Genomic DNA, 144,179 nt, shown 5'->3' on the forward strand with positions numbered 1-144,179 from the left:
TCTCAGGGCTATGTCAAATCACTCATTTTCTTTCCTGTGATTTTCAACATAACTACATGTGTGTTTTAAAAAGGAGACTATCTCACCACGCTTCCCTTTTTGTCATCCGGTCTCTGTGCTTTTCTTTTACAGCCCTGCCCCATTTTTCTCTCTAGTCCATTTTCTCTTGTATTTTATAGTGTTCATGGTATGGAAACTACTTCTGAAATACTTAAGAGATAGCCTGGCAGCACCTGAACATAGAGTTCCTGGGAAGTGCTATTTTATTTACAACATCCCTGTTTACACAATCCAGTACTGAATGCCAGAGACAGCAGTGCCAGGCCTGGTTAATTCTGAGTAAACATGCCAAACTTCATCTATTTCCTAAGCATTTGTTCTGGTGGGGAGAGAGCATTAACAACAAGGCATTGCAAGCTCACAGGTGTGATTTGCTGCTACTAAGCATGCAAGAGGGATAGCTGATAACAGGGGTACAAATGACTTTCCCAGAAAACCAGACCATTTCTATGGAGTCTGCCACCAGGAGCAGAAGCCTGCTGCTGCAGTGTCTGAGGCTGGGCAGGAGCAGCCCAAGCCTGGAGCTCCCTGCAGAAACAATCACTCCATGAGTGGCTTGGGAACAGTGAGCTGGGGTCCCATCTGAGAAGCACCTGCCCTGGACACCCAGCACCCACAGAGAGCAGAGCAGTGCCAGGGCTGTTCGTGACACAGGGCACACCCTAAAAAACAGGGGTTCAGGGCAGCATCCCACCAGGGCATTTCTTTCCCTTCTCCTGCTCACCTTGTGCTTCTGGTACCCATGCAATTACTTTTGGGGAAATTTCTGATGGGCGTTTTACTCCCAGTGCAATTTAGTAGCAATTGATAAAGGAAAAGCCATTATCAGGAGGCTGCAGGCATGCAGAAGCAGCTCCACGGCCACATATCAATATGATAAAGATTTTTTCCCCCTCAGTCTACATACATTTACAAAGATTACTCTTCATAGTAACTTGTCCAAACCCCCAAAAAATAACAGCTGTTCTTTTATGATAACTAAACATTTTAATGACACCCCCCAGCAAAAGCAACCTAACCCAAGCCTTGCAGACAACTGCTCTCCACCAGAGTATGAAGCCAATAGAAAAAGAAAACCTAACGTGTATGCAGTGAGACAGAAGATTTTTTTCTGTCTTTAGATTTTTTAAAATTTTATTCAGTGACTCAGAGTTACAGATTGTTTAATGGAGGACTGGTCATATTTTTAAAACCTAGAGAAGACTTGGGTTCAACTCTGCTGTCCTGAGATCTCTGAGCTGGTTGTTGAATTCTGTTGAATTGATTTGGACAGGCTGGATTGATGGGCTGACGACAGTTGTATGAGGCTCAATAAGGCCAAGTGCTGGGTCCTGCACTTGGGTCACAACAACCCCTGCAGCGCTACAGGCTGGGGGAAGAGTGGCTGCAAAGTGACCCAGCAGCAAAGGACCTGGGGGTGCTGGTCAACAGCAGCTGAACGTGAGCCAGGGTGTGCCCAGGTGGCCGAGAAGGCCAATGGCATCCTGGCCTGTATCAGCAATAGAGTGGCCAGCAGGAGCAGGGCAGTGATTGTGCCCCTGTACTCAGCACTGGTGAGGCCACACCTCAGATCCTGTGTCCAGTTCTGGGCTACTCACTACAAGAAGGAGATTGAGGTGCTGGAGCGAGTCCAGAGAAGGACAGTGGAGCTGGTGAAGGGTTTGTAGCACAAGCCAGGAGCGGCTGAGGGAGATGGGGGTGTTTAGCCCGTAGAAAAGCAGGCTTAGAGGGCACAGTGTCACTCTCTACAACTGCCTGAAAAGAGAAGGAATTAACAGAAAACCAAGGGCAAGCGTGGACATACCACCCGTGATGCTCCTGTAAGCGTAGTCCCACATCACTGATTTTGGTCAATTTACACCACTAGAGCCAATAAAGTAACAGATGCAATGATCCTCCAGAGAAAATGATGCTGCAGCTTCTTCTAGCTTTTCCTCACAACTAGCCTCCTTCCTAAATTGTACAGTTGAAGTCTGCATTTAAAATCTTTTGGAGTAGAATTAGTGAATTGGTTTTTGACTTGCAGTGCAGCATTATGCAGCATGAAGTCCTGGGCATAGTCCAGCACATTCACTGATGGGTCTTGTTTGTGGCAAGGTGGGTTAACTTGGCGTTTGCACACGCAGTACACAATGTAATGCAGTGGAGACACACCACTACCATTTACCAAACATGGCACATCTATCCCAAAGAAGTGATCGGGGGTATCTGAAGTTTTACAGATACAGAGACTGGTCGCTAACATGTAAATAAGAGACCTTATTTGATCGTGTGGGTCAGGCCAAAAGGGTTAAGCCCAGAGACTACTGCATGCAGCAGATGCTTTCCTAAGAGAAATTAGTGAAACTGTTCAGGAAAGTCCCCTTCATGATTACAAGACCAGGCACTAAAAACAAACACCTCTTTTTCCAAGGCTGTTCAGGTTGGTGGGTGATTTTGTGTCCATCTCCTTGAGAGACTGTGTTTCGTAAAACCTTGTTTAAAAGAAAACTGTTTTAAAATGGCAAAGGCTGTCTGGGAGTTTTACCCATTACTGCACCCAAGAAGTGCTCCTTTGCAGACCTTGGTGTTACGATTTTTAGAAAATACTAGAAATGGCACAGAACACATGCAATGAACAATATGTAATAAAGTAAACCCAGTTTTACTGGCAATTTACTCCAGCTTTTCCTATTGACTTATCATCTTTCACGAGTTGCACATCATTGTCCCTACTTTATGGTGCCTGCTTGCTCTGTTAGCAAAAATACAGGTATCCCAAAATACAGACAGTTATGAAATACCACATGCCCCAACAAGTGTCCATCCTTTTGCAACTCTCCTGTGAAAAGGTAGTTCCCTTCTTTAGGCAAGAATGCCTGAAGAAGTGCAAAGGTGCAGTCTCAGAAGCCGGTGGTGTACTCGTTCCTTGTGCTGGCACTGGTCTCTGTGTAGCCCCCAGCGTCTTTTGTTACCGTGAAAGCCCTTTCTGCAGCTCGGCGTGGCAGCAGCAGCTTGCAGGCTGCTGCCCTGTACTTCTTCGAAACGAGGTTGTAGAGGACAGGGTTGATGGATGCGCTCAGGTAGAAAAGCTGCAGAGCGAATATATTAAAGTACTGGGAGAACAGCATTGTCCCCATGTCCCGGGTGTTTATAAATATGATCCTGCCAATGTGGAAAGGCAACCAGCAAATTACAAAGGCCAGAACCACCACAGCTATAAGACAAAATAACACATGCGGCAGTTAAGGAGTGAGTTAACTCTTCAACCATCCAGTAAACTAAAGTTTATGTGGCTGGTTTTGCAGGTTCTTCTAACTGATACAAATGATATATAGAGATAATAGCATTAAATTGTTGGAAAACCATGAAAATGGGAATAGCATCAAATCTTTGAAGTAAAAGTTAACTGGTAAAATTTTAAGCTAAACTGTGAGGTGAGATTTGCTGAGAAAAATGTTAACAACAGTAGCATAACATCTGTATAATAACATCAGGCACTACAGAAACCCCCCTTGGCAATGTCTGTAATGCCACATAGGAGATAGGGAAACAAAAGTCAGAATAAGGAGTTTTTGTGGAAGCTCCACAGCAGCTCCATTCGCTGCAGAGTTGTTGTTTAACATGTCTACATCACTGAAAAAGACCTGGGCTGCACCTCAGTCACCCAAGCTCCCACAGAATTTGCTCTATTGTGACAGGATGGTAGCTAATGTAAAGACTTTACAGTATAGCTGGGCTATCGACTTTTTCCACTAAAGCTTTTATGTGCATCCCCAGACAATTACTGCTGGAGACAGCTATTTGCCTAGATGGATCTCTAGCCTGAGTCACTTCAGCTGTTCGCCTGGTTCTGTGTCGCATTTTAGCACAATGACAACAAATACAGACCCTCTTGCAATGGCAACACAGCAGGAGCAGATGAGGAATAATTAAATAAGTGTATTACTGTATCCATACTTTTAATTATTTTTGTTTATTAATGCATGTAAGTAAAACAATCATTCGTGGAGCACCCTCTGTGTTTCTCAGAGCTTAAATAAAAGGGATGCAGCCAAAGAAAGTTTACATCCAGCATAGTGCTGCTGGATCTTTGAGATAAGGGGGCACTGGTCTCATTCAATGGGTTCTGAGATCATGGGCATAGGTGTTTCTGTCAGAAAACCTTGTGCCTGCTTCAGTGTAAGTACCTTCCTCAAATAAGTTGGCAAAATTCTCTCAGGCTTATTAGTTTCTTTCCTTTGTGCTATGCTATTTCCATCCAGCTGGTTACACTCTCAGTAAAAGAAGTATCTCATGTGACATGTAAAAACTACACTAAAGGTAGGAAAAAAAATAATTTGGGAATTTTGTTTTATGTTCCTTAATCAATGGTTGTATTTCTTTTTTCTTTCCCTTTAGATTGGTCACTACTTACAAACATTAAAGCCCCAGAGCAGACTAAGATCTCTTAACTTTCCGGAGTCTGATGCTGGGTTAGTGAATGTATGACTAATAAAATGCACTAAAAATGATCAGCATCCTACATCTGTAGGAAGTGCTTTGGTATTACGGGATTTGTCTCCAAACAGCTCGTAGGGGTTAAGTTGCCATTTCTCAGCCTCCTTGGGCAACCAGTGGATTTATTCCTAGGAGAGCTACAAATGACCGCTAAGAGCTTACTTTTCAGAAGCAGAAATTTTCTACGCAGAGGTGTTGCTGCCCACTGGAAGAGACTGCTGATGTTACCACAGTTTTTCTGAAGTTGCAGGCTACCTTGTACTTGGTTCTGCCTGGTAAAATTCAGGAAAAGGGTATTTCTACGGAAGGCAGTCGTGCTGCTGGATGTGCAGTGCCACGCGGGTGAAGCCTCAGCTGTGAGGGAGTAAAATCCCTGCCGTGGCAGTTCCCGGGAGTACTGATGGGTTCGGCAGCGTGGCGGGGATGTCCCCCTGTGCTATTCCCTATCCTGTACGGGAGCTGCGGGTCCCTCAGCCCTGCCATGGCCCCCCAGCCCCGGTCCTTGCCCCAGCCATAGCCCGGGGGGATGGTAGCAGGACTCACCTAAGATCCTGATGGTCTGGCGGTGCCCCTTCTCCCGGAGGAGCGAGCTGGGGCCCCGCAGGCGGGTGTTGCTCCGCCACAACTCGCGGCCAATGAAGCCGTAGAGGACGCTGAGGCAGGTGACGGGCAGGACGAAGTAGCAGGTGGTGACCCAGAACATGGTGGCCAGCAGGCCGGACTGCAGGGCCTGCGGGGTGGGCTTGCACTCGCGGCTGAAGTCAGTGTGGTTGTCGGGCTGCTCCACGCCGACCAGGAAGAAGAAGGGGCTGGCAGAGACGAAAGCAAAGGCCCAGAGGACGCCGATGATGGCTTTCACCCGGCGCTTGGTGACGACCACCTTGGCTTTGAGGGGGAAGCAGATGGCGAGGTAGCGCTCCACGGTGAGGGCGGTGATGTGGAGGATGGTGCAGTAGGTGCAGCCCTCACTGAGGTAGTGCGAGAGGCGGCACAGCAGCTGCCCGAAGATCCAGGGCCGGGAGCGCCAGAGGCGGTAGAGGTCGAAGGGCAGCCCCATGAGGATGAGCAGGTCCGAGACGGCCATGCTGCCCAGGTAGAGGTTGGTGGTGGTCTTCATGTCGCGGTAGCTGCGGATGACCAGCACCGTGAGGACATTGCCCGCCACGCCGACCACGAAGAGCCCCAGGCAGACGGCCGTGATGGGAACGAGCACCCACATGGGCAGCGCCAGGCACAGCCGCTCGTCGCAGGGCGGCCACGGCCACGGCCACTCCGGCTCTCCCTCGCTGCCGTTCCCGCCGCCGCGCCTCATCCCGCCGGGGGACGCGCCGTGCCCGGGGCAGCGCCGCTCCTTCCTCCGGCCGCGGCCCCGCCCCGCCCGCGGCCCCACCGCCCGCGCAGGTACCGCACCCCCGCCCCGCCCCGCGGGCCCGGCCGGCAGAGCGGGAGGCAGGGAAGGAGGGAGGGGAGAGGGGCGGCGGCGGTGCGCACACAGGACTGACCACCAGCAGCGAAAAAGAAGGTACTTTTATTGTCCACAGACTCTTAAAGGTACTTTGCTACATCGTTTTATGTATTTTCTATCAGACTATACAGGTTCGTCTTCATGGAGCCCGACGTTGTACAACCGTAAAGTGATATGTTTGGTAGTGTATCTATAGCGTTTTAAAAACTTTAGAGTTTCTCTTTTTCTTTTATTTATTTATTTTTGGAATGTACAGTATATGAGGTAAAATTAATATTACATTAAAAACTGTCTTCAATGCAGTAATATGCACTGAGGCTCAAATGGCAAATACACTATTAAATGACTATCAAAAATAGGAGCTCATTTGAATTTTACTATGAAAAACGTAAGTCACTGCAGGTTACCTGCAGTAACAAATCTTACCGTTTTAGACATTCAACCGTAAGAAATCTCTGGGCTGTGACACGCAACCTCATTTGCACTGCCAAACATGGCACTTTTAAGAAGGTTCTAGAAAACATCAGTTATCGCGGTATCCTGTGGGAAGGTATCAGCCTATATGTACAAACGACAAATTCGAAATAAAATGTAAACATACAGTACATTTTAAAGACAGATCGTTCTCACCACGTGGAGGCCAAGTTCTTCGCCATTTCTTTTTTTTTCTTTTAAAAAAACGAAACTCAGCAACATTATTCTACAGCACAGATCATTGGACGTATAAACAATTACAATACATGCCCGTTCTAACATAGAGAAATTCTTCAGAGATCTTCAAAGCACAAGACAGAGGTTCCTTTTTTTATTATTATTAAGACTGACAGAAGTGTTTAATACTATTAAAAATGCTAAACTGAACACAACTAGAAGTCATTAATGATCCACTATCTTGTAACTCAAATAAATTAAAAGTAGCTAATTACAAAGTGTATAACAAATAACATAAGTGTGATGAGACAAGGTGGTTTTTTTTTAAAGATAGTTTCACTACAAGCTTTGTGTCACTGGCAATCATTGACATCTAGCAAGATGTTCAATGGGATACTTGTTAAAATTCAGTCTGGTCATTCAAGAACTCACAAATGCAAGCTCACAAAACATTGATGAGTTATGCAATTGCAAAGTGCTCTAATGCAACATTAACTACATGCAATCAACAATTTGGTACAGTATCCAAAGAGACATTACATTAAACATTAGGATCTCAAGAAAAAAGCAGCTTTAAGTTTTCTGGTGCAAATTACTACACTTCGTCTTCTGATTTGGTGCCCCAAAGAAAGAAAGAAGGAAAGAAAGAAAGAAGGAAAAAAAAGGAAAGAAAGATAGAAACAAAACAAACAAACAAAGGCAGTGCTTATTTCTGGTGGATATGGCAAGTGAATGTTGGGGAAACAGCAAAAATTCAATAATGAATTTTATCTCAAAATTCTATTGACTAGCCAAAATCAGAGGGCACAGACATCTGTATAAACTGCATCCAATCAAAGGTCAACTTTGGAAATGTGTTTTTCAATTTAAATAATAAATCTAAGAAGTTCTTTCACACTCTTCCTTCTATATTCAGAAGAAGTAAAAGAGGCATTTTTGTAAGTAAACATCAAATCCTGGGGGTAAGATAAACCACTTGTGCCATCTCCTTGTAGTCTTTCGAAAACATCTACTTGCAGTGAAGAACTCCACATTTATCAGATATTAAGCTTCCTTCATGCATACTCTTCCATCCCGTTTATTATTTGCTGCCTGAGAAAAGCCCCTTCTGTTTTTCAGCATAAATCCTGCTTCCCAAATAATTAAGACAAATGAGGAGGTAGAAATACAGCGCTAAATTGCTTTCACAGCATCAGATTAATATTGTGTACAGCACAAGTTTGTTAGTGTAAGTTTTAAATGCAATCTACACATTCTTCCTTGTTATGTTAGCAACCCTTAAAAGTGTGGGCCAGGAAATCATCTTTACACTTGTGTTTACGGGTCAAACCCTTTTTGTTAAACACTGCGTGCCTGCCCCATATCGAGTTTGTACTGCAAGAAGGCATAGAAAGAAAAGATTATATTTCTGTGGCTTGCATTTTAGTAACATGAATCAGCCTATACCTACGAGTAAGCATTTTAAAGTGGCTGAGAAAGTTTGCATCAGTCCCAATGCCGGTGCTAAATGCCTGGTTTTGTAAAAGCAAGAGAACAGAATTACTTTTAGATTATGAGAAAGTAAAATGTAATGGGCAGCATTATAAAATAGATCTCTTTTCTTCACTTTATGACGAAGTACTGAATGATAACAGCAATCAGAATGGAAAAGATAGCAAAAAGTGCAAGGATGACAGCAGCACACACTTGGTCACTCTGTGACCATTGTGTCCTTGTGGTTTGCACAGTGTCCTTGTTGGTGCTTGCCGGTGGTTCAGTCCTCTGAGAGATGAATAGCACTGGGCTGCTGTAGGGGCCCACCAGGTCCTGGTGACCCGTGGCCTCTTGGCACTGGCGGATGGCACATGCGCGGAATCGGTATTCACAGTTCAGCTGGAGGCCTGTGTATCGGAATGACCAGTCTGGGCCCTTGTAAATCTGGCAATAAGGGGAAAAAAAGAGATACATCAAGTAAAAGAGTCCTATATATACACACATATCTCAGTATGGTTGTGTTTATGGTGAAGGTAACTGTAAAAAGGATGGCAACTCACCAGTGTTCTCACCCATGCATAGAAAAATGGACAAAAAGCTCAAACACGCAATTTAAATACCAGATAAAGTCTCCAGTCCTTTTGGTGAAACACAAAAACTATGCTTGCTTGTGTGGAATGATGAGTACACACCAAATAAACTCTGTCACAAGCCCCAGCGTTCAGGTGTTTTAGTGACCACTTACAACTGGATGCAATATAAAATTTCCTATCGTGGGATTTTAGGCAGTTGACTCTGTATCAAACTAATTCATTAAGTCTAATCCAATCCAATGTATTTTGTTGTAGTTATCTGTATTTAAAATAATATGATTTATCCCAATAAACACTGTATCAGGGAAGCCACAAAAAGTCCTCTTTGTGATTCTTAATTTTATCATATTCCCAAGACAGTGATGACTTATGAGGGTGTTCTCCAAAGGTCTCTCAGTTGGCTGGTTAACATGAGTTCACAACATTTCAGCATGGAGTGCCTAATTCAGTGAACTCTAAATTCTGGTTTCCCAAATTAGTAAAATTTGCAGCTACGTGAAGGTTCTGTGAAAGCCAACAAAACCTCACAAGGGTGCAGTTACAGGTACATCAATAGGTACTGAGGTATTAGGTGGGTAGCACAATGCAATTTGATTTCTCTCTTCAAAACCCTTCACCTTCTCACCTCCAAATATCTGGATTTGCTTTATTTAACTGGTAGCATGATACAGAAATATCACCTCATCAGGAGCTTTCCCTACAGTTACCATATTGCTAGACAGTATTCTGAAAATGCAAAACAGAAATGTAAAGAAACAGGAAATCCCTTCTGATTCTGCTGTTTCAAGACCTCTTGCTGTGCCTGAGGCTAGTCATAGACTCAGAGTTCTCTGACAGACAGCTGAGCTTTACTGGAATCTACAACCTAGAGACTTTTCTTTCTGAGGCAGGGCAGGTCATCAGAAGTGCAGCTTCCTCAAAATTCTGCTAATTTGGATCTTGCATTTGGGAGTGAGCAAAAAGGCCACTGACATACATCCTACTGCAGCTCCAGCTACACTAGCTGGCAGGGGTTACCATCCTCAGCTGCTTGCTCCCAGTGCCTTGCCAGAAGTTGCCTTCGCCTCAAATGTGTTTCCTGGGGTATTTATATGGTTGCTTCCTAACCCCTTTAAGATCTTTGACTGATGTATACAGCTCAAACAACACATTATTAACTTCTTTTGTTTGTAGCATGGAGGGAGCAATGACATGAGCAATTTGGATGATGGATCAGGAAGAAGGAGGAGAGTGAAGTTTTGGCAGTGAAATAGCAGAAACAGCTTAGTGCAGACTTCCAGGCAGTTTATTTTTTGTTCATGTCAAATAAAATTGCCACCATCATGTCTAAGTGTCTTAAAGGCTGTTTTCATAGTGTTTACTTCTTGATTGTTCCAATTTTAATTTTTGCAAATTAGTCTTTTAATTTTATTCTGATTTACTATGCTAGACTGTTCTGCAGAGGCAAAAGCAATTACACACCTCAGTCTACTTTGTTATTGCCGTACTCAAAGAGCAAACTTTATTTTCTCACCCAGCTCATTTGGCAGTACACACTGATCATCAAAGTGTGATTTGACTCCATGTCTAAAAGCAACACAGACCACGCCTTACATACCTAATGTTGCATTTACAATGTTGAAGTTACAAAAAAGAATATTCACATGGCAAGATAACAAACACCTTGGATTATGGTTCATCTTTTACTGAAAAATTTAACACATGGGCATAACAAACACAGTGCTACACTAAAAGTTACAAAACTATGAAGGCCTATAATCTACCAAAGCATAGGAAAAAAAATTAATATTGAACTATAATAAAATTATAATATACTAGAATTAACTGTCTCTGTTCTGGAAGGAAAGTTCATTGGCTTAATAGTATGAAACAGTTTTCAAGTCTAATTTCATGTCAAATATCAGGCAGTTTATAGGGAAGCAAAATTAGCACTAAAGCAGGATAATTTGTACCTTGGCATTTTGAACTGCTTCTTTGCTCTTAGGTTCTCAAAGAGAACCCTTTGCCCCTTTTCTCCCCAGTCTCAATTCTGTACCATAGGCAAAAGGTCTCTTTTGTCAGTTGTTCCATTAGTCGATGATTTCCTCACCACTTGAGGTGTCAAGCTGTATTTAGTGAGTATCAGTGTAACCCAGAGAGGCAGCAAAATTTAGTACAGCATCTCCTTTCTATGTGAGGGTGAGTTTAGGCAACACTACTTTATATTATTTAGTAATAAAAAGTTAACATGGTGACGAAAACATACTGGAACACAATAAGCTTTACTAAATCTAAACTAATCTCAACCAATTTTACTAGCTATCACAAATAATAATTGAAGAAAACTACAATAACTTCAACATATCATACCTGTTTGAATTCTGAGTCTTTTCCAACCATGACCTGAAGACAGTAGATAATGGGATCACCCTTCATGGGCTGCAGAACCTCCCATGTGATTTCACAAGTGTGATCGTTTATTCTCTCTATCCTCGGTGCTGAAGGAAGGAAGCATAAAAGTGACAGCTAGCTCTGCTTTCCCCATCACATACTCTCATATTCTAATGACCTGTAAAATTCTACATTCTACCTCCTCTTTTCTCTCAGAGAAACAAAATACTCAGATTCAATTTTATTCTTCCTGCAGTGTTTTCTGGAGCAACAACTGACAATTCATATAGGCCTCTCTTGCTAGTTTAGGTACCCAAGAGAAAGCAAGTAAAACTTGCAGTAAAACTGTAAGAGAGCATCATATACCAAAAAAAGCCCGAACTGCAATGCTTAAAATTATTCTAAACATCCTAGGAAGCATTTTCACCTTAACTTGCCCCTGTCCTGGCAAGCAGGAATTCTAAGTACAAACTTCTTACGTCAAAGAATGCATAAACCCAAGTCTTTCATTTCTGGAGTGAATATTTTAGGCAATTACATGAAAGGACCATTTTCCCACTATCCCTACCTGCACTTAAAAAGGGCTTAGTATTCTCAATATCCCAAATACAACATAATACCAAACCCAACCTGCTACCCTCCCACCCCCCAAATGAAAAAAGAAGCACCCTTACCTTTCAATGCAGCTGGAACAGATTTGGGAGTAGTGAAAATGTATTCTTGAGAAAGGGGACCTTCACCAGCTTCATTACATGCCTGAATACAAAATTTGTATGATGTTGACTCACTGAGTCTCTGAACTTTGTAGGTATGACACGGTCCTCTGTATAAGGATATGAACCTGAAAATGGAATGAGTAGTTGATTTTGAACACAGAAAAGGACTTCTGAAGCAGCTACACTATAGTCTTGAAATCTGTTCCATAATTTCCCAGAATCTAATGAAAAGCCCAGAAACACTTATTTCAGAGCTAAACAGTGTTCTGGCTACTATAAAACAATAAGCTCATTTTTATTTCTATTCCTATTTTATGCCAAATTTTTATTTCTCATGTCTTTGAACTAAAAATCTCTTGCACAAAGAACACTACAGATTAACTCTTACCAAAAATGGTCCTAAGCATCTTAAGAAACTATTTTGCATTTGTAACAATGGGAAAGGACAGCAGTTGTGTCTCTCAGTGAGCTGCATTTTTTTTCCTTGGCCATGTACTCCTCCCATCATCTTTAGCTTTTCAAAATTAGGTAACTAGATTTTAGCTTTTAAAAAACGTGTCATGGATCCAATTGCTTTTGTACACCATTGTTAGAAATAAGCTTATGCAGGAGGGCAGAGTAACTCTTGTAGTGCACACCGAATCTCTTTCTGAGAGTTTTGTATGCTGGCCACTCTCCTTCATGCTGCAATTCTTGCACAAACTGATCATGGCAGCTCTTGTTTGATTGTCAGTTTTGGTGGCCTCAGGACACAGCACAAATTTCTCTCTTCTGGCAGGGGTTGTCATCTACTTTGGCTTTTTCTTTTCTTTTAAAATTAAAACAGATGGTACCTGCACATGACCTAGTTTTTGGTAATGGCAATGAATTTCTTTCCAGTTAAAGAGTCTAATTTATTTTCCTCCTTACAACACAGCAATTTCACATAATAGATCTCTTATCTTTTTGCCAAGCTAACGCTACTCATCAGACAGAACATTCTGTAGTAGTACGGCTCATTTTAATATTTAGGCAAGGGTTCTTGCTGTACCATCTCAGCTGACATTCTGATTTAACATGAGACAAGGGATCCCTTAAAATAATAATTTGAATTATTTTCCACTAAAATAACTGCATGTAAGGGAACAGTGAGTAAAGCATCCATCCCTTCCAATATTAAGTATAAAAATTCACTACACTGACTGGACTTGTTACTTAGAAAATATTTAATCAAAAGTGAGAGAGAAAAGTGTGCTAGTATGAAACACTGCATTAAATTCTTCATGTTGAACTGTAAGTAAAAAACAATGAAATTTTTAATCTTGTACTTCTCAGCACAGAGCACTAGAGCCCTTCTTGCCTTGCCAGATGAGGCGACCTCCTACATTTGTTGTAAATTCAGCAAAGCGTATGGAATTTTGCCCTTTGCTGCCATCTCCCAAGCATCAGAACTCAGCGACACTAGGCAGATTAAAGTGATGCTAAAACCAACCTTCCATTCTTATCCTCCATTTGAAGGTGGTACTGGATGGAGTCAGTCAATGCTTTTGCAGCTCCCTCTCCCCACTTCAGCTTGAGAGTCTGAGAACTGTATGCAGCACATTCCAGGCGAGGTGGATCCGGGGGGAGAGGCTTTGTTTTCAGTTTTATGGTGTGGCTGAAAGGACCTGCTCCGAGACTGTTTAGGGCTTGAATTCGTACTCTAGCATTTGGAAAATGAGAGAATAAATTAATTTGAAATTAGGTCCTAAAAATAACTGGTCATATTCACTATTCTCATTAAAGAGAGAATAATGGTACTATCTACAATGAAGACTTTTATCAATATTATGCTTTGATAGACTGTCAAGAATATGCAGATGCGTTGCTTTCCTTACCACATTTTAAAGAGCTGGCTTGATTAAAAATAAAAATATTCAAAATAAATTCACATTAGTGAAAAGATGCAAAAGCTTTGTTAGTAACTTCAAGAGTGGTCCATCTTTCTGACTGTGCAGGCCTTGTACCGAAATTTTTGATAGCCACATTTGAGTGATGAGGAAGGTAAAAAAACCCTCCCCAAAGAAGGGAAACCGTATCTGTGACTGTTTTATCAGGTGAATTCAAGGATGACTAACAGACATTTCTACAGACTTTTTTGAACAGATCCTATTCATGTGGAAATAAAGCGATAGTGCCCAGCCACCTCTCTTGCTGTTTCCACCAGTAATGCATCTCTGGGTGCCTGCAAACACAGGCCCTCTTGGGTCTGCCTGCAAAGTGAGAGGGGGAAACCAGAAGCTGCCAAACGACAAAAAGCTGAGGAAGCTGTAGAACTTGATACTCAGGGAGAAGGTAGGGTTTTGTTTTTCTTCTTTGATACGCCAAGGAAGACAATGCTGGCATCAGATTTGTAAGTAAGAATTAAAAGACTTAGCCCAGAAATTATTTCTGAAAAGGAAAAAGCAGAAAACAGAGGCTCTTTACATATCTCACAGGTAGCCACAGGGAGCAAAGTGTGTCTAATTTCATTTTGCAGACTTAACATTTGCTTGTCCAAAATAGTATCTAGGTAACTGGAAAGAAGTAATCACAGTAATCAAATTATGAAACAGTCAACCACACAACTGCAAAGTGTGGAAATGCAAATGTGTATACAGGCTAAAGAATAAATATTTCTCCTTCACTACAGTAATATTTAACATTATGTTAATTTATTACAGCCCAGAACTAAGGCTTATATATGCAATTTTTCATTTGCACAAGGACTTGACAGTGTATTCTATAAAAAAACTTATGTGGGTAGAAGTATAGACCTATCTCTGCAATAGAAGCTTCTCTTTTTTTCAGTCTATTGACACAGAGAGCAACAGATCTTCAGATTGCCAGCATTATTGTTAAATAATTGTAAGTCACACAGAAACACTGTATTCTGACATAAAGCCATAAAACAGTAATTAAGGATTCAGAAAACTGCGTAGCCAGATGATATCCTAATTATACTGAAATCAGAGTGGGCTATAAGTCTGACTTCAGTGGAACTGCCATTCTCCTTTAACACTGAGGACATGTTTTTATAACGGACGTAGAATGCCTTCAGGCAAAAGTACTGATTTTTGTGTTTGTATTTTTCAGTAACCCTTAGACAAAACATAAAGGATGATTTCAGCAACTAAAATTCTTCAAAAGAGATGCATAGTTGGCTGATTTTTTAAATTGATACTCTTTATGCTGACTTCCACTTTTTCTGCAGATAAGGCCTTGCAAGTTGCAATGAGCTGTCATTAGATTGCTGGACATAGTCTTTCCTTGAATGGATTTTACTTTTTCAAACAGTGAAGCAACCAGTCCAAACCCAAGTATGAATCTGAATATGTAATGTGAATTCAGTTAAATTGACACATTAACCAGACAGATACAACAATTCTACAATAAACTAACATAAATTATAATTGAAAGAAAATAAAAATAGCATGGCTCATCTATTTATGATGATCATCATTACAAAGCTTCTTTTTACTCCATGGCTGTGCACTAATGTGTCTCTGAGAATAATAATGCAGACATTAAAAAATACAAGGAAACAAAGCATCTGCTCTTGTGGAGGAAACAGTAGGCTGTCAAGTAGCTGTGCAACACATACCTGTAGGTAGTATCTGGCTGTAAGCCATCTATAAAATAGGTCAGATCCTTCCCAACAGTTATTGGCTGCTTATCTCCAAAGTCTATGCTGTAGCCAAGGATTTCAGATCCATGGTCACAAGGTTCTTCCCAGCTTATAGCAAGGCATGTGGAAGGAGAATAGTGTGGACTTTCAACTTCATCTTCAGTTAGTCCACGAAGACATGTCACAACTGCAGGTACAGAGGCTGGAGTCATACATGCCACTACTTCACTGAAAGGGCCTGCACCTGCAACATTCACTGCCTGCAAATCCAAAGGAGACCATGTTTTTATGGCAGCATCAATTCCTGTTTCCAGATTGCAATAACAATAGTTTTACATCTTTACCTGAACCCTGCAATAGTATATAGTGGCAGGCAAAAGCCCTTTCACTTCACAGCTGAGCCCAGGCCCACAATAGGAGATCTGCATGCATCCTTCCACACCGCCCCACTCCAGTCGATACTCCGTGACATCAGCTCCATTACTTACTGGTACCTTTAAAATGGATATCATAAATTAAAAGTTAAATTCACTGACTTAAGAAAAAAAAAATCAACCACACTCACCACATCTGTATTTTTTTTTTGTTCCAGAGGAGTCTTACCCTCCCATTTCTTTGCTGATTTTTAATTTAGTACAATACAAATAACAAGCAGAATCTGATACAAACTTCAGGAAGTTCAATTAAGACAATGGCAAACACAGAGTCCTGGACTGGGACAAAAAAGTACAGACTGAGGAGCAACCTTACCAAAAAACCCCCTGTGTGTCCTGGTGAGAAAGCTGAATAAGAATCAGGAGTATGTGTCTGATGAAGGTGAACTACATATTGGTTGTATTAGCAAATGAGCAGCAAGAAGGGTAAAAGGAATAATGATTCCCCTCTACTCAGCCCTGGTGAGGCTGCATCTCCAGTACCATGTCCTGTCCTGGGATCCCCAAAAGGAGATGGACATTGACATAATGGAGTAAGTCCAGCGAAGGGTCATGAGGCAGGAGTGCAACGCACAACAAGAAGGTATAGCTTACTTGATAGCAAGGTGATACAGCTAAGGGGAGATCTTACTGCAGCCTTAAATTACATTACTTACTGGCAGGGTACAAAGATTATGACAAAATTCTTCTTGAAGATGGCACAGGCCAAGACAAGAGTCATGACTTGCATTAAAGGGTATTTTGACTAGACATAAACAATAAAAATCCTACAGAATGAGAGTTTACCCAGAGAGTTTTACTAGGCTGCAACATCTTCATTCTTGGAGATAAATAAAATTTCACTGGGAAAGGCCCTGAGAAACCTAACCTATTTGAATAGAAGGCTGAACTAAATGACATCTAGAGGTCTACTTGTGCCTTAATTACTGTGTGACTCTGTAAAACAGACATCTAACATCACCCAAATTAACTCTACCTGAATGTTTTAAGAGATTTTTTTAAAAAGGCTTTGCCTTATAGATATTTAAGAAGTGCTCCTCTGACATTCCTCCAGTAGGAAGTATGAACACTATTTTCCAGGTAAAACAGTTTAACTTTTTTTTCTGTACAGTTCTGTAACTCAGATACTTCACCCCATCTCTAAGCCACTAAAAAGCAGTGTTTAAACAGTATTCCCAGAGAGAATCTTTCTTTATACAAGTTTAATTTTTATCTACTGCACTTTTTTAATCAGATATCTAAATACTATGGGTTTATAGGAAGTCTGTGAGGCTTTTGCTACATTATTACTGATGTAATTATATAAAATTAAATCAGATTATAAAACCAAGAAACACACAATAATCTATTGTATTATGTGGATACATCGTCTCTGAGGAACTATAACTACGTTAAAGAAAAATTTTAAGATGAGACTGCATCACTCAGAAATGCAGAGCAGCAGCTGTGTCAAAACTTTTAAACAAAAGAACACAGTAAGATCCAGTACCTGCAGCCTGCCAACTTACAGCTGCCTTATAATGGCATGATGAACGATTAAGGTTTCACCTATTGGATAATCGGGTAAGTATGCTTACAAATAAAGTGATTAAAATACAGTATTAGGCTTTTCAAGCTGAGCTCAAAAATGCATAAGACCATCATATTAAGACAGGTGTTACCATGGCATTCTTACCTCCCATGACACCTGAGCACACGCAGCAGATCTGCACGCCACTTGAGGGGGCTTGCACTGATCTGGGGGTCCAGGGGCTGTAGTGATTTCACATTTTTCCGAGTAAGGTCCAAACTATTAAAAAGGGAGTTGATACAACTGAATTGTAAAAATAAAATTACTACTTTTTAAGTAACAGTTTACCATAGTAGGGACATGTAACAGCAACCTGAAACTTTGTATTACTTCTTTATAAAATAAATTTCTGTGGACTGTGGATTCAGGATTTATTTCCAGTATCTGACTATTCTCCGGAAGAGCTGTAAATTTTTCTTCACTCCAGCAAATGCAATGTGAATAAATTTGACAGTTCAAACTCTTGGGAAAACCAGGGAAGTACCAGGGAAGTACTACCCAAAGCCTTATTTTGAAGTTACACGATGGCTGCACTGAAACATAAACCAATTTGTACTGCCTATTTATACCTATCTAAAAGAAACAAAGGATTCATAAACTGCTGAGCTATGAACCATTCTTTGCAGGGTGGACAGAAGATAAAATTTAGGATAGTGCTTTAAAGCCTTAAGCTGCAGACCTCTCCACAAACAGTGTCAACTCATCCTGACAGTTTTTTATGAAATGTACGTTATTGAACAAATCAGGAGTTTGGGTACATAACTAAATAAAGGTTGTTATACAGCAACGATTGATTTAAACACATTTAATACTCAGAGGGAAGATAGTCTTGTATCTGATAGAACATGTACTCAGAAGTTAAACTAAATATAAAAATGGAGAGTCAGGAAACATTAATTATTATGTTCTGAACACCGATAGCTGTACAAATAAAGGTCAATCAATTACGAAGCTGTATACAGAAAACAATTTGCTACCTTACTTCACATGAGAATATTGAAGTTGTAACAGTGCTTTAATAAAGTACTTAGCATTTCCTAATGATTTCCTAATCCTACTATTCAGACAAAATACATAATTAGCTATTTTCTCTTCATCTAAAAATCCCTTTCATTATAAACTGATGTTTAACAGTCTGTTCCCACACAATAATAAGCTGTGTGAGTGAAATGACTCTACATTAGGAAATCCTCATTTTAAAATTACCATTAAATGCTTATTTTGAAATAAAAAATCCTTAATAGTGACTGCAGTCTCTGCAATGAATTTCATTTCAGACTTCCTCCTTACCCCAGCCTTGTTAGCTGCTCTCAGTCTGAAGCTGTACATCCTCCCTGGAAGAAGGCTGCCCACTGTGCACTCAACATCAGAACCCTGGTAAACCTCTCTGTGTTCATCAGTTTCTGCCTGAAACATTTCCAGACCGTAACAGGTAATGGGTGAACCACCATCTACCTGAGGTGGTCCTAAAAATAAGAAAGAAAGAAAGAAAAGCTTATTTAATTTAACACATACCACATTTAGATCCCTTACAATCTCTAACACTTGTAATAGAATTACCCCAACGCAGCTGAATTTCTCTTGCTCTTGGTCTACCCTGTAGCCTTGGTGGCTGGCATGGACCAGGAACCACTGCTGGTGTCTGCACCAGTAGGGAATCAGATACCTACAAAAGAAAGAAAGATTAATGAAATTATCCAGGCCAAAACAAGAACTATCAGTTATGCCACAAGTAAAGGCAAATACCTGAGCCAGAAACAACACCTTCCCCTTTTTTAATGACATCTTCAAATATGTGAAGATGCTGAAGTGATCTGGTATGTATTTCTCATAATATAAACCATGCCAAAATAATCATGCAATATGCAAAATTTGCTTTTGTATTTTGGTATATATGCAAGGAGTAGAATTAAAAACAGTGGTTAATTATCAGTACAAACCTAGTACAGATGCTTGAAATATGACTTATTCAACGTAAACTCATTCTCTTTTGCATCAAATTGCAGTTTAATGAGTTCTAAACCCTTACTCTAAGAGTTGTATACTTTCTGTGGAAGAACCTTTCAGAAAGCAAAAGTGGGCAGAAGTGTCAATCAGAAGAGATTAAGAGATTTCAACTTTTTCATTGCTTAGCAATACTTAATGTGCAACAAGTTTCCACCTCAGATTTGAAGTTGGGGCAAAAATAGCCTAAGAACCTAAGAACAAGCAGCAGATGGCATTGACTGTTCAGACAGAAGTGAGCAGAGACAATGAGGGGTTACTAGCTTCAGTGTGATACAGAAACAATAGGAAGTTGGAAAGCCTTTAGGTTTACAGAAGAAATGAATCTCAGAGTCTCATTTCGCAACAGGTTTCTAAGTATGTTCAAGAAAGAGTGGACTGGACAATCTGCTGCTCTTCAGTTTTCCTTTGAATATATTGTTGCACTGATCAAATGCTGCTACTTAAAAAGCAGAAAGTTTCTCAGGACGCAGATGTTCATGAGAAGCTGCAGTAGAGTTAATTACATCTTTCTTTACAGTTCCTCTGTTGATTTCTGACACCTTCAGAAAGTATCAGGACTTTCTAGAAGTTACTTTCTCTTTGGTACTCAATGTTTATTCTAAAATCATGGGGCTGTGGGGAAGTAGGTTGGAAGAGTAAAAGTCTCCAAAGACTTGTGGTTTGGTGACTGGGAAAGCAGTGCAGCTGAGCCAGCATTGACGGAGTCCAGATTTATTCTTAAAACAAGGTGGCTGTAGTCAAGGTTATCTTTGCAGGAGACTTCTATGTGCAGGAAGAGCACAAACATTTAATATTGTAAGGTGGGACTGGGTAGAAATGGCAAACACCAAGAATGCAAGGATTTAAGATTTTTGTGAGAGCAACTTGACAGTGACGCCTTGCTGGAAGTCTGCAGAGAGCCAGGGCTGGCTTTGTTACAGTCGTTGCTGAGAAGCGTGAGGAAATACAGCATGACATTTTGGCACTGGCAGCTGAACTACACCACAGAATTGACAGTGAACGCGTGTGTATGTAATGTGCATGTATAAAGGAGCTTAGTATGGCACAGCAAATTGTTTGGGAATACTGGAAAGTAGGGCAACGTAAACATTTTAATTGTGCTTGAGACAGCATGGGAAGACACTACAGAGCATAACATAACCCTGTAAAGCCTGAGTGAAGACTTTTCCTCCCCTGCTCGCTGAGTTGACTTGGCTACTCAGACAAGGTACTCCATTGACTACAGGAAATACACTAAATTCATAGAATCACAGAATCTTCTGAGTCGGAAAGGATCCACAAGGATCATCAAAGTCCAACTCCTCACTTCAAGACAGCTCCAAGAATCACACTATGTGAGAGACTGTTGTCCAAATGCTTCCTGAACTCTGTGGTGCTTGGTGCTGTGACCACTTCCATGGGGAGCCTGTTCAAGTACCCTGCTTAAACTGCTGCATTGGGTTAGGCCTCAATAAATTACATTGTATCAATGTATCACATAGGAAAAGTATGTTTCTGTAAACAAGACAATCACGTTAAAAAAGATATAATATCAGAAAATAATATTCAGATATATTTCTTTAACAAAGGAACGGAAACTCGATCCACTGTGCATCAATACTGGAACTTCCCTGAGGTTCTATTTATGGCTATTTTGTTAGGCATTTCTGCATAGTATTTGCTTAAATAGCTACGGGACCAGATTTTCTGACATTGTATTTAATAAAAATATTAGCTGATATTACCGTGCTTTGTCCTCCTTCCCCAACGCAATATACACGTAACCGATAGGAAGAGCCCGGATTTAGTCGGTCACACACATGTTCCCTAGTGGCTCCGCTGTATATTGTATCCCACTTGTTTCCTGAAAGGTAAGGAATAAGTGTGCACTGAACCAAAGTGCAAATTTCCACACTTCAGTACCAGCCACAGCAGGTATCCTAACTTCACTAAGTAAGTGTGCCTGATGTTTATTAAAAAAACCAGAAATTGAGACTGCTTTGAATTTCCTGGAAGATCCTATAATTTCATAAAGGTAGTTTCCTAGGTGTAGATCTGCTGAAGTGAAATAGCTTCTTTATTTGGTATTTACCTTAACTAGAAGAGAACTTACTGGGTCAGCAAGCACATTCAACATCATAACCAAATAAACAGGAAAGATACAAAAGTAAAATTTTTCACAGAAACTTCAAATTACACTATCATTTTTCAGGCTGTAACTACACTTTACAATTGATGAAGTTTGTTCCTGCATTCCTGAATAGCTCAGCAGCATCTGAAATACTGATTCCATTATTTGCTACTCTTAAATCAGAAACTCTTTAGCATTCTCTCTCTCTTTTTAAGAGATTAAGCAGGGAACCTGGGGAATTTTAATTAAATCTCCAACAACTCAATACACTACAGAGTTTAGAGGGCTGGGTATGAAATGTAATGCACAGCTCACTTAATTTGCAAGAAAGGCTTGGGTGCCCCATTCCAAAAGTGACTTAATGTGGACACGTGACAGAGAGGGGAAAGCGACAGACTACGTATCTAAAGAACCACAGCTGAGAGCCCTGAGGGGGCTCCCATCATATCTGGGGACAGTGCTCTGTCCTAATCTGACACAGCACTGGAGAAGTTTAAACTTTCATTCTGAATGTGACTGTGTTTCTGAACTCAATAAGGCTACTTAAGAGGTCTAGATTTTTAAATAATTTAGCAAGATAGGTTTATGTACAATTTAGAAATACTGTCAGTTTCCCTTCTGTATGAAAGAACAGAAAAGGAAATAACAGAAAGTTATCCCAGCTGCATCATTGTTCTCTTTTAATAGTGATAAATGGAGTTTTTCTTTCATCTGCCATGCAAACACCAAAGCTACGTCCCTGTCTTCTTGCCCTAAAATGTCTGAAATGTGTCATTTCATTTCCAAACCTGAATACACCTAATTAGTAAGTTAAACAAAAAGCATCTCTTGTGTCACAGAATTTTGTGCCATCTCTCTTTTCTAAATCAGAGAAAAAGAACTTCTTGTATACAAGCATAAATGTGCCTCTATTTTCTTTTTGATGTCAGTCCCTGGCTAACTTTCCCTGTCATAATACACATTTTATTCTTCCCACATGCACACAGAGTCAGGAAAAAAACCCCACACAACTAAATGCCAATGTACGATTCTAATACTTACCACTTAAGCCTTCAGACATTTCCACAACATATGTATTTATTGCTGCTCCCCCATTGTCTTTTGGTGGATCTATAAAAAACAGCAATATTCCAACTAAGCAAGGGAAATTAAATGGCTTTATAGCTTTTGGGGAGGATTTCCCAAAGGCAAAATCAACAGAAAGCTGGAGATGGGCGTTTATTTAGACAAAGAGCATCCTAGTCCAGGGCAGCAGCAAATCACTCCAAGTCCTGCTATGCGAAAGCCAGCTCTCAGCTCTTCTGTACACTTTACGTAGGAAAACGGACAAGGGAATCGCCCCTGGGAGATGCCACAGCAAACATTTCAGTCTCAAGTGCTGTGGAAGGCTGCTTGATTATGGATTCAGGGACACAGACTCTAATGGTCCTGTAATTTGGACTGCAGAGAGGAAAAAGTATCATACAGATTTGTATATAAGGATATTTCAAAATTATTTCAGGAAAGAATTTCAAAAACCTAAATATTTTGGGACAGAATAGAAGTCAGGAGCTCTACACTGAAAAATTCTCTCTTAACTTCTAATATATCACTAGAAATTGAGTGCACTGTCCTCCCTGGTACAGTATTCATGTACAACATACAAATCTACAGGCCTTTCTTTGACATATAATCCTGCTTCTCAAAGATGATTTAGAAAATATCAAAATTAAAATAATGTGAAACAACATTTTGAACAAATATAAAGACAGCATCATACTTCAGCACAGAAGGGTACTCCTGCCTGAACATCACATTATGGATGTGCTGGATGAAATAATGTTGGCTCTTAGGCAAGGGTTACGTATCATAAAACTCAAGCTAAGTAAAATGAGACTTATATGGCAGATAGCACTTCTTTGGTTGGAAGGAAATTACTCCAAATGAAAAATAAAATTGTCACATTAATTATCACATAGAAAGAGTATCCCTGTTCCAAATAAAGACCATTAAAAGTTTTATATAAAAGTAGGTATTTTAGGTAGCTTTTGATATACAAATCAGGCATTTTTAATAACTTCATACATTATGCATCACACACAAAAGATCAAGTATCAGGTCTTGATGTAGCAAAGCACTCTGGGAAGATGCAAGACTGGACCTGCTGAGTACTATTTATACTCTACAAGTAAATTTCTTATTATTGATGCTAAAGAATTAAACACACTATTAAATGGAAATAGGTAAGGAGTGACAATAAGTGTCATTTTTAACTGTTTGATTTTCTGCTAAAAAACTGCATCGCACAGTACTGTTTAACCTTCTCCTATTTTACAGCATAAGGCTAAAAATTCCTGAGCTTAAGGAAAAGTTTCTCAAGATCCTTAGCGAATAAAAATTTATCTACCAAAATCAAATACTTTGAAGATACAGGTTGAACTTCAATCTTTTCTTTCGATAAAAACCCAGAATGTCATGGCACCTACGTTTTGTCCCAGAGAAACTGAACTTCTTAGTACATCAATTAACCACACTTTTTAAAGTGTTGTAGTCCCTAACAGTCCCTATGACAATTAGCATATTATTCTTCCCACATAATTAGTTACACTGCCACACTAAGTATTTTGAATCGGTATTTTTCCACAAAAATAGATCATAATGGCTCCGTTGACTGAAGTGTTAATGAAGTAAAACCCAACCTTCTGTATAAAAAATATCATATATATATGTGTGTGTGTGTGTGTATATATATATGTAAAAAATACAGAAGACATACTCTAAATAGAGCTGGATAACATTCTTACCCCAGATTATTTTAAAACTCTGTGCGTGAATTTTTCCTTTCACTGTGGGTTTTGAAGGTACTCCAGGTTTGTCTGGACAAGTAATGTATTCCACTGTCTCACTTGGACTGCTCTTCCCTTCTGAGTTATAGGCAATGACCTGCAAATATATATAAAATACTATCAATGCATTGGATAGTGGTATGCTATTCACTTTATGGTAAGGACAAATTAATTTATATGTATATTTAGATGGATAAATACATAATAAATTACCACAAGAACTAAAATTATTTTACCCATTAATTTTACATTTTTGTTAGTCCCATAGTTAAGACAATCACTATACTGAAAATATAAATGCATGCAAATTGCCAGAAAAAACCAATTCCTTAAAAAAATCCCTCTCATCGTAGCATAGTACCCTCTTTTACAGAAATACATTAAGAGACAAAAAAAGCATTTATATGGCAAAGTTGTATTAAAAACAGCAAAGGGGATATCAACTCTTCAATCCCCAGGATAATTATGGCAAAAGTTGTCATGAAAGTCACGTGAAGGTCAAGGGTAAATAGTGTTTAACCAACCTGAGTGCCTTTCATGATGAAACAACCTGCTCAACAAATGGGGGAGAGCTGTGGACATCATCTACCCTAATTTTAGTTTGACCTCCACAACACCTATTTACACAAGCTGGTTAAGATAGGGACAGAACAGATGGACCACCTGACAAGAAAACCTGACAAAACGCCAGGCTCAAAGGATGTTGGCTAATGGTTCGAAGGCAAATTAGCAGCTGCTCATGAATCGATCTCCTCAGCAGCCAATCCAATGTCAGATTCTACTGAATATCTTTAGAAGTGATCTGGATGACAGGAGTGAGTGATGCTCCCAGATTTGCATACAGCACCAAACTAGGAGAAGATAGACATATGCTGGAGGGAAGAGCCACCATACAGACTTTGACAGGCTGAAATATTGCATGAACAAGAACTGCATGAGCTTTGGACAAAGATACAGTCTTGCACCTCGGATGGAATAATCCCAGCACCAGTGCAGTCTGGGGTCTAACTCTAGCCAGCTTTTCTTTTTTCAGCTCTGCTGAGAAGACATTGGGATTCTAGTAGGAGCAAGCCAAATGAATCAGCAAAGCATCTTGGCAGTAGCAAAACCATACTGGTTCATGGGCTGCATCAGCAAGAATTTACCCAGCAGAACAAAGGATTTAATTACATCACTTTACTCAGCACTTTTAAAACTACGCTTGGAATACTGTATCCAGTTTTGGTCCTTCCAGTTCAAGGGACACTGGGAGACTGGAAAGAGTTCAGAAGGGGGCCAGCACGATGATCAGAGGATTAAAGAACTTGACACAGGAAAAAAAGTTTTGTTTTATTCTGCCTGAGTAAGAAGTTGTTTCATTGGGAAGGATCTAATCACAGCCTTCCAATACCTAAGAGAGAGTTGCAGAAGAGATGAAGACAATGCCTTCCAAAGGATCTATGATGACAGGACAAGAGCCAGTGTGTTAGGGGAATTCTAGCTGGATATAAGAAAAGATATTAATTACCATTAGAACAAACTTCCCTAAGAAGTGGTTGAATCGCCCTTGTTGGAAATACTGAAATCTCAGCTCAACAGGGCTGGGACAGGGTTGAGTTGCCTAAGCTAAGGCCCTGCTTTCTACACAAATTTGACCCAGATGGTCACTAAAAAGCCCTTCCAAGCTAGACTTTTCTGTGAGTCTAGGAAAACAAATTCCTGCTAATCTTTACATTTCACTTTTTAGTTTAGTTTAGCAAAACGCTAAACTACCTAGTTTAAAAATAAAAAAAAAAGGAAGAAAAAAGAAAGAGGTTTTTTTGGCTTTTAGATCTATTTTAAAAATGAGCAGAATCGAAATGACAGCAGTTAGTACAGACTGAGAAGAGGAAATGCAAGCTAACATGTCTCTCAGACATTAAGTCTCCCGATCCAGTTTACAAGATTAGTAATCATCTGGTTGTCTTTGTGCCCTTACAAATGAAGTTAAACAGGCAGTTAGCATTTACGTATTATAATAAGGTTTCGAATGGTTATAAAGCTTCTTTCAAAAGCCTTAAGGAATATTACTACTAATTAAGTCTTTCCCCTGTATAATAAAAATTAAAGACCTGATTAACATAACATTTGTTTCTCCTTTACGCCCCATGAATGAGCAAACAGAGACTTCTGTTTATTGTTTTGCTAATAAAAACAGGGTATAAACATTGGGGTTTTTTATTTTAATGAGAAACTTAGGATGTTTAAGTAACTATACACTTACTAGTAATGACGATGATTAATCTGTAATATTACTTTCAAAGGAAGACTATGTTCAAGTCTTGCAGAAGCTAGTTTCAAGGCAATTAGCTATTCTTCAGTTCATGTGTAGCCATAATAGTGCTAGAAACATACTGTATATTTTAAATTATTTAAATACTAAGTTATGCAAAAACCCCAACAAAATCATATTCAGAAGTGAAAAATAACATCCAAAAAGAAGTACTTACATGCTTTAGTGTTAACTCAAAACAAATCAACCAACCCTTGAACTATTACCTTTCATATTGCAAAGAGAAGCTGTTCTTCAACAGTTCCCAACTGTTCCTTGAGAAATAGTATTTTAGGTGTATGCGTGACAACAGCTATCAACATTTTTCACTTGCAGACAGATGAGGTCACTTCTGACTGTGCCTCAAGTTGCACCAGGGGAAGTTTAAATTGAATATTAGGAAAAAATCCTTCACAGAAAGAGCAGTCAAGCATTGGCAAAGTTGCCCGGGGAAGTGGTTGAGCCACCATGCCTGGAGGTATTTCAAAGATGCACAGATGGGTTGCTTAGGGACATGGTTCAGTGCTGGGTTAACAGTTGGGCTTGATCTTATAGGTCTTTTCCAACCTAAATGATACTGTGATCCATACTGTGGGACATATCTTTAGCTTTATTCCAAAACCCGAGCAACTATTCAGGAGTGACTTAAAACATAGAATAGCCCAGGTTGGAAGGGACCTGAAAGATCATCCGGTCCAACCCTTCAGGGAAAAGTGAGCCTAGACAAGATTATCTAACACCCTTTCCAGTCATATATTGAAATCATCCAGTAATGGGGACCCCACCACATTTCTGGGGAGGTTGTTCCAGTGATTACTTGATCTCAATGTGGAATATTTCTTTCCTATACCAAGATGAAACCCCATCCAGTGCAACTTGCAACTCTTGCCCCTTGTCATCTCCAGATGGCTCCTTGTGAAGGGAGAACCTCTCTCCTCTCTGTAGTCAGGCTTTAAGTACTGGCAAACTGTGATGATTGTCCCTCTGAGCCTCCTTCAAGGAAAAAATATGTAATTCCTTTAAACTTTCATTACAGGGCAGGTTTTCCAGCCCTTTAATAATTTTTGTTACCCTCCTTTGGACCATCTCCCAGTCTGCCTGTCTTTTGTGAATTGTGTGGATCAGAACTGGACACAGTTCTCCAGGTGTGACCTGACACAAACTGAATACAGGGAAGATCTCTTTATCTCTGCTAGCGATGCCACTGCAGAGTCAGCCCAGGACCCAGTTTGCCTGAAGGTCCCTTTCAGCAACGCTGCTCCTAGCCTATAGTGGGCTCCTTGGTTATTCCAGACAGGTGCAGAACTCTGCACTTGTCTCTCTTAAACTTCATACTGTTTTTGCTACCTCACTCTTCTAGCCTGTCCAGGTGTTTCTGTAAGATCATTTTGCCTTCTGATGTGTTCATCTGGCCACTCAGTGTTTCTGTAAGATCATTTTGCCTTCTGATGTGTTCATCTGGCCACTCAGTGCAGTGTGACCAGAAAACTTGGTGAGTGTGCTTTTAATCCCATTGTCAAGATCAGTTGTGCAAATGAACATCATGGGGCCTCCTATCCCCAGGAGTTCCTAATTCAGACAGGCTGCCAGCCTGATTAGAAACCATTGATCACCACCCTCTGAGTGGGGCCTGTTAGCATACTACCTATCCAGTTCGTGCCTTGCCAATTTGGCCAGGGAGAAGGCTGTGAGAAATTGTGTTGAATGCTTGCTGAAGTTCAGGTAAAGAACATCCACTGATCTCCTTGGGCCAACTGGAAGTGTTACCTTGATGTAGGACATGATCAGGCTGGTCAGGCATAATTTACTTTTGGTGTAGGCTTTTCCCAATTGCCTGCTTTGTGTGGCATGTAACATTTCCCAGGAAGACTTCCATTTCTTTTCCAGGAACTGAAGTAAGATTAATAGGCCCATAGTTCCCTGGGTCCTTCTTGTAGATGGGGGGTATTACATTCACCTCTTCCAAACATCAGGGATATCCCCTGACCTGCATCACTTTTCAAATGCTATAGATAGGGGTCCTGCAGCAATGTCAGCCACTCCTCTCAACATCCAGAAGTGAACTGAGCCCTTCTAAGAGACCAAACCCCAGCCTTGTCACAGCTACCTTATCCTGTAATCTGGGGTCCAGTTATGCTGGTAAAGGCAGAGGCAAAGAAGGTATTTAGAACCTCTGCTTTATTGGCATTATTTAGTAACTTGCTTCTTTGCCCTGTTTAAGAATGGCCTCTGTATCCCTTCCCTGTGCTTCTACTTCTCACATATCTGAAGAGGCCTTTTATGTCATTCTTGTTATCTTTGGCCAATTTCAGTTCTAGCCGATCCTAGCCTTCCTGACTTTAACTCTGCCTGTCCTGGCAAAGTTCTTGTAGACCTTGATGGCTATTTGATCACCTTCCCATGGCCAGTATGCTTCTGTTTAGCTTTTAACCACACCCAAAAGCTTCTAGGTAGGGCAGAGTTCTTCCTGAACTAAAAGTTCAGCCCTCAAGACTTATTAGAATGAGCTCAGCACCATAGTAATATGGATGACTTACTAACAATTTTTTTTTATCAAGGCTGCTCCTTACCCCAACACCTTTATTGTGTTTACTATCAAAGAACCCATAGCTACACGAAGTAATATCACCCATGTATATGAAACAAACCAGCCAAATAAAAAACCCCAGCTGTTAAGAACACGTACTTATGACTTGGAATTTCAAGATACCTGCAACTGTGTTACGCGCCTGCAGAGGTTCTTAATCCTTCTGCAGAAACAATAACGCAGGTATTCAGCCAACAGTTTTAAGAGATTGAAATTTTAAGAAACTGGCATCAAATTCAGTCTTCCTTAAAAAAAAGGCTCTCCCCACTTCTGAGTCAATCTCAAGCTAGTCTGGTACCCAAACATATAAAAAAAAATCTTACCCTAAATTTATATTTTGTACTACGCCTCAAATTCTTCACCGTGTAGGTAAGATCGTCACCATCATATTTTGGCTTGAAACCATATCCCTGCAGAATTAAATAGGATTATTTGAAACATTATCTTTGCAGACCAGAGGATCTAACATATTTCATACAAATAAATTACTATTTCAAACTGTAATTGTTATGCTTCTCTGACAAAGTAATAAGAGCACCTTCACTGTGTAAACACAAAAATTTTTTATGAAGAGGTGTGAATTCATCAACCATTTTCCAATCAGGAGAGAAGAACAGTAAGAAAGACATATACAGTGTCACTGGAAATTTTACCTAACACTTTCAATGATAGAGCAGTACTGATTTTAAAACAAATGTTAGTCTGAAATGACATCTAGAGGGACCACACTTCACGATGCAATTGCTTTGATCCAGCTCTTATAAGGCTTAGCTTTCACACAGAAGTTCACAAAGTTATAAGCCATTTAAGTCTTTGCAGGAATGGGGCTTAATAACATTAAACACAATTAAAAGAAGAAAACTAGGTGGACTGGTCACAGCAGTGACAAGTCATTAGCTTATTTTCAGAAAAGACAGTTCCTTGTAGAATATTCTAGCAAAAATAATCATTGCTACACTTAAAACAATAATGTATCAAACATACTGAGAATAAGTATTCTAAACTTACTGAGTTCTCATCCTCCATCTCTAATATATATGAGATTCCTTCATCTGATGGTGTTCCTGAGGGTTTTGTCCACTGAAGGGATAACCAAGTAACTCCAGCATTAATCAGCAAAGGACTTGCTGGTGTGGTTGGGGCAGTGCCTGAGGTATGATACAGGACTTCTTCACTAAAATCACTGTTTAAAACAGACAGTATGTAAACTAACTAGACACAATAATTAATATCTAAAAACCAAAATTCTTACTAAACACGGCTATGACAGTTTCTTGGACATACGCACAATGGGAAATTGCAAGCTGTTACAAGCAAACAACTTAACTTGCCCATGAGTCTGTCAGTAACAAAACATCTGAACAAGGTTAACATGTTCAAAATTGAAAGACTCCTTTGTATGATATAATTACAATGTTTTGCTAACCAAAATGTTTTGCTTTTTCATATTAACTCAGTATTCTAAAACACTAAAGCTCTAAATGCAATAATATACTAATAACACAGTGTCCTTCCTTTTCAAAGTGAACACATGAAGGCATAAAAACATTTAGCAAGACCTCAAAACAAACTTCGCTTATGTGTTCCCAGCTTACTTTGAAGTACATTTTCTTTAGTGATTGAGAAAATAAGAGAGTAATAGTCTAATTCAATGGTGAGCTACTTTAAGAGCTGATAAAAAGAAAGTCTTATTGCAGAAAAAGAAGTAGAGAGTATTCCAGTGAATCTCCTAACGAAACTGTTATCCTTATCTGATTTAGATTAGATACACATTGTGGTGAAAATACAAATAAACTACATAAAAAGACCTACTGTGAAACAATGTAAAAGTCAGTAAACAGGTACTATGCTTGCACAGATGGTCTGACACACATGCAGCTAGACTAAAAAGCCCCACCTGATCTCAGCTGGCTTTGCTGCTTCTACATCAAATCTGAAGAATCACTTACAAGCCTAAAGCTAGTCTAGTTTTTTTAACTATATTAAACTAATGACAAAGATGTAATTTTGAACCCAACTTGCCTTAAAAATCTCAATAAAAAGATAATTTCACTTTCTCTCTTACTCAACCTGTATTATAGTGATGCATATGTTATAAATTTTGGTCTGCACTGAGGTGTTTTTGGCATTTAAAGGAAAAAATCTTACAGACAACATGTTATCAAGAGCGTTGATAGCACAGAAACAGACATACTGTCTGTGAGGACAGAGATGTGAAGCAAGATGGGAAAAAGTACAAAACAAGAGAGAACTCTTAAATTTGTGAGAATAGTAATTTTTTTCCTGAAAGAAGTCACAAGCAGGAAAATTACTGGAATGGACATTATGTGATACCTACAATATATTTACTAAAAAAAGATCAGCATTTTATAGGTAGCCTGGAGAAAGCATGAACAGAGGCTAGATACAAGTAGTATGTCTAGCTGTATTCAAAACAAACTATTAAAGGAGTCACCTTAAAAGTAGATATAAGGTAAAAAACCCCACATTGTAAAAATATTTAATCTCTAAACTTGATTGAACCACTCCAAAATACACTGAAATAAACTAAAAGAGTTCCAGCCATAGCCATATTTGAATGACTATTAAACAATTCCCTCAGAAGTACAGTACTATCTATTTTTGAAAATAAATTTTATTTTTCCAGTTTTCTTTAACCACTGTTTCATGTAGGTTAGAATTAAATTTAAAAATGAGTAACTCAGAGATAAAATATCTGTTCTTTTTGGTAAAATTATTTAGACAAAATTCTGTCTCCAGATGCCTAATGTTCTCAACGTTCTTCATAAGGGATAAACAGGCACTCTACACTAATAAATACTATTTCAAGAGACTTCTTAATTAAATAATACCATGAAGACAATAAAGCACATCTTCACAAGGCTATGAAATATTGATTTAAAAATCTATTCAGTGTGATTAGTTTAAGAAGGGTACTTAACTGATTAGTGTCTTCAAAGCTTACGCTGGAGGAATCTGTAATATGTGTAGCTATTCCTAGAGGGTACATTTATACTCAGATGTAAAAAGGGAACAGGAAGAGAGCCCAAGCACTGGACCCTGCTTAACTGCCAGCTCCCTCCCTGTCTTTACTTTTAACAGTTCCAACTAAATCTCATCAAGACGAAGTCCAGGAACAGCTCAAGAGAATAATTAATTCCAGGAACATCATCCAGAAGGCAGTAATGTAATAAAGACTATTGGAACACACCAAAAGTCATTCTAGTCCACTATAGTGTCCACTGACAGTAGCACAAAGCAGGTGGTTAAGGAAAAACAAAGGAACAGGCACTTTATGCAATGCATTCCCTGAGTACTCTCCAAACACTCCCAACACATGCCTCAGCTCTCCTGAGCCAGCTGTATTTTTCACATACTTAATAGTCTGCATAAAATTCCTTCTGCCCAGCATGAATTATGACCCTGGGTCTGGCTCCCTACTCTTTACACTGCTCTTCAACACAAGCAGCCACTGTTGTTTCTTCTTCCACATCTGCACCTTCTTCTGCCAGTTGAAGGACACACAACACACATCCTCTATTTCATGCTATAAGATCACCACTCTACTGAGCTGCAGCACAGTGTTCATAATATTTGAATTAAAAAACAAACACAAAATAGCAATTTTAGGCTGACTGTGAGGGAAACCCTATTTTTATGCCCCACAGGACCTCAGGGTCCAAGTACTACTAGGTAGTGTGGACACCAGGAGTCTGCTCTAGAGCAGATGAGCTCTGGTGGTGTGATTGTTAGCCAGGTGAATCTGCTTTGCCTGATGACCAAGAAGCACATTCAAGAACTAAGGTACCCAGTAGCGCAAGCATAACTTGAGAAAACATCTTTTTTCCCAAGTTCTTACTTATATTCTCCACTGAAGTTAGATGTCATTCAGTCAAAAATTCAAAACAAACTTTGGTGCTCTATAACTTCTGAAAAGTAGTAATTAAAAGCATGAACCATGTATCTTTAGCACTTATAGTAAGCTTTAGAACTTCAAAAGAATTCATTGATATGGTAATGTCATATTCTGTCTATTTCCAAGGGTAACAGGAGACTAACAGACACCTTAGATGAAGGGACAGTACCCCAGCACACAGGCTATCTGCAAAAAGAATAACCCAATCACATACTGTGAGTTAACTAAGCAGTTGGACTAGATGATCACTGTAGGTCCCTTCTAACTGAAATATATATTCTATATTCCATTTCGGACCATTTGGACAAAAGACATTTTTCTTTAAATGCCACCATATGTTTTTCCTAAAGAAACACACACATGCATGCATATTCATTCCATATTTATGTATGTAATAGTATTTACCTCATTCCCATGTCATTTTTGGCTGCTAGCCTAAAGGTGTACCCCATTGCTGGTGATAGTTTAGTGATCCTATACTGCTTCTGTTGACCATAATAACACTGGCAAAACTCTCCATTTCCTTTTCCCTAAAAAGGAATAAGTTAATCATATTATTCACCTAATTACATATGCATGCATCAATTAAAGTACACACAAGCATGTAGTAAAATAATTTTTTGAAATGAAATATAACTCAAGAATCTCCATATAGTGAGGCAGTAGCATATGAAACTTTGTATTAAATTAGAGGCTTTTTTCCTTCCTTTCATTTCCCAGTTCCTTGGGGCTGAAAGAATAAAGGCCATGAAGATTTTGCAGCCCTGCCATTTCAGGATAGCCGTCCAGGTAGAGACTGCAAATGTTTGCAGAGCCATAGCTGATCCATCCACTTACTAAAAAAGAAAGACTGTTACAGAAAAATGATCCTTCTGTGTCAGCTCTTGAACACAGGACTAGACTACAAGTGAAAAAGCTACTATTAAGAGTGGCAGAACCACGCAATTAAGATCCTTTTATCTTATATCCCCTGAGAAAAAAAATTGAGCAGTAACTGTATTTTAATAATTGCTTCAGGAATTACATATTTGTCACACGCCTCTAAACAGAAGTCTTAATTTTCACACAACTTGACATGCACAGACACATACAACTACTTGAAAAAACTACAAGACTAAAAATAGAAGAATAACTTGCTTACTTCATCCCATTCTAAAAGGTAACTGTGGATTTTGGAACCATTATCACAAGATGCCTGTAACAGGAAAACAAGAAAATTAGAACTCTAACTTAAGACCACTTAAAAAATGCATGTATGGGCCAAACCACGACAAGAACAGTGGAAGGCAAATGAGGCTTCCATTATATGATTGTTTCACTTGCCAAGACAGTCCCAGTTCAGTCTCCATTCAATGAATGCTTGTTTCATGTTTATGGTTTTTTTTCCTAACTTAGATCTTGAAAGGCACTGGGGACTGAACTCAGTAACTTTATCTTAAAAGACTCCTTGCTTTTCTGTGAATCCTTCTCTTTTTACTCAAGCCCATATTTAACACAGTAAACCTATTTCCAGTCAGGGAACTGTGACTGAAATGAGGTTTGACAAAAATTGTCAGTTTCAATGAACTGATATTTTATTGGTAAATCCACAACAATTCTGAATAGTTTAAAATATTTATTTTAAAGGCTGTGAAGCAATTCTTACCTTCCACTGAAGAGTAAGAGAATTTTTGGTCCGATTAGTTATCCTGGGAAGATTTGGAGTATCAGGTTCACAACTCGCTGTGGTAAAACTCTCTGCTTCAGATGGGCTCCCCTTTACACAGTTGCATTCTACTTGGACTCTAAAGTGGAAGAGTCAATAACATTTTGCTTCAAAATCTGTTTTCCAATGAAAACCGAGCATTTGGAATTAAGTTACTGCCTTGCTGATTCATTAGTAAAATATCACTGTTATAAATAAATAACTGGGGGAAATATCTTGGTCAATAGAAACAATAAGAAGGAAAGAGAAGAGTCCTTTACTTCGGATGTACATCATTACCATCAGTTGACTTTAGTCTCACAATTATATTTGAAATATGTCTGTTATTAGCTGTACTTTGGCTGGAAAATAATGGTAGCATTTTGCAGGCTCATTATCTGTTGTAGAGATATTAACTGATATTATGAATAATTCTTCTGCAAGTGCTTTCATCAGATGAGCACAACAAAGCTGTTGATATATTTTCAGAGTATCCTCTGCACTCATTTAAGTGTCCTGCTGAGTGTGTTCACCTTGTCCTTTCCTTTAGCAAGGCTGTGAATTAACTCTCCACATACTTCAAAAGAATGAATCCCTGCTTCTGTCTCAAAGAGAAATGGCTTGTTTTTCAAAAAGCTTGTCTCCAAAAGGAAATACATGATTATCATCTGGCCTCCCTCTGCCCCCTAAGCTGTACAGCTATGCCTTGCCTCTTTTTTGGGTCAATGGCACATTACTTTCTTCTGATTCATCTGTTCCTTTGAAAAGAACCCCAAAACCAAAACACTCCAAAAAACTCTTTCCTCTGATCACCAATATAAGACCTGAGTTGCCAGCTTAAGAAGATACAAAAATCCTGATATATTTTTGATGCATCAACAGCAAATCACAGGAAATTTGGCTTTATAGATTTCACAGACAGCGAGGAGACATTCCAACAGTGACAAAAGTAGAACACAAAGTTGTCTGTAAAATCTACATACAGTTGCAAATATGTAATATGTCAGTTATCTTTGTGGTTGAGTCGTTCCAGTCTTGGTTGATTTTATGCAGTGTTCATACTGGCAGAATACTGTTTAGGAAGAGCTTGGATGGCCAAGCCACTGATTCCCATGTATTGCCTACAACAATCAGAATTAAGCAAGAAAAAATCTGAATGTAGCCCGATAGAAGAGAACTAAACACAAAAAAAATTTCTAGGCACTGACCCTTATACTCCATGAATTTTCAACTTCAACCTTGTTGGATAAAATATATAAATGCCACTAAAATAGGAACAAAATCACAGGGAAATACTTCCACGTGAAAGAGCTTTGAGCCAATTTAACATTAATCCTTCTCCTGACCTTGTGCTCCAGGCAATACAGAGGCTCAAATTAAATGAGGGCTGTGATAAGAACAGACCAACCCTCTTTTGCTTTCAGTTTGGCAACCAGGACAACACTCTGGAAAGGTGTAGACCCCTTCACACCAAGGACTGAGAACCTAGCTCTCCCACTTGAGCAAATGTCAAAAAGGCTACTGTACAAGGCAAATGCTATCCTAAACCTGATGTGAAAGGAGGCAGAACATTGTTACCTTAGACCCCTACTATGACACACTTCTGTTCCCTGTGCTTCTTACCAGCTGCCTCTAAATTACTTCCCTTGGTCAGTACACAGGGATCTTCAGGTTCTCCACACAGTCAAGAGATGTAAATCCTTCACATGCTGGACATTCAGTCATGTCTAAGAAGGTACTCTCCGCATGCCATTATCTCCTGAAAAGGCAGTTCTTCTAAGGAGGCCTTCATTTCTGCCTTCACAATGGTCTTTTATTTGTAAACTGCTGTATTCACACAATTTTTTTTTTTTAAACCAAGAATCACAGAACAGTTTGGATTGGAAGAGACCTTTAAAGGTCAACTTGTCCAAACTCTCCTGCAATAAGCAGAGACATCTTCAACTAGACCAGGCCGCTTAGAGCCCTGCCCAACCTCTCCTTGAATGGTTTCCAGGGATGAGGCATCCACCATCTCTCTGGGCAACCTGTTCCAGTGTTTCACCACCCTCTTCCATATATCTAGTCTAAATCTACCCTCTTTTAGTTAGAAACCATTATCTCTTGTCCTATCACAACAGGCCCTACTAAAAAGTATGTCTCCATTTTTCTTATAAGCCCCCTTTAAGTACTGAGTCTTCTGCAGGCTGAACAACTTTTGTGGCCCTCCTGTAGAGCCACTCTAAAAGGTCACCGTTCTTCTCATGATGGGGACCCCAGAGCTGGACGCAGCACTCCAGGTGGGGTCTCACCAGAGTGGAGCAGAAGGGCAGAACCACCTCCCCCTCACCCTGCTGGCCACACTGCTTTTGATGCTGCCCAGAACACAGTTGGCATTTTGGGCTGCAAGTGCACATTGTCAGGTTATGCCCAGCTCTCCATCCACCACGACCACCACACTTTTCTTGGCAGGGCTGCTCTCAATCCCTTCATCCTGCAGCTTGTGTTGATACCGGGGTTGCCCCGAGCCAAGGGCAGCACCTTGCACTTGGCCTTGTTGAACCTTATGAGATTTCCATGGTCTCACTGCTCAAGCTTGTCCAGGCCTCTCTGGATGGCATCCCATCTTCAGGTGTGTCAACTGCACCACTTGGTGGTTGACACTGCAAGCTGCTTGGTGTTTTCTGCTGGAAGCTCACTCGATCCACTGTCTATGTCACTGCTGAAGACATTTGACAGTATCGGTCCAACACAGGCCCCTGCAGGACACAACTTGTCACTGATCTCCATCTGGACATTGAGCCATTGATCACTGTTCTGTGAATGTGACCATCCAACCAGTTCCTCATTTTCCAAGAAGGATACTGCGGGGGACTATCTCAAAGGTCTTACAGAAGTCCAGATAGGTAACATCTGCAGTCCCCTTGTCCACTGATACAAGTCACTTGATCATAGGCCACTTGGTTCTTCAGGCAGGACTCGTCCTTGGTGAAGCTGTGCTGGCTGTCCCGAATCACCTCCCTGTCCTTCATGTGCCTTAGCATGGCTTCTAGAAGGATCTGTTCCATGATCTTCCCAGGCACAGAAGTGAGGCTCACAGGTTGGTAGTTCCCACAGTCTTCCTTCCTACCCTTTAAAAAAATAGGTGCAGTGTTTTCCTTTTTCCAGCCATACAGGACTTCACCTGGTTGCCATGACTTTTCAAATATGATGGAGAGTAGTCTGGCAACTACATTACCTAAGTCCCTCAGGACTCTGGGATGCATCTCATCAGGTCCCATACACTTACATACAGGTCCCATACACTTACATACAGGTTCCTCAAACCTGTTCTTCTCTTACTGTGGGAGGGACTTTCTTCCCCCAGTCCCCATCCTGCTGTCCATCCACTGGAGAGGTGTGAGAAGAGAGGCTGCCAGTGAAGACTGAGGCAAAAAGGTTGTCGAGTACCTCAGCCTCTTCCTCATCCATAGTTACCAGTTTGCCAGTTGTGTTTGTTCGGGAGGATACGCCTTCTCTGACCTTCGTTTCTGGGTGACAAAGCTTTAGAAGCCCTTACTCTTTGCATCCCTTGCCAAGTTCAGCTCCAGATGACCCTCCAATATTTTAAAAAAAGAGGGAAGAACAACACCTAACTCCATCTTCCCAACCCTATGCTATTTCTTCTGACCTACTGAAGTAGTCAATTCTGCTAGAAGGGTAGAACTACACTGAGCTGGGGGCATACTTTGTTGTGCATATGAGGTCAGGGTCACTGATCTACTGGAGCAAAGCAAAAGCAGCATAACGTGACCTTTGGGTGGCCAGGCAGGGAGCATCTTCCAGGGCAAGGTACTTTACACTGCTGCTTGTGGAAAATTGAAAAGTAGCATCTGTGCCTGGCTCCAAGGACAGAAAAAGGCCATTGTGCTGGCATAAAGGAAAGAGCATGGATGTAGGATGGAGATGCACCAACCTTATGTTGTCCAAAATGGACTGAGTGGACAGCTAAGCCAAAAAGGTTGATTTGTGACTCTAAAGAGGGTGAGAAGTGGTAAAGACCATCTCTGAAGACTTAGGCAAATACACAATGAAACTTTTAAAACATTTCCACTGAATTTAATGAAGAGAAAGTGAGATACTCACTTTGCATGGTAATCAGTTGCTGGCCTGAGATCATTTACAGTGACTTTATTTTCTTCTCCACTGGAAAGAGATACAAGTTTGTGTTAAAGTCTACTTCAGAATTCCATACATTTATAAAAAAAGACATGTATCATCTAACTCAGTCAATACACCTTCTACGAAATATATTTGCTAACAGTTTGTCTTTTGCTAAATATAGCATTATATGCATTTACCTTGGAATTTTAGAGGCTTCTTGTGTTATTCCTGTTCTTTTGCCCTGGTGGTTTTGGGGCATTTTTTTGTTTGGTGCTTTCTAAAAAGTAGCAATTATTTTCTTCTTTACTTAGTAGGACAAGCTGCATGTGAATCCATGTATGTTATTACTCAAAAAAAACCATTGAAGTATTGGAGCCCACAGAAGCTCAGTCCACTCTTGCAAAAACAATTATCTAAAACTGTACCTGACTGCATATACCTACTTGTTAGAGCCTAGGAAACAGAAAAGGCACCAAAATAACACCTATTAGTCTGCGCTTGCTGACATCAGCTTATCTTAGCAAAGATAATTTCTCTTCCTCTAGTTTCTTGGATAGGGATACTCAACTTGTAATTACATGAAATTCATGGAAGGTGACTAAGATAAACTATCTATATACAAAGGTTTATAACTATTAGAGAGCTCTATACCCTTAACTCTAAATTTTACTGTCAGATCTCTCCAAATCGCAAAAAAACTGACTGAAAACCATTGTGTTAGGAATGAAACAATTGGAGAGTTTTGTTTGCTTTGCTACTGCTATGAGCTGTGTTCTGTGTGAATTTGTTTTTTTTTTTCATATAATAAGACTGTCTCTTACAAAGAGCAATTTTAGGGAAGGGATGGATAGCCTTACTGGGAGCAGGAACATGTGCTGACATAAAAAATAATAAATAAAATTTATTTTTCTCAGTACTTGCATCTCTCACTATTTGAGAATCCATGGTGTCTAGTGGAGCTGGTTGAAATACAGCAAAAGTGGTACTAAAATATGCCTCTAACATGTAAGAACATCCAGTTGATGGCAGAGACTTCAGTAATAAAATGAAACAAATTCTACTGAAAAAAGGTAGCTAATTTCAAAAGAGAAGTTACCCCAAACTGCTAATTGTTTAACTTCCTGGACAACAAGCAGATTTTTAATGAGGTTTTAAGCCACATATTTCAGTGCAGCAGTGATTAAATAAAAATAGCCAACACCTACATGTACACAGTTCTGTACTTTCCATCTTTTCCAGTACTTGAAATCATCACTTCGTAAGTATAAACCTCTGGTATGTCATTCTTGTCTGTGTCTTCTCCGGGATCACTGCATGGAGGGGACCACATCAGCAGTGCTGTTCTTGCCTGAATATCCGAAACCTGTAGAAACACAAAGTTTTGAGATCTCCACCATTTAAATGCTATTGTATATAAATGTTACTTTGCCACAAAGGATCAAGAAGAGAAAAGAAAGTCATATACCACTACCAAATCAGAGTATTTATACTGATACACTAGCTACTAACTAGTTTTTACAGACGAAATCAGGCTGGAAATGCAAGGAATGCCATGAGAGAAATGCAATGCCAGGCTGGGGGCTGAGGGCAGAGACACCTGTCGGTATCAAACGCCACCCAGTGGGCTGCTGAAACATGGACCAGAGCTTAGGCAAGGCACAGGAGACAGCAAAGCACATCCTGGGACATCGGGCACTTCATTAAATCATGCTTCTGGCACCTTTTTCTCTGAAGCCACAGGGACTATGACTTTTTAATACCTTCTTGTTTCTTATGAAATATATAGAGATGAAGGCATGCTCACAAGGTCCATGTACATACACATAGAGACAATATCCTGAAGAATTTCTGTGGTGGTGTTTGCCTGCACACCCCAGTCATTGCAGAAAGCCTGGATAAGAACAGTTGGTGTGACAGAAGTAAGAGTATAACCATTGTGTGTGAATGCAACATCTCCAGCTATCCAACTAGTGCTGGCCCCAGCAGACTAATCATACTAAAGGCAGTAACCCTCGGGTGGGTTAAATGGAAATAGAGAATCACAAGGAGACTCCTGAAACACAGAGGTCATCAGCTTCAAAGTGTAGAGGTAGCAGGAAAATTTGTAACGGGGTTGGGGGGTAAGAGATGCTGGAGTAGAACAGAGTAATGATCAAAACCTGGCCTGACAGTGTGAGAAATTGCCCTGCCAACCACTGCTGCCTCCATCCAGGCCTGATGGACGCTGTGAGTAGCTGCACCCTAGCTGGTGCAACAGCAGTTTGGGGTGCAGCAGGCACGGACTCACAGCTCAGGTGAGTGCATGTGACCTGGTGGAGAGTTTTCTCAATGGCCTTTGGATTAGCAGATTGTAGGGAACAACAGATTCTAGGGAATAATGCAGTTACACACAAAGCTACTGAAGCAGCCACGTCTCCCAAAGGAGATGCGTGACTAGGGGCGCCCACACTCCCAAAAGAGTGGGTGCTGCAAGGGGCTGAGGATGCTCATGTTTTTGTAGGTGAGTGCACAGGTGCATGCAGGTGATTACACATTTTAAGGATCTGTTATAGAAGAATGCTTAGAAATTTGTGGCTGTTCTTAAGTATTGCACATCTGCTATTGTGGTTTGTATGTTGCACCCACCTACTGTTTCCAATCTTTTATAAGAGAACTCAAAACACATTGCATTATATGAAATGACTAGTTTTACAATATGACCATAATATATGTCTATTTTGGGAATAATTGCTTTTGAAAATCTATTACTTGAGTATCAGAATCAAAAAGCTATCTTCACAACTGGTGCTCTCAAATTGCTATAATCTACTGAACTAAAAAACTGAATAGGTCAGCTTCAAGAATGAAGTAGAGAAGACATGACTTACTGACAGCAAACAGGAAGAAAAATCACACTATGTGAGCTTCAGTGTCTTGGAAACAATGTCACCAAACTGTTATGCACTAACAGGACTGTACATCATATCCTAAAAGGGATCAAATGCTGGTAGGACTACACACTGAACTTTCTCTTTAAAATCTGGTAAGAAAAAATCCACTACTATCTCGATGCAATCACAAACTAGACTAACACTATCTATAACCACCACCAAGTAAAATTCTAGCATTTCTGTTAGTCTTTGGAGTTGTGGGAAGCATCTGATCAAAGTTCCCTCCTGGACTATCTTTACCCCATCCTCCTGAACTGCAGCAAGCGGCAGGAGATCCTGAGGGAAAGAAATGTAGGTTCCTCAAGGATCTACCATACTTCAGGACTAGTAGATGCATTTTAAGATGATCTGTTCCTAGGTTTAGCGGCTTTAACAGTTGAATTTTTTTCCCTAGTGTCCAGGGAGTGTGTCTCTTACTACCAGCTATGCCTACTAGTCCTAGCCATCATGGAGTTGAACATTAGATCTTCCCTTCCTTTTGCAGTTGTTTCTTACGCATTTGAAGACTGTTAGCATTTGAGTTTCCTCTCACCTATCAAATCTGATCATTCCCACTGTTCTCCTTATCTCCTACTGATTTTCTTTAGTGCTTTGCCCAGAACTGCACAGAACACCCCATCTAACACTTTGCTAATGCCACCTGACAGATTACATTTCCTTCATACACAGGATATTTTCAAAAAAACCTCTGTGACAAAAGGAAAGAAAAAAGTATTTTTGAAGAACCAAGATTTAAGATTAGAAGAATCCACTACTATTATGTGCTCTGAGACACTTGGGAGTGGCTTTTCCAAAAAACTTGGCATTACTTATTACTTTGTATGCTTATGCAAGCAGCTGCAATTGATTCTGATTGCAAATCTGAGCACTACGTATTTCTGCAAAGCAGAGTATAATACTTGGGTCAGGCTCTAGCACTGTGGAAACAAGAGGTGAGCATGTCTTCATTAGCAATCCAGCTTGCCAAAGTGAATCTCCTCATTAAGCATGTTACACGTGACATTTGGGTCAAACAAAAGAGCAGTTTTAGCATGTGCACTCTGGATTGCATTCACAGCCAAGATACTTAAACTGTGAGTAAGGTGCATCACATGCCAGAAGTCCGCAAACATACACAGAACCAGAAACTATCATGTTCTCCAAAGGGATTTACATGCTACATAACCAACCCTCAAATTCTGAGCTCTTACTGCCTCTTCTTATTAAATACTCAGCCTTCTGCATCATTCTTCATTTTGGTTTTGCCTTTTCAGGTCTTCTCTTCTGCTTGCTTTATTTGGTTAACATACATGACAGTTGGCGAAGACTTTGCTCAAACACTGAGGTGCAATCTGCAGAACCACTCCAATTTACATCTGGGTATAAATAGTTCAAGACCTCCCTAAGTAGAAGGGTCATCTGGTGTCAGTATCACATTATCAACTTGACTTAACACTGCCTTGTGTCAAAGGATGAGGGATCCATATGGGGAAAAGTTCAAGGAAATCAAAATCCAACAGGAGTTTGGAGGCAGCAAAATCGATGCATCCCATACTGCATAGAACTGAAAGGTATTTTTGAATGAAAGAACATGATGGAGATCACCACCTGATTTAGATGTGCATGCCCTGAACCCAAGCATTGAGACATGGGACAGCCCAGGACAGGTCATAGCCTTCAGCATTCCTCCAGGCTTTCTGGAGCAGAATATGGTGCAATGGACACTGCACAGTACAGCACCATGTATGATCATCTGATTGTATGGCCACCACTACAGCCAGCACTGCCTGTGCCAGCACTGTTCACTGAGAGAACAGAATACTGATGATCCATCAGAAACCACAGTCCTCATAGTAATTCCTTCAACCAAAACATTAATTCAAAACCTGCAGGTATATTTCTGATAAGAACCACACAGAGAAGGTGCGATAAAACAGTGGCCTGGTTCACTTGTGGGAAAGTAAGGAAAACATTTCCTTGATGGAACTGTGGGAGGGTTGCCTGTGATCCTGCAAGGCCCAAGTAGGTAACACAGACTCCTTTCACATCACACCACACTCGCCCAAGCTGCAACATCAGCTAGTCTTCCACTCCCTCACAGCCCTGACAGACCCTTGCCTTCCTAAAGCAGAAGCCTCCCCAAGCGCTTGAAGTCTGGCTTTTTGCCTCGTGTACACTATGTATCTGTAGCAGACTACCACTGCCTGTGCCTGTGATGTCTTCTGAGGCCTGCAGAGATCGCTTGTTGCACACAGCTCCATGCAATGATGTTCAAGCAAGGACACGGCGGGGAGGGGAAATAGTGGGCTTGCCTAAAAGGCACAGATGGTTCAATGTTGAGGGCAGAAGGAAGTGAAACAAAACACGATAGCACTGGCACTACATTGTTTTTCCCTATGCCATTAGCAACACGGCACAGGACCCCACCTGTTGATCCATTCTTCTCAGTCTCATTCAGAGAGAGTTCAGAACTCCCCTTGGCAATGCAGCCATTGATAAGACCCCAATTTCAGACAGCTCCCACCTCCATGCTGCTTAGCCACCAAAGACACAGGGGCACTGAAGACATGTCAACCCATTCTGATGCTTGGACACCGCAGAACACCAACTGTTTAGGACTTCCTCTATACAATCCCTGCTCAGCGCTTGGAGAACCACAGAATCACAGAATGGTTGAAGTTGGAGGGGACCCCTGGAGGTCATCTGGTCCAACTCCCTTGTTTAAGCAGGGCCATGTAAAGCCAGCTACCCGGAACTATGTCCAGACAGCTTTTCAGTATCTCCAAAGAGGGAGTATCCACAAACTCTCTGGCCAAGTCGTGCCAGAGCTGTCATCCTCACAGTGAAAAAGCGTTTCCTGTTTCCTGATGTTCAGAGGGAACCTCCTGTGTTTCAGTTTAGGCCCATTGCCTCTGGTTCTGACGCTGGGCACACTGAAAAGAGCCTGGCTCCATCCTCTGTGCACTTGCCTTGCAGATATCTATATACATTGATAAGATCCCCTCTGAGCCTTCACTTCTCCAGGCTAAACAGCCCCAGCTCTCTTGGCCTCTCCTCATCAGGCTGTAAAGAAACATATGAAAGAAGAATCAAGACTAGGACACTAAACTGGGGTGAGGTTACCTTGAAAGTGAAAGGAAGAAGATACATAGCTGATGAATGGAGGAAGTAGCTGACTGACTGGACAAACTCACGGCAAGCTCCTCCATGTTTGGAAATTTCAGTTGTACGGACCACGCTACAATGGGGAATACAGTCTGTTTTTACTCAGGCAAGATGGCGGACTCAGGATTGTGGTGAAGATTTTTGGAAAAGATGTGGAAATCTTCACAGAAAAGTTGGGACCAGGGAAGGTCCAGACGATGAAAGAAAAAGACAGGCCTGCTCTAAAATGCAAGAAACTCCTGAATTTGGCAACAATGCTTTAAAGAGTATCTACACAAAAATATGCATTAGCTTTATAAACAGAAAAGAAATTGGTAGATTTTCAAGCAGGTAGCTCAGAAGTCCACTGCTGACAGTCACCTTCCTTGGTGAATTTTACGTCTCTCTTCCCTGGAGGTGCAAAAAACTCTTAAAGAGAAATAGGTCATTTTTTTTTCTCTACTTTGCAAATAAAGTTTTACAAACCCTCATTTTTGGTGATATTTCCAAAACCCTGCCAGGTATCTCTCATGCCTAGAGATATGTGGTGTGCAAAACTGTTTCCTGAACAGTTAAGACTAAACAAAGTTACAGGAAATTGAGAACAGATTCTGCAGTAAAATATTATGTTAAGCATCGTATTCCATTAGGCAGCAGCATTATGCTACTGGCAATGTTACATATCTCTCTACGTGTTTTAAATAATTCTGTTAATACTGAGATTCACAGAGTAGCCAGGAAGAATTCTGCACAGCAAGTATTAAGACAGTTTTAATTTCATGAATGTTAATACACTAAAAATTACTTCAGTTGTTTACGGTAGAGTGACAGGAAGTTAAGTGAATTTGCTTTAGTACGGAAAGTTAAAGACCCTTTAAACTTGGGAGAGAGAAAAGGAGGTGTAACTGTGTAAAATAGCCACAGATATATTCTGATTTTATGGAAAGCTTTTGTTACTTACCACTGGCTTGGCTATATTAGAAAGCAGTGCTTCCAGTGCTTTTGTTTCTTCATCCTTTTCTTAAAAAGTAAATCAAAGCAAAAGAGAAAGTACCCATGAATATTGTGCAGTAACTTTAAAGTGAAATAGCTTTTAAAATTCAACAATTGCACACAGTAGAAAGCATTTATGAAGTAGAACATCTTGCTAACTTGCATTCATCTAGGGCAACATAAACGCAAAAAAGCTTCTGAAGAAGTTGCTAATATAAAACTATTTCTAAAGCCCTTCTATGCTTTATGGAATACAGAAAGCCTGGTTATCATTTATTAATGTATAACTGTAAACCAACTGCTGCTCTGAAGAACTTAAGATCCTGGATATTTTCCACAGATTTCTCTTTGGATGTAGATGCAGTCAAGTTACAGTAGTTTAAATGTGTTACTGCACATCAGCTGTAAGCCTACTGGTAACACTACTGGCCTCCCTCAATTGCAAGGGAAACAATCTACAGTGTTTTGTGTCAGCTGAAGGTATAGCTGAGCTTTATAAAGGATTTAGATTTTACAGAAAGTGCTTTACCTGCTTTTCTCACACAAAATTTAAATTTTATTACCTCAATAGTGTGAGTGAACAGGCTACTCAGTTTTGAATCTGTGGCCAGGCATTTTTAATTCATTTAACCTGCCTTAAAAGAAACATAAAAGAAAAACAAAGCCTAACAAAATTCTTAAGACAAACCAAATCAAATCTATTTGCAACTTTGTTTCTAAGATGGTTTATGCTGTTGAAACAAATCCAATGCTTTTCTGACTTGTATGACAACTCTAAGTCACTGACTTCTGTTTGACAAGTCAGTCTCAGTACATAATTTTCCCCAATGTCTCCTGAAATAATTTTGAAAAGTGGACTTTCCCATTTTTCATATAAAATACTTCTAGGGAAACATCACCATAACTTTTGTAATGTGTAAACAACAGTACATTTTATCACTTGTGCCTTGTTAAAGTTAGCTCACAGATAAACACCAACCAACAGAAAGCAAACTGAAGCCAAGACAAGATGCCACTCTGGAACTACAATGACAAGTATTCAAGTTTGGAGCAATAGTTTCCAGCTTCTGACTTTTGGCTGTATCTCAAATGTGACCCTTTCACAGGGCATCATCTACAAAAATTTTTAAACAGCTCTCATAGGTTGAGATTTCCTAGTTTTGATTAGATGTACTTTCTTCACAATTTTTTTGGTTTACAGCAATCTATTAGCACAAAATTATTATCTCAAAGCAAACTTCAGAGAATTGAGAAAAACAATGGTTTATTTCCCTTAGCATCACCAGTTACAGTTCCTTATTCTGAAAACACTGCTCTTAGCTGATGACAAGTCTATGATATATTCAGAATCTGAGGGTCTATGCCAGAGACCTCAAATTTGCATAGTGACACATCATCAGATTTGACAATGACTGTATTACTGAGTGAGTTCAGTCCATCTATGAGATCACAAGCTTTCCAGTGAAATAAAGATATTATTAATAAGCACACTCCCTACAGTAGTGTCTTAGAACACATGAACTCACAGGGACTAATTTGAGGACCAGCCTTTTTCTACAAGGGCCTTTCAACAATGAGTGGGTAGGGATAGGCCAGTTTTATATAATGGCAGTATCTCTTTTACAAAATATTCCTTATCAAGTTGAACGTATGTTACCTGATTCAGACACTTGATTCTTTCCATGTTTTCTATAATATCAAGCAGGCCATCAATATTCAGGGATTTCTCAAAACCCGAGCACTCCGAACAAAACAGAGATTTTTGTTGAGTGTTATGAAGTATGACTCATAATATTTTCTCAAATTTACATGGAGACCTCCATACCAGCAGTTTTTGTTCTCTTAGGCCCACATTCCCATGTGACGAGCAGGTTGATCACCCTTAATCCATTCTACATAAGTCAGGGCAGTTACAGGCTGCTACTCCACTGCAAGACCGTCAAAGTGTAGTGTTCTATTTACAAATGTTATGCTCAGCCAGACACTGGACTTACATCATATATTAATATGTGTGTGTATGCAGTATTTTTGGTAATACTTACCTTCTACTTCTGAGTCTGTCTGAGAATTGCTTTTTCCTTTACCCAAAGACTTGCATTTGGTAGAACCTGTGCTTATACCAGCTACATTTTGTCCTTTTGTAAGTCCATTAGGTTCACTTGTAGGAGAAGGACTTTTCTGAGGAGATGATGGAGGACTGTTTAACTTATCCTTCTGAGTTCCATGTCGATCTTTTAACTTTTTTTGTAACCTTTCATATGTTTTACTAGACCTTTCATCTCTAAAGTTGGATCTTCCATGAGCAGGCAGAGTATCTAAATGAAGGAAGGACCAAAAAAATCATTAAGAACAGAATCTAATTAAAAATCTACCTAAAAATGCTAAGTGAGTTAAATGTGCACCTGTGTGTAAAATTGTATCTCTACTCCTATTTGAAAACTGAATTGTCCAGCAGGTAAACTGATACACACTAAATGGACATTAATAATATGTTAGGGAAGAAAGTGTAATCTTTCCTTCCCCCATCTTTTCTCCACTTAAAAATTATTCTTGAAGTGTTTCTATAATCTTCATTGAGCTGTAAGGTACAGGGTAAAGTCTATACAGAAAAATATGTGCTACATTATTACACTGGAGGGGGCTTGAGCTAATGTTAAATTTAAAAATCCATTATTTTAACTTTTGGAATGCAACTAGAACTCTAATACTTTAATGATGCTTCAGCAGGAATCAACAGGGAAAATACCCGTAAAAGCATAGAAACATAGAACCTATGATCTATGGGGTAACGGAGAGACACTAAAACACTGAAGGCAGTACTGCTAGGCCTTGTAAGCGCACTATACCTGCACACAGCAACCCGAGGCATTGCTGCAGCAGCACCAAACTCTCATCTGTAAGTCAGAACTGGCTTTGGAAAAAAGTCAGTACCAGAGTACTGATAGCATTAAACTGCAAACTGGTGGACTCTTCTGTCCAGTTCTAACATTTGCATTCATTTCACCTTTATGCTTAGAAACAATTTAATGACTCAAGATTTAATATACCAAGTCTTTCCTCAGTGTAACCCTGCTTATGATAAATGCTGAAAGCTTTAAAACAAAATACATCTTTCAAAATCCACAGAATTTGCTCATTTTCAGTTAAGTTGGATCAGTCAGTCAGAAGAATACATTATTTGTTATTCCTTATGAGACAGGAAGTACTGAAAATAAGATCAAATAAGAACTTCCTTGCAAGGATAAAAATAAAAACAAAACAAACTAGAGAACTTCTCAATTTCTGGTTTGGTTTTTTTGTTTTTTTTTGTTTGTTTGTTTGTTTTTTTAAGTCAGCTTAATTCCCAGAAAGTTTGACAGATGACTTCTAGATAAGCTGTATCTATTTAGAAATGTGATTTTCACTACCTTTAGAGAGTTCAGTGCTCCTGTCAGGGAACTACTGTGCTCTATGAGCATCTGGGGTTTTTGGGGCTTTTTGGTGGGGGTTTTTTGTGGGTTTTTTGTTTGTTTGTTTTTCCTTAAATTTAGATTCCTGAAATAGGAGCTTAACCGTGGGTTTTGACTTTTGAAAGTTATAGCCAAAGTCAGATATCCAGAATTAAATACCAGATATGTAGCAAATAAATAACAAATTACAGTATCAATCCTTTAATTTCCTAAACCCAAGGGCATTTTACATATATATTAAAAATAAAGGAAGCATAAAGAATCCCACTTTATCAATATTTTTTTACATTAGCAGTTTTGCAAATTATCATTGAATTCATACTTTAAGTGAAATAACCTGGCAGCAGAAATCTAAAAAAATATTATTCTATTAAGAAGCATCATTTATCTTTGATGCATTTAATTATCATACTCCAATTTCTTAATTTAGCAAACTAAAAGCAAACAACTGCCATCTACAAGAAATCAGGAAATTAATAAAACTACAAATAAGCACCCAAAGAACATCTAGTAATGTACTGTTATCAAAGTAGTGCAAGAAGAAATAAAGTACAACACAAGAATATAGAAACACTAAGAATTCCGGGAAGATCAAGACATTGGTATATTCTTATCTGACTGCTTCATACATCCTGACTATTTAAGCTCACAAATTAGATGAAGGCCATTTTTAGATTATTTTAATGGTATCATAGAATGTTGAGAAGTTGTGTTCAGCCTTCTTCTCCACAGCTTCTAGCTTTTTCTAAAAACAGCAACCTAGAATTGCTCTCTGAAAGTCTTTCAAGGTCAGCACCTGCCTTATCTAAGGAAAAGCAAGTCTACCAGACATGTAAATATTAATCTAACAACCCAGCCCCGAGCTAGAACACAAACACACTGCCACCAAACCACAGTAAAGGCAGATGTCAATAGCACTACCAAAGACAGCTTAAACTACTTTATTAAGTTTAGGTTAGTGGCACTTCATTACTCCAACTGGACTTCAAAGGGACAGTCAATTAAATGCATACAGTTTTATGAAAAATGGACCACTTTTTTCCTTAATAAATACTAAGAATTCCTATGTCATGGTTCAAATAGGATGTTTGCAAGACTTGAGATCTCAGAACAGTGCTCAGGCATGGATTTAAATGCTCAATCACCACAAACACTTTCTGCATTGCTTTACTGGGAAAATCTGATACATGTAAGAAGTAATTTCTATGTTTAGTGGATCACTGAACAGACAACGAAATAAATTAAAAGAACTTCTGGTATAAAAAACTTCAGCCAAATCAAGGCTGGTATCCACATAAATTTTTTTGTGTATGACTCCCATTCAAGCTATAAGTCTTGCTTGACAAAGCCCACACAACAATGTAACAGATGCTGGAAATGAGCAGAACATTATCCCCTTTGATAAAACTTGCAATATCTGATGAGCTACTTACCCACATCCCCATAGACTTGTGAAGTGTGATACTGTGGAATGTACTGCGTTGCCATGTCACCGGCTCCAGTCACAGGTGAGTATATGTGACGGGGTGGAGGGGGTATCATGGCTGGAAGAGGAAGGAAGCCAGGCAATGGGGGATGTGGAGGCCTGTGTATCACTGTATGACCACCAGGATGGAATTCTGGAGCCTGGGGAACCACCACAACCCTTCGAACACCGTTATCCTCAATAACCTGTACAGTGAGAGACACCACACACCAAAAGAGAAATGACAGTCTGAAAAATACATTTCTATAGATCCTTAAACAAAATCAGGAATAGTAAGCCCCTTAAATCTGATGAAAGGAAAACAGGAAATAGCAAGAAAAAAGAAAGGGACAATAAAGGGCTACCTATTTTAAGTGTATTAACTGCAGCAATGCAGCAAGTTCTCAATGTGGTGGGGAAGAAAACTGTTAAAAAATATCTGAGAGTATCTAACAAACAACCTGGTATATTTATGGCATGAGCCTAGCTTCTCCTAAGGGTCCTGTTTCCACCCTCATTCACACCGCTTGTATGTCTCACTGCTGTAGGATTTGCTCTACAGCATAACAACTAGATTGCTCCCTAGAAATGAACTGGTGAACTGACAGACCTCACTCTGCATCAATAGTGAGAGAAAAGGCAAGAAGTGTCTGGTTTTTGCTCTGTCCTCAACTCAGCCCACCAACACTAACCCAGGAGACACTTGTCATATTGGCACTGCAGCAGCCATCATCTGCATCAAGCTGTTCACAAACAACCTACCAGGATGGTAGTCAGCCCTCTCAAAACTCCTTCACAAGTCAAGTTCTAAAATTTTTTTTCCTTCTCCTCCCCCTATCCCTCTACCTGTGAAGCCTGAAGGAAGCCACATGCTACTGAGAAAATGGAGGCCTTTGTGGCAGTCTCTGGCAGACTCTGTAGTGCAGGGGCTTGTGAAAAATTAGCAAATGGGAGATGTGACAGGACAGCCTTTGTGTGAGGTATCTGAGCGTGGCCCTTAGCAATGCTGCCAGAAGTGCCAAGCAATGGCAGTAGCATATGCAATCCCATGGTAAGAATCTGCAAGATGCATGGAGCTAAGGACTGCTGAGCATGGTACTTGTAGCACATCTGGGCTGGGCAGCATGTGGGGCTCTGGTGGAGAGCAGGCACAAGGGAACAAACCATACAAAGTACTGAAGCAGAAAATGCTTCTCAGTAAACAAGGGTGGGTCATCAACTAGACCAGAAACAAGGGTCTGCCCCTGATGCACCTCACAGCATTACCCTCTCTAAATGTTTGTAAATTCACATAAATACATGACTGTTGGTGACAGACGATCTTGGCATAATTTGACTTGTGTGTATCATAGTGTCAGTAACTTTAGTGTAAGGGATGCCAATGAATAAATTGTTCTTCATTTCCTAGTAAAATGCTGTGGAATAAAGTCACAGCAGAAACTGCAATGTAAGGTTTTAGATGAAACATTTATCCAGAAAAGGGGAGAAGAAGAATGGAATATCATGACTACATTCAATAGCAGGGGACAAAGCAACCCTATGACATAAGTTTTCACTGACATTTGAAATGAGATGGGGACATGTACACATACACCAATAAACATCCTGGTGCAACAGGAACAGATCAATAGATCAAAACTCTTGGTGCCAAGCTGCTTTCAGCTCCACTGTTTAAGGTTAATGGAATCATGCTCGGCTAGATTTAGCCCTGTGCCCTAGAGTGAATGCTTCCATCAAGTCCACGACGGAAAGCTCATTGGTTTTACCATGTCTCTGCTAGGGGTTGGTGTGCATCTGGTACATCTGGAACAGAGCTTCTGCTTTTGTTTTCTCTGCCAGCAATCTAATTTGTACATCCCCAAATTATCCTGCTAGCTGAACCAATGCAAGGTGAGATTGGTACAGGAAATTGTTCCAAAACATCACCACTGTGCTGAGAGATACAGTGCTGTAGATAGAGCTACATGCTTCTGGTATGGTAGAATATGGATATGCAACAACATTCAGAAGATATAGAAGTGTGTACGCAATGGACCTGATCCCACTTAACTTACATAAATAAACAGTTGGAAATTAATATGTTACTTAAGTGAACACAGCTTTAAAAAACATGCATACCATATGACTTTAAAAAATGGGTTATTTTCAGTACACAGAAATTGTCCTTTATTGGGAAAGAGTAATTAAAGACAATACTATTTAAATCTGTGTAACCATAGCTGTGTAGTATCCTAAAGGCAGAATACATTAGCAGTAAATACAACTAGAACTTCTGCTGCCCAATGAAATTCTCTAAACACTGAAATGTAGTTTTAATTAAGTCCCTTTTGGTTACAAATCCCCCCAAATACTGCAATTTACTATGATTTTATGAGTAGACTCAGATTATGTAGGAAGCAGCTTCCATTAAAAAACAAACAAACTACTTAGTTTATAACTTGTTTCCTTGGGTCTGCTAATAGCCTAAGTAACTTGGAAATAGTCACCCAATTCATAACAGCAGGGACCTTATGTTTAACAAGTCCGTAACTGTGTTTCCAGATCTAACATCTGTGCAATGGTAGGCCTCTAGCAGACAACTACACAGCTAAAAACGCTCCAAAAAGCAGTCAGAGCACCATGCTAAGTCTATAATTATAAGTTTAAAAAGTAAACAAGCTCTCTATTATCCCAATTGTGCTAATACAATGTGGTTCTGGCATAGGCCTGTTTGGTTGAGTGTAAATGTCACTGTAAAACTCACTGCAGACAGTGAATGTAGATGGCTTAAGAGAGGATGAATAAAGATGTGCTGTCTTTAGTTTTACAACTACAGTTCCAAAAGAAGAGGAAGGGAAAAGGAAATCAGCTCATGAATTGCTTTTTAGTTACATGATATAAGAAAAGTGAATCTTTTATTCAGTGGTTATCCCCAACTTCTAACAGAGGACAGTACACTGTATACTGCCAAACAGGAACTGAAGCAAGCAGAGACATAATAGAACTAAATGAAAATGGAGAGACACAAGACAGTTACGTTGAAGCTCTTCCAGGCTGACAGCTTAGGACATTTAGCTGGTTTCCTATTCAACTCAAAATATAGCTGCAGCTGCTGACATTTAAAAATATAGTATGCTTGAAGGAACCATGGAAGTTTGCTAGGACTGAAGTAAGTCTGGGAAAATTCTTAGCTTGATAATGTCAGACTTTCCTGTTTGCAGACTACTATCAAATCTTCTGGCTTGTAAGAGGAATTCCCATTATAGACCTCAAAGTCTGCTATGTTTTGTCAGTAATTAACACTTCAGAAGGCTTATAAACTACGGATTTTCCTGGACTATGGTACTTCACTCAGATGAAAACAGCAGATGAGCTCATTCCACCTGTACTCTGAGCTGGACGGATGTGAAGCACCTTCAGTTCAAAGGTCAGAGCGCTGTGCTAAAACAACACCTGCTTGGACTAACAAACTCCAGTGAAAGGCTAACAAGCGGGCCTCAGCAAGGCCCAGCCCTTCAGCATCTCTGATTTAAATTGTACCCAAAGAAAGGATAAATTAATTAAAAAATATTTTTCAGACTGGGACATATTACACAACTTTTAAAATATGTACTTCATCAACTGAAAACAAGTAAGAAATACAGTGAAATTCCAATTTCCATTTAGCTCTAAACTTCTTTCACTTCTTTAAAAATGAATTCTAATAGGAATCAGGACTTTTTTACTATGACCTGAAGATATATGGACTTTGGTGATTATTTATAAGTAATTTTTCTTCTGACTGCCTGGGAACTCAACTACAAAGGATGCGTAGAATCAACTTATCAGCCAACTTCCAAGAGACAAAAGATAAGATCAGAGTAGTAGTCTGCCTGCCCTAACAGCCTTTTCTTTTGCTAGAGGACAATTTTTTTTAACGTTGTTCAGATAATTTGTCAAACATCTGTTGACACTGTGGGCTTTTTTGTTGTATTTTATGCGTTGTAGTCCCTCCTTGGTGTACACCACTGGATACCCATTAAGTCAGAGGTAGACTGGTCACAACAACAGAAGGTCTTGAGAGAGACTTACATCATGGGGAGTGGTATTCATCCTCTCTTATTTCCAGATCTGACCTACTAAGCCCTAGACTTGTTCTACAGGTGAGGGAAAGAAAGAGGCACCATCTAAAAGGCCACACATCTCATTATAATACACATGTCAGAAATAGCCAAGAGAAATCATCCTTTTAATCTACTTTGAAGGATGTCCAGGTTATCTATTTCACATTTAATTTTCAGGCATCTAAATTAGGAATCACACAGCAGTGAAAAAATGAGAGCCCCATTTTAAGATAAGGGGTAGAAACACCTATTATATGATAACTTAGTCCCAGCAGACAGCTGACATTTTTTACATGTTGTTTGCTGTACTTTTTCAACTGATCTGTTTTGCTCCTTATCTGCAGGGAACTGCCCAGACATGAGCTATGTACATGTATAAATTATATTGCTGCCAAGAGAAAACATCCACTAACACAGGAATCAGTACAGGTCCTGCACAAGCAGCTATTTGGGTCATGATTGCATTTTATATTCAGAAGGCATCTAGTACATTAGGATTCTGAACTCAGCAAGGAACTGTGCTTGTTACTGTCATGTACATAGTTAATATATAACTGAACAGGCACATACACTGCATGAGAAGTCTCCCATCTCAGAGATACTGGGGAACATCTCCTCTTATTTCCTTGATGACAGTGACTGAAACCTAAGAAATTATTTTACTGAATTAGCAATTATGGTTCCAATTCCAAAATTTGCATGAAAAGAAATAAAATAAGAAGTGAAGTGACATACCTGTGGGGCATATCCAGGAGGCACATAAATAGTAGGCACTGAACCATTTGGGGACATCATTGGAACCTGAGCAGGACCTAAGTGGGTTACAGAAATATTCAGTACAGCACCATTTAATAATGTGAGAAAGCTGAAAGAGCATACTGAACTGCAAAATCTCTGTGAAAAATATACAAGATAACATGGATAAACAAAGGCAATGAACTGTACAAATAAAATTATAGCAAAGGGCACTCTTTGAAATCTAAAAACCAGTTGAACAAAACCAGAAATAAGCTAAAAACAAGTCCCCAGCAGATATTTTTCCCATCTCTGTCAATAAGCTCACAGAAGAGCTCATGTCAAAACTCAACAGATGACAAATCAAAAGAAGTGTCCCAAGATGAAAAGACAATAAAGAGACTATAAACCAGAAGCAAGCAAACAAAAATATTTGAAACAAACTGCTGAAACCAAACAGTATTCAGTTAAGAGTTATAAAGAAAATTACTTACAATATTGCTGGTTTTTACTATGGTCTTATCAACTAAAGTAGTCTCAGTACCACAGCAGTGGGGAGTAGCAAACGAGACACTAACTTAAAGTCCCAGGGAAAAGCCAGGGTATTACCAACTAGTAAGCCTGCTCCAGTAATGGGAAAAGTCATGACAGCATGGTGATCCTTGTACCATACAAACCAAAAAGAAAGGAGTTTACACACACTTAGATAAATATGACACAATGGGAATGTGTTAAGGTGGCATTTGTAGATAAAAGTATTGCCTGGAAAATCAAAGAGCCTAGGGATGCAGTCACATAGTTGGATTTTCAAAAAGCTTTTGTCAATGTCTCCCAAAGACTCTTAAAGAAGTAATGTTGCCTTTGGTTAAAAAGGGAAAAGGTCTTTCCAGGAATAACTGATTGGAGAACAGGAAACAAAGAGAAGTAAATGACCAGCTTTTAAAGTGCTTCAAGTGACCAAAAAGAGAGTCCCACAGGCACCCAAATAACCTGTTCAGTGTACTAAACAAAGCTTCCAGAAAAGAAAATGAACAGCAAGGTGATAAATTGTTGCTATGTTCTCAGAGAGCTGTAAAGGATATCAAAGTGCTCAAGGATCAGATGACAAAATCCTAGAAGGAATAGTGTTGGTAAGTGCAAAGTGATGCACCTGGACAAAACCAGAAGTGTTTATTTACAGTGATAAGCCATAAATCAGATGGAAATAAGCAGCTACTACATGGATTTCTAAAGAAATACCGGCCAAGTGCTGTTTAGTGGCATTCACAGAAAGAAAGAGAACATTAAAAAATCATTACTAACAGAACAGGGAACAAGCAGAAAACATCATTATGCTGTGGTAAAAATTCACGCTGTACCTCAAATCCTTGAGCAATGTGTTTGATTCCACCTTTCAAAAAGAACACACAGGACTAGAAAAGGACAAAAAGAATGTTTACAGTGGCTTTCCACCTGTTTATCAGGAAATATTACAGAGACCAGGATTCTTCCACCAGAAGATGGTTAAAATGGCTGGCAGCAGAGAAACAGTAAAAGACCTATTTAAAAAACACCTAAAAATGGAAAGATAGATAGTTTACAGCTTCTCATTTGCAAGAATCAGAGATAGTAAACTAATTCACCAGATGAGTTTTAAAACAGATAAGGACATTTCTCATAAAATGCAAAGCTAAATTGTGTAACTCCTTGCTTTAGGAACACTGGAGAAACTAAAGATTAGGTTCAGATTGGGAGAGGTAATCTATTAAGAGCTGTAAAAAAGTAAGTATTACTTTTGTTTCAGGAACAAGGAAGTTTCTTCTGTGTGCCTGTCCTATCCTTATGCTGTCCCCTTTAGTACTTGATACTGGCCTCTATCAGAGCAAGCACATTGGTACAGGTTCAAGAGGGACATCTTTACATTACGGTGTTTTAAATACACAAGGGAACAAACATTGAAGTTTAATAATGAAAGAAATACTGAAACACAATATAATTTGAACAAGTTTTGTGACAAGACATAAGGTTGGGATTTAGATACTGTAGGCTGCATTCTCCAAATTTCCAATTCAGTATATTGAAGCTACCAAAAGTGCCAATCCAACTTAGTGCAGTTTCAGTAATACTTCAGAAAGGGCATTCATAGTTCCACCTTAAACTCTGTTAGGATCTGCAAATAGAAAGTACTAAGTAAATGCAAAGTACAGTACATAAGATTAGCATACCTCATTCTGATAAGTATGGACTTGACAGAAAAATAAAGGTACCTCTGTCCGAATGTCAAGAGCAGGGAAAAGGAATGAAAAGCACTCCTTAGAAAAGTAGCATGCAATCCAACTTGATTACACATATTACAGGAACTTCTTTAGAATAAGACACAGAAGTTTGTAAACATGTTACCTAAAAAGAATCACAGCTTTATTATCAACCAAATGCTAACCCACAATAGGGGGAGGGGGTGAAGAGACTTTTTAAGAACAAGGTCTTTAATGAATGATTCACTGATCTGTGCAACAGCTAAGAATATAAGGACTACAGTAAGATATAACTGAACAGTCCTCCAGTGTTTTTGCTCATCTGAAACTCAAAAATGTTTCAGCAAAAGTCTCTCCTGAGTATGAAGTGCTAAAAAGAAATGAAAGTGAAGAGAAAAGCAGCAAGAGAAACTTCAAATAGTGCATTACATTATTACAATAAATTCAAAAAGGTAAAAAATAATGGAAGCAGATGTATTGTAAGCTGCCATTGAAGCAAAGAATGGTTTAAATTCTTACATAAGAAGGTGGGTTGTATAAACTTGTATCTTGCATTACTTACCTTCACTTTTTCTATAATGAGTACAAAATGCTGACACTTCCATTAAACTCACAATTTTAAACTACATAAATTTCAAGTAAATGGAAAATTAAGACTGCGTTTACTTGAACTTCTTAAGGAACACCATGTCCTTGGGGGATGACGAAACTCACATGAGCAAGTGGTTTCTTTGAGAACTGGTGGTTATCTGTGTTTGGCTGTTTTGTTTTAAGCATCCAGAGAATATTGTTTAACAACCTTTTTAAAGCTCACTTATTTAGCACTTTAATCTCTCTAACAAACACAGAGCAGTTATCTCCAATCCAGTACAAAGGTTGATCCACAAAGCCATTTTCAGTATGCCATAATCTAGCAGTCACAAAAATAAAGGCATAAACTGAATGTATGAACCTGAAAAAATATTGCGGAGCTAGAAGAGTCAAATCAGTAGTTTCAAAACTTGCATCCCATCTTTCACACTTTAAAGTACCAGAATTAATAAAAGCATATTTTGAATATTCAAGAACTCTAATTTATGTCTGATTAGATTTCCAAGTGGCTGTGAAAAGAAATTTCTAGAGGGACATCCAAGGAAATAGTAAGCATGGGACAAAAAGTTGGCACACTTCACAGGTATGTTTAATAAACATTGTGTTTTACAGCAAGATTACTGATTTCTTGACAGGAAGTATATTACAACCTGCAAAATTTTATCTGAAGATAAAATGCTAATATGCTATAAAAACGTGTATTTTTTCTTTGCTAATGTGAAGATCTCAGATCTCCTTTAGTGAAATACACTGCAAGAGGAATTCTCATGTTTTTAGGTATTGGCTGGACTGCTGCATGGCAAAACCAGTGTGTTTCACCATGAGGTGAGAGTTATTATGAAGTATCAGCAAACAACAGCATCAGGAATTCATGTTAAGGAAACATCTAATTTTCCATATTGCACATAAATAGAATTGATTTCATTCAAATCACTGTCTAATGAATGTTGATGACTTGATTGCTGGTAAGGGGAGGTCTCAAATCTTCCATACATTTTCAGGTATACAAGTTCCCTTACATAGTAAGGGGGAAAGAAACACTGTGGCACATAACTGTGCTACTTATTATTGAAAAATGTCTCATCAAACTCACTAAGGGTTGATTTAATGGAACTGAACCCAAGAAACAGATGTTTCATCACATTCTCAATTAATTATCGTCCTAAAATCCCATCAACAGGAGGAATACCTCCTTCCCCTAGCAATAGCTGGTCAACTTCTCCAACGTGTCTATTTGAGCAGACTGTAAAAACCTCATTATGCTCATTACAGCCACCATAAACGTGTAGCAAAATTACCAGCACTGCATCATCGCTAGGATCGTGACAAGCAGATCTAAACATAGTAACACCTGAAAACCTGAGGATACCGCCACTCCTCGCCTAGCAGATACACCTTTTTTCTTTTTTTTATTTCAACCGTGAAGCATCGCTCCATTATAAGTGGCTCATAAAAGCCCCGGCAAAGGTGCACACACCGGATTCCCAGCGCCGGGGCAGGGAATGCTCTTCCGGGGCACTCAGCGCCCGGCCCTGCGCTTCAGCACCCGGGCTCCTACGGCCTCCCAGTGCAGGGCGTCCTGCTCCCCTCACGGCTCCGGGGCCACCGCGGCTCCCGGGACCGCCGCCACCCCCCTCCGAAAGCGCACCACCGACAGAGGGGCCTGGCAGCGCTCCGACTCCTGCCCCAAACATTTTTTTTTTTTTTTCCCCCCAGCCATTGGAGCTCTCCCCTGTCAGCCACTGCCGCACAACGGCGGAGGCCGCCGGCCCGCAGGTGTCGTTTTCACCGCGGCGGCCGAACCGGGCAGGCGGGAGTCCTTACCGCTCATTTCGGGCCGGGCCGGGCCGGGCCGGGCGGGCGGGAGGGCGGCTGCTCCCGGCGCGCCGCGGCGGCGGGGCGGGGAGGGGAGGGGCGGGGCGGCTCCCTCAGGTGCGCGGCTGGACCCGCTCCGCTCCGCCCCGCGGCCTCTCCGCGCCCCGCCCTGCCCGCGCCGCCGCTTCAAGGGGCAGTGCTCCCGCAGAGAGCGACATCCTCTGCCAGCCCGCGGGGCTCCCCGCTCCCCTTTGTACTGTAATCTACCGACTGTCGTTGCCTGGTGCGATCCGAGTCATTTAGCTGAATGCTTTTAAGTTAATTAGCATAATTAAGTGCTAAAGAATTGCTAAGGCCCAGTCCTTCCAGAGGATTTTCCTTAGAGCTGACCTGCTAATCAGTTTACACCTAAGAAAGGGGGTGCACAAACAGATCTGCCTGCAAATAAACACTTTCCGGCCCAGCGTTTGGAGAGCTGCAATGACTTTGATACTAATCTATGTGGATACTGCGGCTCATGAACACTGCTATACTTAGCATTAGTCTAATGTGAACAGTGATGAATCACTGCTATCCCCAGGAGGAAATAGCATTCAGTATTTACTGCAGCACATTAGGTTAACTATGGCTCTATAACCGAACACCCACACTTTGACATCACACAGGCGATGATATGCATCACTGACGCAAGCACTGACAGGATCAAACACAAAGGCCACAGCAGCTGAAACAATAGAGCGCCAGCTGACGTAGCAGCACACCCCTCTAACACTGATGGGCTGCAGTAAATCAATAATCCCAGACGCCACAAACAATTGCACCACTCTGTCTTTTACATAAGCGCTAAGACTTCAAAGTTTTATTTTGGGTTCCCAACAGCTTCAACTAATTAGAAAATCCAGTTACAACAACCACCACCAATTGGTCTACATTTGTCTTGTAAGCCATGCCTGGAAAACACGTCCAAATTAATACTTTAAGTTAACCTCAACAACTTTACACATAATAAAAGCAAGTAATAAGAAAAAAAGGAAAGCAAGCACAGAAGTTACTGCAACTAAGCTGGAGAAGAAGCACAAGAAGGAACTGGAATTGCTGCAAGGACAGGTGATCAGAAGACTTCAGCTTGCAGTGCTGTCAATTTAACGTATCCCTTATGCTCTAAATTCATCCTGACAAAACAATCCCTTCCCTTCCCCCATCCATCTGTCTACTTTTGCCATCAAGGCTGAAGAACAGCAGCTGACAAAGCCACAACATCAATTGAAATGTATTAACTGACTAGGGAAAAAAAGGGGAATCTATCAGTAGACAGCAGGCTGGCAAACAAAAGGAAAAACTGAAGGTAAAACATTATCATAGTTCCTTTCAAAAGTGGGGGGGAGGAGAGAGGGGAAGCATCAGTTTCATCTACAGAGACTTTGGAATAATGGATAAAAGAGCAGAAAGCTATGAAGCCTAACTAGAGTATTTCTAAAGATTACATCCTAATGAGATCCTGATCTTTCCCATGAAACCACACATAAATATTCACAAGAAAATCCCTTCTCAGGCAAAGTGCAGAGATGACAGGTTCCTACAGCACTTTATCACAACTGCAGCTATCAGTTTTCTTCTATAATGGCCTGATATACTTTCAAAGGAAAAAGGTGACAATGGTTTCTATGTTCAAATGTTAAATGTACTTTTATTTAATCTGTTTCTAAACAATGATCACGGTGCAATTTTGTGATTAAAAAAAGACTGCAAGTCCATGCCTCTGAATGGCACAAACTTCATAACACAAAGTTACACTTGGGAATTTGCAGGAGGATGATTGTAGTCATTTGAGATACTCCAATAGTAAGACTTTTTATACCTGCTTTCTGAAGCAACTGTGTGGCACACTGACGAATTCTACTTCAGTAAAAAAAAATGTAACAAGGATTCCACATTACTGGAACAAACAAGTAACAAACACTCCACAAAGATGTTAATGTGGAAATACAACACACACTTTGTACTGTGCAATCCGGACTGTTAAATTACTCTGTTTAGTTTGCTAGCTTACGGCAATGATTTATTAACTATGTGTAACAGTTAAGTCAAAAAATTGTTCACTCCCTCACAGAGTTCCAATTTAAATATTGGGTAAACCATAAATCGCTGAATTTCAAAGGGAGTCAAATGTGATATAACATACAGAGAGGCTTTGATAAAAATGTTATTATCCTTAACAGGAAAAATAATCTGCACTCATTCTAATTTAACTGCACTGCATTATTTGCTTAGCTTTTTCTTCAAGGAGAGCTTAATTTCCTAGCACTGATGCTGAGCAGTACAGATCTGCAAGCTTTTCAGACTAAAATTTAATATTTGTGCATGCTGCTTAATCATGTTGCACTTGATTCACAACATTCAGAATAATCTACAAGTTGATCATCTAACAGTTGTTACCACTAGAACTGGTGTTTTTCTGATCAGGTTTGGATTTTTTCCCCATATAGCACTGCAGACCAAGAAGTTAAAAAGTTAAGCACTGCTACTGACAGCTGCTTGTGATTAAGAGTGAAAAGCACAAGTGAGTCTCAACAGTTGGCAGTTCTTGGTGTGCAGACAGTGTCTTCTACAAAAGACTGTGTTGATCCAGAGAAGACAGATCTTGGAAGGAACAAGCATTAACTTCAACTTCCTCCCCCTGCCTGCCTGATTGTGGTAAGAATAGTATTACATAGTATAATTACTTGTAAAAGCCTTTTCATCATCCTGATATTCAACTTATTATATTAATGAGTTTTTTTTTTTTTTTTACTTACCTGGCTACACTGGCTTGAAACTAGAGTGCAGAATTTTCCGGCACATTCTGCTGGCACTCAAAGAAGCCTCCTTTCCTTTGTGGAAATTTCTTAACATTACCTCTCCCCAAATTATGTATCACACACATGCATCATACACATGCACACACATGTATCTATGCATATATATATATATATATATATACACACACATATATATATAATATATACATATATATACACATATATATATAATATATATATACACACACATATATACACATAGAAATGTCTTGAATATCACTTATTGAGTATTATTTATACAAATCTAATGTATTAATTAAGAAAATCAATAGCATTCATATAAATGCTGGAACAATTTTACCACATTCTAGGGAAAGGTATTTTAAAGTTATGGACAAGAGAGAAGACTCCATGGATACATTAAAAAAAAATGTTTGAACAAACTGGGATTAATACAACATCTACAGTGAAAAAATCATATCAGAAAAGGTTGCCATGAGAAAATTCAGTGCCCAACTCAAATTTTTATTTCTGTCCACGGCAGGCATCTCTAAAGATGTACTACTCTGAGTCTCTGGAAACTACTAATAACAAGTGCTTTTATTTGAAAAACCTTCAAGTTGTCTAGGTTTCAATCTAATTATATAAATGAATACAGTGCAGATTCAGATTGTCCATTTAAAATAAAACCACAGCAAAACAAAAATCATTATGATTATAAACAGCTGAAATCCTTCTAGTATGTAAAATAAATACAAAACACATCTTTCTTTAAAGGAACCAGTCTGGGAATGATCATTCCTAACTAGAAGATACAGAACTAAGTTAGCAGGATGTGGGGTGTTTCAGCTTTCCAGAAAACCCATAATTCAGGATTCTACATGATTTAGCAGAAGAAGGAAAAATAGGTAAATCTAGAAAGACATTGGCTCCACCACTAGAGTTCTAGGGTGCAAAAACAGGGCTAAATCTTTTTCTCTGTATAAGGTAAAAAGTTAATGTCAAATGCTGATTTTTAAAAACCCTCCCACCCAACAGCTCTGTCTCACTGAAATTTTACTCTCTTAGATGCTATTTTTCTATTAGGTGGGTCTGCTGTTCTGATCAGATAAAAAGATTATTTGTAACAATCCTAAGCAATGGAAAGAGTTTGGTCCTACAGGCCTACTTCTCTTCACACTCACCGCATACAATTATTTTCATGTCTCCATGTGAGGTGTTCACTTGAGTCCACCAACAGTTTCTGGCAACACTGCAGTTCCACAAACAAGTGTTCATATGTAGGTTTCTTAACCATTAAATAAAATTTGAAGTAACACTTCATCATACAATTTTGTTTCAAATCATGAGTGGAAAAAACAATCCCTGAAGCTGACAATTCAAAAGATGACATTTGTGATGAGAAATCCTTCTGTCGTGACACAAACTGTTGGGAACAAGACCCAGGCAAATTATACAGAATCATATGACAAAACAGAGACCTAAGACCAAATTGAAAACATCTGATGTCATGTACCTTACACTTTGCAGCATCTAAACCAAACACTTGGCTTCAGCAGCATGATTCACTGGCTGCCTCCAGAGGACAAACAAGTCTCTGCTTCTGCACATTTACCACAGCTTGCTCCTATTTAGGCGAGTCCTATGAACACCAAACTAAGAAATAACCTGGGCCACTTCTGTTGGAGACGGACCACTAGAAACTGGAATGGAACATGCTTAACTCCTTTAATCTAAGAGCTTCTAAGTGGAAAATTCAGAGCCAGCCTTTAAAACAGGAAGCAGAACCCAGGATGTCACCTAAATCATAGAGGAATCCCCATTAAATCAACAGAAAAAGGCAGCTTGCTTTCCTAGGTATTTTCCCTCTAGAATCTTTTCTTGAGGTGAAGACGCCCATCTCCAAAAGACAACAAAAGAAAAGGCCAACTCAGAATATCTCAGAACCTCTTGGCTAAGGGACACTGCTGGAATTGGGGAGGTACAGACTTTGATTCTGTGGTACTTGCAGAGCTCAGATTTTTTTGGTTGCGGGCAAGTGTTTTAAACAATTTCCTGCTGATGATACTGTTTGCATTTCAGGATAAACTTAATATAGCCCAAGTAAACAAGCTGCCTTTCTTTTTGGAGAGACAGAGAGGCAACATTTATATACCATCTCTGTGCTGTCTCTGTCTTTGATGTCTGGCTTCTGACTGTCCTCTGCAGCCTCATGGTTTGTAAAATTAGAGGCAAGTAGGGAATTCCATGGTCAAAACAGGAGAAGCAATAGATTCAGCATGCTTGCTAGGATTAGGTCATTATTTAGTAGGTGGCCTGGGCTGCATCTGAGATTTCTGCAGCTAAATCTAAGTTACAACCAAGGCGGAATCCAAGCATCTTAAACATGACCCCTTGCAATCACAATTCTTCCCACAGACATACTTTTCTCTGTCTTTTCACTAATAACAAGCCTATGATATGAATGCAGCTACAATAGGGGATGCTCTGAAGACAGTGGAAATAAAAGTTTGACTGAAAAACTATTGATCTTGAACATTCTTGACCTTGCAACGGACATGATAAATACTTAAACACTTAGATTAAGATTTCTGGTTCTGCTAATGACTTAAGGTCCACACACCTTAATAAGAATTTTCATATTCAAAAAGCTTTGCAGAAATTTGATCCCAAATTAATTAACCCCAAATCAGGATACACATAAAAAACCTGCTGATACTATCAGTCAGACTTAGCAACACAGGAAGGTGCCATGCTTGCTACAAATATCTGCAGCATCTTCTGCAGTGAAATGTTTCTACTATCACACAAATCACTTAACACTATCAGCCAATTTGCACTGCAAACCTCACATTTCTTTGCTGAAAGTTATACGAAAGTGGTTTTCAGGATCTGCAATCAAACTAATAACTAATAAAGACTTTTAAATCTGTATGTTTTAAACTTGTTTTGGAATTTGAAGTTTAAAATTTGGTCTTTTTGGTGTTTTATGTGACTAAGACTCCTTGATTGTCCACAACAAACTCTTTACAGATCACTCCAACGAGGAATTATTTTCTACAAATCTCAAGCAAGTTACCACACAGGGGAAGTATGTAAGCTCAAATACTAAGAGCATCTATGACAAAGGCTTCTCTTGATAAAAAGCTTTCAGCAATGTTAAACATGTATTATCAGAAAGGAAGTATCTGGGAAAGCAGTAAGCTGGGACCAGAAACAAAGATAAGCCTATACCACTGCAGTGTTCTCTTCAAACTCAATTTGCTTTGTAACCAAATACATTTTAGAAAGTAACACACCCACTGCTTTGGCATCCAAAATGAACCTGGAGCCAGAAAGAACTATGTAAGGAATCTACTTACCTGTGCCAAACAAGAGGCCAGGGATGAAACAATTAACTTGGCTCAGACATGTAACAGTTGTCATTCCAAACCAGAAGAAAGGAAAAAAGACACATGCATACGGTGGAATTCTTTACCATACATTATGTATGGATCAACATATCCCTCCATGAAGGAGCTGAGACAAGAAAATTGCTTAATAGCTGTAAATTAAATGTGCTCTTTGTGCAGCAACCTTTTTATTGCTTCATTACTGTCTGGATACAGGAGATGTAAATTTTCTGTTGTTGGACCATGAGGGCTCAAGGCCTGAAAAATACCTCATGAATCAAGTCTATTTACCTGCAACTGCAATTTCATTCTTCTCCCCATTATCATACATGAAGATCCACCATAAATGGATTCTATGTAGAAGCATGAAGACCAGTTCCAAAGCAGTTCTTTTACCCATATGTCTCCCCACTGGACTGCTGTTCTAGGGCACCACTCTCCTATGCAGCCAGAAGTTTTCTCGTAATTGTATAAAAGTATTTCACAGCCTTTTGATAGCCAACTGGGCTCTAGACTATCTCTGGCATTATTATTTTTTTTTTTTTAATCCCTGTTTTTTTCTACCGAAAGTAATTTTCAGCCAAGCAAATCAAGCTCTTCTACTTTGCTTTTATATTTTCTCCTGAATATCCTAGCAGTTCTTTTTCACAACACCTGGAATCAGCCTAATTTCATCTTTTGTAAACATGGGTTATCAAATTACAGTTGAAATCTCAGCAGAATCCTGTAAAATGCTACTAAACATCCCAAGCTATACTAACAACAACTGTCCTGATGCATTTTATGATCACAGTAAGCTTGACAGATAACATTATACTGGAGATAAATATTATCTTGTGAGTCAAATAGCTTGCCTGCTTCTTCCTCCTCCTCATCAAGTTTCAAGTGAGGAGATCCCCATCTACAATTTATTAATCTTATGCACAACCTTGCATTGTATATAACTGCATTTCACCCAGTTCAGTGGTACCATTCAAACAACACTGCTTTAGACAACTAATGCATGTTCCTGTCGATCTTTCACCACTTCTGGAATATGGATTTCCTATGCCATTAGAGTTGTCTGGATGATCAGCTTTGCTAAAATACCAAGTATTTCTAGCATGTCTCATTAGCTGAAAGATACCCGAGTGCATTGATTACTGAGTGATTAAGGAGGAATATATTTACATCCTAAGCTAGCTGTGCCATCATGCTTTAGCATTCAATCCTTTCCTATTGCATGCTCAATTTAGAACATTTAAAAAAAAAAGGTTATATTGACTCTGCTGAAGTTCTTTGGAAACAGTGATCAAAAATGTTCTGTGCTATGCTTTCAAGGAGACAAGCAACATGCAGGTATCTGGCCTCAAGACTCCACTGCACAGCTGCAATTCTTTACACCTGCATTTTCTACTCCTATCTGCTTCCCACTGGCCTTCATATGCACCAAAACTATATCCTAAATAGATGTAACCTTACCCAACATTAAGCCTCTTTTTCTCTGTGCAATGTTCCCAGACACGTCAGACTTTCTTTCCAGCTCTCTGAAGCTGCACAGAAATGTCTACTGTACTACTTGCCCAGACCCAGCAGCACAGTAGCACCATACAAGAAGATGATGCAGCAACATACATTTACGTGCTTCTGAAAAGAACTCCAAATGCACTACCCTTCTGTTTAACTACTGTCACCAACATGAGACTAGATTCTTTCCCTTTAAAAATAATGGATCTGTTTTTCAGTTGAGAGAACAAGGCACAGTAACTAAAAAAAATGACTACACACTGAAATTCTATAAATATAATGTACAATTGGAAAGCTATTGTGAAGAAATTTGTGCTCTGTATGGCATTTGAAAGACCTGGCAGAGGCTGAACAGAAAAAGCTGTGTGGGCATATTAATAATCTACTATGTGTCATATCTTTGCTGGAAAGCGATGCAAGGAAACTTTGATGTGTATATAGCTGCAATTAAAAGAAAAGATTGGTATTTCCAAGGTACATTTTCCTCCTGTTCATGCAATTTTCCTTTGCATAAGCATTAGAAGGGTGTAGTAAGCATAAAACTATAGCTTTTACAAATGTTTTATTGAAAATGCTACATAGATATCATGTCAGATTTACAACCTGTGTAGAAATGCACTGTTCTAACACACATGGGCCAGAAGTGAAAAAGTGATCAAACCATCAATAATCAATCTCAAAGCTTCATGCTTGACAGTCCTCTTGTATCCATTTGTAGTACAAATCAAGGAAATGAATGGAAGTTAGACTCACACTCGCCAGTCCTCTGCACTTCTGATCAATATTTATTGATATTCACTCTTATTTTTCAGCTCTCTTAGCAGGTGACTTTTAAAACTCATTCATGTTGGAAGAACTTTAACTGGTTCCAGTTTTTTAGACTGCCCTTGGAATGTACTAAATATTTTCATTCATTAATGCATTGCATAGTCACCAGATGCTCCCCAAAACTGCGCTGCCAGCAGTGTCACACTCTAATGGGAGATAGTCAATCTGCTTTTTACCCCAATTCACAAAAAAATTCTCTTTCAGAAAAAACACAGTTTAGCTTCTCAAATTCCCAAACTCACCTTGGGCTTTAGGCACCCCAAGGATCTGCCTGCAAGGTAGCTTTATTTGTATGTGCTATCATTTGAAAAATCAGAGTAAAAGGTCAGATAAGATGTCAGATTTAACTGGATTTTAAATCAAGGTAAGAGTCAATGTACCTTTTTTTTTTGGTGCATTTAACAGAATCTGATCCAAAATCTACCTGATCACAAAACAAGAAGCAAAATACAAAGTATATGGAAGGCATAACAACAAGAATAAATGCAAACTTAAGTATGTTTCATATAATTTTCCAAACCTAGCTGCTGCTTAAGAGCTTTACTGAGATGTCTCTTGGCTGCATAAACCAAAAGAGTTAACTCTGACCACTGAGTGGTGCCTTTCAAAATACAAACTTCTCAAGTCTAAAGCAGCTGAGGATGCAACATAGTAGCACTTCACTTAAATGCTGTCTTTCAAGAGACTACCTTAAAGACAACTTGTTGGAAAAACAGAGAAGAGAAAGGCTGACCACTCTCTGTAGACACATTTTTCTCCTTCTATCTGTCATCTTCAACTTTCATTCTGACTCATTCTTCTTTCTTAGAAGAGAAGGCTGCAGTATCACCAACTTACAGCTCCTGGACCCAGCACTTCCTTGCCTGCCTCTTCCCAGGAATTTGATTGTCTTAGCTTTGGTTCTTTGGTTTGTTTTGGGAACCAGCTTGCTAAAGCTATGTTTTATGAGTAGAGCTTTCCCTGCTTTGGGGCTTTTGTCTCAGCCTACAGTCCTTTGTGGTCTTTGTTTAGCACAGTCTATCTACGTTAAATGATCTCCCCATATTTCATAAGATTTTCCTAGGACTGTTGCCAGACTTCATTAGGAAGAGGCCATCATGAGGAATACCCACTCTCCTTTTCATAGTAATTTACTCACATTTTATTGAAACCACAATTTCATGTTAACTCCTTTCAAGAATTATTAATGAGCAATAATATATACTACTAGTCTGGCATTTATAGCCCTTACTGGAGCTCCTTCTTCAGCTGCCTTGAAAGGCACATCCATTTGATCTTTGAACTGTGAAGATCATCCAAGGGAAACACATTATACACAGTATTTATGAAAATGGTCCATATATAGAGCATCAAAGCAAAAGGATAACTGAAACTTTTGAGGAATGAGTCACTGGAAAAACAAATTGAGAACAAGCAAAGGAGATAAACCACACCCTCACTGAATAGCTGATTAATCAAAAGGAAAGGAAGGTGTCATCAGCTTCTCCAGTAGCTCCAGTACCATTAACCTGAGACCCATCTACAAATTGCTAGATGCTATACAGTCACTTGAAAAAATCTGAGGCTCTTTGGATGGTGTCCTAGAGCACCTGCTCTAGACAATTGAGTTTTCTCAGACAACTGGAAAGCCCTTTGCAGTGTGAGAAAGAGCTCCTCTTTGGCCTAAGGAAACAAGAACAGCAGTGTGGATACCTGTATCCACTTCCAGTGAATTTGGCCCTTCCAACTTTGAAACTCCTTATGATTACACTGTTTCTTAATGGCTATAAGTGGCTGAACTTACATGCTTGTAACTGGTCTTTAACTCACATTACACAAGAGCTGTTTATATTTGTGCACAGCTAGCCTATATGTAATGATCTTGTTATCTTCTGTCTCTTCTTCCTTTCCCTCATTTGGATAATAAACTGCTTTAGATGTAAAATAGATTGCTGCATGTCTGCAAAAGGAAGAAGGGGAAGTTATATTACCATGATTTTAAATAAAGTTGAAGAGTGACATGATCATGTAAGTCATGCAAGCTGATAAAATCTCAGTCATTTCACAGACAGTCAAAAAAAGACAGCTATTAATTTACTATTAATAACACATGCACAGCCACATCTATCAAGCCATGTGCTGCTGATTCATCTATTACTACTACTACAAAAAAAAGCAAAACTAAACACAGAATTAAAAATTCCTGGATTCAAAGTTGCAGCATTTAGTTAGATATTACATTCTTGCAAGAACGGACAGCACATTAGCCTTGCACAGATGAAAATGAAGGAAAGGGAGACTAACCTCCTGGGTACTCAACAACATTTGGCATCAGGGAAGGCACAGAGGCAGAGCAATATCAGGCCCTGTAAGCTTGCTGGCATGGTTGTGACAGCCTGGGCATGCATGACGAACTGGCTCTGTTTTGAGGAATTCAGGAAAAACAATGGCCACAAGAGCTGCTCCACAACCATGAAGACTGTTCTCCTTCCCAGTGTGTCTGCAATCCTTCGCAACTACCAAGGGCCTGACAGTGGCAGTGGCACAAGATAAGGCAGCCATGACTACTTTTTGAAGTACAAATAGGACAAGAGTAAACCCAAATTAATTCAAAGCTATTTCTTATTAACAGTAATTCTGTGATAGATGTCTGAATAGTTTGACAGCTACAACTATACATCAAGAATGCAGCAATACAACTTGAATTGCACAGGGCAGAACTGTAAGGAACTCTCCTGAGGTCTCATCTAACAACATGCAGCATTTTCCAACAGATGACACACCAGCCTGTTCGTACTGTACATAATGGTAAAAGAGGATTCAGAAAAAGTCCTTTAAGCACAAAGTTCTAGCCTTTCCATTCTCATGAAACCCAGTACAAAGTCCATTTAAAAACATTGTTTGAGTTTCTACAAAATAAAAGCACCATTTGTTTTTAAATAATCAGATAATGAAATTAAGGAACTTCTTCCACTCTTTAATGTTAGCAATCTTCATGAATCTTTATTATTTCAGTTAATCAGATTGCATCCAATTAAGATAAAGAAAATGCTATCAGTTTAAGTCATGCAAAATGTTTGTACACTAAGTCAAAATACTAAGTAAAATGCCCACAGCTCTAATTTTTTTATTTAATTCAAACTGCTTACTGGTTACATTAGACAAACTTTCTTCTTACACTAGAAACCAAGAAGAGATCCTACCAATTATTTTCCCTTCTCTTCCCCCCATAAAGCAGGTAATATAGGGCTATTTCTTTCCCATCAACAGCATAGTCAGAGAAGAAATCAGATTAAGTGATTGCAATGCCATGGGAATATTGTAATATTGCCAGACACAAACCTGTCAAGCTTAGCATGCTTCATACAAGGCTCATCCAACTGATTTCAGACTCAGGCAGTAATAGCACCTGAATCTCAGCAGCTTGAGTTAGTACTTCACAGTTTTGGGGGCTAGACATGTCTGACTAGAGTAATGGAAACTAAGTTTTAGGGGCATTCTCTAGCTGCAGTTTAGGGCTGTAACTTAATTCCTAACATGCACCTCCAAGAACCAGTACCGTCCTTGTAAAATGTGATGTTAGATGCTCATGGACATGGATGAGCTCAAAGAGTTCAGGTACTTGAGGACAAAGACATTCACTAAGGGTACAACTCTGAGTCAGCACACCTAAATGAGGCACTTTCAGGATGTAGCCTTATTTATTTGAGCTTACAACAGTCAGGCTTTAGTTCCAAAATGGAGCCATCTCATTTAGGTATCTAAATTTGTATGTCTGCATGCAAGTTAGGACTTTACACTCCCATTATAGCAAGTGGAGACCTAGTTGGTACAGACAGTGGAGCCTGGAGAGCTACTGAGTGCAAACTGATGTCAGCTGAAAAGCACTGAGTGTACTATAGCTAGTGACTAAATCTTCACTAGTTTCAATGGGAGCTTAAATCCAAGGCCACATATAGAAACACACATTTAGACACCTAAAATTAGATGTCTTCAGTATGCAGCTGAAGCACTGATATTTCAAACAAATGTCTCCAGAACCTTCCTGCAGTCAGGCTCAGTCTGCAGTGTGGAGATTGCAATGTGGTGAAAAGAGGGACTAAAGGAGAAGATTAAAGAAGGTACAAGGGAAGATTAACTGATCTGAATATACAGGAAAATCAAACAGGAAAAGGAGAACCTGACTGAACAGCTACAGAGAATATAGTACCTTATGAACTCACATCTCAGAATGCATGAAATAAGATAGAACAAGAGTTTAAAAAGTATCTATTAGAAAAATGAGAACATAACCAAGGCAAAAAATGTTACAGACATGTTTTGTCGACATAAAGATATTGACTCTATTTAACACGTTAAACAGAAATCAATGGCACAAAATGACATTTTTCCTAAGACACACTACAATCAACATCATGAGAAATATGAATTAATGCATTCCTTTTTTTTTCTTTAATTTGCTACTGCAGAAGAGAATAAAACAAGTCTAGCTTCTTGCTTTTTAATCAAACTTTTACCAAATTCAATTTGTTCTGGGAATATAATGTTTTAGAAGTCTAGTACTTGTAACACTAACAAAGTAGGCACAACAGTAAGACAAGCTGCTCTGGCAGAAAAGCAGCATGATGAAGTAAGTTTTTCCAATAACAGCTTCTTGTGTCATCTGTGACTGCTTCTTTAATGGCTTGATGAGACTGGGACCACAAAGACCTGGTCAGTCATCAGAATTAATGGAGGACAAGGTCAGACAGTTCCCAGAGAAGGCGGAGGGAGCTCCGTTAGGAGGTTAATTCTCATGGTTACTCTCAGAGCAGAGAGAGGCCAATCTAAAGAACAGAATTCTGGATTGCTATGTTTTATTCTTGTCAGGAAAATGACCTTGTTTTGCACTACTTTGCAATTTTTATTGAGTTAGCACAAGAAATTTGAAAGAGGGTCATGACAAGAGTGAAGACTGCCTCTGCCCTACTGCAAAAGGGACTACAGAATCAAGGAGATGTGTCTGAATCCAGCTTTAATTCAGCAGTTGTACTAGAAGAGCTGCAGCAGCAGGGCTTACAGGCAAGTTTTACCTGCCAATAGTACTTGACTTACAAACTGGACTTGTGCTATGTGTCAAAGCCAACACATGAGCATTCTACATGCACTGCAATGAGGGCTTAAATCATTATTTCTTTACCTTACTGGAAGGGTACTTGCCATATCTCAATCCAATGTTTAGGATAACCTACCGGTAAAAGGTAGAAGGATTAAGTCTTCAACAATACTTGCAAGGGCATTCATGCAACCTGTTTATCAATCTAAGCTATAAAAAGAGCAGCTCCTACTAAAAATTATTTTGGAATGAAACACCTCCAAATCAAGCTGCTACAACCACGCTTTGTGACCACTTTCCCTCATCATCTTGTTTTAATACAAAATGGAATTTTGTCTCCTCTGCAGTCATACTCCCACATAGCTGGCCAATACTAATATTATTTTTAGTTTGAGTGAAGATATCTAGAAATAAAAAACCCTTTAATTAAAAAAAAAATTGTGTATATTGAAGGCCATTCCCAAACAGAGGTGCTTAAGAGTTAAGCTACTCCTATAGACTCAGCTCTGACCCTCTACCTGGACATCCTTAACCAAGAATTAGTGAGCTGCAAATCATTGTAGCTTGCTCTGACCCCATACTTTCAGTTGATTTGTCTTAGCTTCCCTCAGTGCCTTTTATGAAGGCCCTCTAAATACTTCCTAAGGAGATCCCAAAATTAATATGCAGAAAAGGATGTTAATCTAAGTATCTATATCCAGTTTCAGACTCACATAATATGTTTAGTCTTCTACATAGAAGGAATGGGGATGACAACTGAAAACACTTACCATTTAGGGTGGGGTTGTTTTGAGGGGTTTTTTACAATTTTTTTTTAATGAACTGATACATAAAACTTTACTTCTGTGTTTTCAGAAGTATACTGTGAAGAATCATTGAAGATGAAAAGGAAAGCTAATAAACTTACACATGTCATCATGCAGCATTTCAGTATTTAGAAATGAGAAACAGGAAAATGGAAACAAGGATGAAGAATTAGTTTCTTCTCAGGCTACAGAAAGTAAAAGATCACCCAGAGGAGCTTCTCTGGCTGGCTTCAGTAAGCTGTTCTTAAAGGAAGCAGGAAAACCAAAGCACTAGACCTTTGTAATACACATCTGGGTTTACTTGTAAGGGCTCCATTACTCAGGCTACTAAGCTACCTAGAAGACTAGATATGCTCTAGGAGAGAACTCTTGTTAATAGTGTTTTATTGCCTTTGCTACTTTGTTCCATTACTAGAGAGCTGTGTATTTAAATAAATACTCTTTTATTCCTAAACTTTGCCCAGTGCTAATGTGGATACCAAGTAATTTAACTAACAAAATACAGTATTTCTAGAAGTGATGTCACCCTTTAAGTCTATAAATGCAATCACTACTGCATTGACAGGTATCCTTGTACATTCTAAAAGCACCACAGAATGAAGCACACACTTCCTCCACTTAACACAATGGTTTAGGATTTGATAATAAGCTATGGTGGTCTTGCAAGAGAAGCAACTCCCAATGACCATTAGCAACTAACAATGTCCCTTCTCAGGGTCTGTGGCAAGTTGTACAGAATTTCTGATGGGTCTTTAACCCATTCCAACATTAATAAATTGTTTTAAAATAAGACTCAACACCAAAGCACAAGATGATATTTGAACAAGAGAACTCTAGGGTTTTTTTACTTCAAATGTACTTAAATAGCACTTACTTTCAGATTTTGAGATGCTCAGTTTGGCTGCTCTAACAGTATCTGTAAACAACCAAAACCATGCAAAGCCTGACAGCAGAAAAGACTAGAAAACAGATTAAAAGCTGCCCTGCAGAAAACTTGGGGACAGTGGTGGATGAAAAACTAGATACAAGCTGTCAAGGTGTACTTGCAGCCCAGACAGCCAACTGTATCTTGGGCTGCATCAAAAGCAGCATGTCCAGCAGGGAGAGGGAGGTGATTCTGCCTCCCACCTGGAGTCCTGGGTCCCTCAGCACAAAACAGACATGGACATGAAGAAGGTCCAGAGGAGGGCCAAAAAAACCGGTCAGAAATGGAGCATTTCTCGTGTGAAGACAGGCTGAGAGAGTTGGGGTTGTTCAGTCTAAAGAAGAGAAAGTGTTTGGGATACCTTAGTGCAGCCTCTGATTATATAAAGGGGTTTATAAAATAGATGGAGAAAGACTTTTTACCAGGGCCTACTGTTACAGGCCAAGAGGCAACATTTTAAATTGAAACAGAGTAGGTTTAGACTGGATACAAGAAATAAATTTACATGAGGGTGGTGAGGCACTGTCACAGGTTGTTCAAAGAAGCTGTGGATGCCCCATCCCTGGAAGTGTTCCAGGCCAGGCTGGATGGGGCTCTGAGCAACCTGCTCTAGTGGGAGGTGTCCCTGCCTCTGTCTCTGCCTCCCCATGGCAGAGGGGTTGGAAAGAGATGACCTTTGAAGGTCCCTCCCCACCCCAAACCATTCTGTGGTTCTGTAACAGTTTTATTCACAAAATATTCCGGGTAATGGGCAGGTTTGGTTTTGCAAAGCTCAAGCTGATCTTAGAATGAACTAGAGTTTGTGTTTCACCACTGCAGTCTCTTCTTTTCCTCTTCCACTTCCTTGAAAACACTTTTCAGAAGTATTTTATTTCTTATTTCAAAGAGAAAAAATTAGGTTAAGCTTGCTTAACTTTTATCCCAGAGCCTAACCTTAATACTGATACATGATTTAATTTCAAAGCATGAAGCATTTATGACTCATTCTAATTTACATAAGTCTTCTTATTCTATTATGAAAATGGCAATTTTCCTTTGCAGAGACATATAGAACATGGTCTCTCTTATTGTGTCAAGTAACATTTAATAGCCTTTAGCTGTAACTTGGGACTGTTACAAAATGTCCTCAAGATGAGTCATCTTCATTCATTTATTCTGCAATAGGAAGAATTCATGAATGAGTGATCTGCAGTAATTCACTTCTACAAAGAGAACCCATTCATACATTTCAAACCTGGTTCTCTGAATCACTGTAATGTAGCTGATTATTTTGTATTAACAGAAGAAAATTTTGGCTTAAGGAAAGTTTCCACAGAAATCAGTGTATTTCTAGTATATGCAAAAACTTTCATAGATTTAAAAGACCTCTTTTGAAAATAAACATTTTGGTCTAACACATGGATACACAGACAGATAGTTCCTATCTATCTAGCAAGAAAAGCATGGTGTTTTTATAAAGTTAGAGATTGACAAATGGTTTAAATTGAAGCTGTGTCAAGGGGGAGCACGACTTGTCAGTATCAGACAATCACTAGTAGGCAAAGAAAATATTTTACAGTATCCAAAAAATACAGCCATTGGCACACAGAAGTGCTCATTCAAAGCTGTATTTAAGTCAAAATACAGACAACAGAAATCCAACTATGATCCAAGACTACTAATCACAGAAATGTAAAGTAACCATGCTTCCTATTCTACAGAAATAAAGAATGAAATACATGCTATTTTAATTCATTAAAAGGCCCCCAAAATAAAGGAATGGAATTCACCAAGGACAAAGGGTCCCTTAACCAACACTGCTCTTTTGCCATCCTTAGGAGACTTCAAACCAGGAATTATCCCTCAATATTAACTGCCATGGAAGAGGCCCACATTAAAAAGCTGCTTCTCACTTAATGAAGTTCAAAACCAGTCAAAGCTTTACAGATCTCCAGTGAGAGCAAACACATGGTAAGTCAGTACAAAGAACTGCATGTAAAAGCAGCATTTTCTTCAGAAGCGTAATTCACAGAAAATGCATCGTGTGCTTCTCCATTAATGAGTGCTTTAAGTTTTCACTACTTCATTGACTCAAGGACAGCTCTAAACAGTCACTTTATTCACACCTCTCCTTTCTCCTGGAGACACACTAACTCTCATCATTTTCAGGTTGACAAATCTTACCCTATGTACAGCGTTGCCAAAGTAAGGAGAGTTCTCTTTAAAAACAGAACGGATGACAAGAGCAGTACAGAGATTGACAGAGCACCTCAATGTTTCCAACAGGCAACTATTTGATGCAAGAAAACACAGTTAACATTATGGTTAGATTTATTAACAATCCCCATTGACTTCAGCAGACAGCACAATCTCAAGGTGAATTGACCAGCAATGAAGCACAAGAGAGATTTAGAATTTTCCAAGGAAGCGTGACTTACCAAATCATTCAATTAATCTGGCTATCTGCACTGCTATCTGGGATCCATAAGCAGTTTGCTACTTCTCAACTTCCACTCTTTCATGTTAGTACTATATTTACATAATTTCAATTTTTTATATATCACTGAAAAAACTGCATGTGTGTTCTTTGCAGAGACTTTTAAGTCAGAAAAGAGTATAAAAATGGGTAAATATTTACAGGAGAAACTAAGATTGAAAAAAAAATTATTAAGAAACATTATAATGACTAAATTAACTTCCCACTGATTGCATTTCCACTAAATTTCAGCCATCTTGTCCTTCTTCATGCTTTTCTAAAAATAAACATCTCTGTACATTTATTCAAACCATTCTCATTATATACTTCCACATCTTTAACTATGATTTTACCTAACAACTGAGCGCATACAGTGAAGAAAAAGCCAAGGAACTGATGTGAGCTTGCTTGCTTTCTTACTTTCAAGACAATGCAACAGATTCCTGCAGCTGTAACCCATTTTGCAGACTGGTCATTTTGTAGACAAGTCAAGGGCAAACTATGTTTGAGAAGTTGTGGCAGAACAAAAAGGACCAATGCCAAATGACTCTCTACAGTTTACACCACCCCAAATTGTTTATTTTATACAAATCTCTACACAGAAAACCAAACAGTAGACACTCCTCATGAGTTGCAATACATACCATGAAAAAGGAACAGCATCAATTACTAAGGGAATTTCTTCTTTTAGGCAGATCCATTGACACAGCACTCAAAAGCATAGAAATGTCTCAGAAGTGGCAAGAACAGACCAGAAAAGCAACATTCAAAAGATCGTGTGCAACTCAAGTTCCGTACTAAGATTAGTGAATACACAGATATGAAAAAATCTTTATGCCCTCTATTTTACTACCAACTGTAATCCACAATTTCATCTCCAGGAAGGGGGAAGGATAAGGATAAGAGGAATGTCTATATGACAGGAGGTTTGCAAAAGCTATGGAACTGATTTGGGCTGTAGTTTCCAGATTGCTAGTGCCATTTTTCAGGGAAGTTGTAAAGACTGTACCTCAGCTTACACTTAGTTAATCCCAGAAACAATTGTCTAATAACTTGGTCATGCTTCATATTTAAAGGATGAAGAAATCCACAGCTGAATCAAATCACGATAGCGAGCTGCCTACTCCAAAAGCAAGCAGGACCAGGCAAGGATAAAAGCTGTACCATGGAAGGTTAGAACCATATCTATAAAGAGATGATCTTAATATTTTTGCAGTTCATTAAACACTTCCTGCTCTCAAGACAGTCATGAAAGGAAAGTGCCAATTCATTCTCCACCAGTAAGACCACTTGGTAAATCAAAAATTCGAACCAAACATGCAACGCATGCCTCTCCCCTCAGTATTTTGCGCAACAGAAGCAAAATATATCTTATCTGTTCCTGAATTGCAAGACAAAAATCATTACATTCCCCTCAGGTACTGTCAAGTAATTATTACATATCATGTTTCAAATAAGTTGTATAGGATGGTGAGCTGCAACACTGATCCATTTTTGGCTCAAAGGATGCAAGAACACCATGCAATCAGCATAAAGTTTTGAAATACGGTGCTAACAGACATGTAAACTTTAAGAACTGTCAGTAGAAACCTAATTACCATCTAAGCCCTCCTTTGAATCAGTTGTTTTGCAGACAAAGGACCTGCCCATGACACTGGAAACCACATCTTTCAGCTCTTCTCAGACTGGAGAGAAGAGGGAAAGGAGCTGGAAAATACTTGCTTCAAATTCCGAGAACAGAATCTGTTGGAGCTGGGCCAACATCCAGAAAAAAAAAAAAAGAAGGTAGGATTAACTGGCCCAGATGATGACAAGTAAAAATGTGACCCCGTAGCTAAATCTGTGGATACTCTCTTACAGCACAGTAAAATGGTATTCTAAGCAGCAGCAACAGTTAATTGCTCATTTCTTGCAGTATCTTCTAGATATGCTTAACTGGTAGCTATGGTCATTTGGAATGGAAAACAATGTTCAAACTGACCATTGCGTAAGGGGATGCTATGCTTAGAGGAAGCATTTGTATTTTGAAGCTGCTCGTGCTAGAACTCAGAAATAATGCAATTTGGCCCCAAGAGATAATGAGAAACCAGGTGGGATAACCAACAGGGAAACAATGTCCATGACAGAAAATAATTAAAAAAACTAAAGCCATATTAACAGTTGTAGCTTTTAATCTGAGGTCTGTGAAATAAATGAGGTTAGTGAAAAGTTGCTACAACAGCCTTTCTGTGTTTCCTTTGCAATCTGAAAATGTTCCCCCCCTTCTCCTCCCCAAGAAATTTAATTTCATCTAATATAAGAAAAAGTACTTGTTTATGGTAGCGAAATCTAAATCCCAATGATCCTTAGCACATAATCTTTTAGGTCTTTAAAACAGCTCTTGTATTTAAAATAAGTTCTGTCATTCTTTTACTTTCATCACAAATTGCCTTTTGTTAATCCTGATTCAGACTCAGAAAATATTAAAATAAATGTATCAACTTTACCTGTAATGCACTGAAACTGTCCATCTTCTCTTCTTATTGTAAATGCTTCGCCTGGATTAACTTGCACAAGAATAACCTTAAAAATAAAAGAGTGTTTACAGCCATTACACAGGAATATGTTACAGAAGTCCAGTATGTGCAAAAAAAAAAAAAAAAAAAAAAAAATTTACTGGGAAAAGCCAATTTTTTTTCTGGTTAGTAAATACATTATTTTTCACTTCACACTTTTTGCTGTCTTCATCCCACAGAGAAAGGGATAAGAGCAAGAACAAGCACAGATATTTTTAAACAAACATTTTTCAAAGAATTAAGGAGAGAATAACAACTAAGTAAAACAGTACCTGTACAAATTTTATTTTCTCAACTGCTTGGTATAATTAAAAAGCTATTTGTACAGCTTAAATTATTTCAACAAATTGCATTAACTTCAACATTAATCAAACCATTACGTAAACTTTCAGAAGGAAGCCTAGAATTCCCAGTGTTTGACATCAACCACTTGACAAACAGTTTTCAACATAAGGGAAATATTGTGTCATGTCCCTCTTTACATGACCCAAGCTTATTTGTTATTATTCATTAATGATAAAAAATTATTCAAGTCATGACAAAGTAAGTGCACCAGATGCCCAGCGTGAAACAGTATGTATAATTTTATTTGTGGAAAGCTGGTTATCCTAATTCTGTAAACCCAAGCGAGGCAGAAATGATAGCAAAGCACACATCAGCCAAAATAAACAGACAAAGTCTGTACCAAAGCAGAAGCCTGTTACCATTTTAGATTTCTGTGTTCTTATTAGAAACCTGCCCTTCTGTGAGGAAAAAAAGTTTGTAAACATGAAAAACCTGGCTAAAATTAAGAACAAAGGAGAAAAAAAACCCCAAAAAAGAGCAGGTGTATTTTATAATTTCCTTTCTGGACACAACTTTTTTCAGTCTTGCTTGCACACATCTACGTAGAGCCTATGTCCTCCTCCCTCTACAAATCAGAGGGCAAGAAATCTTTATGAACACAACTTTTCAGCATTATGGCCAAAAACTTACTTTGTTAAATTGCTAAAAGAAAATAAAATCTTTCATGTTTACAAAAACACAACCAACCAACCAAAAGCCCCAGAACAGGAAACTTGACTGTTACTCATTCTAGCAATACCAGAGAGAAACGAAAGGATAAGGAAACGGCAGAAATCATATGAATTCCTCCCTTTCTGGTGGAGCAGTTTCACAAATTAATGAAAAGACAGCAAGTTCTACACTAACATATTGATGAGATACGATAGGCATTTGCATTTTCAAGCTCGGGCTGTGTGATTCAACACTGAGTGGCTCAGGTTTGAGCAAGCACTTTAAAAATACTATATCTTGTTTCATGTGGTTTTTCTAGAAGCTTCAGGCTGTTTGAGAAAAAACAATGAACTGTATCACTATTTGCATTTTATCAAGCTAATAAATTTTCCAGATCTTCTGAGGTGTGGCTCAAAGTAAAATTCACTAAGAGTTAGCATTCATAATATTATCTAAACAAGATTATTTTATTAATGAACTTCAAAGAAGACTTAAAGGTCTTCAGAAAATATTGTATTGCCAGAGTTTATTTTGAAGTGTTTGAAGGTTGCATTTTAACAACTGGCTATCATCACCTTCAGAATGTGATGAAGGAGAGAAATAAGAATAGATGAGTTCTTACAATTTCTTTTCCAGACTCCCCAAGCAGGCGTAACTTTTTGAAGACATATTTCATTGATGTACTCTTTCCTCTGTTACAATTGAAAGTTTTAGCTTGAAATTTAGACTGGAATAAAAGTACCTAAAAGCTTCATGGTAACATGAGAATGTCTCTCCATCTGTTATGTGTGGGCTGGATAGCTACATTTGCCCATCTCTTTCGGCTGATTTAGATGCCCAAACTCCTGGGAGGAGCCATTCTGGCTACAGCTGACATAGCAATCTGTACCATTTTCAGCTGAATATTCTTGGTCTCCATCACACAAATTGTGAAAAGCAGAAAAGCTTTTGGATGCTGGCTGGCCCTTGATTCCTGCTTTTAAAGTAACAGGGAATGTAAGTTGACTGGTATTCCCAGTTGTTCCTATTTATTCTGTGTGAGTGCCTGAGGTTGGTAATCCGGGTAATGATGTTGTCTTAGGAACCTGCTGGCTTTCCTCCCACAGACCTCTTGCTGCAGGCCACCCAAACCTGAGGCTCCAGCTGGCAGAGAGGATTTGAGCATGGGAATACATGCACCTGCCCAGCTGCAGCATGTGGGCCCTGTGCCTCCTGGTTTTGTGTTACAGCAGCTTCTCCTGGTGTGAGCACCTTTGTTGCTCACTTCACAACTGCTCTGAGAAAGTAAAGGCTCAGCATGGCAGCCATGGTGCAACACAGTGAGACGGGAACTGTTCAGCAGCAGCAACAGGCCAACTGATGGAGTCCAGCACTATTCTGACACTCAGGATGCCATCAGATTTTCATATCTCTGATGACATCTGAGTGCCAATCCAAAGGGTGAGGAGACTCACCAACTTAATGCAGTTTAATTAGATCTCAGTTCCCAGAAACAGGAAATAGAGTGTCTTTTGACAATGGACAATTAGCCAACCTGATGCCTGACTGTATTTCACTGACTCCCACTTTCAGCCTTGCTTTTATGATATGCATTCACATTTGTATTTTACAGCTATTACAAGGTAGGCTGTGTATGTTGCCAAGTGTGCCAAAAGGGATTCTGAATCAGGGCTGAAGAAATTTCAGAAGTTTCAAGAACTGCTGGTTTCAACAGTCGTTGTGTTGGGGCAGTGTATGACCAACAGTGGTTTCTGGACCAACATTATCACAGTTGAATCCCATGGCGTGTTCACAGCTTTGAGAAGAGCATTTCTGACACTTTGCACTTCAGTAGATATGATTTGAAATAAGAAAAATTAAAGATATGTACAGAGAGAGATGAGTACCTTTCTGGTCAGAAGAGGTAGTACAAAAGACTGACAGTCTCTCACAGGAATTCCCCCTTAGCTAATGAAAGTCTGCAGCACATAAGCAAGGATGCAAGAAAATTTCTCTACAGGAAAATGTAACATGGATTTTACACAGCATCATGTTTTAGGTAAAAAAAACCCAAAAAACCGAAAAATATATCTGCGGGTCGCTCAGTATTTATAGCTCTTTCATCTTATTCGAGGTGCCTTTGTGCAGGCTTGCACACCCCATCACCCAACATGTTACTTCATGCCCTTTGACATTAGCACTTCTGAAAACCAGGGCCTGAGTCTTTGAGTCTTTCACACTGAATATTCTAGATCTTGACCTCCTTCTTCTTCTGGGCAAAGCTTCAAATTGGCTTGAACTAAGAGAAAAGCTTTGGAAAAATCTGATGGTTCAGCCTCTCTTCCTGTGCCTCAATCTTTTTGGGACAAATTCTGTTGCTTTACTCACAGCACCTAAAGTTCTGCTACCCAAAGGCTGACATGGATTCTATCCAGATTTCTTTTGCCTGCTCCAAGGTAAGTATTATACTGAAAAAACCCCTCATTTGTGATGTGTCAGTCTGAGTGGAAGGCACCTTTAACATGGGCACTTTTCAAAGGCTATTTCTCTTACTAAGTCAACAAAACACTAATTGAGGACTTCACAATCTTAACAAAATGACGTGAATTTAGGATACTGAAACCTAGGTACAAGTTCTAGAATTATACAAACACTTTTAAAGCACAACCAACTATAATGGAACCTAATAAAATTTAGAAGCGTAATTTCTGAATGCTAACGGAATTTTGACTCAATGTACTTTTGTCTCAAAACATGTTAAGGCATTGACATTAAGAAATAGGAGTATTAGGTGAACTAGTTCTATGTCATTTCCACTGTGACTATAAATTGTTTCCTTTAAACAGTTGTTTAATGACAATCCACATGACCTCAATACAGTTCTTGATGAAAAACAATACAAAATCTCTTTCCAGAGATTAGCATACAAGTTGACAATACAAGAGTGCAGACACAGACTTATGCTAAAAGCAGCTCTTGCATAAACAAAACAAAGTGGCCACTGAATGGCTGAAGTTTGAAATACCTGAAACATCAGTTGTCAAAGACTGCCAGGTTCAAAAGCAAAAATTCACACTTTTCAATGGTACTTAATTTGTTCTATATAGGCTATTTTAGAAAATAAATCCAAACCAAATGAGCAACATACTAAGCTTTGTAGTAGTTTAATTTAATTGTCCAGATTGGCAAAGACCTCCTAACAAAAAGCCTCCTAACAAAACTAATAATGCCATATATTAGAAAGCTCAGTATGTTCAAACAGCTGTTTGAACTCAGGCAGTAGCTGAAGCCAACTAAGAACATAGGAAATGTCCTGATGGTCTGGGTCAGCAGTCCATCTAGCCAAGCACTTTGACTCTAATGTATCAATTGAGATGCTGCTTAAGGAGAGTATGTGAGCCAGGCCACTTTCTGCAGTCCACCTCTCTTATTGTCCATAAATTTGCCTAAACTCTTTGAGTTCACTTACAATTTGAACTGCCTCCACAACCTCCTATGGCAGTAAGTTCCTGAAATTTTCTTTTTAGACATTTTAAAACCATCCCCTACTTGTTACATGTTGCCTAGTTTCTCTGCTATGGGATTTGCTGGAAAACAGTTCTGAATAAATTTCATCCACCTCCTTCAATATTTTTTAAGTCTTGGCAATTCCCATCTCCTTGTACCCAGTCTGCAAACTGAAGGGTCTCAATATTTCTGATCAATCCTGCGAGAACTGCTACATTGCCTTGACCACATCAGTGATACCTAAGGCCATATCTACATTAGCAAAGTGAGCAGTACTCAGGAACATTCCCAGGTGCTGGAACAGTCACCTGCAATAATGAATATACTGTAGTAGTCCTGAGCATAACACAGGTCCATACAGAACTGAAAACTATTCCTGAGATCACTCTTACCAGGCAGTTTGCAAAAAAATTTTACTAAAACTGACTCATTTCATGACACTTAGCCTCAGCTTCCACTAACACTTGGAGCACATTTAAATTACTAATATATAAACAATTACTGACAGTATCCTGAGGAAGCACTACAATATTTTGCCTTCTTGAAGGACTAAATAAGGGACACACTCTTGAGTGGTTTTGAAAATCTATTCTTCACCTTAAATCACAATTAGAGCTGGTCAGATGTGGCAAATACATTTTTTAGAATACAATTCTTATATAAAACTATTCTGTAATATTTCTCTCCCTAAAGAATTGAAAATTAAATATAATTTTATTGCAACTCAAGTAGCATAATCACATCCTACAGAGACATGCAACACTGACTTGGACATACTACCATTAACAGATACAATTATTTTTTAATTATTATATCTTAAGATCTCATATAGGATTTATTACTACATCAGTGTGAGTAGGATGGAAAGTATTTTGACCTTGCATATAAAGAATCAATGGAAGTACAAATGTTCAAAGAGGAGAATGCTCAATGTTACCTATTTTTATTCAGTAAAACTCTCCACTATCTGCAAGAGAGAATAGAGGATGTTTCTGCAGACTGAACCAGGAATGGAGTTTAATGTTTTTTCCAAGTCTTCAGCTTATTTCTAACATGAAAAAAGTGAATTAGATAAAAATGGCTGGAGTTATAAAAAAAACCCTGTAAGACTAAGAATGCAAGCAACAAAAGGTGGAAGGGAGAGCTGTGCAAGGCAGAGCTGCAGCCACATTGACGCAGCAGGCTGCTCCAAAGAAAGGAAAAACTTAAGGCCAAATGTTAACACTTATCTCCATAAAGGTCTAGAAGTAATTTTTATCAGCAAGAAGCAGACGCTGCAGAAGTCAAAATAAGATCCTTAGAGGTATTTCACCCTGCTAATATGGTCACGGCAGTGTCTTTCAAAAGCAAAACTGGAACAATACAAGACATAGCTGATTTGTATCTTACTAATCTTTGTCTTTAGGTATACAGAATACTTTCATAAGCAACCTAAGATTTTGCTTGTGCCAGATGAATACACAGTTAACCTATTTCTTCATTGGAGCACAGTGAGGGCAGAATGGAATTTAAAACACAGAGTTAGCTAATCTTGTTTTGGGTATGTTTGTTTGCACACTCATTAAGGCCAAAAATCCCATTAACTCCACTGAAATAACAATTAAAACCAACCCTTCATTCTTTAAGATACGCACTTCTACAAGCTTCTCTACTTGAACGTCCATCCTCCTAACAGAAGTAGTGATGTACCAGGAGATTGACAGGTTTCAAAATAATTTCAGCTACCTGACAGAAAAGAAAGGCAGCATTAGACTTGTGGCACCATCACGAATGTGTATTTACATTGCAACATGAAGGAAAAAAGCTTCCCTGGTACTTTCAGTGGAAAAAAAAGTGACAAACTATAAATAGCCTTGCACAATTAATAACTGATCTCTGTCAGGTGGTTAGTAAGAAAGATGGAAACATATACCTATGGACATAATTGTAAAATACTAATACCAAAATTGGATTCATCCTGAAAAGGACCCTAGATGAAGTGAAAGACTTGCAGAGAATGAAAAAAAAAACAGATTGGTACTAATCCCTAAGAATTAATATCTTCACTGTTTTAAGGCAACATCTTTCCACAGCAGAAACTGTAAATACAATTAGAAGTCAAAACTATTTCTGTCCCCATGGAGGGAAAAAAATAGCCCATCTGCTAAGTAAATAATAAAATAAAACAAAGAGCCCTAAAAGCTAACTCCAAAAGATCTCACAGCAGGTTTGACACATTTTTCTTTTGCTCACCACTACACATGTGCAAAAGGAGGTCTCAAATAAGATTTAGAAGGCTAAAGAGCAAAGCTTCCTCCCCAGATAAGCACGCACAATACAGCCAGTCAAAAACTAGTACCTCAAAATTATTTTGCCATTTCTATCAATTACATACATGAAGTGGACCAAAGAGGCAAAAGAGATTTTATTTGATAAAAACCCTACACATTCAAAACATTACTAATACTTTTAATTTATTGTTTAGGTTCTAAAAATTTAAATTCAGTTCAAAGTAAAAAAAACCCAAACCACCAAAACCAAAAAAAACCCCCCACAACAAAACAACCCAACACCCAAACAACAAACGACTGTGTTTAGAAGTATACTAGATATTCTTTCACACAGACACAAAAAAAACCAAATCCAGAATTAAGACATTTGTTTACCTTCTCCTTCACACTGCTCTATAAAGTTATGAGGATCTTCCTAATTTGGGGAATTTTTTGCAGATCAGATTTGAACAAGGTTTATGGAAGAGAGTTTAACTTACCCTTACCACATCATGATGATCTTAAGTATTACACATTTTACAGCTAAATAACATCTGTATTTCTAACAGGACAGGACTGACTGAAACACTTTCTGATTCTTCTAAGCCAGCACAAACATCAAGAGAATCAAGTCAGATACAACAAAACTTTGTTTACAAGTTTGGTATTCACAGCCACATTTTAAAATCTTTTCTAGCATGTAACAAACTGTGTTGTCCAAATAAATGTTTTCATACCCAAAAGCTTCTCTGTCTGTAGAAGTTATTAGCTACTAAATATAAAACAGTATATAAATATAAAAATTTTAACTTTCCTAATATTTACAGGTTTATTCCAAAACAGCTAAGTGTTAGCTGAAAGACTGAAACTATAATTTTAGAGTTACTCAGATATGGGAGAAAGATTTTTGTATTTGCAATAAAGAAAAATAAATCATCAAGCTGGTTCTGTCTCCAGAATATCTTGGCTCTCAAAGCCATCCTTCAGTACCTAGGACTATCAGTCTCCTGAAGGGGAAAAGAAAAAAGGTTAAGTTTTTAAATCTGGACTGAGGCTAAGAAACCAAACTACATTAAACATTTGTGTCATGTGTGAAGTTGTAGGATAAGCCCACATGAGAACTGGCACTCCGTTCTCTCCATAGGTTAGCACTGTCTACAGCCATAAAGGCAAGAAAACCAAAGGAACCAGACTGAATTTCAGTGTAAATGGGGATTTTGAATAATTTTCTCTCCCCAGCCACCCACCAGCTCACTCTGAAGGGGAAAGGGACTGAATGGGTTACTTGGTTTCTTCCTCTAAAAGAAGATAGTTATGCTTTGTAAATTCACACATTTTTCCAGAATGAGTGAAATCTGGGACAAATTTTCCAACCAAGTTAAAAGCCTCTGAATACATATATAACCAGAATGCTAATAGATCTACCACTAAACATATCATAACAAACAAACAAAAAAGCAATCCTTCAGCAACAAAGCTGATTCGTAGCCTGGCATACATATTAAAACACCAAAAAATGTGGGGAAGTAAGATGTGAAGGAGAAAGTGTAGGGGGAAGGAAGCTAGAACATGCTACATTAATTTTAGTCATTGCTAATATTAAATATTTAGCATGAAGAAATAAGAGTATGTTACATTACAACTGTGGTTAAAGCACACTTAAATGTAACTATATAGTAAGAGACTGTTCCTGTACAACAAGGAAGATTACAAGTTGGAGCAAAACAATATTACTAGAAGCAGAGTTCTGTTTTCCCCTCATTCTGGAATGGTTTTGGGGGATGTGTGTGTTTTTTGGGGTTATGGGGAGTTTTGGGTTTTTTTCCAACAAACAAACTTCCTAAAAAGCAAGAGGGTAAAGTGTTCCAAAATATTTGCTTGGATCTTTAAAACTGTAATTTGAAGACAATCAAATCACAAACCATTTCTACACTAGCAGAAACAATACTATTTTCTGAGATGTTTTACTAGGGAAGAGAAGAGTTTCAGGCTTGGGATTTTTTTTTGGTTTTGTTTATTATTAGTCTTAAAACATCTATATTTAGCATTATATAGTTATAGGTGCTGAGTCAGTAGCAAAAGATTGTCAACAATCACAAATAATGGAAAGACTTCACCAATATCGTATTTCTAAATGCACTACTAATACACATCAACATGAAAAAAAAAAAAAGACAGCAGTGGTTTGTCAAAAAATACTGCAACTGAAATTAGCTCAGCAGTACTCGTGAGAAGATTTTTACCCAAAAGGACAAAGGTAGATTAATTTTTGAGTATTTTTCAAATTTAGGAAAACATCGTAGCTAATAATCTTGGACATTCTGACTTCAGAAAATTTTAAAACACTGAACCTGTTAAGAAGGTGGTACAGCCAAGCTCTTTGTAAGATGTACACTGTATCTTTAACAGTCTGTCTGCAACAAGATTATAAAAGGGTGTATTTCTAGAAAAGGGCGAATATAATACCACACAACTTCCAGGCAGAGCCACATTTATGCTCTGTCATTAGGGCACGTACTCAGAACAATTACATTTTTCTCCACTAATAGCTCCAATCAAGATGCTAATTAGTGACATGCTTTATCTCATAACCCATTTCAAAAGCCTTAGCGCTTTGACTTACTGTTGCTCGCATCCTTTTATTTCTCTCATTCAACTGGTGCTACCACAGTGACAAAGGATGAAGGAAGATTCAACAGTCACCACTCCGGCAGCTCCAATCTGTTCCATTCACTTAATACTGAGGCAATCTTCGGTGATGTGTTGAACACTGCCCCCCCCCTCCCCCGTTAACAGGGCACCTTAACCTGAACGCCACGCAGGAAGATCTCCCTTTACCTTCCTCTATAGCTGTGCATCCACCAAGCATGTGGAGGCAGGATGTGAAAGGTAGGATCAATTAACAATATAGTCAGCAATACCTACCTCAAGCCTTCCTTCCTATCAAATTAGCCAACGTACAGTGAGCTTCCTGCTGTACATGAATGTATCATGTCACCATAGCAACTAAATCAACAAATAGCTGCTGCAGCATCTGCTTCTGGATCATCTAACGTCAGTCAACAGAAGGTTCGGGTTTAAGAGAACAAAGCTTCCAAATATATGCCGTTTTATAACTGCATTTTTAATTTAGCCTCCTGACTCCCAGATAGCATATACTAACTCAGAGTGAACCAACTTCTGACTTTATAATCTGGGATCCAATTTATGCCTTCATTTTGCAAGTAAGACAGAAAGAAGGGAGGGGAAAAAATACTTTGGAAAAGAATAAAAAGAAACAGCAAAGAAACAATCAACTGGATTCTAATGCACTCTCTCAAATACTGTGCTACTTTATATCATGCATTTACTAAGACACATGAAAAGAAAGAAGTATGTTTCTGAACTTCACTTTGCAATTTACATATGCCTGCTCTAAATAATACTGTAGACAGAAATACCTTTCATTAAATATTAATATTAAAGACATTTCAGATAGATGACAAAGATGGCTTCCCTCTGCTACAGTCTCCAGAGCTAAACTGAAAACATCCAGTATTGTTTTCTGGCAATCTCACATCTGTGGTTTTTAATCCCAACAACAGCTGGGGACCACTGGCACACCCTCATCTGAAGAAAGACAGTTACACAGGGCAAAACACACATCCCTCTCTTCTTGTCAGAAATTACTTCAAATACCACTTATGCATCACTGGTTTAAGTTCTAATCCATACGCAGACAAGACACAGGAAACTGCTTTGAAATTGTTTAGGTATTCAGAATGCAACAACATGAGATTACAGATTAAATGTTGTCTAAGATATAAAAAATTCTGACATTACTAACATCTAATGTCTTCAAAGGTAATAACTAAGTGTACAAACACACACACACTTTTATGTAAAAGGACTCAAAGCTACAGCCTACTTATAACAAAAAAAAGTAACTTTCCACTCGTTTAACTTCAAGTCATATTTGTAACATTTGATCAGCATGAAATTATTTACCAAGTAAAAACTTTCTAGGCAAAAAGAATTAGTTATTCATATCCAGTATAATTTTATTATTAAAAACACCTACTTTTGGTTTCAAAGCAGATGGTTTCCCACCCATCTTTTGTTACAAGGAAAATCATAACAACTATGTTGGCTCCACAGAGTGTGGTCCAGTGAACAAGGAAAACTAGATGCAGACTCAAGATACTAACACTACTGTGGCTCCCACATGGACTTACTGTGATTTGTGAATTTGTCACCTCACCTATTCCAGAGTTCCCATTTGTAGGACTAGTCCAACAGTATTTTTAAGTTCCTACATGCTTCTGATCAAAGAATACAGCAAGACTTGAGTGTTGTTATTCATTAGCAGCACAGAAACTGCCAGATGGAATCACATCTGTGGTTGAGCTAAGGTGATGTCAGTTACAAACACAGCACAAATTGTTTTTCCATTGATGGTGTGTTCAAAATCTGCTGCTTATATCATAACAAGGCTAATGAGGCTATGAACTACTCTTTTCCATAATCAAGCCCACTATAACTTAAAAAAACATATTAAATGGAAAAATACAAAAGATCTATGTAACAGGTATTACAGAGAGTATATGATTATTAAATAGGAACACCTGACATCGGTACTAAAGGCTAAATTAAAACAGTACCTTAAATTGTTTTAAATTGCCAACGGCTTATGAATTTCATGGTCATGAAGTGCTACTTCCAAGTACTTCTTTCTTAAAATCATCTTTCAGAAGATCTTTGTGTCTCCTATCATCTTTTAAACTTAAGAAAAGCTTCCTCTTTTCACATGCACATTGGCTACTAACCAATAAAGAGTTTTGAAAACTTTATGTTAAGCTTTGTACTGCACCAATTCATAGCAGACTCAGCACACAACATTTCTGTTATCTATATAGGAAAAGAAATGTTAGAATTTTCTTTTTTTCCTCAAATTATCTTCTGGTTTTAGTATCAATGACAGACAAAAACAGGCTTCTCATCATTATTTATAGAAGCATCCTACAGAGACTTCGATCTTTGTCCAAATAACATGATGCAATACTCTTAAACACCAAAGTTCTACATCTTCTATTTTCCACCACATTTATTTGAGCAAATTCCAGTTTACAGGTTTCCAATGACTACACAATTCTCTACTCTAGCATCTGCTAGTACTGACTATGAGGATCTAACTGCTCTAGATATGGAGTCCAAAACTTTCTTCATGAAGAATAGTTAAGATATGGGTAGTAAAGGTCATTAACAAATCTTGTGTTTCAGGACCAGAAAGGAAATCCATACAGAATTAATTGTTACATAATATGTTGCAATAGCAATTTACATGCTTGGGATTTTGAAAAAAAACAAATACAATCCAAACTATTTCAGCTTACATGGACAGTAGCTGAATGTTTGGAAAAAGCGAGCAAAAGAAGCCTTCTTTTCAGACATGCTCCTAAGGCCTGTATTTTCAGAGGACAGACCAAGCAACTCTGCATCATTTTTCTAAAAGGCAGCTGACAGATAATAAAATCAGCAAACATTTCATCTTTTAACCATTGCTACAAGTCAGCATCACTGATTGTGCTAAGATGACAGAATATCCCTAGAAGCAACTGGAAACAAGGAGATTGGAAAGATGATGAGATTGTTCATCGGCACTGGCATTCAAAAACCATAAACTTTCATTGCTTTTTGTAGAAAGGCAGCTTGGGAAGATCCAAGAACTGGTGATTTTTTTCCCAAGAAAACAAATTTATTTATGAAAAGTTTTAAAAATTTTTACTGTACTTGTGTTTCTCCCCCTTCTCTTCATGAGGAAAATGATCAGCTGAAAAAGCTGACCACTGAGAAAAAGTGCAGGTGAAGATGATTTCTAGCCTTGTTTTGTAAAAATACAAAGCTTTCTGAGAAGAACCAGTAAAAGTTAAATGTTGAAATCTGCATCGAATGTCACTGATAAATGTTCAAGGCTTGTTAGAGTCCGCAGATAACAGTGCCCATCAGTGTACATTCCACAAGTCTGTCTCATTCTTTAGTATTAAGAAATACTTACAATTTTGATCTACCTGCTTCTTCATTTGTCTCCTCTCTTTTGCATTTTCAGTTCTCACAGCTTGCCTAAGTAAAATTTTATTTGCTTAATTTACAGCAAACCCAATCTGCTTCATTAGCATTGACACAGTCTGTGGCTAGCAGATAGCGCACAGAAAATTTGCTACTTAAAATAATACCACTACTGTATCTTTAAATCAGCAAAAGTATAAACATAATGATAACAGCAGTGTTTCAAGGAATCTGGATAATGCAACAGACAAACATTTGGGCTTCAAAGTTTAAAGCTAATCCATGTTTACATGGAATTAGAAGGAAGCGGTGTTAGGGGCAGTCACTGAACTCTGGAACTTTCTGAGGCATCTGGTCATGGCCAGTGGTTAGACATATCAACCTCTAAAAATAAAAACTGGAAGACTTCAATCAGATCACTCTCATTTCATGATTTGTTGTTTGAAGTCTGCAGGAATTCAGTTTCTCATCCAGTTTTGCTAAGCAAAAGTGGATGAGAAACAGCTCACACTGCACAGCAAACGGGTAGCAAGGGCTAGTACTTCACAGGGGCTAGTCCCCTCAGCAGGCATCATCCCTGATAAATCTGTCAGTTTGCAACAGTCCAAATGTATTATGGACTAGAAGAGAATTTTATATTTCCTAACGTTCCTTCTGACAGCTCAGATTCCTGTTTGCTGATATAGCAAGTTAAAAGCCCATAATATTTAAGACTGATAGATGTGTTTAACCTTTTTACCCTAAATAGTGCATAAAAGGAAATGCCAAAGGAAGAACAGTGTTTTCTAGTTATTCAAAAGAGCATTTAATTAAAAAAAAATCAAATGTTAAAAATTTCAGCATCACTTCTAAAGTAGCCTTTTTTACCCTGAAAAAGTACCAGTTTTGTGTAAATCTGGGCATCACTGTATATCAAAACACTGTGACAACACAAACTTGAGCCCAAAGAGAAATTAAAAGATACATCTCAACGAGATCAGATTGGAAAGACTTAATCAGTAATGGACCAGGGGCTTGGTGGAAGAAATCTCTACAATCCCAATCCTTTCCTACGTATTTTCTCCTCTACTTAAAGAGAATGGGAGAAAAAATAAAGCCAAGGGCTATTTTTTACTATAGTGTGTAAACTATAGTCTATCTGTTTGTGGAGAATGCCATTCTGCCTGCTCTATAAAGTGTATAATTCTATAAATAACATGCAAAGGGTTAATGGACTTTACTCAGGTATGGCAAAGTCTCAGTCTGCAGGGAATAGCATATGACAGACTATTTTAGTTGGAAGGGACCTATGATGATCATCTAGTCCAACTGCCTGACTAATTGAGGGCTGACCAAGTTGTTGTTAAGGGCATTGTCCAAATGCCTCTTAAAATGCTGACAGGTTTGGGACTTTGGCCACAACTCTAGAAATCCTGTTCCAGCATTTGACCACCCTCTCAGTAAAGAAATGCTTCCCAGGGAAAAACAGTTTTCAGCTAGCAGAGTATGTACCTCAGATAACTTATTTGCCAAGTGTATAATTCTCACGTATTTTAAGAGTGGGGTTTCTGTAACTAAAAATATGACTTTGCAAAGTAGTTACATTTTTATCACAACTTACAAAGAGACTACAATAACTGCCTTTTGAGGAAACACAGGTAAGCACTTCGTAGGTCTTGGGAGTCTGGCATTCAGGTCATGGCTTACTCAGCATTAAGCATCCCCTGGCACAGAGAAGGGGAGAGATGGGGACATGCCTGAGTCCAGGACACTGCTTAGGCATAACTATACCCTTCCAAACCTTATTAATAGACGAGCACACAGACTTAGGAACCAGACCCATTTGCAACAGACTGCACAGGAGAACTGAGCTGCCTCAATACTTATAGGTCCAGGCAATTTGCAGCTACTCACCTTATAAAAAAAGAGAGAGAGAAAAAAAGTTCAGATCTTTAGTCACCTTCGTACACCATGAAAGGGATCATCTTCTGGACATGCTTATTTCTCCCCATTGACTGTATTAGCAACCTACAGTGACTAACTGACTTGAAATTCAGTTTTCATGTGTCATCAAATTCTCCCAAATGTCAGTTTCTGAACAGATTAATTCAACAGGGGTTGAATGCCTCAAGTATCTTGGGAGGAATCTACTGTATCAGAGACCAAATTAATCTAGGATTCATATCATGCACATGAAAACAGATATTTTAGAGAGAAAGGAGGATTACTGAAAAGTTTTATGAGGATGCTTCACTCCATGAATTTTCATACCAAATAGAAGTAGAAAAGGCTATGAGCTACACAGCCTTCACTCTTGTTCCTACATTTATTTTCAAACAGAAAATATTAAAATAAACATATCTGAATGGTAGTATAAATTGTGAAATAAATCTGGAGCTGCTTTCTGCTCACTAAAAGCAGCATAGTATTCATACATTACTATACATCAAAGAATTTTGAATCCTCACTTTCTGCTGAGGACGATGGCTTCTTCTAGGAAATTTAAAGCAAGTTTTCAATGCATCTGCTATCAAGGACACAGTTTAAATAAATTAGAAAAATTTCTGACCTCTAAAGCAAAAAAACCCCAATTTACGCTTAACTAAGAAAAAACTTCACCCTTCCTAAGAAAAAAATATTATTAAATGAGATAGAGGAAGGATCTACCAACCGTGAGTCAGCAAAACTCACATATTTTTAGCTTTTCTTTCTGATGCTATTTTTTAAAAAAATCATAGCCAACAACCAGTTTAAAACTTCCATGGAAAAGATGTTTTTGTATACGGACTGTCTCATATAAATTTGATTATGTATTTTCCAGTGATGGTTGCAACACAAAAGTGCTAATCAATCCTGGGGAAAAATACAGCTTGGTAATGAGCTTCCATAAGCTGGCACTGAAGCACTGCATGCCTGAGAGTTCCAATGGTTCCAGTGAACACACTTGTGCTGTGCTTCAAAGCTATGAAGTCACTGAAGAATGGAAGAATAATTGTCAACTAAAACGAACTTCAATGAACCTCCAAAATGAGCAGTTAGATGTATCTGCTAATTCAATAGAGCCAAAGGGGAAGTACACACACAAAAGAAAAAAAAAAAAAAAAGAAAAAAAAAAGAAAAAAAAGGGCAAAAAAAACCAGCCGAAAAGGACAGAAGCAGCCATGCACATACTCTGTGTTCTGTGAAATCAAAGCACAGATAAAAGAAAGGAAAACAGCACAATATGGAAAGTGAGAACAGTTATAACACTGTATGTTGTTAAACAACTTCTAACACAGATTTTTTTTTTTTTTCTTGTAGAGGAAAAGATCATGAAACATATTGCAGTTCTAAGCTTGATTTTCAGCAGCAAGGCAAAACCAAAGCAAGCTGGAACTTGATAATGTACCATATGGTTTTCAGAAGCAGAAGTGCCAGAACAAAAACTGAGGAAACTAATTTAGCAATCTAGTCTAGATTTTTATTTTCCAACACCATATTCACCATTGTATTTCTGCTGTAAGCCACATATGTAAACAATCTGAAAGCCATAAAAGGGGATTACTTCATTTGTTTTATAGCCATCTATTACTCTGCTGACTGAAGATACCCTCCTATGATAACAGGTTAATAATAACAGCTTTTATATCACAGGTTTAAATATTTAAAGAAGAAATTGGTTTTAGGAATATTAATTTGTAGATTTGATGTTAAATATCTATTTAAACCCACATACAATATACACACACACTACACATATATACACACAGAGTGGGATTTCTGGAAAACCCACCAAGCATCTAAACTTCTCAATGAAATTTGGAGGATAACCAACCATCCTCCCAAGCTAGAAGTGTTACTTTAACCCTATACCTTGCCAAGAAATAAAGTCAGCTAAAGGTCAAACACTATGTCCCATTCCCCAGAGAAAACGAAATGGTTGACGGGTACTGGGCTACTTATGTTTTCTGGTAATAAAGGACACATAGGTGATCTAGGAATGTCTCACTTTGCAACTGCTACCTTTAGTGGGAAGGTGCTGTGAGGGTCCAGAACTCCAGGGCTGCTCCATACTCGTGTCAGCAATATACTAATTTGTTTTGGAAAAGCACTGGGTGCTGTAGCAACTTCCCAAAACAATTTAACATCAGTGCGTTAAAGTACTTTGAACTCTTGCCTCCTCTTTTCCTCTCCTTCCACCAAATCAGGACTCACATTATCAAGCACATCCTTCCTGTCCAGCCTCAGCAATAATCACTAAAGCATCACTGCACTAGTTAACCTTATGTGAAAAACCCTCAAGCACTTCTGTCCTCATACCATGCGTTCCCAGTTTCACTTGGTTTCTATCAACTATTAGAGACCTACTCCATTCTCAATCTACAACCTTACCATCAAGACATAAGAAGTACATTATACCCTCATGCTGAGCACAGTGATAGGAAGGTGTAAAAGCAATACTTCTGTGCTTAACAGAGGAGCAGCCAGCAGGCTTGGTCTTTGCTTTTTCTCTTCATTGGTTTCACCTATGAAACTAATCCCTTTTTCTGTGGGACACAGAACCAGGCAATCTTCCACAACAGCCCTGAGTGACATACAAATATCCACACAGTTTAAGTTCCCCATGTTTTCTGACTGAACACTCACACATTCCTCTAACTTTGTGGATTGCTTTGTTTTAAAACATGGTGGAAAGTTACAGCTTTAACCTGATCAGACACTTCCGCTATTTGAAGCATATGACCTTTCCTCTTAACATGTTCAAATATTTGTACTGCTATTTCACATTTACACTGCTAGCAGAACTTCAAGTATTTGAAATAGATTATCTTGAAGATATGAACTGTTCCAGAAAAGTATTGAATAGTCTGTATCCATCTGGTAACTCAGTTATGCAGTATAAACAATCGAAGTCACCATAAATACAAGAGTTAATTCTGGTAAAATGCAAGAAGGGGTAAATTGATTTTTAAAATTCTCAGATGTTTTACATCTGAACAAAAACTTGCAAGTTTAGTATACAGTTAGCTAGTCTAAAAAATACCAACATAGAAGCAAAATAGTTAAATAATGAATTTTCTACTGGTTTTAAATACCTTTTCAGTCAGGACTGACTAAAACTAATTAGTTCAGCTACAGATCAACTTACACACCATGAATATAGAAGAAAATATCCATTTCTTTACGTGTACAAAACCGCTCTGAATTTTGATTGCAGGAACACAAATTTTGTCAGCTCTACAGGTTAAGTTAAAGTTTATGCAATCCAACACCAATGCTGTTATGAAAGGAACTGGAGAAGTACTTTTCATATATCTAGGAAGTAATCCCTACAAAATGTGTGTACTGTAGCTAAGTAAAAAGGCTTACAGAAAAATTAGTAACTCCATCACAAAGATAGAAGTCTTCTGCCTTTTTATAGTTTCAAAGTTACAAGGGAAAATAAAGGAATACAATGAACTAATATTCAAGTTTAAAATATTTTTCAAAAAAATATGAAAAAGGTGCAACGCTACAGTGTTTTGTACTTGAATACATCACATTTTCAAGTGTAGTATCTACCTCTTTCATGAGTACCATATAAAACAAACATAAATGATTTTAAGACTGTCATAAATAAATAAGCAACTGCCTGACCTTTTTGAGGCCCAAGTCTTAACTGGGCAACCTTGACAGAGAACACAGTCCCTGCAATTCTGCACTTCCCATATTTCAGACACACAAAGTATTTTCTACCTACTGATGGCTTTTAAATCACCAGATGCAAAAAGGGTTTCCATTAAAGTTTCCTGCCACTGAACAAATTCACTCGCTGACTCTTCATGAATCTTGTACCAGATGTGAAGGAAGGACAGAGAAGTTGCAACTTTCACTCGACATTGTGAAACACAGAACAGGAGACAACACTGTGGTATATAACCACCACTTATCATGAAATGGGGAAAGAAAATTACTTGCCTTATTGATGACCAATGAAAATTCTCTTTTTAAAAATACATGTGATTACTACCAGTTCCACTTTAGACAGTAGTTGTAATGAGCTGCCTTTTGTTTTTAATAAAAAAGGACAGTAACAGCATATATGTTGTTTTTCCATAAGAAGATTAACACAACCCCCCCCCCCCCCCGATTCATTTCTTTGAAGAAATACTTTGCTTGTTTTCCAGTTTTAATCTTATTTGGCAGGAGAAAGAGACAAAGTTTTAAGAAAACGTATATCCAAAAGAACATTTAAATTCATACCTGACTCAAAATCTTGCATGATTACAGTGTAAGCTTGACAGTACAGCCTGGCAGTCTTATTTTTATGGAGGGCAGAACAAGTAACTCGGTTTCAACTATGTTTGAAAGGTCATGGTAAAAAGGGGAAGTTCCCAAGGACTAGAAGAAAGCAAATGTCAGCGCAGTCTTCAAAAAAGGGCAAGAAGGAGGATCCAGGGAGCTAGAAGCTGGTCAAGATCACCTTCAGATCTGGGAAGATGAGTGAACAAAGCTTCCTGTAAGGCATTTTCAAATGCATTAAAGACAAAAAGGTGATTTGGGGTCTTCAGTATGGATTCACAAAGGGTAAATCATGCCAGACAAACCTGGATGGTATTCTACAGTGAAATTACTAGCTTGGTGAATGAGGGGAGAGCATAGCAAATGTTTATCATGACTTTAGCAAGGCTTTTGACACTCCTTTGAATAACACAGAAACTGATGAAGCATAGGCACCAAGGTAGACTGAAAACTGGACCAAGTGCCAGTCTTGAAGTGCTGTGATCAGCAGTGCAAAGGAGCACTCCTCCTAGCAGGAGGCCATCCTCTGGTCACCTACTGCAGTGGCTGACACTGGGGCAGACAAGGACTACAATCTTCTTTAAAGACCTGGATGATGGGACAAAGTGCATCATGAACAAGTGACACAAATCTGAGTGCAGCAGCTGATGCACTAGATGGTTGCACTGCCTTTGAGAAATACAAATTCAAGAAGTGTCCAGGCAGACACTACCATACACAAGCAAGTCCCACCATTCAAGCTACCCAGTTGTAATCAAGTATCAGTCTGGAGATCACAGTTATTAGCACATGTTGTGCCTGAGCTACTATATTCTACCATAGGGAAAGGTTTATTCACCTTAATAAGATCATCCAGTAATATAAATATATAACTTCCAAACTAAGACACAATCATGGCTTGACAACTCGGCAGCTGTTTGGTCCCATTCTCCCACGAAGTTCTTTCACAACACAGGTCTCCTGCTTCATATTTCTTACAAATCTCATCTCTGCACCAGTTCTGCCTTCACCTCAATCTCTAATATATGTGTATGCCCAAAGCTGCACAAATATATTCCAGATGAAGGATTACTATCTTTTACACTGTCAACATGTCAGTGATGCTGCTGGAAGGAAAAAAAAATATATACTGAAGTTTCCTTACCTGTTGTGCTCCATCCCCACTAACAATAGGGGAAGTCAGAAGAGGGATTTCACTACTTATAATTGAAGTGGTATCCAGTAACGGTGGATGTTCTGCCATCATTGATGGTACACTAATTCACAAGATCACCTGCAAAGACAAGTTACTCAGATGGTTAAACTATATAAATATTTCAGAATAATTATCCTTAAAACCTGCCTCACTTTAGAAATAGCAACAACAAAAGAAGACTATGAAATTAGACACCCTAAGAAAGTACATTTCCACAACAACCTAGCAATCACACAAGCCTGAAGACGTATTTTGCCAGATAGTACAAGCCTTAATTATATACAGGGGGCGGTTTACACCCCCTCTAGCGGCTGAACTTCAGAGGAACAGAAAGATGGAAAGAATTCACTAAGGGTGAATGGCACGTTCAGAATTCCCACAAGTTAATCACATTTTGCATCTGAAAACAGTGCTTTATATCAAACATAGACATAAAGATTAGGCTGAGAAGAAGCTTGTACAGTATTTCTAAAGCAGACCTGCCTCTCTTAGCCAGTACTTAGAGTAGCCTGGTGAAAAAAAGTAAATACCATTTTGGAGTTATACAGTCTGACAGACAGTAGTGTTACAGGCTTTTACAAGTTTTGCCTTCATATCATCTGGCTAATGAAACTCCCTACAAGGACTTCCAAACTTCTGGTTCAGATATACTGTCTGCTCATAAACAGAGGTATTTACTAGTTACAGCATTAACTTTAAATGAAAAAATACCCGATAAAATGGAAGGATGATGTCAGCTTCATGACAATGACTTCAGTACCAAGCTCTAGAGATACTTAGTTAACTGGTACAGCTTACTACTCAGAGGTATCCTCTAAAACTTCACCCCACCCAATGGACTGGTTTTACTCGTTTGTCCCTCTAAGGCAGATGCTGTAGCTCTGCTGGGGGCTGAAATCCGTAGTTCAGGGCTCTCAGTACAACAGGACTCATGCATTAACAAAGTACTACAGGCCTCTTGTGTAGCTACACATATACAGGACAGCTTAACTATTCCCATACTGCTGGTTGTCCTACTGTAAAACTGAGAAGTTAAAAAAAAAAAAAGCATTCTAACATTATTTTAGATGATTCATTTCCTTTCATGGTATAAACTGCAAAGGTTTAAGTTGGGGAAATAGAAAAATCTCTCTAGGTTAAAACACTCAAACCTATCTGTGATTACTTAAGAATTCATCACTGCCTATGCCAAGTCATTTATACCTGCTTAGCCAGACTAATTGGTCTCTGAAGCAATAAGGACAGGGTTTTTTATTCCTGCCTTACTTTAAAAGCTTTCCTCATCATGAAACAAATTCTCCAGGCTACAGTCAGTTTCCACCACTTCTGCAGGTGGGCAGAGGGCTAACGAAAGTTACTTAGATCATCTCTCAAGCCAGCAAGTTTGATGGTAAGCTCCCCAGGATATTTCCCAATGACTGTTTAATGCAAAAAGAATGCACAGCCTGAAAGCAGAGGTTAGAACCAAGGCATCCCTCCTCCCACAACAGCTACAACCAGGCTTGAAGTTGTGCCATTTCTTGGTCTTACAGCTCCAAATGTTCAGTGCTATTATCTAAGTGCCACAGAGAGAAAGGTAATTTCAATACTCCAAGCAATAATGCAACATACTCCTGAACTAAGCTGGCTTGAACTTCCCCAGGTTTAAGGTGAGTGCAGCTCATTATTTCCAAGCCACCATGCTAATGACTAGCCTCTTGTATCAGAAAGCACTAATCACCTTTATCACACACTTTTGACTGAATTCATAACTTATGATGCACTCAGTGTGATCACTATTTATTAGGCATAAATCAAAACACGTCTATCAAATTGAACAGCAGTGAGAATTAAACATAACCTAAACTGACCCAAATACAAATGTCATTACAACCTGTTCAGGTCTTCCAAGACAGAGGTAGCTCCGAACATGTCTAACACCTGGTCTCAGGTTCATTCATTCCTAGAATCATTTAGGTTGAAAAAGACCTTTAGGATTATCAAGTCCAACCATTAACCCAGCACTAAAGCATGTCTCTAAGCACCACGTCTACGTATCTCTTAAATACCTCCTGGGACAGTGACTCTACCACTTCCCTGGACAGCTTGTGCCAGTGCTTAACAACCCTTTTGGTGAAGAATTTTTTCCTACCATCCAATCTAAACTTCTCCTGGTGCAACTTGAGAACATTTCCTCTTGTCCTATCATTTGTTACCTGGGAGAAGAGATTGACTCCCACCTGGCTGCACCCTCCTTTCAGGCAGTTGTAGAGAGCAGTAGGGTCCCCCCGAGCCTCCTTTCCTCCAGGCTAAACACTCCCAGCTCCCTCAGCCGCCCCTCACCAGATTTGTGCTCCAGACCCTTCCCCAGTTCCGTTGCCCTTCTCTGGACACGCTGCAGGACATCAATGTCCATGTAGCGAGGGACCGAGAACTGGACACAGGGTTTGAGGTGCAGCCTCACCAGTGCCAAGTAAAGAGGGACAATTCCTGCCCTGGTCTTGCTGACCACACTATTGCTGATACAGGCCAGGATGCCGTCAGCCTTCTTGGCCACCTGGGCATACACTGGCTCATGTTCAGCTACTGTTGACCAGCACTCCCAGGTTCTCCTCCACCAGGCAGCTTTCCATTCTCTTGCACAGGTGTTTAATGATTTGATTTGTACAAAAATTAGGTGCCCACAGACACTGAAGTGCTTAGGTTGGTAATCCACCTTTGGCACCCAGCCTCTAGTGCCTTAACTGGGACACAGCTAAGTTCCATGTCTGGATTCAAGCATTTGATTTATTCTGGAGACAGAGCATACTGCTTGTCAATAAACCCTGACAGGAGGTACTATGTAGAATGTTCCTGACACCCTCTACAACAATAATAAAAGTGCTACCTGTCAGACTGTGTAATCAATCTAGGGGGAAAAAAAAATGTTTTCTTGACAATACAATATTAGATTTCTCTGCAATGTCACTGAACTAGTCTCAAAGACTAAAGGTTTAAACTCCACACAAATGTGGGTCTATACTACACGTTCATCAAAAGCCTTTTCCCCATCAGTAGTCGAGAGGTAGCAATCCGTAAAAGTCAGTGCACATAATATGGTCACACAGTAAGATGTGGTATGTTCAGCCATTGCAGGTGCCTTTTTTTTTTGCTATGAGGACAAAGGAAGATACCAATTTGAAAAGAGAGAATGTATGGCAGGAGGAGAAGTCAGCTAAAATGGACAAAAGGTTGGCATCAAGATAAGCAGAAGTGCTCAATAAACATATCTTGGAAATAAATTATATCATATTCAATGCAAGGACCTCCTGTGCAGCCAGAACCTTTAGATCAGCAGATCCCAGTAGCTTGCATTCAAGACCTCTTGAAGACATCTACCTAGACCTTTGAAAAAGACTTGCAAATAACTTGAGTCCTAGGAAAGTCTCAGAGGTCTGGAAGAAAACTAGAAGTTTGGCATTAAATACTGTGTTGTAAAAGGGACAATCTAGTCCTGTTAGCAAACAACAACCTGACGCCAAATAAAAATGGTCAACACTGGATGTTATTTGTAAAGAACTAAAATACAATTAAGATTGATTGAAAAAACCTTGTCCAATTAACTTCATATAAACCTTCTGGTGATGGATATTGCTGGAAAAGGTACTAATAAGTGGACTGGAAAAACAATCTTAAAATCTTATTTGGCATTAGAGAGCATTTCTCTTCAATAGAAAAACAGAACAGATATTACATGGATTAATACTGGATGGAAAGTACTTAAATATTAACAGTAAATACAGAGTTGTTGAGCCATGTGAGTTTCCAATAGGAAGGGAAGGTCTCAGTTCTTGACTTCTCATTACAGAACATTATTTAACTTGGCTCTCAGGAAAAATAAAAAAATGAAGTCAAAAGGAAGTCTGGAAATGACAAGTCATGAGAGTGATAAGAGACTGAGTCATTTCACTAAACTAAAATAGCATGAATAGCTAAAAAAGTTAGGCATAGCAATAAGTATTAATGCATAAAGGTAAAGCTACTCCTTCTAAAACTAAAGAGAATGAACTCAATCCTGTGAAGGGTTGATTCTGACAAGGACAGAATAATAAAAGTGGACAGTCAAACACAAGCTTGCCAAAAGGTTTTATCAGTTATATCAACAGGTCTACCTCCCTTAGCAACATGGAGAGGAAGATGCTTGTCCTGCCTCTGGCTGGAAATACCTACCATCTCTACTGGAGTAACTTCACAAGCTTTGTCTCCAGTTTTCTGACCAAAAATTGCTGCTAACTGTTCCAAGTGTGAGCAACAACTTCTTGAACATATTGTTCCATACTGAAAATACTGAAAGCAAAGTAGGTGCATACAGTAATTTCAGTCTTAATCCTCATAAAACTGCTTCAGATGATGTAACTGTCCTCCAACTCTATCTAGCTTCTGGATATACTCAGGACTTAATTAGGTAATGAAAAGGGCACAAGAAAAACAACTTGCACCTGGACAACAGGTAAAGGTTCAGACTGCAGAACCACTACAAACAATTCACTAGCCTATTGTCAGATTTCCTGCACCATTGAAAACTTTGATGCAGCAGCCTTCAGAAGGGGTAAAATAACATATGGGATCAACCAAAGGATTTATTTAAGGCCTACTCACTGCACCATTCTTGTGGACATATTAGAAGGGATCAGATAAGGAAGAGGACACATTAGTTGACTAGATAGGTAATTCTCAGTTGCTAAGCACAGAAGCAGCCGAGAAGTAATTTGCTACTGGTGGAGCATTAAATGCATGGTTATTTAGAAATCTATACTGCTTCATGCACAGCAGCAACTGTGCATGAACAGCTATTTAATTTCTTGTCTTGCTACTGCATATACTGAACTAGCAGCAGACATTCAGAGTGAATTCAAGACTGCAAACTCAGTCTACACTGCATCTCCACTGAGTTTGTTCTACAATGCAAGGAAAGTATAGGGTCTCTTGAGATTACAACCAAATTGTGTAGGTTAAAGCTTTGTACAAGACTTACACTATAAACTACCTATTGCCCACTACCCCCACCTGAACTGCTATTAATTTTCCCTATTATCATATGAATTTGAAAGTACCTTGAAAGAGTTTTCTGAAGCCTTTTAAAGCTGAAACAAAGTGAGGGTATCTAAATTTACTGGATGTGATTTGTTCAGACTCCAGGGCTTATGCCTGAGGAACCTTTAAGGAATGAATTACACTAACAAGGCAAAAGGCTAAATGATGTTAAAGCTCAAGAACTGTGTTCCAACCCACACTCCAGTAAGCAAGTTTGTCTTCCTGAACTGTAATGACAATTTAACTGAGTCAATCCTTAAATGCCTTCAGATTTGATCCTTTAATTTTTCTGTGGCATTACCCTCAAGCTGTAAAGCACAACAGAACGCTGCTTTTTACTCAAGTCAGTTGTTCACTAAGGGTTAAGGAGTGTTGTAAGGCTGAGATCATTGGGCAGTGCATTCAGTACATTTCCTCTGCACATGCAAAGGATCAGCACTTCCCTCTCCAAGAGACTAGCAGCTGATCTTAAGGATAGTCTCTGAAAAACACATCAGCATTATATCAGCTGGATCTCCAAGGTAAAACAACATGAGTCAGCAGCATGTGTCCTGTAGCAAGGAAGGCATATGGGGCCGTATTAGCAGAGAAGTGCAGCCAATGGGCTGAGGGAGGCAATTATTCCCTGCTACTCAGTGGTAATAAGGTGGAATCTGGAATACCGCGTTCATTTTTCTCTTCTCAGCCACCTCCTCCTCCCAGTATAAGAGAGATGCTGCAAAGATTGTTCCTGGGCTTAGGCCCATGAAAGACAAGGAGAAGCTAAGAGCACTAGAGTAGCCAGGGGTCACCTGCTAGCTGGATACCACTACCTGAAGGATGCTTGTTGAGAGCCTTAAAGCAAACTCTTCCTGTTGTGTGTTGCAAAAGTACAAGTGTTTGGACAACGCTCCCAGACACAAGGCATGACTCCTGGGGTGTCCTGGGCAGCGCCAAGAGTTGGACTCTATGATCATGACAGGTGCCTTCCAACTCAGCATATTCTATGATTCTGTGATGGGCATGCACTGCACCACTGGAAATTCTGTCTGTTCATAAAGATAAAAAAATGGTATCTTGACAATGACAGTGATGTAGCACTGGCATACATTGCCCTGAGAGGCTGCAAAATTCTTAATCCTGTAGATCCGTAGTCTCCAAAGAGGGGTAAACACACCCCAGCACAAGTCAAACTCTTGGCATGTGAGAAGAAAATATTTTTTGTCACTGAAAAAAGCCCCCTTTTAAATAGTGGTTTTCATCTCTATCTTATCCTTTTTTAAAATTTTTGAGTATGCTTTATAGTATACATAAATTAAGAGAGTAGCATATGCATATAATTAAAAAGATTACATATATTGGAGGTGCACAGTCAAACATCTTTACTTATGGAGTGCATGATCAAAACATTTGGAGACCAGTGCTGTAGAAAATCAAAACCTGACCATGGCAAGGTCCTAACAAAGGGCTGAAGAAGGCAATCTCCAAAGGCCCTGTCAAGCAGAATTCTCTTATGAATTTCAGAATATCTGTCAAACAAAATACAACACATAATGCAGAAGTTAAATGGTTTACAGTAGATCAGAACCCAGAGAAGGGACCATAGTTTGCCTCCAAGCTCTTAAAAGCTGTCAGATTCTCAATTAAAACTTCAAAGCAGCAATGACAGTGGTAATCAAAACTCAAACTTGGACACTTAAGACTCAAACTTTGGAAGACATACCCATAACTCTCTCCACAACAGAACTGCTTTATAATCTGGCCTTTCTCCTAAGAAGAGGAGGAAGACTGCATTAGAGGATACTTACAAATTAAAAAGTTACATTTCTGCATTAAACATCCTACACAAACAGGCTTTCCAGTTCAGCTGGGATGTAGGCACTACTATGACAAATGTAGCGAAAGCTAATAACACTGCTGTGTACAAGAAAAACATATGGACCACTCCTTTCCTAGAGATTCACTGCTTCTGGTTACTGAGTTTGATACAAAATATAATTAATTGATTTTCCCACAACTAGAGGACTTACAAGGCCACACTCCACAGTGGTACTGCTGGTGCCTACTGAAGGAGAAACTTGCATTATTTTTCTCCTCGGTTTTATAATTTACAGAGTACTGCTTCTCTAACTACCTACTTATCATCACAATGCTTACAGCAACTTAATACTCTTTCACATCCTTATTCTGTCAAATCTAGTGAACAACAGACACAAACTTTTATTACTCCAGAGAGCTGTTCACAAGAGCCTTGATTCTATACAACACAAGGACAGAAGTTTAAGCAAGGACAAAACAAAAGCATTTGACATAGAAGGGTGCAATGTAAGAAACGGGCTTAATGAAATCAATACTAAATGTTTCCAAACTGCATATTGCTCTTACACAAGAAGTAAAAAAACCAGGGCTTTTCTATGATTTCTTTGTCAGTACTGCAGTTTCATACATGCTTCAACCAGTATCATATTACAGCTGCCAATTCAAGGTTGCCGTAAGGTGTGTTTTCCCAGTGGGTTCAGCACAGCAGAGCAGGTATGCATTCCTTATTCACCTGGGTCTTCATGCAGCTATGTTCCCCCCAGGAACCACAGGCAAGCCTCATCCTCCAGTCCAGATAACTTCCAGTAAGAAAGGAAAGCTTCTCTGAACAGGGGACAACACTTCTTAGGTTTTGCAGAAGACCAAGGAATGAATTTACAGAACCAAAAAGACCATAAAACCATCACCCAATCCTAATGCATGAAATGCTTTGATTCTGCCTTCTCCAACATGAAGACAGCAGATGCACTTGAAAAACAAACATCTTTCAAATGGCTGAAGCAAAAAAGCCCTATTTTATATAGATTGGAGCCTCACATCTGACTCTTCTTTTCAAGAAGATGCAAGCTACTATTTAAACTTCTCCTGTGATTGAGACATTTATAAGTAAACACACACCATGTCCATTCTTTGGTGCCTACTGTGAGATAAATTTATTCTTTATTATATTCTACAGTCCTTAAAATGTCTGAAGCTGTCAGGCAGGAGATACTTGTAAAAATTACTAATTCCTTCCAATCTGTCAAATCAGCCATCCAGTTCAGAACTTATGAGACAAGAGTGGACAAATAGAAGTGCTCAAGATGTACAAATATGCTAAAATGAGGAAAATTCTTTAATATTCCAATGCAGCCCAAGGGTGAAGATGAAAGAACAATACACAACAGATGTTAGTAATATCACTTAATGCACTACTGGAAAAAGCTCAGATAGAGTGATGCAGCTGGTATAGAAATGTATTAGAATATAATTACCCAGAGATCCATAAGGTTGTAGCTGAGCTATTAAAGTCATGAAGCATGCTGAAGAGTTTTGTGTTTGTTTTTAAGAATCAGAACTGAGCAGAAGGATTTCAATTTCTCCCCCTCCCTGTACATTTACCACATTTTCCAGTCAAAGAGTTTCAGATGTGGCAATTACAGTAAATCAGCTTTTCTTTTTCAGTTCTGAACTAATTATTTCAATTAATATGCAATTTATTTAAAATATACACTTTGCTCCTGATAAAGTATTTTTCCTGTTTTAGAAATATTTTCCTGGGACACTTGATAAAATATTTTTCAAAGGAACAGAGAAGGGTTATTTTTTGTTAGAAGAAAGGTGTTCTGTGGAACATTTCCCCTTCACTAATTTGTCAATCTCCTTTTAAGTACGTTGAAAATGAAATGACTATTCCCTTCAGTGCTGGTCACAATACTAAAGTCACAGATAGGCAATACAGGAAAATTATAAAAATAGTATTGTTTCATGAACTAAATCAACAAAGTCTGACAGTCACTTCAGAGTGAAGATACACAAAAGGTTTTAATAAGCACTGGAAGTTCCTATCAAAAAAGAAGAATCGACAACATCTACCATGACTATGGAAATACTTCAAGTGTTGTCACAGACACTCACTCAACGTAATTCTCAAAGTCTGAGAAACACAATACACAACTCTGTTCAAACTATGTTACCACCAGAAGGTGAACACTAAAAGGTGTAAAATTAATGCAGTACTCTTATGAAGTAAATACTGACTGCTGAGCAAATTCAAGTTGCATGTCAACAGCCAAACAGTTACCAGATCTAACTCACGCCCAATCATCACCACCTGATCTACTCAGAGCAAGAATGGCCAAGCCCTACAACAGCAAGCCTTAGCACTGCAGGAGTTTAGTGTGCTACAGTAAATTAATACTTATTTCAGGTTACCTTCATACTCCAGACTCTAAAGCGCAATGATTTAGGAGCAGTTTCAAATGCAGTTCATGCATTCATGCCATGGGTACTATAACCTATATGAGAATGCATAGTAGATAACTGGAAATATCCCAGCTGTTCAAGTTTAATGCATTTGTATTTATGAGCCAGCAGTTTTTGAATCTGAGCCAAAAAGGCAAAGTTTTTAATAGTAGCTGATGTAGGAAACTAAACTTTTGAAGGTGAAGACTGCATAGAGGAAAAACTAGACAGTGATAAACCAGTCATCCGTAAAGGCACAATATGTTCATGGACATTTAGTACCTCAGCTTGCCCAGTACAAGTGCTGAACGCTTGACTGTACACAGCAAGACCAGTGCAACCAAGACTACTTCAAAACACCACATTCTGGTTTTAAATGTTGTTGTTATTATTGTATTATAAAAAGACATCCACAAACCTTATCTGGATGAAGTACATATAACTTGAAGCTGTTGCCTATGAAGAATTCAGTACTTCCCACCTATTTACCCCTCCCTCTTATACCTTCAAAGAAGTCTAAACTGGTTCTGTAGCTTTTAGTAAGTGGTAAGTGCAAACCTAACACAAATTGGAATTAATCTGTTAATTTTATTTGGAACTAATTTGATAGTGTGCATTTTACAATCAATGAGCAAACTGTCAACAGTCGGGTGCAAACCTATGCCTAGTCTTTAGCACGTACATTAATCCAATGCACTGACACACACAGGCTGCAATACTGTGACCTGCTTTGTCTCGGAGAACAACTTCCATTTAGATACTCACGGGAATCATCCTCAAGAAGAAATGAGGAGAATGAACTGCACAGTGTATTTTTTGCACCACTTGTAAAAGATCTGCAACACAATTCTTTATTTATGCTACGTTGATCTAAACTATGTTTTGTTTTACACTTTTGTAACTCTCAAGAATTTCCTTAAACCCTCCTAGTTTTACTTTTATACCAGCCAAACTAGATTCTTCTAAGCTTCTGCCAGGACTGGATTTCCTTCAGTTTGTTTTCTGAAAATCACATGGCTTCAAAACCAACTTGGCCTTTCCCACTTAACTATTACTCTTGCCTTCATTTCTGTTTAATAACATGCTTAGTTTTTGAGAAAACAAGCAAATTCAATGCCAAGAAACAAGCTGCTTCCTCATTTGTTATTGACTCCCTTTTCTCAGAGGTTATGAGTAGCAAGTACAAATTTCCAAAACAATTTTTCACATGATACCTTTAGCGCAAACTAAAAACATGGATATATTTTTATTAATGCCTGCACCTGGTCAGTGAGATAAATTTATTGCAGAGACAGCTGCTGGTATTGGAGCTACAAAGAGTGCATGACTCAAGCAGAATGAGCAGCTTTTAAAAAACTCGTATGAAACAGCTTTTTCCTGCCCATTCTGAAAAATGAAAACTGTGCTATCCAAATGTAAGGTGACGTAGGATCAATGAGGCTACAAATCTAAGACTTTAAAATTTCTCTCCACTGATTCTTTTGGAAAAGCTGCAGATCTCTGCTTCCATAAGGAACAGGACAACAGAACAGAACATGACAAATCAAGACAGACATATGAAAACTACTTCCCAAGAGTAAAAATTCACCAAAAAAGAAGGTCTTCTGAGGCCTAACAAACACATTTGAAGGGAATTCTATCATCAAGAATTTAAACTGCTCTAAATCAGTTCTGCTAAATCATTCTAGCAGATCCCACTTCCACCACTGCCAGCAAGTGGTCAACAAACAGATGCAATTTAAAATTAGTCATATAAGAATTTGTCAGTTTTAACACAGAAGTTTCCTGGTCAATTTCATTTTTGCAAATAAACAAACGGATGCTACGTGTAGGAATAAACAGAGAGGAAGTGCTTCAAGAGGAACTGCTTCTGCCAGTCTCAATGCACCACATTCACGAAGTTACAGACTATGATAGTAAGAAAGGTCAAGAGGCACCCTGCTAGGTGCTTCACTTTCCTAATAGTGCATTAGAACTCAGCCACAATGGTACTGAAGCAGTTACTTGTACCCCATAGAAAAAATAAAAAAAAGCAGAACAGTCAATCAGCATCTCAACCTGAATGCAACTCGTGAAGTCTGAATGAGCTCCTCATGCAAGAGTTCTCCAGTGGAGGAGTGTCTGCAGCTACTGAAGGTGAAGACCAGCAAAACGAGAGTGGGTTTCTCAAATGATACTCTCCCTTCTCCCAAGTTCTACACCACCCTCCTAGAAAAATTTTAGTTAATCAAAGCACTGTGGGACCAACTAGTTTGATTGCCCAATCAAGTCAAGAGAACAAAGCTGCTCTCAGCTTCCTGTTTTCCATATGAAGTTGCAACACTGAAAAGCTATCTATTTGTTATAACAACAATACAGTCACAAAGTCAGAAACTGATTTGTTTTGAGCTGTATTGCCATGATGTACATACTTAAATGTACTGGGGTACTTTCAAGATCTATTGCTTGATTTATGGTAACTTATCCTCACCACTGAAATGCCACCACTGAGTGGAATGTGCATATATACTAATATTCTTAAATGGGGGCAGACAAGTTATTAGCAAACCTGAACAAATTAAAACAATATAAATTTCAGCTGCATCTAAGACTTAACATTGCCAACAGTCACTACTCACTTCCACAGCTTCTTTTAGTCCTAACTTCTTAGTACTTCATTTCAATATCTTCAATCCACTTTCATACTAGACTAAAGGGGTAAACACTTGTCTTACAGTGTCATCTTCCCCATTTACATTTAATAGACTCTACAAGATTTGCAGAGGCGTGGTAACTCTTGTGTTTTATGACATTTATTCTTACTGTAGAAAGTCCCCTAACAGCCTACCAATATGTATTTTGAAATATTAATGCATAGTTATAGTCATGGCCCCCTCTCATTGCCAAGGCATTGCAGGTCACCAAAGTTTGTGCTGAACCTTCTTATCCATTAAATTTTTGCTTACAAATAAGTTTCCAGCTCCATGCACACTTTTTTCAGCTCATTACTACCTGATTTGCTATCTCTACCTAAAATGTGTTCCTCCACCACAGAGTAAAATTAGTCCACTTGCCATTCTGTAGTCTCCATTTCCTTCTGTGAAGTCATCTAGTAGATACAGTTCTTCCAGTTAAAAGGACAACAAACTATGAAAAACAAAACCCTGCAGTTTAAAAACTGGAAGTTAGAAAAGAAGGATTTATTTTATAATCAAAGGAGTAAAATATGGTATGGAGTATACTATGTTAGCAAGGGCAAATGAGACAACAGCTGGGCAGCAGCCCATGCTTGTAGGATCCTGTATACCACAGACACTGGGTCTATATACTGGGGAAACTCTATCCCATTTACAAGGGAGTATTTACATTTGTGAACTACAGAGTTTTTTTACTTTTTACTGCCGGTAACAGTAAAGCTCTAGGTTTGCTAAGTGCATTTTCACTTCAAGCTATTCAAAATCAAAAGCAAATAAGAGCTGAGCTTCACAGATTTAAATTCAACCAAGGTACAAAAAACCCAAAGCAAATTCAAAAAGAACTGTTATGCAGAAGGTAAAGTTAACATTCGTGCCCTGTGTATTCCTTTTCACTCCCAGTTACAGAATGAAGTTACTATCTATCCATACCTGTCAAAGTATAAATACTTTTGGACCTTGTTAAAGACATTTATTACATCTTAGAAAGTGCTGTGCTCCTCTTATTAATGGCTAATAAAAACTACCTCTTCTGGTCAAACTGGGATTGCAAACTTGCAGATAATTTCATCTTTGACAACTTGCTATGCCCCAAGTAATTAAATACATAATAAGGTACAATATTTTTCCACTGTCTTTAAAAGCAGAATTTTGCAGCATATCTTTTCATCTGTCCTAAATGCTTTGGAACAACTCTAGCAGCAAAGTTTGGGGGAGGTACAGTATAGGCATATTCAGTGCTCCTGTTCTGCAAACTGCTGTTGGGATGGTGTTTGACACCCAAGGTACTAAACTGAAAGAGAGGGTACCAATGTTAACATAAGTGATATTTTGACTGCAGAGCAGCATGAGCAGAAGGTCCACATATCCTGAAAAAGTAAAAACTTAAAGGGAGACCAAAATATAAATTCTGTTAAGCAAACTGATAGATACATTGGTAGGTCTAGTGAGATTGAAGCCAACAAATGTGCTTGCCTAGATATAAACAGTGAAAGTTTACTTGGAGCCATGAACAAAGAACGCTAAGCATGTCCAGTCTAACTCACTTTGAAATGTGCTGTGAAATCATCACTAATGAGCATGGTGCTAAAGTTTTAATACAGAATTTAGAAAATAAAAGGATACTCTGTTCCTGACGTACTGCAAAAGCCTTCTAAATCAATACATCCAAGAAGAGCAGTAACACAGTCCTCTATACAACTGAGCCATCAAAGTGAAGAGCAACAGTTTCTGCAGCATGTGTTGTAACCAAAACAGATCATCAACACAACCAAGAAAAGGTGCATAACCTAACAAGAGAGTACATCAAGAGTCCACCATGAAAGGAACAGCTTTAAATAGAAAATTTCTATTTAATTATTGACAAAAGAGCATAACAAATTCTATCTTAATTTACATTTCACTAAAGTCATCTCTGACAGGTTAACAAAAAGTCTGCAGATTTTCAGTGGTTACAGGCTCAAGAGTGTGACAGCAGCTGGAATGGGACCAGATTTCTGGGGGGCAAACAAAATGACTTCAAAAATATTTGTTCTATCTGAAACCGAATGTAAATTAATGGGAACAATTAAAGATGACAACCTGAAAGAAACATGTAATAGTATTAAGTGTTACAGACATTTCCTAAACATCCTGCTACCTCATCAGCCCTACAAAATACGGACCTCAGGATGACAATCCAAAATACTACTAGACATAAACACAACCATTAAACTTCATGAATAGCCAAGATTAAGAAAAAGGCTGCTAGTGTTTTTCTATTGACATCAAGTGAACATCAGCATTAAGGAAGCTCAAGGTTTACTGTATATGGCAAAGAACAAGCAAAAAGCCAGTCATTTCTGTAGCTCAGGAAACATAGGCCCCATGAGCAAAATAAACATTGTTCATGTTTGCTGAACAGAAAAAGCAGCAGTGTACTCATTCCAAACTATTATCGCTTTCCTGAGATACAGACAGTATCTTTTAGTTAAGCTAAAGACTTGACCATCTAAGGCAAATCCATTTCTACTGAGATTTGGTCCTACAGGAAAAACAATGGCTCTCAATTCAACTCAAGCACTCTAAATTGCAGTGAAGTTGAATTTTACTACAAATTGCCTGGGAATTTCCCCAAGCCAACAGTCTCAAAGAAATCAATGATAAAATATAGAAGTGTTATTGACACCTATGACAGAGAGAATCCAATTCATATTCTAGATAACTGAAACGCACTGATGGAACATGACATTATCTGTAGACATTTTGGCAGAGACTGAAGTAGAAAACCCCATGACAATTAGATGCTGGAGGTCAAAAAAAGATACGAAGTTGCTACAGGAAGATAAGAATTCCTGAGGTTTCAGAAGGCACTGACAAGGAACTTCAATGGATGCAGACAACACTATCTAGGAAGTAGGCCTGCATCCTCACAAAAACTGTCTCCCAAAAAGGGGGACAGGGCTGGGTTACAGGATTTGTCACTGACAGAGGCATGAACAGACAATCAGAACACCAGCACTTAACACCTTCCCAGCATTCAATATTTCTAGGGACCAACATTTGTAAAACAGCATACGCTATTTCAGAAGTGACCTGCCAGCAGGGTAAATTGTGGCATTGTCTAAAAGCATTTATATGTTAAAGCTGTTTATGAGAAAGCACTGACAAGGATGAAAAATTGAACCTCTCCTAAAGTCAGGCTTTAAGAGTTTTCCTTAAGTCCTAAGACAGAACACTGCAGAGACATGTTCAGTTAAGCAGTTAAAGCAGCAAGAACAATTATAAAAGATCTCTGAGATCTTGAGCCAAAATGATCAGCATAACACTGAGTTAGCCGATGGAGGTCCAAATTCAAGTAAAATTAAATGGCCACAAGGCAAAGAATAACAAAGAAAAGCATCCCAAGATCCACAGGACTCACAGCCCAAAGCAAATGAGTTATTAGTCCAAATCATAATTCAAGTTTCTGCAGCTCCATTACATCATTGCCTATAAAAATCTAAAGCTTTTGAGTTTTAAGTTCACAAACTAGTAGAAACTCCAACTTGAAAAAGGCAGAAATGCCCTTAATGGACTGAAATCAGGTAACTTTAGTGCTGGGTGTAATGACCTGAGCCTCATGTAACTCATACATCTAGAACTTGTCATACAGCAAAAAGCCTCAGAAGAGCTCCATTTGCCCTGAAAAAAACCCCTGAGACACTCATCTAATTCTGCTTTAATATTATCATCATCTACAGTAATCAGCCTGTGACTCTGCTCAAAGCAGATTGCTCACCTCCTGACCAAGTGACCTAAGCAACAGATCACTGAGTCCTGGCCTTTCTGAGGACAAGGATCTGTGTCTCTCTTAACCAGTGCTTCATCTGCCAAAAACCAGTGCCCCAATGGAATTGATACAGCACATCAATTTTCCCCCCCCAAAGTCACCAGAAAAATCATTCTGGTGTAGTTTGCCAAAACAACTCCCAGATTCAACACATGTGTGTCAAGATGACTTATGTACAGAGAGTGAATCTAGACTAGATGCTGTGTTTTCAAACTTGACCAGCACCCTTCCTGCTCCCTCATGCTTAGTAGAAACACTGGCTGTCAAGAACTCTATCCAATTTGCCAACATTGAGTGCTAGAGATCCTCAGATATTTCTGACTTTCACATGTGTGTACAGCTTTCTCCCTACCTGGCAGCCTGCTACTTCCCCATTCATCATGTGATTAAATTTCGTAATTCTTTGAGACCATTTCCTTAAGAAATGAAAAAGAGGCAGAAAAAATGTAACCGATCATCCTCTGAATTTTAAGGACCACTGATTTGCTGTGACTCATGCTATTTCACAACACAGAAAATAAACACATCTATGGATGCAGATTCACATCAGTTAAATTTCTATGCTGTGTAAAGCATAAAGTTTCCCATTGCCATAACAACAAAATAGCTTCTTTTAAGCAGAAAGCTTAGCAGGACTGGGTCCTACAGCTTCTGAGACAGAAGCTGCCAAGTACTCAGCAGCAAAAATTTAGAGATTTTAAGTCTCCTTGAAAACTTAAGGCATTTCTAAACAGGTATGTATTTGATCAAATGCAGACTTAAATTCTAAAAACAAATAACATTTCTCAGAAATTACATCATAACACGAAATGTTCTAGAGTAACACTTGACATCCAAGGTGGCTAATAAATTGCCTTTGATAGGGTTAAACAAATGACTAACACGTCTTGAGGTGCCATTTATAACATTTGCTCCTACCAAATGTATTTTCCCTTGTTTCTACTGCTTATTTTCTTTACTTCGCACAATAAAAATCAGCTGAAAAGTTTCATTTTTGCTTTTAGTTGGTTTCACTTTCTAAGTTGCCTGTAAGCAACGAAAAGTTTCTGTTTAGGTTGGGCGATACTCTGGGAGGGGGGAATCGGGAGTAAATCTGGCTGAAAGAATAATACCTCTGCTAGCAGTCGGCAAGATGATTACCGTGTTTTCGGGAAGATTATTTTACCTACATAGAGAAGCTCAATCCCTTTAGCTGGGCGTTACGAGGGAACCTTTACGGCTTAGGCGGAGAGCAACAACAATAACAACAACAACAACGAGAAAGAGGTGTCGAACACCACCACTGCCTTCTCCTCCCCGCCTGTCACAGCCGGCTCAGCTGTTCTGGTCGCGCTCCGCATCTGCTTCTTTCTCCGGCGCAACCACCGCCTCCTCCCGCGGCCGCCGCGCCGCAGCCCGGCGCTGACAGCGGGCGGATCCCCGCGCCCCGGCCGGCAGAGGCACCTCCGAGAGACGGAGGGGAGGGAGACACAAAGTTTCTTTCGCGGGGCTCCGTCGGAGGCGCCGGCTCCCGGTTCTTCCCGGCGGGGAGCGCCGCTCCTCAGGCACCGGGGGCAGGTAGCGGCGCTGCCCCGGTTCCCTCGCACCCCTCTCGCCGCCCCGCGGAGGGGAAGGCGGCGGTTCACCATCAGCGCCTACTCACCGCCATGGCCCCGCGGCTCTCCCGGCTAACAGTCCGCGCTCCGCCGCCAGCGGGCAGCGGCGCCGGGGCGGGGAGCGCCGGGGGGAGTTCCCGATGGCGCAGCTCGGGCAGGGGCGGTGCTTCCCCCACCCCTTTGCCCGCCCACTCGAGGTACCTGCGCTCCGGCTGCCGCCGCTCTGCCGCCTCTTTCTGCCCTCCCCGCACCTGTCACTGCCCCCCGCTCCCGCCGCCGCCCCCGCCCCACCGCCTCAGCTCTGACCGCTGCCTCGCCCAGCGGCGCGCGGCCGCCATCTTTGGGGAGGGCTAGGGGGGCCGCGAGGGGGCAGTTGGCACCAGCGCGCAGTGCGCCTGCGCGAAGTCCTCCCGTGCGGGAGGGCGGGGGCGCCGGCCGGAGGGAGGGGCGTGGTCATGGCAGGTGGGCGTGGCTTCTGTGAGGCGGGGCGTGGCCTGAGGAGGGCGTGGTCGGGTCGGAGGGGGCGGGGCGTGCGGGAGAGCGGGAAGCGGTCAGTGGGGTCAGTGGGGTCAGTGGGGTCAGTGGGGTCAGTGGGGTCAGTGGGGTCAGTGGGGTCGGGGTTCGGCCGGACCGGGGCCTTGACCTTAGCCCTCTACTGGGGTCTGGGGTCTGGGGTCAGGGCTTGGTTGTGTAAGCCCTGCTTAGAAATAACAAAACCATCCCTACATTCTCAGCTCTGTTTTCAGCGCAAACCCAAAACACAGCCCTTCACATAGCCACTGTGAAGAAATTTACCCCAGCCACACCCCGCACATGTTGCACTCCTTGTTCCCTACCATTTACACCATGCCCAGGCCCCACGTTATTCAATACAACTGCACTAACCACCACTCTTCTTCCCATAATTTGATGTAACACACAGATGTTATTCCATTAGTCAATGGATCACCCTTGCAAAATGTCCGTAAAATGTCCTTTGAGTTCATGTAGTCCATGACTTTGGGTTCCATCAGTTACGGTAGTCACTTGGGACAGGAGAGGTGTGTTGTGTGGAGATACTGGGCACCAAAGCCACCTCACTGATGCATTTGCACTGCTTCTTGTAAGGCTTCTCCTCCACTGTTTTGGGTGGTTACTGTAGTAGTAATTCCTGTAACATGCAACTCAAATCAAATCAGCCTGCTTGCCCAGACTGGGCTCTTGCTGGGTAGAGTGACGGGTAGGAAGGGCTGCCTCTTTCCTATACAGCCATTACCACAGTGAAAGTCAAAGGACTGAGGCTGAGCAGAACAGGACTGTGGGCACTGCCTGCTGCTGAAGTACGTAGTGTCCAACATCTGAGAGGAAAGGGAAGAAACGTGCTTTTCTGGGAACTTATGCAGGGAGAAACTATCTTCCCTCAACACCTGCAATGTTCAGCTGGTGTTCTGAATGCTAATTTGTGATTATCCTCTGCTTAATGTTTGTCCTTTCAGCCGTTATGGATCAAAATTATTTTACCACAGTGTTTGGCTTCATGACCTTCTGCAGCAGTGGACCAAAGAGAATGAGATGTTTTATAAAGTGGTTTTGTTAATTTGCCTTAAAGCTCTCTGTTAGTTACTTACTAAGTTCCAATTTCTCTTGCATTTCAGCAGTGTTCATATAATTTTTACAGCTTCACAGTGGGCAGAAGGTAGCTCCTATCAACCAAGGATGCACCAACCAATGTTTGGTCATCTCCTGGTTTCTCACTCTAGGCCCCCTTTCCCAAATGCAGAATTTTACTGGTGAATAGCATGATAGACTATGGTATCTCAGATCTCAAGAACTAGAGAGACTTGGGACTGATCAATATTTGGATGAGCTACCTCGTTAGATACTGCGGAAAATGCTGCTGGTGATTCATTCAGTGGCATTCTTCTGTCTATGAGTCAGGGCTGAACAAATGCCACTGCACAACATTACTGGGTCGTACCATTCAGGGGCATCAACTGGAGATTTTTGCCAGTTGCAGCTGTTGGGAGATCAGTGATTTTCCTACCTCATTTCAGTTTCTGTACGGCTTTCCAGAACTGGCCAGCAGTTGCGGTGGAATACAGCAAAGGGTTTCCACAGTTCCTTTTGTCAGGCACCGCTCACTGGTGGCAGTGGGGCCAAGAACAGCAGTGGCAGCAGTGGCCATGGGCACCACTGTAAGCAGCCACAGATCCTGGCTTTGTGTCAGACTGTAGGGTTTTGAACTGATGATGCAGTGCTGATTCTACATGCCCCACTCCTGAGAGTCCTGGGAGAAATTGTCCTTCATTCCTCCTCCTGGCTTCCCAGGTGTGCTTCCCCTGCACTTCCCTTGCTGGTGAAATCAAGAAATCTGCGCAGTGTTTTGGGTGCATGGGTGCAGATATAGAGCTGGGACAGAGGATCAATGAGAGTGTTTAGGGCTCTTCTCCCCATCCAAACGCTGGTCCTTGTGTGTGTAAGTTTTCACTGCATGACACAGTCCTTCACCTGCTTCCTTCCTTTTTAGCTCATAAGTGTATAAATAAGTGTATATGAAATTCCATTTTCTGCTGGAAACCCAGTTAAAGTCACCTAGAAATCATTATGAATAATATTAAAACTGGGCAGAAGGCTTTGGGGACCTCTGTGTCTCTCTTTAGGGGCTTGTGAGTAAACGGATTTTTCTAAACCAAAACTAAACTAGATTGGAATTATTTACAAATCTAAGTTGCCTATATGATTCTCAGGTACTTCTAGATGATTGACCAAATGCTCTTGCTTTCATCCACTGCAGAACTTCTCAGAAGGACTCATTCAAGACAGAATTTCTTTACAGTAATATACCAGATACACATCCAAGTGCTAATGATGAACATTAATGAACATTAATGAAATTGATATTGTAGCTAAATCCCACCGAGGAGAGGTGAGGAGACAAATACAAAAATGTATTGCAGAGTACCCCCTTAAGATACAGTCATGACTGTATAGCAGTACCCCCCTTCTTTGGCTCTCATTTTTTCAGTCAAACCAAGTTACTGTCTCCAGACAACTGTGAAGAATTGGTGTTACAACAGTCATTATTTCAGGTTTGCATTGAGTTGTATTTATCCAGCAAAACATGTAGCAATCTGGTGCTGGGACCAGAACTGAGCAACTCATGCTAGTTTTAAAACCTACATCACTTAGTCCAATACTCCAATTCTCTCCATCCTTGCAAGATGCCCCATCCCTGGAAACATTTAAGGCTAGGTTGGATGCAGCTCTAATAGGCCTGATATAGTGGAAGATGTCCCTGCTCATTGCAGGAGAGTGGACTAGAACTTTAAAGATCCCTTCAAAACCAAACTATTCTGTGAAGCATTCAATAGTTAAATGGGGAAAACTTCAAGTTCTAAAGTTAAAATAATGTGGCTTAAGTTGGAGAGTTCAGCAAGTTTCTCAGACACAACATGCTCCTCCATAGTGAATGTCCCATTTTCACACTTCAGCTGATTTTGTAATCACCTGTAACACCTCTGCCAGGAGGGAGAATGGTGACCTCTCTCAGTAGTGGCAGCTCCGTTGCTGTCACAGCTTCCTCAGCCTGTAAGGGCAGTGGTTACCAAATGTAGATCAGCAGACCCGCAGTTAAACTTTACAGTTTCTTTACAAAAATGTTTGTCATCTAAACTTCACTTGAAAACACTAGTGGTGTTTTCCATGCCACAAGGACAGCAGTTTGGATGGACTGCGGTCTACAAAAGGCATGAGTTCAGTAGCACGGCTGCCTTCTACCAGACAAGCAGCATCAGTGTAATACACAACAATTAAAGAAATACAGCCGGTGCTTATTTTCTAAAACAAATAACTAATGTATGAATAGAACTCCCTTAAAGTAAACTTGCTATAGATGATAGCAAGGTGAATGAGGTTTAATTTTGATGTGTTGGCAAAAAAATTGCAGAAAATTTTATTATCACAAAATTGAGTTACTGATTCCTCTGTGTCATCAGGCATACTGTGTCTTCACCTGAGCTGCATAAGAGTCTTTTATTTGTCCAGATTGCTTTCAAAGAGGCTGCCAATCAATATAAACCTTTTCCTGGTTTCTGATTTGTGTGAAAGGTTTTGAACTGTAAAAATCCAACTTTATTATCAGAATGTTTTATCAAAATAAAGGTTTGCTGATAGCAGTTTAATGCTAGGCATGATTAACTTCAATGGTAAAATATGTGTTTGTGGGGAAAAGGGAATCTGAGATTTAATTGATATGATCAGCTGTGGTTTTACACAATTTGGTGAATTAGTAGAACTCAAAACACATTCAGCAATGGCATATAATAAAATGTTTATCATGTCTAGAATTGTTTTTTGACACTTGTTATAGAATAAGTATAGTATGATATATTTTACCATGCTTTTCTCAAAATGCTGATGGACACAAATCCACAGCTCACTGTCTTCTTTACCTGCTTTTCAGGACATGGATGATGAAGTAAATATTTTTATGATAGGATTGAACCAACTGAAACTTTAGAATGATGGTACCAAAAAGAAAGGGAGGATTAAACGGATAAAAATACTAATTCCATCAGAGGCAACAAAATTCAACCATTCAACTCTGCATTACAGAAGTGACTCCAACACAGAATCAGGAATTTGAGGAAAATTGCAGTTTCTTAAATTCAGAGGTTAGTTGGAATCTGCCATTTCCCTCCTACTGGTTAATTTCATTTCTGGAAGAAATTCCCTTGATTTCAATGGGATTACTTTTAGAACTGGTGTTGAATAACAAGAACAGGTATGGAAATGTGCACTTAAGATGTTCAAGTACTAAACCAAACCAAACTCTTTAAGAAAAATTAATGGGTCAAAAATTTTTAATTTTAGTGCCATGATTTAGACTTCAAAAACATTCACTGGAGCATATATGACAGAGCAACCTAATTGTATGGCATTTGTTTGTCTGATATGTTCATTTGCCAGCAGGAAAAGCAAAATACATACACACAAAGATGGAATACAGGGTTTAGAACTCAAATTAATTTATTTTACTTTATTAAAATGGAAAAAAATATAAGGTACAAACTTGTTAAAATATTACTTGTCAAGCTCAAATCAAAAAACTAAAATGCAAGCAGTGAAAAATGCCTTACAGTTACATTTACCTTAGTATTCTTGCAACTGATCATTTTATACCTTGCAAATCTTTATTTGTTGAAATCAGACACTTAGTTGAACTGTGATTTTCCCATCATGAATTAAAGCTATGTTTTCATATTATTTTTTGCCTTGAAGTGACATTTATAACAGTGGTTGTAGACACCAACAAAGCAATATTTATTGTCCTCATCACTTTTAGAAAACACTGATGTTTGTTTTGGCTTTGTGAACAGAGGTATTTCTGAACTGTCTTTAGTGGTCTCCTAGCTAACAGTTGGCTTGTGATAGATAAAGCTGAATAATCAGCCAGCCCTGGTTGTAATCAAATTGTTTACCAGAAGCATACTTTGAGTTTGTGCTTCTGCTTGCTGATGGTTGGAAATAATTTTGTAGCCTTCCTTTTCAAACTATGGTGAAAAGTTAGACATTAAAAGCTCCATTGTATGGAAACAGAAAGACTTAGAAAATTCAGGTGCAGAATTTAAGTGGATAGGTTACTGAACCACATTTATTTAGGACCTTTTTCCTTCTTGAATATTCAGGAATTTCTTACCCAGGTTTAGATTTTTCCAGGAGATTTGCTCTTGGGATAAATGCTAGCTTTCATCTGATGGACCACTGAGAGTCAAATGTGGATTTCTTTCTTTTGGTGAAGAGCTGTATCCGGCAGAGTATAGGAGGGAGTGATTGTGCTTAGGACTTTTTGACCTAGTTGAGTAGAGAGGAAGTTACCTGTCCTATTTGAGCAGCTATGCCCCTCTGTTGAGGAGTTCTAAGAAGCACAAGATTTCCATTATCTCATCCTGAAATGCTGGATTTGGGGGTTGTGCTGTGACTCTTTTTTTTTTCCCAGCCCTTTGAAATACCAGACTCATGTTGTGCTTGAAAACAAAGAAGTTGAAGAAAGTTTTCATCAGCCTCTTCACATAAGGGTGTATTTCAAGCTTGTTCAATAAAAGACCTTGCACTGCAAGTCCTTGTCTGGCAAGATAACAGCCTGAGTTCAATATGCTCAGGGAATACTAATTACTCTCTTCATTCAGATTTTCCTGGTTTGGTTTTTTTGTTTGGTTGGTTTTTCACCAAGAAGTCTGAATATTTAGCATGTTGCCAACATTCTTCATGATTTTCCAGAAGAATTTAACTGCTTCATGGTGGCTTGGAGGTTCCTCTCATGTTTATTTCGAGTATTTTTCTTCCAAATGAAGGATCCAGATGATGTGAAAGCATAACCTGTGTGTTTAGACAAATGCTGTTCTTACCCAAAAACTCCATGACAGTGGAAATCAAGTATACTTCACTAGCTTCAGAATAATGAAGCCATTGAAAAATCTTCAAACCAGGATGGGCACAAAGAACAGTCTTGTCTTCTGAAGTTCCGTGCAGTAAAAAGCTCAAGTCATGGTTGATAAGCTGTCTCAGAGATGTCAAGCAGTGTCAAGCAACTGGCAATTGGTTCCTGTGACAGGAAATAACTAAGGCAGCTCAGTGCCACAAGCAGTAGAAACTGTCCATATTGTTGTTGGAATTGTAGTTTCCTCCTTTCTAATCATCATGTGTTGTAAGTGAATTTGTTTTAGCCCCCAGAAAAAAAAAAAACATGTCTTGCTTTTATGTGGTCTCTGTTCCTTGGGTAAGAATGGTACTGGCTAAAGTACACACAACTTCTCAGCAAACTGAAATATTTAGCTGGTCACTTGTATAATGCTACTGCATTGGCTGCAGAAAAGTTTGCAACATGGCAGGATGAAAAAGGGGAATAACCTTGCCATGAAGGGCTATTAAAAAGAGACACCACCTCTGGCTTATAAGTCTTCGAGATACAAATTTCTAAAGGATGGGAAAATATTGGTAAGTATTTCTGTGCACCTGCCTATTACATTGCTGTTGGCAATTGCTGGAGACAGGGCTGCAGCTGGGCTTTTACACAGAACTGCTCTTTGGTCTGATATAGTATGCCTTTTCACTACATCTGCTTTTATCTTTTTTATGTGTAAAATGATTGTAGCAAAAAAATAGGCTAGCAATAAATTAAATTACGTTGTGTTCGTCTGTAAGGAAAAACTACCCCTTGAACTAAAAATCCCCACCCAAGGTTTTGTCCATCTCTGTACATTGCTGTAGTTGGTGATGAACATTAGTGTATGTGAGGCATGAGCAGAAAATATAAGTACCTGCTATGGTCTTAGATTCTTGCCAGGAAAAATTGCTTAATGAAGTGAAATCCTTCTGTTTACCTTGAAGCATCTCTTTGGTTCTAGCTGATTTTGTTTTAAATCTGTAAACAATTTTATTCTGCTTTAATTTTCTCCCAAGTAGCCTGTAATCCTTACATGCACGTCAAGAAGAGACAGTAGGTAGTTAAACCTTGTCTTTGTCTGATTTGGAAGACTACTGCAGACACTTCTGTGCAAACTAAAAGACTCCACTGAGTCTCCACTGTAGAAGTGAGCAGCTTCTGTTTATTTTTGCGTGTTCTTACAAATAGACAACTGACAAGTGGTTCCTAATAAAGTATTAAGAACAATAAACAAAAAGGAATATAAACAAACAGTCTGAGCTTCTGTTTGATACTTTTTCACTTCAGTGTTCTTTGAATCCAAGCAATGGTAATATGTTCGGTGATGGTAACTGAAGCAGATTTCTTGTATGCTAACTTTCCAAATGATAGCAGGCCTAGAATTCTTGGACCTATTTTTGGAAACAAGGGTCACTCAGCTTGAAATTTTGCTGGTGGTGTAAAAAAGAGCAAACTATATTTCTTCTTCATTGTGTTTGATCTTGTAGGAATCACTCCTCATCTGTTCCAGGGTAGATGAGCACCACTCCAAAGGCCCCGGCAAGTGAGAAAAGTCCAGGGATACAATCTACATGGCATGACCCTCTTGCCTCAGTAAACAACCCTTAAGTTCTGTGTTATGCTGGGAAGTTCCACCATTGTCTCACCCTGTATAGTGCAAAAAGTACCTGTCCGTGTTTGCAGATCAGATTCTCCCTTGGAAAGATGAAACTCAGGATGTAGTGGAGCTCTCTGTGGGGAAAGCTGTGATTTGAAACTTCTGTCTGAGAAAGAAGCATCAAGTCTGCAAGAAGCAGCAGCCATCTTGTACATATTTTCTTTGTATTTTCTTTCTATGGTAAGTACTTCAGTATTCTCACCATTTATTAAAATATAGACAAAGGAATTTCAAAAATATAGGAGCTTCATTGTTATTATAATGTCTTAATGAATTCTCCCCCTCTCCTTCATCTTCCATCAACTTTTAAGTTTAGATGTAAGTCTGTTCTTCATACTAGTAAGTGAAGTGAAAGAAGCATGAATGTCGCACTTCAGAAGAAAAAAGTTTGCTTCACACTTTTTTTCATGTAGTGTTTTGGGGTTTCATGTTGCTGAGGATATTCAAGCATGGTCCTTACACAGTAACATTTATTCTGGAATGAGCAATTTGTTTCACGCAAAATTTGAGATGTCTGGGGAAATGTTAATTTTGGGTTTCCTGGTAAAAGGCATGACAATTATGTGATTTTTCCCCATTTTAGATTCTGGTCACAGTATGGCCTGTCATCAAAGTCTTGGTTAACTCTTTGTCCTCTTTTCATCTAGGGTACTGGGTCTTCACTCTTAGATCAGTCACAGACCCTTTCAATTTGGTCTAATTTTTCAGACCTTTGATTTAGACACTAGTCACCTATTTTATTTTCAGTGTGGTGCAGCCCACCTATTTTTTTTTTCTTTTCCATTTATTTTGACTTCCCTCTGACTTTAGGTGAAAATGAGTAGAGAACAAATCTGCCCAAATTGTCTGGTGTCAGACATAAAAGTCTCTTACAATCTTCCTTTCCACTGGCACTTACTGATGGAATATACAGAGTGATGCAATGCATAGATCTTTTTTTCTTGCCTTCTGTGTATATCTGTAGGGATTCAGCTCCTCTGGCACTTTCACTAGTTCAACTCTTCAACTTAGTATTATTGACTTTAATTTATTTCTGCTGCTGGCACAATGGCATGTTCATTAACCACTACAACCCAAGGTGCTTCAAAAAGAATCCTCTTTATCCGGTGACACCGTTCCAACAGTTTTTGCCCAACAGAACATGCACTTTTCCAGAGGTCCTCCTCTGGATATTTTTGTGCATCTGGACAGAGAGCCCACTGAAAGGTATGACTGACTGCTGCAGGGAGAACAGTTTGGCTGCAAGATGAGGAAATCAGTCTAGACAGATGTGTCTTGGCACACAGGATAAGATTATTTTGCCTATCTAAAGTTCTGTTCCAATCGTTTAGGGCATATTTGTATTTTCAGTGATGGCATCTTATTTCTTCAAGGATTTTTATGAGAAGCAGTAAGACTCCTCTAGCCTCACAACCTCCTACAATTTGTAGGATGTTTGAGATTTCAGGTTCTGTGCTCAGGGCTGTGAGCCTCACTAAAGTAATTTTCTTTCAGTGGAGGAAGAATTTCCATATTCCCGATAAAGAATTTTGATGTGCAATAGCTGAAGAATTTATGTTTATTCTAGTATTAAGTGTTTTAACGTTTCATACTGTGGGGGCATTTGATGCAAGGTATCTCAAAAAGATGAAGGGCTATGGAAAATGCTAAAGGCTAATATGGACCATGTTAAGATACTATGTTTTTGCAGAATCTGTCAGTGCCTTTCTTGGAATAGATTTGTGCATACCATGAGAGTAACCCCCAAATATCTGCAAGACTAAACTTGTGGGCTGTTAGGCAGAGAACTTGTCATACTGTCTTGCACACATTTCTTGGACCACTTTTTCCCTTTTCCAGGAAATCTTTGCTGCCTGTAGACAGTTGCCAAGGAATCTCATTTTAGTGGAAAGCGAGACTATGTCCAGCAGCATTTTAGAAAACCTGGTTGTAAAGTGGTATAACTGGAATCACTGTGTTGAACTCAGATCCTCTCTGAAATAAGAATACAGCAGGAAAAGGTTTAGAGGAAGGAACAAAAATAGGCTGCTGTGTGAGGCAGAGACAGAAAGGTCAGGCTATTAGATGCTGTGAAGGAACAAACAAGGGATGATACAGTAGGTATAAGCAAAATTTTCCTTAGGTTCTGCAAAAGAAAGAGCCCAAGGAAGTTTCTGGTGAGGTTAAAATGGCAATACCCCTCAAACTGATGAAACATATCTCTCCAAAAAGCACACAGACTTTCAGAACTCATTACTCAAGCATGTGTTTTAGCAGGAGTTGAATAAGAATTTCTGCTGCTGCCTTAAATAGAAAATAACATGCAAAAAGTTATAAAACTTCATGTTCCAGGATGAAAGTCAGACACTTCCTATTTAGGGTCAGGAAGACATTTCCTCTGGAGGTAGAATTATAAGACTTGTCCGTTACATGACTTTTTAGCTTTCTATCTCAATCCAAATATTGTCAGCGACAGTGTTTCTCTAGATGAACCACTGTTTGGTAACTGCTAATCTGCTCTCTTCTAAATTTAAATATCCTTCTCAAATGTCTCAAACCCTACTGCCCTAAAACTCATATTTTTATTTTGTCATACACAAGAATAAGAAATAACAGGAAATAGTTTCCCTGCTGGTCTGAACACATTCCTACTAACTTGTTTAATTAGAATTATTTGTGTAGAGACGGTTTTCTGATAGTTTCTATTCCCTAAAATACTGTAGGCTAAATTCCATCCACCCTGGGTAACAAAAGTTAGATTGAAGCAGTGGTCCCTAGTTTAGTGCCAGTGTACTTGTACATGTGAAAGCAATAAAACACTCCTACATTTTTTGCTCTGGTTCTTACCATGAGGGAACAAACTACTTGTTAACAGTGTTACTGACTCACCTTAGTGTCTGTCCTGACTTGAGGAGATAGAGAGTGGACAGGACACTGTCAGAATGGACAGCAGCAAGGTAATGGGGCATCAAGCAGTCATCAGTACAGAAAGCAGAAAAATCCTTGGAGTATGAGAAAATCTGCTGTCATTTTCTGCAAAATAACCTCAATCAACTGCAAATTGTTTCAGCCAGTTTTTTAAGTGGTAAAATATTAAGTAAGCATGGTCTTCCAGAGACACTGATTTCTGATCTGCTTTAAAAGGTAAATATGAAAGCTATGTTTGGCATCTTCCCTGAAATGCTTGTAAAGAAGAATCTCATTCACAAGATAACCATCCTCTTTTCCTTGATCCTCTACACAAGATGATCTTTATGATCTCTCTGTGGTCTCTCCATCAGTATATTGGCAACAGCACACATATTTTAGGCTGTATGGCAAAGCTTGAGTCATGAAAGTTGAGGTGTGTGGAAAAAAGATTTGGTACCCCAATAAAGCTGTATTTCTGAGTGGTAAAACTGTATATCTTTTATTTTATTAGGTAGATTGATTACAGGGTTGTAGCTATCACCCAGCAGTTAAATCACAGGAGTACTTATTATTTTTCACTCTTTTACTTAGTCTTCTCCATACTTAAATTGCTCTCTCAAAAGAGAACTTAGTTTGCACGTGGAACACTAAAATGAACTTTGCCAAACCATTATGTTACCGAAGAAGTAGCATTTCTTTAAAAATACAGATATATTCCTATAGGTTTATGCAGTCAGTAAGTCAAAATGTGTTTACTACAGCACAGCAGTCATAGACGTAGTCCTTCCCACAGAGGATCTTTCTTATGTTTGAAAAACACCAACTCTGAAGTCAAAGGATCTGGTTCTTGTTTACATGGCTGTGCCAAGAAGCCTCATAGTGGTTGCACAGGACACGGCACAAACTTCCTGGTCTTGAGTGCGGAAGCATGAGATCTTCAGAGTCTATGACCTGTCTTCTGGCCTGGGTGCAGCAGAGCACCTTTCCTGGGAGTGTGCTGTGGAGCCCACCCCTGGTCTTTGGACCTTTCGATGGAACGTTTCAGCTAGTTTCTCCTAGCAGTACCATGTGGATTTCTTTACATTCTCAATATTTTCTCACCTCCATGTTACTATCTGATTGAATTTTTTTTTCAGGATCTGGCTATGTCATGATTTCATATGTGTAGGTGCATTTGTATTACTTCATCACTCAAAATGCTGAATAAAGTTACCTTTTATCACACTCGGAGAAGTGTGTTTACCTGGTTTGTACGCACTGGGATTGCACACATTTTGAAGCAATGTCTCTTCAGTGAGTAGAACTTCTCCAAAAAGTTTTGAGCAAGCTCATTACTGTAACAGCAATTTTCATTCCCTGCTGTGAGTGTTCAATGCTCCAGCAATAGCTTATGAGTAGAGATGCTTCTAATTTGCAGCCCCCTGGAGTAGGAGTTTTCATCCTTTGCCTCTGATACCTACTTAGGATTTACTAATCTGACTTACTTCAGATTAATAAATTTCATTTATTAGGTATCCTTATATATGTGTGTATATATATAATAAATTAATGGGCTAAATTATTTAATTTGGGTTGTAGCTTAATTTCTGTTTGTATGGTGACGATTTCTATCTCCACTCTATAGTTGCTCAGCTGTAAAATTTTCTTCACTTTGCAACCAACTTATTGAAGTAATTTTCCATGGAAGGTTTTGAAACATATTATTTATGAGTTCATTCTGTCACCCTCAGACAATATTCTGAGATGATGTAATACATCTGCAAATAGCATTTCTATATTTTCCTATGCTTTGTTATTTTTTCTATACTTTTCCCTTTAAAAATTATAAAGTACAATAATTATTTTATTTTGTGCTAGAATTCTGTAAGAAGACACATAAAAACTCTGCTCCATTTTTGAAGTTTTTGGATTAATTCCTATAGTGCAAAATGCCTAGGTAATTTCTGATCAATTCAATTGAGTGTATAAGGCAACTCCATACTTCTTATGTTTGTTGTATCTGGATTTGTCATTTCAAAGTGGTTTTGAGACTATTTTCATTGTTAGGAGGAGAAGTGACTTTTTTTAGAATTCTTCAATGGCTGAGTTCACAGTTAACATGACATATGAGACGCATTTCCTCATTTGTTACTATTTAAAATGTATACTTATCCTCCCACTCTTCCTGAAAAAGTTCTGTTTCTTGTAGATTCTCTGCCCCCAAACTCTATAAAAGCTAACATAGCTCCTTAATCTGACAGACAGTGTGCAGTCCCTTTGAATAATGAATAGGAACAGTTGATGCCTGTGAAGGTCATATCTCCATGGACATTTGATAGAGGTTCCTGTGGCAATGCTGTGCATGTTCTGTGCGTCAGCCAGGGACTCTTGAGTTTCCTTACAGTTATGGAGAGGAACGGGCACTTCTTGGGTGCATTTCATCTGCACTGAAAGCAGAAATGTTAAAGATGTGGATGGGTTGCTCTCTCTGCCTGTGAGTTTCCCTTTTCCCTGGTCCTGAAGTCAATTCCTGAGGCTTAGCTCAAAGCTTCTCAGAGATGCAGTACCTACCTACAGCTTTGATACAGCTTGCAAAAGTGACTGGGGTGCAATGCCCAGACACCCTTCTTGGTAGAAATAAGCATTATTCACTTTATGGGGCTGCATTTCCCGGGTTCATGGATTCTTCCTTCACCCCAAGCTTTGCACCATGGGTGTTCTCAATTGTAGAGCTCATTCTGCACTTAGAATATTTGTAAATTACACTGCAACACTGGTTGGAAGTCCAGTGTTTTTCATCCCAGCTGCCTCTTCTTTTTTTATATCAGTGCTATTGTGCGATCTGAACTTTTGAGATTTGCATGTGTAAAAACTCTTACCCTGGGTTTAGTCATTCTTACAAAACTGCAAGCAGATGCAGTGTATGAAGAATAAGAATACTGATTTGCAGAGTGCCATTTAATGAAAACTTGCCAAGGGTATCTTCGTCTAGGGATTTAATGAAAGCCAAAGCTGCTTGTGATGACCCTATAATTAAAAGGAAAGTGTTCTCTTCTCTTGTGGTCACTGATGTATTGATCTGTTTAGTTGTGGCAAATTAAGTTGCATCTGAAATTTTGTTTCCTTCATCATGTTTGCTGGAAGATCCACACAGAGTGTTTTAATGTGTTTCCTCCTCTTAGCTTTCATTGAGTTCCTTTGATTTCTATTACCTGCGGTTTGTAAAATCATTCTGATTTTTTTGCTTGTTTTACTTTGAATTCCAACCTGAATTCCACAACATTTTATTATTCTTACTTCACACGTAAATCATTGTTTTCTCCAATAGTCCTTTAAAGAAAGCATCAGGAAAATAATACTCAACCTTTGTAGAAAACTGTCTCCCAAATGGAGAACTATTTTCAGTCTTGCAGACAAAATAGCTACTCTCCAGCTGCTTTAGGGTGCACATAGTTACACTTTTTTTCTAGTTTGTTTGTTTGTTTGCTTGCTTTTCTGTTTTTTTGGTTTTGGTTTGGTTTTCTTTTCTGACAGAATCACAGGTAAAATAGTGGATTTGGTTCCCAGGAATTTTTAAATGTGTCAGTGATTTTTTTTCTCCTTCAGAGCTTTTATGAAGGAAAAATTCTCCCAACAGAGGAGAAAAAAAAAGCCAAAATTTTGATGCTACTTCTATACTTCTGCAAGCAATGTTCCTGCTCATAGTCTCCCATATTGATTATATAGTCCAGACTCTGTGATAAATCTACTCGGTAGAGTTATTTGGTTAAAATATAGCAATTAACAGGCAAATGGTGTTCTTAAGATATAGCAATTGGTTCATTAAATACAGTTGTCCACTAGCTAAGTCATACATGATTTTAATATAACCTCCATTTTTTCTAATTTGTCTTTTCCTTGTTCTATTCCAGTGCTTAATTAATGCAATCAGTTTTGGGTATAAATTGACGTAAGTTACAAGGAATGCATGAGCCCAAGCTGAGCTTGCTGTGCCATGATGAGAGCATAGAACATGGTCAAGGCTCTCCAGTGACTCTCTTACTGCACAGAGAAAGGTTTGGGGATTTTTCAGAACATGTGCTTTGCTTATCTGCAAGAGAGATATGAATGGAAGCATCAGTACTGAAAATAGTTTTGATCTGAACTGTAAAATAGTATTTCCTCTTTAAAATAATATTTCAGTGCTGGTGATTTAGAGCAGACAGGTTGTCAGGTTACTGATGTTGCAGTGACTTCTTCAGAAAACAGACGAGGAGCAGGGGGAAGAAAGGTACAAAACCTGAGTGGGGACATCTGAAAAAGATCTTCGTCTTCCTACACAAGTAATGGATGAGAACACACCTGAGTGTTAGTGCCTACTCTGAGTTGTCCTTGGGAGTGACTTTCCCCTTTCTACTGGCTGCCAAGGGAGGTAGGAAGGGTGGTTTTCTAATTTAGGCACCTAAGTCAGGTACTGACAATTGGTATGACAGGAATGGTGACATAGTAATGGGTTTGTCCTTATGAATTTGCCTGTGAGATGTGCTGGCCAGTAAATACTTGCTGATGGCCGTGTTGATGAGGACTCATCAAGTTTAGAGCAGGAAATTGGAGCTGACACCTTGGTGCCACCAAACTGCAATACTGAGTCCGTTGGATTTGGTGTTTCACCCATTGCTATGCAATGCAGCAAGATATACATTCATCCTGTCCTAGCCTTCCTGATTGGTGCTCTCTGTGAGCACTTTGGGATGTGTAGGGAAAAGATGTTCAAATCCACAATTTCAGTTTACCCCACTTGTACAGGAAGAATTCAATTATCTCTATTATTGCAGGGAAACACAGAGGTGAATGGAAGATGTTACTAAGAAATGAATGCGGAAAGCAATTTGTCGTTTCCATGTCCAAATCTGTATGACAGTGATACTCTCTTAATTGAAAACTGTGTTTTTCTTCAAAAGAAAAAGAAAGCCTGTCTTTTCTACCTCACAAAGTTTATTTTGGTTCCTAAAGAAAATAGTTTTTGAAGAGACTTTAATGATTATTGAAGTCCGCTTTTACTCAGAGTTTCCCCTGGATCTCTCACAACAGAATTAAATGGTGGTCTGAGCAACTTACTTGGGCATATCCTTATATTCTCCTTGCGATCAGAGATCACACAAATGGATTGACCAGAATTCTCCACTCAGAGGGCAAGAGCTTGTCAAGGGGTACATCTGAGGGCATGTCTGGGCTGTGCTTGGTGTTAAAAATCCTTGCCTTAGGTCCGGATATGTGCCTGTTCCTGCCTCTAGATCTGGTGCGTTCAGGGTTGGTCTGGTGATCCACCAGAATCCTTTGTGCCTATGCCCCCATTATGCTGATATAATACCTTCAGATTTTTATGTAAAACTGTTGGGTAGGAGCTAATAGAAAGTGGCTCATCAGGTTCAAAGTGATGTCTTATTCCTGAAGAGAGCAAAAGAAATTTTAACGGAGCTATTCAGCAGTTTAAATATTAACACTTCTCACAGATCTTGTCAGAAAGAATAAGACAGCTGTCATGAAACAGCACACAGCAGATGGTCTGCAGACTCCCCATAACTTTTACTTGAGTCACCTTCTAATCCTACTGCCACCACTGAACCCCGGCTTCCATCTTAAAACAAATACAATTGTGGAAGATGGATCAGCTACTGACCAAGGCTTTCTTTCCTGAATTTTGCATTTGTACCTGCAAGTGCTCTTCTGGCTATCCTAGCAAGGTGAGATCAAAGAAGCACCTTCCCTATATCCAGGGAAGATTAGTTGCTGAGGGGGCATGCTTTTAAAAGTAATTCTTTTCCCTGAAGTTGACTTGTATGACTCAGCCAGAAACAGAAAAGGGAGAGTATGTGGGTGAGTGGTTTGCGCAGAATTATTGCACTCTCTCAATATTCTGTGTTTCTTGTCATCTGTCTATATTTTCAGAGAATCCAAAAATTAACCTTGGATGGGAAGCAAAGCATAGTTCTTAAATGCTTATTTTTCTTGTGTACTTTCATTTTCTGGGATGCATTTCTGGAAGTATACTTAACTGACTTCAAAAAACATTTGAGATGTGATTTACACAGAGAGGATGACATGACTCCCTCCCTCAAAGCACTGTGTGCAGAAGTGCCATGTCTGGCTTGTCTTGCAGGAAAACAGAGAGATGGATGTTTGTGTCCTCTCTGGGCACAATGCTCCTGAAGATATTGGTACTGTATTTTTGGGAGGGGTTGCTGTGTGGTTTCCTCAGGAGTCTTTGGGAAGGCTTTATATAATATTAATCATTTTTCATAGGTGGCCCCTCAGAACATGGGAGAGCAGCTTCTTAATAAAGGATACAAATGCAGATACCATTTGGTTATCTGACAAGACCAGCGTAGGTAGAAGAGGAAAATTAAACTTGGAGTGGAGACACAGGGGAGTTCCCTGCAGGGGAAAACCTTCTGGAGTGTTTTAGCAACTTCTCTCATAATCTAGGAGTATTTTGGTGGCAAAAGAATAACATCATATGGCCAACACCAACAGCAGGGAAAAAGGCCATTTACTTAGGAACAGAGTGAGTGCTATGGAAAAAGAATTGGGAAACAATAGTGGAAAAACAACCCGGAGTATAGAGTGGTGAGAAGCCAGGTGAAATAAAAAAAAGGTTTACAGCACAAAAGAAGACAGAAGACAGAGGTGAGAAAATATGAGAGGATGGAGAAGGTAGGAAAAAGGACTTAAGAGTTGGTTATTTATTTTCAGAAAGGACAAAAACAAGAAAGAATAAGAGAGGTAATTGTAACCAGAAAGAGGTCAAGCCAGAAATAGAAGAAAAAGAATTTTGTAAGAACAGTAGGGTTAAAGAAATGTTCTCAGAGATGAAACAGTAAGTAAGTTTAGTAAAGTGTTAGAAAGAAAAATGGAAGAGTGAAGAGGAAAGTTGCATAAGGCAGAATTAATAAGGAGAGTGAACGAGTAAAGGAGAGCAAAGTCAAGGGAGAGAATTTCTGTGTTCTAGGAAGCTTGATTCTGACCTATTTTGATACAAAGTGCCTTTAATGTATTGAACAGACAACACCAAGGAAACCAAATTGGGGAAGCCAATCTGGCTGAATCTAAAAGACAGTGATGCTACCTGAAGCTCTCCAATGAGGAGGGCAAAGGGTGGCTTGGAACTGTCAAACCCAGCAAGTAAGCCTCACTGACCTTTGCAAACCTCCATAGGGACTTTTACCAGGCCTCTCTACCTGGTAACAGGGAGACAGGGTGTCAGGTTTCAGTGTTTAAGGTACAAAACCAGTGTCTCAGAGCAGAGCTAGAAACTGGTGAAGTCAAATCACTTCCTGGGCTATACATCCTTATTTGCCAAAATGGGATGAAGTGAATTAAGCTTACCAGAATGGTACTGAACACAGAGAAGGAATAAGAAGGGAAAAGAATAGAATAATAAAATAATTTAAATGAAAAGGGGTCTCTGCACACCTCCAAAATACACCTAGTACTGCAACCCCAGGCACCTTGGTGATGCCCTGCAGGACTCATTCCAGTATTCCGGAGTCTGTCTTGGACTGAGGAGCCTGAAATCACACACAGTATTCCACATGAGGTTTTGCATCAGAGGCAGAGGCTTTGGGGCTTATGTGCAAATAAGCCCCAAAGGTTATAAAGAGAGTGCAAATGTTGGAAAATATCTGTAGCTACTCTGTTATTAATTTTTCAAAATACAAGCATTTCCATTTTAGCATAACTGCATTCAGTGTTGTAACTCTGATCCAAGGAAAATAATCTTCTAATAGTCTAAAAGCATGCAGTTTAAAAATGATGCCCACTTAAGAAGTAATTTCTTTAATTTGGTATTTAACTTCTTCCTTCTCTCAGATTTCAGAGGGCTTTTTGTGGGGAAAGAAAGTTTTGCCGTATCACCTCTGATATTACAGAGATTGAAAATAGCAAAAAGCACCAGCCAAATTTAGCATTGCCTTGTGCTCAGCTATGTTTCTGCCTATCTACTCTTTTACTATGAAACGATACAGTTTAGTGTCATGTATTTATGGTTTACCCACTTTTGATCAAACAAACCCCTCTTACTTGAGGCAAAAGTCTATTAAACACAGACATAGACAAAAAATGACTTGGGGTATTTGTCTTTTTCGGGGATAATGTTAGAGTGTGGAGCCAAAACTTCATTCAGAGGCTGCCCTGAGGCCCCTTGGGGTTACATTTTTTTAAAAAGCAGCCAATAACTCTCGCCTCCAGAATGGCAAAACTCATTTCACTGACTCATCTTTCCAATAACAGTCACATCATCCCTTTGAAAACAAGCAAACCCAAAGACCAAATCCAAACAATTTCCTTGAATGGAGTGTCAGTGAGAGACTGAGCTTTTATTTTACCTACTAGCTCTACAGTGACAGTCAGAGGTGCCTGGGGGACACTTCAGGGGGTGAGGGAATGGACATGAAATAAAATCGTGGTAGGTGCTACCTTATGGCATTAGAATCCCTATATTCTTAAGCAAACCCTGCTGTTATCACAGGGAACTTTTGCTCTGCATTACCCAATGCATGCCATTTGCATTCCAAATACCCATTACATAAATATTTGTCATCCTTGCTTGCTTTGCTGTGAGCTGTGTAAGCCCTTTAGGGCTGTGCCTCGTGATCTGGACACTGGGTTCATTTAGTCGTGTTTGGGTCCACTTCCCTATGATTTCTCCCGTGACTTTTGACTGTTAGCAAAGTTTCTCTGTTCTTCAGCTCACAACCTATAAAATAGGATCCAGGGCTCTTGCTGGCCAAAGAAAAAGCCATTAACCCTTATGAGGATCTTGCATACCCAGGTAAGAGGCTGTATCCATAGGATTTAGGAAGACCAGTAGATCTGTTAGAATAAAGGGCTGATATATTGCATAGCCCTCTCTGACCGGGGGTGTCCCTTTCACCAGGCACATACATACCCACCATGCAATGAGAAAAAGGATCTTCAGTTTTTCCCTACAAACTTATGTACATGCATTAAAACTTACATACCTGCCTGATCTAGTGGAAGGTGTCCCTGCCCATGACAGGGGGTTTGGAACTAGGTGATCTTTAATGTCTCTTCCAACCCAGACCATGATTCTATGATTTATCAGCTGTCTTTCAAAAAATTGTATGTATAGCCACTGTCTATGTCTCCAGTGGTCCAGTTAATAAATTTCTGAACACTATAAAATGCCCATGACTATAAAATGCTCCTGATAGAGATGTTACAAGCTGTACAGGGTATGATAGATATGAGATTGCGTGAAATTTTTTTGCATAGTCCAGTGTACCTGAAAGAGCATCTTTAACCAAAGAAAAAGTTCACATTTACCACAGGCAGATCAGTAGATGTGTGGCTGGCATGTATACATAAAGACAAGCTGCTACATCACAGGAAAGATTTAAGATTCTTTATAATCTGGTCATGTTAGTATAATTTGCTCTTGGCCTTGTGGAACTGAATAATAACCTGCCTTACAGAAGGGATGCTGTGAAGATACACTGTTTTTTAACCACCTTCACTAATGCATATGAAAGATAAGATGGTATCTCACACTATCTGTGCAGCAGAAATCAATGAGCTTACATTTCTTCACTTTGGTGTCTGCTAGCACCGAAACACAGGACACAATTGTTACCCTCTCCTGAGCTGACATCAGTGTGGCCATTTTCACAGTGATATTCTTTGAGAAGCAGAGAGACGATTTTCAGGTTATTGAGGTCTTTGTCATAATTCTTCTTTTCTTACAGATTTTTCTTTGAAGTTCACAAAGTGGGGGATGAGAAGCAGCACTGACACATGGAGAAAGCAAAGGCATTACTTTTTCAGTCTCAGGGTCTTTCTCAAGATATTTTAAGATCAAGATATTTCAGTACATGGCAAAATAATTGGAGGTGACGTCTATCCTTTTTAGAAATTTTCAATGGGCCCTGGCTATTTCCATAATGCCTACTTTAGAACTGAGCCAGTTCCACTCAGAAGAAAAATTTAAAAGAAATGTTTGTCTCTTTTCTCAGTACCTATTCTTTTTTTAGACTTCAGGAGGGTTTGCTTGAAACGTAACGATTTTGAAAACGGCATCAACATTCTGGCAGTGTTGGCAACAACGTATGATATCATTGTTCCTTGTAAGGTGGTTTTTTTTGGTTCTGTTTGTGTTGTCTTGTGGTTCCCCTTAGTCCCCACCCACATCTGCTGCTGTGTCTGCTCTGAGGGACGGAAAGATAGATTGTGTCTAATTTTGCCACCCACTCTGAAGTTGTTGGTTCGTAACCTTTGCTGAGACTCTCTACTTCATGCCAGATTTTTTGTGAATGGCAAAGAAGCCAAACAGCCAGCTTCTTATATGTTGAGTCCCTTCTCTATAGAAAATTCCTTACAGAAAATTGAAAACCAATCACCCTCTGAACTCACTATATGTATGATGGTGGCCTATATGGTTTATTTAATTTTCCTTTTTTTTCCTATCCCTGCTCACACATTTATATATATGCACATGCACATATACATACACACACTCACACATTTTGAGGACTAGCAGAGCAATTCAATGTTCTTATTTTTATCCCCTCTCTAAGCTGTGAAATTGTTAACAACGCTGACAATTAAATCAGTATCACCGGTGTCTGACTGGGAACCGCTGAAATTAGAGCTCAAAAACTGTAGTTTGGTGCTTTACAAGCTCCATTTCTGCATCAGGCATCCACATCTCATACTTTGAGGTCATTCCAAAGGCACCACAAAGACAGGCTTTGCTTTTTAGAAAAGAAAATAATGCAAGAGATATTTGAAAAAACATTAAGTTTACTTGCTGATGAAATAAAAAGGCAGAGGCTGGAGAATCTCTGCAGGATTTATCTTCATCCAGGTCCTGTTCTGTTTCCCTTGGGAAATAGAGGTTGTGTTGTATTTCCTGAAAGCCATGCACCACACTGAGTACAATAACATTTCAGCCTGGTAGGAGCTGCCTATGTGTGTCTGTGCAGCACAGAAAGGCTCACAACTACAGCAGCCCTGCTCCCTGTGCCCTGCCTTGTAGGACTCCAGGGTAGGCTGCCTCTGGCTTCCTGCTGCTACCCTGCTGACAGCACTGCAGGAATCTCCACTCTGCCAGTTTTTGGGAGCTGCCAGACCTAAGTAACCCTAGAACTGAATGAGAACAGAACAGAATAAATCCAGACCTTTGTGATCTGGGTCCTATTCAGTCTTGCCTTTCCCCAGCAATTTGGTCAGTAGCAAACAAGTTTGTTAGAAGTGTCACAGGATGTTTAAAGGGCAAGCATTAGTCATGCTGGTGCAAAGCAGTGTGGTGAGACTAATATGAGACTTGATTCACAACCTGGATTAACTGAGGATACTTCTCAATGAGAAGGTAAAAGGGGCAGCTCTAATGTGAAAGACTACATAACACTTAGCAACTGTTCCTCTCCCGCAGAGAAATCAATTTGCTGTATATGAAACTGAATTAAGATGACAGTGCCTGTCCTCATGTGAAATAACATGTGACTTGGTGTTGACAGTTATCTCCATCAAGGACATAGTCTTCATACAGATGTTCTCTGCTTTATGGAAATCTTAAAGCACGTGAAGTTGGGGAAGATGAATAAAAGTCTCTGCAACTCAATTTGCTTCGCAGAGGAAGATTCATGCTAGAGCTGCTGGCCTGAATGAGAGACAAAAAGTAAAAATTGCTTGTTTCAAAGCTCTAGTGTGAAAAATGCAGCAACAGCTTTGCCCCGTGCTTTGACCAATTCTACAATGAATGGTGACATTTGACAGTCTTCTCACTGTGAAGGGAAATTTAACACAACTGTGCTGGTGTCTTAAAGGTCAACTGTCCCTCTCTGACATCCCCTCTTTAGAAAGAGAGCTGGCATCACTGCATGTGGGAACAGTCATGCTCATCTCAGGGTCTGCCCCTAAATAGCCCTCACTATTGTGCACAGTTGCGTGAGTCCATTAACACATCCCTCTCAAATGCCCATCATTTTAATTTCAAGCTCATTTAAAGATCAAGTATATTTTAGTCCCATACAAATCTTCATTCCCTTTCATTTTTAATGTGGAAAATTACTTGCATCAGAAATATACTGAGATTGCAGGAAGAGCTCACAGGATCATAGAAATGTTGGTTGCAAAGGGCTCTTGTCTGACCTCCCACTTAAAGCAGGAATATCATCAATGCTGGGTCACATGAGAAGTAGTTTTGTGCAGTCAAGTCTTGAAAACCTTCCAGATGTCTCTGGATCCTTGCTCCAATACTGCACTACCCCCCCAAGGAAGAAGCTCTTTATGCCTGAGGCAAGAAATTCCAGAGCAATAGAAGTTTCCCTTGTTAATGGGTTTTTTGATTTGTCACATGGATAGAGTCCTCCATTTGGCATGCACTCAGCTGACTGGTATGAGTTGATGTTGCCTTTCAACAGTGTGAATTACAAACCTGTTATGAACTTAGATGGCAAAATTCATGCCTGCAATGATTTGTAGCAAACAAATTAGCTGTGCAATGACGTCATTAAACCATACTGAGCACTTCTGTTTGCTTTTCACTGCATAAATAGGAGGAAGTCCTTGGAAGAGAGCATGGAATGAGGTAACTTTGTACAGTGTGGAAAGCTTAGGTTGCTGTTTCTGTTGCGGGGCTGGGAGAGAGGCACCTGATTCCATGTCTCTTTCTCAGACCTTTTACTGGGCCACTGTTTCCCTACAGAGCAAAAAGGTGGGTCTTCAGACAGGTACCTAACCAGGACTCTGCATCTAAGCTCCGTCGATGGCTTCATTAGCCACCGCATATCAGCAGGGCTGCCATCATCTCTATACATGGCTGTATGCATGAGGTTGTCATCTTCAGCCATCAGGTGATGGGATCTAGTGGTAGCTAGTGCTGGGTGGCATTACTAGCCACGGGGGTGGGCTATGAGCTGTGGTGTCACAGCTCTCCTGCTGCACTGTGGTGTGGGGAGGTACTGGTAGTTCTACTGGAGATGCTGATAGGTCTACTGCTGCATTTACAGAAGGGTGTTTCATTTCTCGTCTGTGGTTGTGGAGAAATGTTGCTTGCACTCTTAAGCAGCTGCAGTGCAAGAGGGCTGCGTGTCAGTGGTAAGCGAGAGGATCTCTTTGTGCAACTAATCTTGCCAAGTGCTGTGGAGTTTGTCACGACGCTTAATCACTACCTTATGCAGACCAGTTACTCAGCATAGTCCATGGGTGATTAAATCCAAAAGTTCCCTAAATACTTCACCTGGTCTGACTGGGAGAAAAAAACCAAGAGAGTGCATAAAGCAATCTAGTATCACTACATGTTATTTAAATCTTCCCTGTCTGATGTAAAAAAAATCTCAGCAATCTTTATTTATTGCTTGCGTGCATCTACACAGATGCTTCTGCTTCTCTGTTAGGGGAGGAAGTACCAAATTTCTTCCTCTGCCTGGCACAGCCTGTGGGCTGTCTCCTGCACCTCTCTACAGAGGAACTGGTGCAAAATTTCAGTTCTTCTGAGATGTCAGACTTGGGGTTTTGCACACATAAGATTTGCAAGCCTTACTGTTTGTAAAAAGCAGCAAGGGTTGCTATGATTTAGCCATCATAGTGTTCAAACCTTTCAATTTTTCCCATAGCTTGTGCTTTAACACTCTCTTGAAGGACTGTGCCTGCTCCTGGAGCAATGTGTGCAATTCCTGTTGACTTTAATAAAAACTGTACTGGGTATCTGAGACAGAAGTAATTTCATAACATTGTTTTCCTTTCTGCCCCATATTGCTGTATTCTGTACAATCTGTTTAATAAACTTCTTTCTCCCACTGGAGATTCTCCTCAATCCACAGTGGACTGATGACTGCAAGCCAACTGACTTTTTTCATTTGAAATATTTTAGCTGAATATTTGGGTCACAACGAATGAGATCCCAGGCATGATTTTGCTTTATAGATGTCCACCTGCCTCCACTGAATTCTTCACAGGATCCAGCTTGCAGTGGTCACCTGTAAAGTTCATGCTGTCCATTTTGCTTTTGGTTTTTTTAATGGCAGGAGAGACGGTTGCATCCCACTTAAAGCTGAGTTTTAGACACCTCTGGAGCAAAAGCTGCTGATCAGGTGAAATTCCCCTGTGGTCCACACTATGATTGCTAATGTGGGCTACAAATATGGGCTGTGTGGAAACCGTCAGTTTGCTTTTCCCGGAGGCACAAGCTGGGATCACACTGCAGTGGGTGTCACTGTGATGTAGAAGTGCTCGGGGATGAAAATGACAGTCCCTGTGCCATGACCTCTGCATTTGTCAGGGAGAAATGGGGTGTTAACATGGCAGGGACACATGGTTGGGGTGGCCACACTTGCTGGAGATTAGAGCCTTGTCACACTGTGCAGCCCCAGCTCTGCAGCCCCTGTTGGGTGGGATTTGTGCTCGAGGCATGCAAGGAGCAATTATTCCAGTACTGAGTTGGCAGGTAACAAATATTTTGGCCAAGATTTCAGTTGGAATTTCTTGGTTGTTTTTATTTTATTTCCTCCATTTTTGAGCATAGTAATGCAGATGTCCACTTTCAGTCATACATCAACATGAACATGAAGTTTTAAGGGTGTTTGCATGTTCAGGCTGGTTTGTTTCTGTTTCCCTTCAGTCCTACCATTCCTCCAAAAAGTCTTCTGTCCTTGGGAAGACTGAGGGATTTTCCTGGTCTTCCTCTAGAGGAAATGTACGTGTAAAATCATGGAGATATAGCCACTCCCTGGGACTGATCTCTGGTAACTCAGCTGTCATTTCCCTCAGAAGGCAGCTCTTTCTGGGTTGCTGTCAGGGAACCAAGCATTTCCTTCCCTTTCATCTCTCCCCTGCAGACCCATTGGAAGCAGATGATGACTACAGGGTAACAGAAACCTTTTCAAAGACAGGTGCTTGCTGCCCTGGGCATGAAGCA

The 144,179-nt window shown here is 39.3% G+C and overlaps 2 protein-coding genes across 4 annotated transcripts; both read right to left on the reverse strand.

Moving 5' to 3' along the window:
• Positions 1–2,942: 2,942 nt before the first annotated feature.
• On the reverse strand, positions 2,943–5,851 carry MLNR (motilin receptor; the record flags this gene model as incomplete). The annotated part of the gene is made up of 2 exons (XM_082277819.1): positions 2,943–3,256; positions 5,083–5,851. 2 exons carry the CDS (start codon positions 5,849–5,851, stop codon positions 2,943–2,945), a joined length of 1,083 nt encoding a protein of 360 aa, XP_082133945.1.
• Positions 5,852–6,140: 289 nt separating this feature from the next.
• On the reverse strand, positions 6,141–118,426 carry FNDC3A (fibronectin type III domain containing 3A). Of its 3 annotated transcripts, XM_082278899.1 has the most exons (26): positions 118,364–118,426; positions 100,894–101,022; positions 80,665–80,740; positions 55,755–55,831; positions 50,906–51,143; positions 48,066–48,338; positions 45,992–46,050; positions 40,183–40,340; positions 38,960–39,019; positions 34,817–34,955; positions 34,313–34,366; positions 33,577–33,701; positions 30,264–30,438; positions 29,579–29,665; positions 24,337–24,475; positions 22,595–22,663; positions 21,168–21,286; positions 18,997–19,102; positions 18,727–18,902; positions 17,542–17,655; positions 15,777–15,926; positions 15,409–15,692; positions 13,279–13,488; positions 11,766–11,932; positions 11,071–11,198; positions 6,141–8,572 (listed from the first exon to the last, which is right to left on the reverse strand). In XM_082278899.1, exons 2-26 carry the CDS (start codon positions 100,993–100,995, stop codon positions 8,258–8,260), a joined length of 3,600 nt encoding a protein of 1,199 aa, XP_082135025.1. In that variant the 5' UTR covers positions 100,996–101,022; positions 118,364–118,426; the 3' UTR covers positions 6,141–8,257. The 3 variants fall into 3 exon arrangements, with proteins under 3 accessions (XP_082135025.1, XP_082135026.1, XP_082135027.1); XM_082278900.1 differs by lacking the exons at positions 55,755–55,831; positions 118,364–118,426 and having other exon boundaries at positions 100,894–101,018; XM_082278901.1 differs by lacking the exons at positions 55,755–55,831; positions 100,894–101,022; positions 118,364–118,426 and adding an exon at positions 99,711–99,795.
• Positions 118,427–144,179: the final 25,753 nt, after the last annotated feature.

The sequence above is a fragment of the Coloeus monedula genome (assembly GCF_965178545.1).
Source record: "Coloeus monedula genome assembly, chromosome: 3".
Classification (NCBI taxonomy): domain Eukaryota; kingdom Metazoa; phylum Chordata; class Aves; order Passeriformes; family Corvidae; genus Coloeus; species Coloeus monedula.

Excerpts from the sequence above, each read along its gene's own strand:
- FNDC3A (XM_082278899.1), bottom strand. The coding sequence starts at position 100,995 with ATGATGGCAGAACATCCACCGTTACTGGATACCACTTCAATTATAAGT. Across the intron at positions 51,144-55,754 it reads CTCCTGGATATGCCCCACAG|GTTATTGAGGATAACGGTGT; the intron begins GTATGTCACTTC and ends CTCACTGTACAG. Across the intron at positions 21,287-22,594 it reads AATGTCTGAAGGCTTAAGTG|GAAACAAGTGGGATACAATA; the intron begins GTAAGTATTAGA and ends CTTACCTTTCAG.